The sequence below is a fragment of the Hypanus sabinus genome, chromosome 24, assembly GCF_030144855.1.
Source record: "Hypanus sabinus isolate sHypSab1 chromosome 24, sHypSab1.hap1, whole genome shotgun sequence".
NCBI classification, from domain to species: domain Eukaryota; kingdom Metazoa; phylum Chordata; class Chondrichthyes; order Myliobatiformes; family Dasyatidae; genus Hypanus; species Hypanus sabinus.
Window position 1 is genome coordinate 7,206,272 of NC_082729.1, and position 122,905 is coordinate 7,329,176.

Sequence of the window (122,905 nt, forward strand, 5' to 3'; positions counted from 1 at the left end):
TCCTATATAGCTGCAACATTACCTCTCAGCTCCTAAGTTCAATTCCACGATTGATGAAGGCCAATATACCATACGCCTTCTTAACCGCAGAGTCAACCTGCGCAGCAGCTTTGAGTGACCTATGGGCTCAGACCCCAAGATCCCTCCTATCCTCCACACTGCCAAGAGTCTTACCATCAATGCTACATTCTGTCAAAATATTTGACCTATCAAAATGAACCACTTCACATTTTACTGTATCTGGGTTATATTTGCATTTGCACAATTTCTCGTCCTCTGCACTCTGGCTGATATTTCATTGATCCTGTTACAGTTACTATTCTATAGATTTGCTGAGAACACCCACAGGGAAATGAACCTGAGGGCTGCATATGATGTAATACTGTAATAATAAAATTTACTCTGAACTTTACTTACTTATGGCCCATTTCGCCATTGGGATTTAGGACAGTAATGAAGGTCCTCCATCTCTGGCGGTGTTCAGGGATTCCTTCATCTTGTCAGTAGTTTCCTCTCGGTTTTCACTGTCAGTCATGCAAATCCTGGGTAGAGATTCAGAAATATCGTCACACTCAGATGTTGAAGGATTCCTCATTGCTTCTGCTGTAACAGTTTTGTTTGACCCATCGGGGTCATTAGCCCTGAGCTGAAACCCCAAACCTGGAGGACTGGTGGACCACTCTTAATCTGCCCTCTACCCTTTGACCTGTTTGGCATGGGTGACCCTACCAAGAGCCAAAGCATAAAGCCCTGACTCCAGCCAGCATAGCTCTCCAGGTCACTGAGGTACTCACGCCTCCAAACCCCAACAACAAGGTTGTGGTCCTCTTGGAGGACTTTGAACTTTTAAAAAACAAAAATTTCTGGTCTTGTCAGTGATAATAAGTCTGACTCTCATTTGGATTCATTTTTGACATGTAATTACCAGAAATATCCGCAGAATATTTGGAATACAGAAGTATTTATCATGATTCAATTAGACTCTCTTATCAGTGAGAAGCACGGTTGAGGGACTGAGGAAAGGGGTTACTTTCAAACATAGAACAGTACAGTACAGACCCTTCAGCCCACAAAGTTGTGCCAACCTTTTAAGCTACTATAAGATCAATTTTACTTTCATTCAAAAGTGAAGACAGCACACTGTTAAGATCAAGAACAAGCAGAGGGATTTCAGAGTTCAAGTTCATTGTTCAAAGGAGTGACTGCATAGTTTCAAAGTACAAAGTTCAAAGTAAATTTTACTATCAACTACATTATATGTCACCCTGAGATTCAATTCCCTGTGGGTATAATCAGCCAATCTATAGAACAATACATTTAGGAGGACCAATGAAAGATAAACCAGAGTGCAGAAGACAACAAACTGTGCAAGTGCAAATATAAACCAAAAGCATTAAATAATGAGAACATTAGATAATGAGATAAAGAGTCCTTAAGGTGAGATCATTGGTTGTGGGAGCATCTCAATGGATGGGCAAGTGAGTGTCGTTGTCCCCTTTTGTTCAAGAGCCTGATGGCTGTGGGGTGGTAACTGTAGCTTGATGGGTTGTTTGGAAAGGAGTTCGGCATGCTAGCCTTCATTAGTCGAGGCATTGCACTTAAAAATCAGGAGGTTATGTTACAACTTCATAAAACTCTGGTCGAGCCGCACCTGGAGTGTTGTGCACAGTTCTGGCCGCCGCACGGCAGGAAGGATGTCGAGGCTGAGGAGAGGGTGCAGAAGGGGTTTACCAGGGTGCTGCCTGGTCTAGAGGGCACGCGCTATCACGGAGGCTGGACAAACTTGGGTTGTTTTCTCAGGAGTGGCGGAGGCCGAGGGGAGACCTGATGGAGATTTAGGCATAGATAGAGCGAACAGGGAGTATCTGTTTTCCCAGGGGTGAAATGTCTAATAGCAGAGGGCATGCACTGAAGGCGAGATGGAGGGAGATTTTTTATACGGGGGGGGGGTGCCTGAAATGTGCTGTCTGGGGTGGTGGCGGAGGAAAAAAAGTTAGGGACTTTTAAGAGATTCTTAGATAGGTCTGTGAATGTGAGGGAAGTGGAGGAATATAGACATTGCATCGGCAGAGGGAATAGGCTTAGTTTGCCATGTAATTACTAAGTTATTTGGTTCAGCATGGTACTGTTCTGTGTTGCAACCCTTCCTTCCCACATACCTCTCCGTTTCTCTTTCATCTGTTTGACTATCTAAGAGTCAGTGAAATGCCCATGATGCATCTGCCCCTACCACACCACCCCCGCCAGGATACTCCATGCACCCAGCAATCTGTGTCGAAGAGCTACCCCTAACATCTCCCACCAAAACTTTCCTCCGAACAGCTCCCCTCCCCCCATTAGCCCCTTCCACCCTGGGGAATCCGCCTCTGGCCGTACGCTCGATCTCTGCCTCCTATCTTGTACACTCCTAACGAGTCGCCTCTCTTTATTGTAACTCACATTTTCAGAACTGAAACTACCTCCTCCTAGAGACTGAATTACAGTGAGTCAAAGAGAGATTGTCTTTTGAGGAAGGGGAGAATTTTGACTTAGGTGGCTTTTAGTAGCAATGTCTTTCCAAGGCAGAAGGGTTATCATTGGGAAATTCCACTCGTCTACTGATTGCAAGAATGTCTATATGACTGATATCTTCAAATTTGTGAATCCACGAGTCCATGAGAAGCTGGCCCAGTGGCGGTCTGTTCTGTGGCGGGAGCGCACGCGTTTGTTTGTGTGTGCGTGTGTGTGTGAGAGACAGAGAGAGACACACACACACATACACATGCCATGGTGATGTCAGAAAGTGTGGTGATATTTGCGAGCTGCCCACCTCCCCAGCACATCCTTAGGCTGTGTCGATTGTTAACGCCAACAACACACTTCACTGAATGTTTGGATGTACGTATGATAAATAAGTAAAAACCTCTGAGATCGAATTAGAGGACAGAACTTGGGTGTAATTATTCTCTATTCAATGTTTTATTCATTTATTTTATGTTTTTAAATATACAGAGAGAGCTACAGCGCGGAACAGGCCCAATGAGCTGCACCACTCAGCAATCCCCTGATTTAACCCTTGCCTAATCATCGGACAATTAACCTACCAAACAGTACATCCCCGGACCATGAGAGGAAACCAGAGAGAAAGCCCACGCGGTCACGGGGAGAGCATACAAACTCCTTACAGTCGGCAGCCAGAGCTGAACTCCGAACTCTGGTGCCCCAAGCTGTAATAGCTTTGTGCCAACTACTACACAACTGCACCTACTGCCCGCTACGCCGCTGGCATCTCAGGCAGCAGCGAAGGTCCTCCATCTCTGGTGGGGTTCAGGGCTTCCTTCATCACGTCAGTAGCTTCCTCTCGGTTTCCAATACTGTCAGCCATGCAAGTCCCTGGTGGAGACTCAGGAATACCGTCACACTCAGATGTAGAAGGATTCGTCATTGCCATTTCTGTAACCACTCTGCTTGACTAATCAGGGTTGTTAGCCCTGAGCTGAATCCCCCAACTCCTGGACCAATGGACCACTCTTAATCTGACCTCTACCCTTTGACCCCACCAACAGCTAAAGCACAGGCCCCTGACTCCAGCCTACACCATTCTCTGGATCATTGAAATAAGCTAACCTCCAAACCCTACGACGAGTTTGTGGTCCACTTGGGTTTCTCTTGCCGTCATGATAGTCACGTGATAAATATTATTGAGAATGTTGCTGTGGTTTCTTTCAATGAAGTGTGTTCCTTGCCCTCTTTAAACAGACGTTGTTAACTGTACAAACAACCTTTTTATTTCAGACGTATTACTTTATTTGTAAAATTTGCAAATGTCACCATTCCCACTACGTTATATCATTCCATTTGCATTACATCACCATGTCAGCAGTTTCCCTTTGCGTACTTGCCTTGAAAAATAGTTTAAGAAAACATAGATTCCGATCCTGCAGTGTGCGCCCGTGCCAGGGTTTTGAAATCTTTGCGCCGGTTGCCGCAAGATTCAGAGCACCCATCGGTGTGTTGACCCAGACCTTCGAATGTAGAAGATATTGATTAAGTTTATTTGTCAAGTGGATTTCAGAGGTTTGAAACGTACACTGAAATGCATCACTCAAGTCAGGGACCAACGCGGTTCTGCAAGTGTCAACATCCTTCTGATGCCAATGTAGCCTGCCCAGAACTTGTCAGCCCTAAAGCCTGATTTATACTTCTGCGCCGCATCTACGCTGGAGGTACCGCGTATGACATGCACCTCCCCAAAAAAGTGACTCGCTGGTCGCGGCGACGCAGACCGCAGCAACTGCGATCGGTCCGCTTGGTAGCATCGCGTTTCCTCCTACACATTGCTGGTTGCTTCTGTCTGTACACCGACGTGAAACAGATGAACCGAATTGTCAAATCTGCCTGCCGACATGCGGAAGTGTTTGAAATGCATTTCCTCGTCTGTGTCTCTCACGAAGAGACTCAGCACAGTGGCACAGGAACCCCACCGCCAACTAGCGTTTTGGCGCACACCGACGCATGCTCGCTGCGGCGTAGAGCCTACGCAGAAGTGAAAGTCAGACCTTCAGCGTAGCCCATACGCACAAGTATAGGTCAGCCTGAACCCGTACATCCTTGGAATGCGGGAGGAAACCCGCGCACACCGAGGGAATCTACGCTGTCACAGGGCGAGTGTTCAAAGCTCACCGCAGACAGCGATGGAACTGATCCTAGGTCGCTGACAATGTAAAGGCATTACAATAACCGCCATGGTATCGTACTTACTGCCTGTTACGCCACTGGTGGTTAGGGCAGCAATGAAGGTCCTCCATCTCCGTCTGTATAGAAGGATTCATCATTGCTGTTTCCATAGCAATTGCTTTTTGACCAATCAGGGTTGCTAATCCTGAGCTGAACCCCAAAACCTGGAGGACCAGTGGCACACTCTTTGTACGGTCTCTGCCCTTTGACCTGTTTGACATGGGTGACCCTACCATGAGCCAAAGCATATAAGACCCTAACTCCAGCCTACTCATTGAGGTACGCAAGTCTCCATACCCTGCGGCAAGTTTGTGGTCCTCTTGGAGGTCCATGGTCTCACGGTGCCTACCTGTGTTTAGACCCGGAGCAAGGCCAGTTCCACGTACTTTGAAATCCCTCAGTTTGGAGGATCTGTCCTGGGCCATTATGAAGAGAGCATACTTCATTGGAAGTTTGTGAAGAAGATTTGGCACGTCATCTAAAACTTTGAGAAACCTCTCTGGATGAGTGGTGGAGAGTATATTGACCGGCTGTGTCACAACCTGGTGTGGAAACGCCTATGGCCATGAACGGAAAACCCCCCAAAAAGGGTGGATATGGCCCAGTACATCGCGGGTAAAGCCCTCACTGCCACTGAGTATATGTCAGCATTCGTTTTAAGAGGACTGGAATGTGACAGCAAGGAGGTAATGCTGAGGCTTTGGAAAGCACTGGAGTACATTCGGTAGAGCGAACTTTGTTGTTTTTTGTGTATAAATCTGTAGCACCGTTGCCGCTAGCCAGCCAGCGGGGCCGCGGCTTCGGCGCTGGACTTCGAGTCGTGTGGCCCCAGGTTCGAATCCGGCCGGCTCCTCGCCCGCTTCCCATCCGCGCGGGGTTGAGTGTCATGCTAGCAACCCGGCTTCGTTAAAAAAAAACAAAAGTGCTAAGGAAATGGCAAAAAAAAAAATGCCCAAGGAAGAACGAGAGTTGCACTCTCGTGTGTCCTACTGGGGTTATGCACCAATAGCGGCCTCTCCCCATCCGGTAACAGAAGAACACTGTGCTGTGGTCCTTTGTGACCAAGGTTCTTGATGATATGACGATAGGTGGCGGGGAAAGAGGTGCTGAGGAAGCAGGGATCCGGCAGAAGGACCCGGGCAGATTGGGAGAATGGGCAAAGAAGCGGCAGACTGAACACGGTGTCGGGAAGCGCATGGCTGTGCACTTCGGCAGAAGGAATAAAGGGACAGATGATCTTCTAAATGGGGAGTGAGCTGAGAAATGGAAGGTGTAACAGGGTTTGGGAGTCTTAGTGCAAGATTCCCTAACAGTTAACTTGCTGGGTGAGTCTCACTGTGAAATGGGGACACCTCTTTTTCCCGTATTAGGGAGAGAGAGAGAGAGCCTGTGGTGTGTTGAATACTGGGTGAACGAGTAGCCTTTGACCTACTGCAAGTCCGTGTCTTTATTGATGCTTTGCTGCATGCTCGAGTGCTCGGTGGGGGAGCAGGGGGTTGTCGCTTTGCTGTTGCTTGTGCGTGGGAGGGGGAGCTGGGGTGGGGTGCTTTGGGGTTCTAACATTTAACTATCATTCATTCTTCGGGGCACTCCTCTGTTTTCGCGGGTGTTTGCGAAGAATTTCAGAATGTACATTGTATACGTTTCTCAGGCATTAAATGTACCTGTTGAAACCTGCTGAGTCGGTGGTAAGGAAGGCAATGTTAGCATTCATTTCGAGGGGTTTGGGATGCGACGTCCAGACTTTCAAAGGCACGGATCAAACCTTAATCGGATTATTGCGAGTAATTTTGGGCCCCGAATCTAAGAAAGGATGTGCTAGCATTGGGGTCCAGAGGAGGTTTACAAGAATGAGCCCAGGAATGAAAGGATTAATGTTTGATGGTAACAACAACACACACAAAATGCTGGTGGAACACAGCAGGCCAGGCAGCATCTATAGGGAGAAGCGAAGTAGACGTTTCGGGGCGAGACCCTTCGTCAGGACTAACTGAAAGGAAAGATAGTAAGAGATTTGAAAGTCGTGTTCTTGCAGGAGATTAGAAGAATGAAGGGGTTGGTGGGGGGTGGGGTTGGTGGGGGGTGGGGGTGGGGGAAGTGGATCTCCTCAAAGGCCTAGTTAGTTGGAGAGGCAAGGACCAGAGGGCACAGCCTCAGAACAGAAGAATGTCCCTTGATAACAGAGTGAACAGTGAATTTCTTTACCCAGAGGGTGGTGAATCTATGGAATTGGTTGCCTGTCAGCTTTGGGAAGCAAGTCACTGGGTATTTTTAAAGCAGAGGTTGATAGATTCTTGATTAGTTAGGGCATCATGGGGTTCGAGGAGAATGCGGTTCAGAAGGAAATTAAATGATAGAACGGCGTAGGAGACTCGATGGGCCAAATGGCCTGATTCTGCTCCCGTGTCTGTCGTCGGTGTTCAGGTGGTTTTAATTTCCTTTGTGTTTGCATTAGTAATGAGATGCACAAGGAAAATACAGACAGCCTCAACCCTGCCTGCCCTCCGGGTGTGCGGGTGCGATCTGGGAGCGCGCACACAAAGATCGGCGCAGAATTCAAAGGAGCAACTTCCCGCAGGATCCGCCCTCCCCACCCAACTCACTGTCGGAGGTGTGATCATCCAAATTTGCACCCAGAACAGACTCTCTCACCAACAAGATTCATCACTAGCAACTATGATCACACAGTAAGTGGCAGACGGGACAGCTCCGAGAAGCTTTTGGACGTGTTCCCCGGGAGAAGCATCATCGCACATTCTAGAATTTCCATTACTGTCTCCGGCCAAGAACCGGACCATGTGCTGGCCTGCTATTCCCTCACCTTGACCTTAAAAGATGTTTCTTAAAAACAAAAACAACAGCTTTGCAACCTTGCGCCTAATGAACGCCCATTGAACGATACGCACTCACAATGCCACATCCCCTTTGTAACAGTTACGACACCTCTCCGCTTTTTTTAAAAAACTTGCAATGCCAACAAGCGAACAAAAATAAACCATTGGCTTAATCCATTGATGGAACGAATTTTTTTTTTAAAACTGCGCTTATAACTAACTCCTTCATATTTGGAGATTGGTCTGTGATTGGACAACAGAGTCCAGCCAAATAAGGGACAATAGTAGTTGTCAAATTAAGTGCCGAGTGGGTTAAAGTTGCGCGGGGACCTTAAAAAGTTACTATTTATCTCCCCCCCAAAAACATTGCAGTGCACATTGCTTTAAAAAGCGAAAGCGCAATTTTCAAACGGGTTGCCATAGTTTGCAAGTCTTTTTTAAAACCACAACACAGCGCCTTGATTCCTCGTTCCCGGTCGCACCAGTAATCTGCCTGGGGGAGGGCGTGTTATCACCATCCTTGCATCCGCCACATTGGTGGTGGGGGGAATTGGGAGCGAAAATAGGGCTAGAACCTCGGCGTTTCCTGCGCAGAAACTACTCTCGCCCCTTCTGCAATTCAGGCATTGGAAGAATGCTCGAGCAATACGGTCGGGGAAACTCGGGAGGGAACTGATTGGCCCGTGAAAAGGTAAACAGGAGGCATCGATACCCGGAGCAGCCAATCGCGGGCCTGCACAGGACGTTCGGCGTTGAGGTAACCCCGCCCCCCGTCCTCTATATAATCTGCCGTTGACCCATTAACAGGAGGCGCGTTACAGCTGAAGGATATCGCAGTGTGTCAACAATTACTGTAATGTGCGAGCACAGAGGCTGAATTTTCGCAGGAGATCGTAGTTTGCAGGACACGGTTTCTGTGTGCAGTCTTTTTTCTTTAACCGAGCTAAGGTAGATTTTTTTTTAAAAAAAAGAATTTTCCTTGTACTTTTGGACCATTCTGAGTCCTTTAATGTAAATGTTTAACTGCGTTCAAACCGGACTTGATCGTTAGGGAAACTCTTATTATTTTTTTTAAAATCTTTATACCGATTGATTTAAAATTAAGGAGGGGATGGCCGGCTGAAACAAAAAAAGTTGGGTGTTGCTTTCTTGGAGTGTTGCAGCAATATGTGGTTTGATGCGGGGTGACAGTGTTGTTTTTTTTTAATCGCAGCTGCGAGAAATGGCAGATCATATAATGATGTCGGTGAATCCCGGGCGATTTCCCGACGGCACGAACGGACTTCAGAACTATCGCATGGGCATCAACGGACTGCAGAGCTCTCAGCATGCGCAGCCCGGCTTGAGGCGAGATCACCCGGGCGCCCAGCTCCTGCACTACGGCGGGGCCAACGTGGATACAAGCGGAGGCATGAGGTCCCGTCCCGGCCTGGGGAATATGACCGCGCAAATGAACCATCACCCCATGTCCAACGTGATGTACAACGGCCAGCAGCAGCAGCAACAGCAGTTCCTGGAAAATCTGAGTCCACAGCAGTTAATGGCCACGGTACATCTGCAGAAACTGAACAACCAGTACCACGGCCATCCGCTGATTGGCGTGAATAATGGGATGGTTCAGAGTAGCCAACAGTTTCGGGGTGCCCTGAACCAGGGTCAGCTGCCCGGCATCCAACACGCAGCGGCCCCTTCCCTCTCTTTGAACGTTATGGACACCGATCTGATCGACGAGGAGGTGTTGACGTCGCTTGTACTCGAGCTGGGCTTGGATCGGATTCAAGAACTGCCCGAGCTCTGGCTGGGACAGAACGAGTTCGATTTCATATCAGATTTTGTCCATAAACAGCAGCCGAGTACAGTGAGCTGTTGAGAGAGAGAGAGAGAGAGAGAGAGAGAGAGGAGAGAGGGGGAGGAAGAGCCTGTCACGCTCGGACGGCAACGATCGTTTTGGATCGCCGGTTACAAGCATAGGAAGTAATTGCACTGTAAAGGGTCGACGACTCCTTTTTATTTGGAGAGTGTTGGGACTTTGGCTCCAAATGCCCAGCAGCGTTGCTGTTTTAAAGAGACATCTGCCCCCTTTTTGTGTGTGTGTGCGTGTGTGTGTGTGTGTTCATTCAAAATCCGCACGTTTCACGAAGGAAAAAAATCTGCATAAAAAAAATTCCCACGATTGTTTAAAGCGATTTTAAGCTGATTCGTTAAACAAAAAAAAAGGTTATAATCACGTCGACTCAATTCAACCCACCTTCAATTTATTTTTTTAATGCTCTGGTTTAGTGGCGCATGAGTTTCGTACCTTTTCCCGGATAAGACTATGAGGGGCCTTGTTTCTTTCAGAGTAACAGCCATCCAGCTCGCAAAGATATTGGAGACACCAGTCATAACTTTCCTCATTGTTTCGACGTAAATTGGAAACTCTGACTGCAGCAACAGGGGTATTCAGTGTATTGTGTTTTTTTTCAAAAAAAAACAAACTTTAAACCAAGTAGATGCAGATTGGCACCTCCGGAGCTGTTAATGACTGATGCAGTCGTGTATAATTTTAACTATTATGAACAAGACCAATATAAAATAGAATTGTACGTTATGTTTGCTGGATTTTTTTGCTTTGGGAGTGCTTACATTGTCTATTGCCGGTTGCTACCGCCACCTGCTGTTATGGATAGCAAATTGCAGCTCATTGTTGATCGATGAAGCGAGACTTTTAAAGCAGAACGAAAAAAAATAAAGACGTTTCATTTAAAGTTACTCGAACTTTTTTTCTCTCTCTCTCCTGAATATTTGTCATACCGCTTTGGGTCATGACCGACCAGTTAATGTAGTATTTTGCATTAAATAAGAATCAGGTTTAATATCACCTGCATATGTTGTGAAATTGAGAAATGTGTACTGGCCGAACTTCTAAGATATTTTTGGGAAGTGATTTTAAAATGTTACTCTGTGGGAGTCTACTTAATTCTGGATTTTTTTAAAACAAATTGGAGCAAGTTTTCTATTAGTAATAAGTGACAATTTGGAGATTACTTTGATTTGTAACTGGACTGCCTTTGCCCAGAACCCTCAATCCAGCTATATCAGGAGAACAATAATATTTCAGAAGGCTTCCTGCAAAATGGTTTCACCCCAGCCTCTTTATAGTGACCATATGTCCCTTCTTTTCCAGTCCCGATGAAGCGTCGACTATCCATTTCCTTCCACAGATGCTGCCTGCCCCACTGAGTTCTTCCACTTCTGGTGCTCCGCTAGATTACTAAACTGTATGCTGCTAGCCACAGGTGTAAAGTTAGTGTATAACTGATTTGATTGCAGGTGATAGTGGCAGTACGCTAACAACCGTTTTGGTACTGTTCTATATTATCTGTTGTGTGTAAAATTCCCCCCCCCCCAAAAAAAAATCACTTTTATTAAATGTGATTTGCATATTGATTGAATGTGAAAATATGCAAAAAGTACTCCTTGGCGCCACAAGTAGCGAGGCGCTATTGCAGCTCAGGATGTCGGAATTCAATTCCGGCACCTTCTGTACGTCCTCCCTGTGAACGCGTGGGTTTCCTCTGGGAGCTGGAGTTTCCACCCACAGTCCCAAGGTCTACCGGTCAGTTGGTCACTGTAAATTGTCTTGTGATTAGGTGAAGGTTAAATTGGTGGGTTGTTGGGCCGGTGTCTCTAATTGAGGAGTGTGGTGGTGGTGGGGGGTGGGGAGCAACTGCCGAAATTTTGGGAATGAAAACCAGATACCAGAATACTCTGCTTGTCATGCAGCGTCTGCAAGAAAAATAGTTAATATTTCAGGTCAATGCTACATTGTCAGATCAAGTTTTTTTAAATTATGAAGGTGAATCAGAAGGATATTGCGGGGAGGCAACCAGCAGAGAATGTATGCCACTGTTGATGCTGCCTGAGGGGGTAAAGGTTGGTTAGTTGTAGTTGATGTGAAGACTTTTGGAGGGGGGGAATGAAGCAGGACACCAAACGCTCTACAGTTGCTGCTTGGGGGAAAAACAATTGGATCACTTGCTGTCCATGAAGAGAAGAAAAGCTAAGATAATAATTACTGGTAGATGGTCTTTCACAGTGACTAGTCAGGTTACGGGGGAGAAAGCAGGCGGATGAGGTTGACAGGTAATAATTCAGCCATGGTGGGATAGCAGAGCAGTCTTGATGGGCTGAATGGCCGTGTTCTGCGTCTTGTGCTGTAAGCTCTTCCTTGAGTCTTGTCTGAACCTTTGAGCACCTGTATCATTGTTGTACGGCACAGAAGAGGCCTTCTGACCCCTCGAATTGTGCCACCCAGCAGTCCCCTGATTTAACTTTGCATAATCACAGGACAATTAGCAATGATCAATTAACTTTCCCACTGGCATGTCTTTACCATGCCACCCCAAGGCTTAGAAGGTACAATACTATGCAAAACCCAATGGCACCTTTATGTAGCTAGAGTGTCTAAGACTTTTGCATAGTACAGAGATGAGGGGTGTAGATAATGGACTGTCTGAAACTTCTCTTCCCTCCTCCCCCCAAAGTCAGAAACAGTTAATAATTTTAAGGTGATTGGAGGAAAGTATAGGGGGAGGAATGTCAGAGGATGGTTTTTTAACCCAAAGTAGGTAGGAGTGTGGTGTGATGGTGGGGGCAGATATATTAATATTTAAGAGATTCTTGCATATGGATATTAGAAAAATGGAGAGCCTTCAGGGAGGATAAGGTTAGAATGATCTTGGAATTGGTTAAAAGGTCAGCACAACATTGTGGGCTGAAGGGCCTGTACTGTCCTATGTTCTAAACTGGAAGGGTTGGTTGTCTGAAACTGAATTTGGAGAGCCCTGAGATTTGTACTAACAGTAACAGGACGCTGCCTGGTTTAGAGGGCACGCGCTATCACGAGAGGCTGGGTAAACTTGGGTTGTTTTCTCTGGAGCGCCGGAGCCCGAGGGGAGATCTGACCTATGTTTGCAACATCATGTGAGGCAGAGAGTGGACAGAGAGTATCTGTTTCCCAGGGTTGAAATGTCTAATACTAGAGGAGATGCTTTGAAGGTGAGAGGGGGATGTCAGGGGTACGTTTTTCCTCAAGAGTGGTGGATGCCTGGGAGGGTGGTAGAGGCAAATACATGAGAGGCTTTTAACAGGTGTTTGGAAAAGCACATGGATGTGAGAGGTGGAGGGTTGTGGACATGGTGTAAGCAGGAGGAACTAGTTTTTGATTCGTTTTTTTAGCTGGTTCAGCACAGCATTGTGGGCCGAAGGGCCTGTTCCTGTTCTGCTCTGTGTGCTAGTGGCAGGACGTGAGCTGTTGTTCCCCTGACTTCGTACGGAGCCAGGAAGGAAAGCCAGAAGTTCAAGGTCGACCTTTGCCATCCGAGCAGAAGCACTCAGCAGGGACAGAAGCAATCTACAGCATAGCCCAGCTTCTGCTGTTCCTTCTTCCTGAACTTCATTGGGTTTCTCCGACACAGGTTAACGCTGACTGTATAGCACCTAAATGGAAATATTTGGATGGTGGTATGGACAGCTCCCTTTCAAATGCAGAGGATAGTGTCATAGCTGTGGCTCCCATTTGGTTGTATTCTTTTAGATTTACCCACTGACTGGGCATTAAGCTGCTGGCGTTTAGGGCAGCAATGGCACCTCCAATCTCTGGCGGTGTTGAGGACTTTTCATCGTGCCAGTAGCTTCCTCTTGGTTTTCACCACCGTCAGCCATGCAAATCCTGAGTGGAAACTCAGGAATACCGTCACACTCAGTTGTAGAAGGATTCTTCTTTGCTGTCTCCATAATAACTTTCTTTTAGCAGTCAGGGTTGTTAGCCCTGAGATGACCTTGCCTAAACCTGGAGGACCGGTGGACCACTCCTAGTCTGAACTCTACCCTTTGCCCTGTTTGGCCTGGGTGACCCCTACCAAGAGCCAAAGCATAAAGCCCTGACTCCAGCCAACGTAGCTCTCCGGGTCACCGAGGCACGCAAACCTCCAAACCCAATGAGGTTGCGGTCCTCCTCGGAGTTGTTCAAGGTTTGTGGGGATAGTTTTGGGGACAGTGCAGGGACTTGGGGGGGCCGGTTTGAGTTTAGAGACAGGGTTGGTGGGGGGGTGGGGCTCATTCAGTTGTGGAAGGGTCTGGGTCGGAGTGCTCCGCAGTGGAAGGTCAGTGATCCTGGGGTTCGGTGCAGCAGTCGCTGAGGAGACCAGAGATCTCCAGCCCTGTCCTGGTTGTTGCTTCTGTTGTTCTGCTACATTGGCACCGGAGTATCTGGCGATACTTACGAGCTGTCCCCAGCACAGCAGTTACCGTGCTGGCTGTTAACACAAATGACACATCTCACTGTATGTTGTGTACACGTGACAAATAAATCTCAATCTGCTTGACAAACAAGATGAGTCACGAATAATAACAAGGACTTTGTCAGACTCCGAATCAGCTTTAATATCACCGGCAGCTGTTGTGAAATTTGTTGTTATGTGGCAAGAGTACATTGCAATAAATAACAAAAACTGAATTATGGTAAGAGTGTGCGTGTGTGTTTGTATATGTGCTTATATTAAATAGCTTGGGTCTGGTAATAAGAAGGGAAAAATGTGAGCTAGTGTTCATGGGTTCAATGTCCATTCAGATGGCAGAGGGGAAGAAGCTGTTCTGGAATCATTGAGTGTGTGCCTTCAGGCTTCTGTACCTCTGATGGTAACAGTGAGAAGAGGGCATGTCCTGGTGAATGGGGGTCCTTACTGATGGGCGCTACCTTTTTGAGTCATTGCTTCTTGAAGATGTCCATGACACTATGAGTCTGGTACCCATGTGATGGAGGTGACTAAGTTTACAACTCTCTGCTGCTTATTTTGATCCTGTGCAGGAGCACAACCCCCCCCCCCACCCCCCCAATCCCAGATGGTAATGCAGCCAGTTAGGATGCTCTCCACAGTATATCTGTAGAAATCTGTGAGTGTTTTTGGTGACACACCAAATCTCCTCAAACTCCTAATGAAATATACCCACTGTGGTGCCTGTACAGTGTTGTGGTGTTCTAACGTTCTATGTTTGACCAGGCGAGTAGGGATTCTAGTTATACATAGAATATGTGAGACAATGTCCGTTCATCACATAACTTCCGATTCTAATTTGTAATACTGTAATTAATAAAAATAGCAGCACAGAAAGAAACAATAAGCGGATCAAGTGCACTTAAAGCCTTTCAGCATGTATTAAAAACATTTTCCGAGCTAGCAGGAAAAGGGTGCATTTCCTAACCTTGAATTTAACCTTGCATTCCAGGGAGTTCACAGACCATTTTACTTTTGTATCGCAGTGCCCCTCCTTCTAACAGCAATTGAGAATGTTAATCCGAATGTGGAATGTTTTGGCTCTGAATGGTCTTTAAAAAAAACTATTTCTTTATTTCTTACCATTTTGGGTGTCGGTCTCCTTTTGACCTTGTGGGCCTCGATTCACAATGGTATCACCGGTATGGGAATGCTAACGCCCGGGAAAGGAAAAGCCCACAAAGAAATCTGTCCATCGCAGGTAAAAACCCTCCCCGCCACTGGGTGGCGCTACAAGGAGTTCTGCCACAAGAAAGCAGCGCCCCTCAGCAAGGACCTCCGCCATCCAGGCCATGCTCCCTTCATCGGGAAGGAGGTACAGGAGCCTTGGGCCCACGCTGCCAAGTTCAGGGACAATCGTTACCCTTCAAGCATTGGGCTCCCGAGCTAGCGTGGATAGCTTCTCTCACCCCAACTCCGCACTGATTCCACCACCAATGGACTCACTTTCAAGGACTCAAGTCCTCAGTTTTATTCATTGACTTATTATTCGCACGGTGTTGTCTTTTGCACTCTCGGCCATCTTCGCCTCTGTGTAGTGTTTTTTTTTCACCGATTCTGCTGCGTCTCTTTGTCCTACTGTGAATGACTGCAAGAAGACGAATCTCGGGGTCGTAAACGGTGTCGTGTACTTTGGTGTTAAATTTCCTTTGAGTTTGGTTTCAAAAATGGAAGAGGCTCTCTTTGTTTCTGGTGCCCTCTGGCTTCTCTGTTGGAGAGAGCTCGTTTCATCAAAGCAGCGATTTACACTGTTGTCAGGATCACCTGGGTACCTCACCTAAAGCGAAGTACTGAAGTATAAGATTGCTGGAAGCAGTCAAACACCTAATGGCAGCTACCCGTTCCTATGTGCATTTAAAAACCTGGAAAATACTTTGTGGCGGGTGCACTCAATATTTGAAAGGTTCAAAGTACGTCTGTATTTCCAAATACTACTCTGAGATCCGTGTTTTTTTTTTGCAGGCCTTACAGGAAAATAAAGAACTAGACAATAGGTGCAGGAGTTGGCCATTCAGCCCTTTGAGCCAGCACCGCCATCATGGCTGATCATCCACAATCAGTACCCCGTTCCTGCCTTCTCCCCATAATCCCTTGACTCTGCTATCTATAAGAGCCCGATCTAACTCTTTCTTGAAAGCATTCAGAGAATCGGCCTCCACTGCCTTCTGTGGCCGAGCATTCCATAGATCCACAACTCTCTGGGGGAGAAAGTTTTTCCTGAACTCCGTTCCAAACGGCCTACCCCTTATTCTTAAACTGTGGCCTCTGGTTCTGGACTCCCCCAACATCGGGAACATGTTTCCTGCCTCTAGTGTGTCCAAACCGTTAATAATCTTGTATGTTTCAATCAGATCCCCTCTCATCCTTCTAAGTTCCAGTGTATACAAGCCCAGTCGCTCCAATCTTTGAACATATGACAGTCATGCCGTTCTGGGAATCAACCTCGTGAACCTACGCTGCACTCCCTCAATAGCAAGAACGTCCTTCCTCAAATACAATAGAATTAATGAAAAAATATACATAAACAAAGACTGACAAGCAACCAGTGTGCAAAAGAAGACAATCTGTGCAAATTAAAAGGAATACTGAGAATGCGAGTGGTGACAAGAGTCCTTGAAAGTGAGTCTGCAGGTTGTAGAATCAGTTCAGGGTTGTGGTGAGTGAAGTTACCCACACTGGTTCGGGAGCCTAATGCTTGTAGGGTGATAACTGCTCCTGAACCTGATGGTGTGGGACCTAAGATTTCTGTACCTCCTTCCCGATGGTGGTAGTGAGAAGAGAGCATAGCTTGGTAGACGGGGGTCCTTAATGATGGACGCGGCTTTCCTGTGGTAATTCTCCTTGTAAGTAAACCGTAAGATATAGGAGCAGCATTAGGCCATTTGACTTGTCCAGTCTGCTCCGCAAACGTGCTCAATGGTAGGAAATGTTTTGCCTGTGATGAACTGGGCTGTATCCAACCTATGGCATCGATTTCTCAAACTTCCGGTAATTGCCCCCCCCACCCCACCCGCCACCATGCTTCACCATTCCCCAGTTGTTTCCCTCTCTCACCTTATCCCATTACCTGCCCATCAGGTGCTTCTCCCCCTTCCTTTTTTCCATGGTCTTCTACCCTCTCCTCTCAGATTCCCCCTTCTCCAGCCCTTTACCTCTTTCACCACTCAACTTCCCAGCTCTTAGCTTCACCCCTCCCCCTTCTCCTGGAATCACCTATCACCTGCCACCTTGTATTTCTTCCTCCCCTCCAAACCACCTTCCTGCTGAATTCTGTTTATTATAAATTGCACATTGTCCAATTGTACATTTAGATGAAGATATTTACTCCTCGTGTACATGAAGGATGTGAGTGATAATGTCAACATAATTCAATCTCAGTCCTGACAAAGGGTCTTGGCCCAAAACATCGACTGTTTACTCTTCTACATAGATGCTGCGTTCCTCCAGCATTCTGTGTGTGTTACTTGGATTTCCAGCATCTGCAGATTTTCTCTCGTTTGCACCACTCTCTGGAACCGATACCTTCCCTGGACGTTGGCGTTTCCGTACCAGACCGTGACGCCAACAGTTCGGATACCCTGCACTGTGCACCTACACAGGTTTGTCGAAGTTTTAGACGACATGTTGAACCTGCGCAAGCTTCTAAGAATGTAGAGATGCAGTCTTGCTTTCTTTGCAACGACGCAATCGCAAATCAGTCTACTTCCTCAACAGAGAACAGTTTTTGGTGATGTGGCAAACTTACTGAAACTTCTCCAAGTGGAGGGGGTGTCGTGCTCTCGTAGGGAAGGCACCAGCATGCTGGATCCTCTGCAATCAAGGTTCAAATTTCAAAGGAAGTGTTTATTCAAGGTATGCATATGTCACCATAGGCAACAGTGAAATCCATTTTCTCGCAGGTAGTTCAAATTGAACAAAGAAATACAATAGAATCATTGAAAAGCTGCACATAAACAAAGACCAAAATGCAACCAATGTGCAAAAGAAGACAAAATGTGCAAATTTTTTAAAAGACGCGAATACACCCCTTCCAGGATGTCGCAAGCACCTCGTATCTAATGAGGTGCTTTGAAGAGTGTAGCCACTATTGAACCTACAGTCTGACTTACAGAAGCTGAATGTGGCAGCGTGCCACATGGCCACTGATTCATCGCAATCTTTTAATAGCAGCACGGTAGCTTAGCGATTGTTGCAACGCTTTACAGCACCAGCATTCGGAAGGTTGGGCGTTCAGTTCCTGCCTGTAAGGAGTCTGTTACCCGTCTGCTCCCACATTCCAAAGACGTGTGGGTTGGAGTTAGAAGGCCCCTGGCCTGCTACGTTAGTGCTGGCCCTTGAACAAAACAGGATAACCGCACTCATCTATTGAGATGTTCCCACAAGCACTTTAAGCACTCTTTATCTCGTCATCTCACGCTCTCGTTATTTATTGCTATTTATTTATCTTTGCATTTGCACAGTCTTCTGCACTCTGGTTGATCTTTCACGGATCCTGTTATAGTTAATATTCTGTAGTACTCTGCAGGAGAATTAATCTCAGGGTTGATGTGGTGACGTAGAAGTACTCAGGTAATAAACTTGACCTTGAGCTTTGAATTTGGAAGAATGGTGACACTCATGGGCTCCCTGGACATCATTGGACTGTGTTAGCCATTGGCGCTGACGTTTCGATATTTCAGTGCAAGTGACAAATAAGACTAATCTTTAATAGTCTGACTTTTTGCTCGTTGCATATTGTGTGCTCCTCAATTTCAAGGCAATTTCATTATATGTGAAGCAACACACACACACACAAAATGCTGGGGGAGCTCAGCTGGGTGGGGTGGGGTGGGGGGGGGGTTCAGGCTGCATCTATGGAGAGGAATAAACAGTTGATCTTTTTGGGCCAAGACCCTCGCTTAGGTCTGGAGGGGAACGGGGAAGAGGCCAGAATGAAAAGGATGGGGGGGCGGTGGGGGAAGAGAGGTCAGCTGGAGGGTGAGAGGTGAAGCCAGGTGGGAGGGAAAGGTAAAGGGCTGGAGAGGAAGGAATCTGATAGGAGAGAAGTGGGGACCATAGGGGCAAGGGAAGGGGTAAGGCCCCGAGGAGGGGTTGAGAAGAGGTAAGAGGCCAGAGTGAGGAATTGAAGAGGGGTGGGAGGAATTTTTGGACCATTATGTAATCTTAATGTTGCTTATGTCAATTCCATAATGTTGCCTTATGAAAATTAAGGGAGGATGATGTTCATAATTAATGTATTTTCATGAAGCCTCGCTGATGACTAGCATTACTTGGGTGCAACAGAATGAAATGGATGAGGGAATTAGTGCAGGTGGTGTTTCCCTCAACAATTTGACTCTGACTTGTTTTCTATGCAAATGTGCTAGTAGTGAAAAATAACTCTGTACGTTAACCCTTTTAAGTCCTTGTGGGAAACATTTTATTTCATATTTCTCCCGCATCTCACAAACAGCTACACGAAACCACCGCCTTCCTGTTTTGACCTGCACCAACAGGAAATATGAGCAACCTTAACATGGGGCCAAGATAAACTATTTCTTCAAATCTTGAAATGGAGATCTGTGTTTGAAAAGAAAAACCTACAGAATATTGGCAGATATATTGTTTTTCTTTCATAAGACTGCTGAAAAGTTTCATTAAACTTCGAGGAAGGAGGACACAATGATATACATTAACAGGACAAAATCGTCTGAGAGAAATTCCCTGAAATTGCTTAAGTGCTGTGTTCTTTATTTCTCATCATCATTATAAGCCATGCTGTGTGACATCATCATTATGAGGCATTATGTTGTATGATGTGGGTGATCATGGTCCATTGACCATGATTGTTCTTGACAAATTATTCTACAGAAGTGGTTTGCCATTACCTTCTTCTGGGCAGTGTCTTTACAAGACGGGTGACCCCAGCCGTTATCAATACTCCTCAGAGATTGTCTGCCTGGTGTCAGTGGTTGTTTAACCAGGTCTTGTGATTTGCACAGCTGCTCCCATGGTTTCACGTGACCCTGATGGGGGGGTTAGGAGGGAGGTTCACCTATGTGTTAGCAGAGGGAAGCAGCTTTGCTTTCCACTGGGTCCCCTCTCCTTTGCCATAGGAGCTGTGAGGTGTTCCTTCCCTCCAACACAAACGCACACACAGAATGCGGGAGGAACTCAGCAGGCCAGACAGCATCTACGGAGATGAATAAACAGTTAACATTACGAGCCGAGACCCTTCATCAGGACCAGGAATGAAGGGGGAAGACACCAGATTGAAAGTGGGGGGGAGGGGAAGGAGGACAAGCTGGAAGGTGATAGGTGAAGCCAGGTGGGTGGGAAAGGTCAAGGGCTGGAGAGGAAGGAATCTGATTGGAGAGGAGAGTGGGCTATAGGAGAAAGGGAAGAAGGAGAGGACCCAGGGGGAGGTGATAAATGGTAAAAAATCAGAGTGGGGAATAGAGGAGGTGGAGAAAGGAAATATTTTTACTGGAACGAGATATCGATGTTCATGCCATCAGGTTGGAGTCTACCCAGATGGAATATAAGGTGTTGCTCCTCCGTCCTGAAGGTGCCTCATCTTGGAATGAGAGGAGTCCGTGGTACGACATGCCGGAACAGGAATGGGAATGGGAATTAAAACGTTTGGCCACCAGGATGTCCCACTGCGGTGGAGGGCGAAGCAGTCCCCCAATTTACCTCGGGTCTCATCGACATAGAGGAGGCCGCGTCGGGAGCACCCACACGCAATAGACGACCCCAGCGGTAAGGATTTCGTAGGTTCTCCCTGTGACCACATCGGCTCCTCCTGGTGCCCTGGTTCCCTCCTAACTTCCGGAGGCGTGCAGCTTAGAGTCAGTGAGTCGTGGGCGTGCCACGTTGGCACGGGGAGCGTGGAGACACTTGCGGGCTGCCCCCAGCACACCCTCAGACTGAGTCGGTTGTTGACGCAAACAACGCGATTCACTGTATGCTTTGATGTTTTGATGTACGTGACAAATAAAACCAACCGATGTAGATAATGGATTTGTTTACATGATATTCTTATTGCTGCTGGAGGAAGATTATACTGCTTTACAGCCCTTCTCCGTACTAACCAAAGCAATGCAACACAAAATGCTAGAGGAACTCAGCAGGTCAGGCAGCATCTATGGGGAAGAATAAGCAGTCAGCATTTCGGGCCGAGACCCTTCATCAGGACTGGAAAGGAAGGGGGAAGGGAGACGAGTGTGTTGTCCTGGTTTTCCAGCATCTGCACAATCGCTTGTGCTTATTGGTAATAAACATTTGTGAACGCTCCTGAATGGTGAAAATCTCCGTGCAGTCATAGAGTAATAAATAAAAACATAACAGGGCAATATGTTTGCAATAAAAAACAATTGATGTGAAGTTTTAAGTCACAAGCTCTGAGCAGAAGTAGGGCAACAGCGCCTCTCCTGGGCAGAGAGTGTATCGCACCAAGGTAGAGCTGCAAACGAGAGAGAATCTGCAGATGCTGGAAATCCGAGCAACACACACAAAATGCTGGAAGAACTCAGCAGGCCAGGCAGCATCTGTGGAAAAGAGTGCAGTCAACGTTTCCTTCAGCAGGACTGGAAAGGCAGAATTAAAAAGTGGGGTGGAGTGCAAGGAGGACAAGCTGGAAGGTGATGGGTGAAGCCGGGTGGGTGGGAGAGGGCAAGGGTGGAGAGGAAGGAATCTGATAGGAGAGGAGAGCGGGCCACAGGAGAAAAGGAAGAAGGAGGGACCCTAGGGCAAGATGAGAGGCCGGTGAAGAGAAGAGCTGAGAGGCCAGAGTGGGGAATAGAAGAAGAGAGGAGGAGGAGGGTGAAAGGTTACCAGAAGGAGAAATCAACGTGCATGCCACGAGGTTGGAGGCCAGGTTGAAGGCTGTCTAGATGGAAAATGAGGTGTTGCTCTTCCTCACCGAGAGTGGCATCATCATAGCAGAGGAGGCCACGGACTGAAATGTCAAAATAGGAATGGAGTGAGGAATTAAAATGATTGGCCACAATTTTGAAGAGCACTCTGATTGGAGTGGCTTTTTGATTCCTCTCCTGAAATCTCCAGCTGTGACCTTTTTCTCTCATCTTTCTCGAGCATTTGCAATATTTTCCTTTAAAAATTGCTGAGTTGTACAGATGACAAGAGAAGCATTCAATAATGACTCTGCGCCTGTCCCTACAGATGCTGCCCGATCTGCTGAGAATTGCCTTCAGTTTTACTAATAAGTGAGACTCTTTATTATTGTTATAAAATAAGGTAGGTGGCCATAGGCAACTGTTAACATTAATTGATGTTGTCTAAAATTAATCTTAATAGTTACCATATAAAATAAGAGCAGATGGGAAAAGAGGAATATGACATAACAAGCAGGTCCATCAACCTCACCAGGCTGATGCACACATCTATACTAATGATATTTACTCTTCTATTCTTTGATGATCAAAATACCTTTCTAGATGCCTCTTAAAAGTTGTGAGAGTATCAGGCAGATTCCAATTGATCACTCAGTAACTTTTGAAACCTTTTTAGACATGTGTGTCATAACTAAAAGAGGGAGAGAAAAAGGAGACAAGCAATCTAGCTCTTCTGGCCAGTAGCTACCGGCAAGCACTAACAAGGGAAAATCTGCAGTTGCTGGAAATCTGAGCAACTCTCACAAAGTTCTGGAGGAACTCAGCAGGCCAGGCAGCATCTATGGAAAAGAGTGCAGTCTTTCCAGCAAGCATTAACAGTCAGTATTGTTGGGCTACTCTTTCAGATAGAGAAGGAGAGTGTGAGAAAGATTTGGAATGATGGAACAGCAGTGTGAAGAGATTTATTACGCTGACAGTTCATTATTGCAGACACTGTTTAATTGCTCGCTGTCACAGGTAAAACATATTTTACACTTCATATTAGTGTCAGAGACAACTTTGTTAAACATCAAAGGTTGAACAGTTTATTTTGGCCATTCATTCATTTCTAATTTTTCTGTTAAATACACAATTTATGAATTGCATATTGTGAAAATTGTAAAAATGTGCAAATATTGGAAGTTTAAAACAAAAACAAAAATTGCTGGAAACGCTCAGCATTTGTAGAAAGAGAAACAGAGCTGATGAATCGGATTGAAGACTTTTTGCCAGAATATGTACATATACTCTGACAAAAGTCTTCAACCTGGAAGTTTAATTTTATTTCTTTTCCAGTGATGCTGTCTGACCTGATGTGTGCCCTCAACATTTCTGACTTGCTTCTTGTTTCAGACTTCCAGCATCAGAAGTGGAGCGGCAGCGCCTCTCCTGGTCAGCGAGTGTATCACGTCAAGAGGGTGTATCACATCAGAAGTGGAGCGGCAGCGCCTCTCCTGGTCAGCGAGTGTATCACATCAAGAGGGTGTATCACATCAGAAGTGGAGCGGCAGCGCCTCTCCTGGTCAGCGAGTGTATCACATCAAGAGGGTGTATCACATCAGAAGTGGAGCAGCAGCGCCTCTCCTGGGCAGAGAATATATCACACCTTACAGTGGATTTAAAATGGAAATTGTATGGAAATGAAATGGTAAAACTGAAAGTTAATCATTGCCGCATTATAAGACTTACTGTTTGCTGAGCAATTTACCTCATTTACTATGAAAGTAATTAAATGAATTAACTCTGATAGAGAGAGCAGGTCAACATAAATCCCTCTGATTCTTTTAAAAGCTATGTCATCTTAAAGCAGTCACAAATGTTATTCTATGTGCACGGTTATGTAAACTGGATTAATACTGTCGCAAGTCATTCCTAAATCCGTTTCAGAGTACAGCCGATGCTCCTTGCTGTCTGAAGGCAGATCTTGGAGCTCCATGATGAAATGCTGGAGCAGACTCGATGGGCCAAATGGCCCAGTTCTGTTCCTTTATCTTTTGGTCTTAGCTCGTCACCTAATCAGCTTGAAGTAAATAAGTTAGAGGGTAAGTGCCCAATAGCACTTACATGCACAGTGATGAAATATTTCAGAATCAGAATCAGGTTTATTATCACCGGCATCTGACGTGAAATTTGTTAACTTAGCAGCAGCAGTTCAATGCAATACATAATCTAGCAGAGAGAGAAAATAATAATAAATAAAATAAAACATAATAATAAATACACGAGTAAATCAATTACATATATTGAATAGATTATTTTAAAATGTGCAAAAATAGAAATGCTGTATATTAAAAAAAGTGAGGTAGTGTCCAAAGCTTCAAAGTCCATTTAGGAATCGGATGGCAGAGGGGAAGAAGCTGTTCCTGAATCGCTGAGTGTGAGCCTTCAGGCTTCTGTATCTCCTACCTGATGGTAACAGTGAGAAAAGGGCATGCCTTGGGTGCTGGAGGTCCTTAATAATGGACGCTGCCTTTCTGAGACACCGCTCCCTAAAGATGTCCTGGGTATTTTGTGGGCAAGTACCCAAGATAGAGCTGACTAGATTTACAACCTTCTGCAGCTTCTTTCGGTCCTGTGCAGTAGCCCCTCCATACCAGATAGTGATGCAGCCTGCATCACTAACTTTTGAGAGGTTGGTGATGAAACGTATCAACTCCCGCCTGTGGAGTGACCTGGATCCACTCCACTTTGCCTGTCGGAGCAACAGGTCCACAGCAGACACCATCTCAACCCGGGAACACCTGGATAGCAAAAATCAGGATGCTCTTTATCGACTACAGCTCGGCAGTCAGTAACATCAACCCCTCAGAACAAATCAATAAGCTCCAAGACCTGGGCCTCAAAACCACCTTGTGCAATTGGACCCTGGATTTCCTCACTTGCAGACCCCGGTCAGTTCGGATTGGCAACAGCATCCCCTCAACAATCTCCCTCAGCACAGGAGCACCACACAGCTGTGTGCTTATCCCCCTGCTCTACTCGTTTCACACCTATGACTGCGTGGCTAAGCACAGCTCCAATGCCATATTCCAGTTTGCTGACAGCACCAGTGTCGTGGGCCAAAACAATGTGGTGAGAGGAATCAGTATGTAGGAGGGAGATTGAAAATCTGGTGGAGACGTGCCACAACGACAATGTCAACAGGACTAAGGAGCTGATTATTGACTTCAGGGGGAGCAAACCAGTGTCCTTGTCGGGGGAACAGAGGTGGAGGGGGCAGCAGACTTAAATTCCTTGGTACTATTATTTCAGAGGATCTGTTCCGGGCTCGGCATGTAAGTGCACTTATGAAGAAAGCATTAGAAGTTTATGAAGTTTCAGCATGACATTTAAAACTATGACAAACTTCTGTAGATGTGTGGTGGAGAGGGTATTGACTGGTTGCATCTCATCCTGGTATGGAAATATCGACATCCTTGAATGGAAATCCCAGCAAAAAGCATTATAGTCCATCATAGATTAAAAAAAAATCCTCACCATTATTGAGAAGGTCTACACAGAGTACTGTTAAAAAAAAGTATCTACCATCAAAGACATCCCACCACCCAGGGCATCCTCTCTTCTCACTGCTACCATCAGGAAGAAGGTACAGGAGCCTCAGGACTCACATCAGCAGTTTCAGGAACAGTTATCACCCCTCAACCGTCAGGTTCTTCACTCAACCCATCACTAAAGTGTTCCCACAACTCATGGGCTCACTTTCGAAGATCCTCCATCTCATATTCTTGATGTGTATTGCTTATTTATTTATCATTCATTCTCTTTTGTACTTGCTCAGTTTGTTGTCTTTTGCACGTTGATTGTTTGTCCATCCTGTTGGGTGCGGTCTTTCATTAATTCTATTGTATAACCATATAACCATATAACAATCACAGCACGGAAACAGGCCATCTTGGCCCTCCTAGTCCGTGCTGAACCCTTAATCTCACCTAGTCCCACCTACCCGCACTCAGCCCATAACCCTCCACTCCTTTCCTGTCCATATACCTATCCAATTTTACCTTAAATGACACAACTGAACTGGCCTCTACTACTTCTACAGGAAGCTCATTCCACACAGCTATCACTCTCTGAGTAAAGAAATACCCCCTCATCTTTCCCTTAAACTTCTGCCCCCTAACTCTCAAATCATGTCCTCTAGTTTGAATCTCCCCTACTCTCAATGGAAACAGCCTGTTCACGTCAACTCTATCTATCCCTCTCAAAATTTTAAATACCTCGATCAAATCCCCCCTCAACCTTCTACGCTCCAATGAATAGAGACCTAACTTGTTCAACCTTTCTCTGTAACTTAATTGCTGAAACCCAGGTAACATCCTAGTAAATCGTCTCTGCACTCTCTCTAATTTATTGATATCTTTCCTATAATTCGGTGACCAGAACTGCACACAATATTCCAAATTTGGCCTTACCAATGCCTTGTACAACTTTAGCATTACATCCCAACTTCTGTACTCAATGCTTTGATTTATAAAGGCCAGCGTTCCAAAAGCCCTCTTCACCACATTCTTGTATTTACTGTGCATGCCTGCATGAAAACAAATCTCAGAGTTTTATATGGTGGCATATACACCACTGTGCAAAAGTCTTAGGCACCCTAACATTTGCTCAATAGTTGCGCAGTACTGTAGTAATTTTATATATTGCACTGTACCGATGCTGCAAAGACACATTTCATGACCTCTGCGAGTGATGATAAACCTGATTCTGATACGGGTCTCTATTGTGGGCTGAGAGTGGGAACGAGGCAGGAAGATGGGAATTGTGGTTGGGAGAGGGGAGGGAGCAGGAAGCACCAGAGGGACACTCTGCGATAATCAATAAACCATTTGTTTGGGATCAAATGACCTTGCCCTGTAACTCAGGGCTGGGTGTGTCTGCACGCACACCATACCACGCCCCCCCCCCCCCAGCACTCCTTCTCTGCCACCTGTCCCACACCCATCCCACCCTCACCATTCCCAACATCCTTTGATCCCAGCACATTTACCAACTCATTCTCTGCTTCATGTTGACAATTACAGTACTGTGCAAAAGTCTTAGGCACTCCAGATTAAAAAATATATATATGTATGAGCCCAAGACTCTTACACAGTACTATATAGAGTTTGGTAATAAGTCTTGGTTGGACTTTGTAACAGTGCTTGTAAAGGAAGCCGTTACTCCTCACTGCTTTTGTTTTTTTAGATTTAGTCTGTTATAGTTTTAGCCACACACTACCATCATCTACTGTGTTTTTGAACCGGGTGTAAACTCCAAACAGGATACAGGTGGATATAAATTTTATAGATGCATCATTCTGAGAGTACAGAGTGTTGTCAATACAAAAGTCCTTCAAAGAACTATTGTGCTTAACAAAATAACACAAAGCACTTTCTCACTCTAGAATTTGCATGTGTGATTTTCCTGGTGTCTACTGGAATTTTACAAAGATCTTGTGACTGGTCTTGTGTTCCTACACAAAGTGGAAAGCATGGTTTGCAAGGGGAGGGAAATAACTGGTCACGAACTGCAGTTTTTCCGCTATGTTTCATAACCTAAATGCCCCTGAGACTCAGAATGTGAATCAAATCTGTTATCACTGATTCATTATTAATAGCAATTGTTAATTAAAATGAAAAATTCTAGCTGTGTAAAATCCTTCAAAAGGTAGTGGATTCAGCCCAGTACATCACAGGTAAAACCCTCCCAACTAACTGAGCAAATCAACATGTGACGTTGCCATAGGAAACCACATCCATCACCAGAGATCCCCACCACCCAGGCCATGCTCTTTGCTCGCTACTGCCATCAGGTAGAAGGTACAGAAGCCTCAGGACTCGCACCACCAGGTTCAAGAACAATTACTACCCCCTCAACCATCCAGCTCTTGAACGAGGCGGGATAACTACACTCATTTGAGGACTCCGTTATATTGTTATTCCGTGCTCGTTGTTTACTGCTGTCTCTGCATCTGCCTAGTTTATAGTTCCTGATGATCGCTGTTTACAGTTACGGCTCCATAACTTTGCTGAGTATGCCCACAGAAAAAGAATCTCAGTGTTGTACGTGGTGACGTGTATGCACCCTGGTAATGAATTTTATTTTGAACTTTGGGAATTCATAGTATTTGCTTTTATATTTTATTTTGGAGATGCAGCGCGGACTCTGGCACTTCTGAGACGCACTGCCCAACAATCACCTGCTTAACCCTAGACTAATCACTGAACAATTTACAATGACCGATTAACCTGCCAGCCAGTAAGTCTCTGGGCACCATCATGGGTACTAGCCTCTATAGCGTCCAGGGCATCTTCAAGGACCGATGCCTCAAAGAGGTTGCATCCATCACGAAGGAGCCCCATCATACAGGACGTGGCTTGTTCTCATTGCCACCATCAGGGGGAAGGTTCAGTAACCTGAAGGCACAGAGTCATTGATTCAGAAACAGCTTCCTCCCCTCTTCCATCAGTTTCTGAGCCCTTGAACACTACCTCACGACTTTTTTTGCACTACTTATTTAATTTAACTTTTTCATATGCATTATATGTACTTCTTACAGTAAATTACAGTTTTTAATATTTCTATTACAATGTACTACTGCATAACATAACCACAAATTTCACGACGTGTGCCGGTGATATTAGATCTGATTCTGATTCTGAAACCGGATCACCAGGAGGTGTTACGAACCCCTTAACTGGGTTTCTTACCAGCAAAAATAGGAGTAGTCGTTGAAGTCTATTTTTAACAGTATTTATTAGTAAAAATACACAAAAATAATATCAATGCAAATATACAGATAATATTCGTCATCAATACTAAGCCTAAAAGTGCGGGTTTAATAATCATCAATAAGAAATAAGCTCTATCATTGTCTAGGAGATAATGAATTGTCCGATGGGAATATACAGTTCAGTTCATACAGGCTGCAGCCGTTGTTGATCGCTGTGTTGCAATTGTTGAAGAGAGAGAGAGAAAGAGAAAAACTTGCCGACTTTCCTTGTTCCGATCTTGATCCGTATCCGTCCTTTAGCTAGACCGTTCCGTGGAGGTCTGGCCACCCAGGCAAGGATGGACACACACACAAGCCCTCGTACATTTCTCCTGGTGTGTCTGAGGGGTGTTCCCCACACCCGACTTCTATCCTCACTCACGGGGTTTCAGATATCAATCAGGTTGGGATGATGCAATCCCTCAACCAGACCACTCTGGTTGCTCCCTGAGGGGTTTCAATGAATAGTACAGTACTCAGTACACAATTCCTTCTCCAAGAGACAATAGCAGTAATCAGTGCTTCCATTCCGCTTTTGTTAGGAGACATTCCACCTTGTTGCGTATTCTGCGTTGTCTATAACAACTGCCTTTGCTATGATCCTGCATCTCTCTCTCTCTCTCATTACTGACATGATGTGTATCTCTCTCATTTCCTGGGTCTCAGACCCGAAATAATAGCGATTTTGCGATTCTCAAAAAGGAGGGGGGCGACTTTGCACCCTTCGGCCCATCAGAGTTGCTCCACATTTGTAACAGAGGAAACACACGCGTTAACAGGGAGGGCGTGCAAACTCCCTACGGAGGCCGCGGGAATTGAACCCCAAACTCTGACGGTACAAGCTAAAACAGCATTGCTACCGCAGCACTCTGTTATTACTTGTTATCAGAACTCACTCCAGAATGCGGCAGGAAACCAAGGCGGACGAGGGAAGGACGGACAAACTCCTTACGGAGTACGTCAGAACTGAACTCCGAGCTCCACTCTCCCAAGCTGTGGAAGTGTCGCGTTAACTACTGCGCGATCATGGAGTTTACTCATTCTGCGGAAGCAAAGGCTTAACTATGAATTATAAAAAATAATTAACGGTGCAAAGGAAAGGAATCGTGTAGTAGAGTTCATGGATTGGGGTACATTCAGAAATTTGATGGTGGAGGGGGAGAAGTTGCGTCTGAGTTAATTAGTGTTGATTTGTGACTATCAACCTCTGCTTTAAATGTACCCGATGACTTAGCCTCCACAACTGTCTGTAGGAATGAATTGTGCAGGTACACCACCTCTGACTATAGGAATTCCTCCTCACCTCTGCTTTAAAGAGACGACCTTCTATTCTGAGGCAGTGCCCTCTGGTCCGAGACAGTCCCACTGTTGGAAACACCTTTTCCGCATCCACTCTACCTAGGGCTAGAGAGAGACTGTTGAACGGTTGGATGGACAATAGTTTTTGAGGGACTCTAGATCATGGTATCTTGGGGGGGGGGGGCTTTGCTGTTGCTTGCATGGTGGGTGGGTGGGGTTGATGTTTTGGCTGAGGCAGGTGGAGGAAGGGGAGGGGGGCTTTGGGGTTTTAATGCTTTCCTGTCATTCATTCCGTTTCGTGGATGTCGGCAGAGGATAAGAATATCAGGTTGTATATTGTATATATTCTCTGATATTAAATAGAACGATTGAATCATTGAAATCCTGGTGAAGGGTCTCCCTCTAAAATGTTGAGTATTTCTCTTTCTCCATAGATGCTGCCTGACCTGCTGTGCTCCTCCAGCACCCAGAGGAAACGCACGTACACATGGGAAGAACGTGCAAACTTGCTTACTTAGGACACTGGAATTGAACTCCGATACTCTGAGCAGTATTGGCATCGTGCTAACCACTCCACTACCATGGCTGCAGATTTCCAGCATCTGCGGAATCACTTGTTTTAAAAGGCGAGAAGATGACTTTGTGCTACCATATGTACATAAAGCGATGTGGTTTGCATGAACTTCTTGTCTCGGGAAAACCGTTGAATAAAGGAGTGAACCTGACGATTGTTGGCAGAAATTTAGATGGTGACAAGAGGGCGTACAGGAGCGTGACATATCAGCTAGTTGAGTGGTGTCACAGCAACAACCTTGTGTTCAACGTCAGTAAGACCAAAGAACTGATCGTGGACTTCAGGAAGGGTAAGATGAGGGACCACATACCAGTCCTCATTGAGGGATCAGAAGTGGAAAGAGTGAGCAATTTCAAGTTCTTGGATGTCAAAATCTCTGAGGATCTAACCTGGACCCAATATGTTGATGCAGCAACAAAGAAGGCATGACAGGAGCTATATTTCATTAGGAGTTTGAGAAGATTAGTTATTGCACAAAAGACACTCGTAAATTTCCACAGGTGTACCGTGGAGAGCATTCTAACTGACTGCATCACAGTCTGGAAAAGAGGAGGGGTGTTATTGCACAGGATTGAAATCAACTGGGGAGAGTGGTAAAATTAGTCAGCTATATCATGGCCACTGGCCTTCATAGTGTCCACATCATCTTCAAGGAGCAATGCCTCAAAAAGGTGGCATCCATCATTAAGGACCCCCCACCACCCGGGTCAAGCCATCTTCTCATTGCTACCTTCAGGGAGGAGGTACAGGAGCCTGAAGACCCCTCTTCTCATTACTACCATCAGGGAGGAGGTACAGGAGCCTGAAGACCCTTCTTCTCATTACTACCATCAGGGAGGAGGTACAGGAGCCTGAAGACCCCTCTTCTCATTACTACCATCAGGGAGGAGGTACAGGAGCCTGAAGCCCCCTCTTCTCATTACTACCATCAGGGAGGAGGTACAGGAGCCTGAAGACTCCTCTTCTCATTACTACCGTCAGGGAGGAGGTACAGGAGCCTGAAGATCCCTCTTCTCATTACTACTGTCAGGGAGGAGGTACAGGAGCCTGAAGATCCCTCTTCTCATTACTACCGTCAGGGAGGAGGTACAGGAGCCTGAAGACCCCTCTTCTCATTACTACCATCAGGGAGGAGGGACAGGAGCCTGAAGACCCCTCTTCTCATTACTACCGTCAGGGAGGAGGTACAGGAGCCTGAAGACCCCTCTTCTCATTACTACCATCAGGGAGGAGGGACAGGAGCCTGAAGATCCCTCTTCTCATTGCTACCATCAGGGAGGAGGTACAGGAGCCTGAAGACCCCTCTTCTCATTGCTACCATCGGGGAGGAGGGACAGGAGCCTGAAGACCCCTCTTCTCATTACTACCATCAGGGAGGGGGTACAGGAGCCTGAAGGCACACACTCAGCAATTCAGGAACAGCTTCTTCCCCTCTGCCATCTGATTTCTGAATGAACTTTGAACCAATTAACACTACTTTGCTACTTTTTATTTATTTCTATTTTTGCACTACTTATTTAACATGTATATTTAATGTAATTCACAGTGTTTTCCTCTATTATCATGTATCATTTACATAACATTTACATTGTATTAGGTATTATAAGTAATCTAGAGATGACTTAAAGTATACAGGAGGCTGTGCGCAGGTTATATGCAAATACTATGCCATTTTATATAAGGGATTTGAGCATCCACATTTTTTGGTATCTGCAGGAGGCCCCGGAACCAATCCCTCGCAGATAAGGAGGGCTGACTGTATTGCATTGAACTGCTGCCGCAAAGACAACAAATTTCATGACATATTCTGGTGATACTAAACCTGATTCTGATTTGAACGTCAACTTTCAGCAAACACGGGTGCCCTCTATTGACTATTCAGGGTAAACGTCCTCAGACAAAATGAACTTTCCCTTCAGATTCCTGGAACAGACTGACACGTGCCGGGTCAAATATTTAATTCTCCGGTTTAGTCATCAACAGTGAGTTCCACTGCAGAGCCATTATCAGATTCAGGTTTAATATCAATGGCATATATTGTCAAGTTTGTTGTTATGCAGCAGCAGTACAATGCAATACATAATAATAACAGTAAATTACAGTAAATACACACAATACCTATAAAAATTATTCACCGGCTTGGAAGTGTTCATGTTTTATTGTTTTACACCAATGAATCACAGTGACTTTGACACTAATCAACAGAAAAAGACTCTTTCGTGTCAAAGTAAAAACAGCTCTCTACAAAGTCCTGACGAAGGGTCTCGGCCTGAAACGTCGACAATGCTTCTCCCTATAGATGCTGCCTGGCCTGCTGTGTTCCACCAGCATTTTGTGCGTGTTGTTGTTTGAATTTCCAGCATCTGCAGATTTCCTCGTGTTTGCTCTCTACAAAGTGATCTAAATTAATTACAAATATAAAACACAAAAATAATTTATTGCATAAGCATTCACCCTCTTCAAATCAGTATTTAGCAGATGCACCTTTGGCAGCAATTACAGCCTCGAGTCTGTGTGGATAGGTTTCTATCAGCTTTGCACATCTGGACACTGGAATGTTTTCCTATTCCCCTTAACAAAACTGCTCAAGCTCTGTCAGATTGCATGGGAATCATGAGTGAACAGCCCTTCTCAAATCCAGCCACAAATTCTCAATTGGATTGAGGTCTGGACTCTGACTACCCACTCCAGGGCATTAAATTTGTTGTTTATAAGCCATTCCTGTGTAGCTTTGGCTTTATGCTTGTGGTCATTGTCGTGCTGGAAAGCAAATCTTCTCCCAAGTTGCAGTTCTCCTGCAAACTGCATCAGATTTTCCTCCAGGATTTCCCTGTATTTTGCTGCATTCATTTTACCCTCTACCTTCACAAGCCTTCCAGGGCCTGCTGCAGTGAAGCATCCCCACAGCATGATGCAGCCACCACCGTGCTTCACGGTAGGGGTGGTGTGTTTTTGATAATGTGCGGTGTTTGGCTTACACCAAACATAGCATTCAGTCTGATGGCCAAAAAGCTCAATTTTAGTTTCATCAGACTATAGAACATTCTTCCAGCTGACTTCAAAGTCTCCCACATGCCTTCTGGTAAACTCGAGCCAAGCTTACATGTGAGTTCTTTCAGCAGTGGCTTTCTCTTTGCCCCTCTACCATCTCAGCCACTGAAGCTTGTAACTCCTCCAGAGCTGTCATAGGTCTCTTGGAGGCCTCCGTTCTTCCACAGTCACGCTGTTTTTGAGGACACCCTGCTCTAAGCAGATTTACAACTGTGCCATATTCTTTCCATTTCTTGATGATTGACTCAACTGTATTCAGTGACTTAGAAATTTCTTTTTCCTGTGTCCATCTCCTGACTTGTGCTTCTCAACAGCCTTTTTGTGGAGTTGGTTGGAGAGTTCTTTTGTCTTCATGGTGTAGTTTTGGCTGGGATACTGACTCACCAGCAGTTGGACCTTCCAGATCCAGGTGTATTTTTACTACAATCATTTGAAACACCTCGATAGCACACAGATCTCCATTTAACTAATTATGTGACTTCTAAAACCAGTGATGATTTAGTGTGTCATATTAAAGGAGATGAACACATTTTATAGGCACTGTGTGTGTGTATATATACATACAAACACTGTACATATATACAGTGCCTATAAAAAGTATTCACCCCTTTTAATATATGTATGTCTGTCTAGGTACCATATTCAATGCAGATGTTGGTGACCATGGTTTTCCATACAGATCTATCCCTCGTTCTTTGGATGACTTCCATGTCCTCGATGTGTAGCCGCTTAGCTAGGCTTTATGTACATAAGCCAAGGTCTTCCTCGAGGTTTGCTCCCCTCGATCTTTCCAGAGAGTGTGAGTTTTTCTCGTTCATCTTTCCACATGATGTGTCCTAGGAATCTGAGTTGTCTTTCTCTTATTGTTGGTCTGAGTGATCCAACTGCTTGGGCTCTTCTGAGAACTTCTTCATCTGATGTGTGTGTGGTCCATGGTATTTTTAACATTCTCCTGTAGAACCATAATTCAGCTGCTTCTAGTCTCTTTTCCATTGCTGGGGAAATGGTCCAGCATTCACTTCCATAAGTCAGGATAGAGTAAATGAGGCACCACAGTATTCTGCTTTTAGTGCATATGCTCATCTTTCTGCCTGTTAATATGGTCTTCATTTTCTGGAAAGCTTCTTTCGCCATTGCTATTCTGTATTTGATATCTGTGTCGCACCTGCCATCACTTGTTATTTTGGCTGCCAAGATATCTTTTTTTATATATAAATTATTTATTTATTAAATTTTAGAAAATTACAAGAATAAATGTGATGATAAAGTAGTAAGAAAAATAATATTAACCCTCCCCCCCCTTAACCCTTATCTAAAGAGAAAAAAAAGAAAGAAAGAAAGAAGAGAAAGATTGCCTGGATATCGGAGGATCCCCACATGCTCCATGGAGTTCAAAATAATTTTAATATTTATTTTTACTTTCCCCAATTACTTTATTATCTTCAAAGGACCTATGTACTTAATCCTATCTTTTGTAGGTATGGGAGCCAAATTTTCAAAAATATATCATATTCATTTCTTAGATTGTGTGTAATTTTTTCAAGTGGAATACAACTATGTATTTTATTATTCCAATGACCCATAGTTCAATATAAATCAGATTTCCAAGTAACTGCGATAACTTTTTTGGCTACTGCCAATGCAATTTTTATAATTTTTTTCTGATACTTATTCAATTTAAGTTTCGGTATTGTCCCTTCACTGTCTCTTAATAAAAATAATACTGATCTATGTGGGAGTTGTACTCCAATAATTTGTTTCAATAAAAGTCTTAGATTTATCCAAAATGGCTGAATCTTAAAACAAGACCAAGTAGAGTGTAAAAAAGTACCAATTTCTCGATTACATCGAAAACATTGGTCAGACATATTTAAATTTAATCTATTTATTTTCTGTGGTGTTATATATAATTGATGTAAAAATTATATTGTATTAATCTAAGTCGAACATTTGCTGTATTTCTCATACTATCAGAACATAATTTTGACCAATTTTTTCCATCAATTTTAACATTCAAATCAGATTCCCATTTTTGTCTTGATTTATGAATTCCTAATTTAATTGTTTTTGAATCAAATTGTTTTTTAATCAAATTATACATACAAGATATAATTTTTTTAATTTTTCCTTTCTGAATTAATATTTCTATTTCACTAGGTTTTGGCATCAACATTGTTTGACCCAGCTTTTCTTGTAAATAAACTTTTAATTGAAAATAACAAAAGAGTATTATTTGATATTTTATATTTATTTTTTAATTGATCAAACGACATCAATATATCTCCTTCAAAACAATCACCTATATATTTAATCCCCTTTTGGAACCAGTTATGTAAAAGTTTATTATCCATTGTAAAAGGAATAAGCCTATTTTGAATTAAAGTTCTTTTTGCTAGTAAAGATTTCTTTATCTCATCGTCCATATTTACCTTATTCCATAAATCAATCAAGTGTCTTAATATAGGAGATTCTTTTTTTTCCCGTATCCATTTGGATTTCCATTTATATATAAAATCTTCTGGTATGTTTTCTCCTATCTTATCTAATTCTACTCTAATCCATGCCGGTTTTTCTTAATCAAAAAAAGACGCAATAAATCTAAGTTGATTTGCTTTATAATAATTCTTAAAATTTGGAAGTTGTAACCCTCCTAAATCAAATTTACATGTCAATTTTTCCAATGGTATTCTTGACGTCTTTCCTTTCCAAAGAAATTTCCTTACATATTTATTCAGTTCCTGAAAAAACTTCTGAGGTAATTGTATTGGTAAAGTTTGAAATAAATATTGCAATCTAGGAAATATATTCATTTTACAGCATTAACCCTACCTATTAATGTTATTGGTAACATCATCCATTTATCAAGATCCTCTTTTATTTTTTTATTATCAACTCTAATACCTAATTATTTTATCCCATTTATTGACCATCGAAATTGAGTTACTAATCGACATTGATTATAATGCTGCCAAGATATCTGAATTTGTTGACTTGTTTGATGTATTTCCAAACTTGATCACACATTGTGGGATGTTTATCTTTCTGGAAGTGACCATGCTTTCTGTCTTGGCGTTGATTGAGAGGTCTCTGCAATTACTTTCTGCTGCCACTGTAGCGAGTAGTTGTTGAAGTTTTGTTTCTGAGTCAGCTAGTAGTACAATGTCATCAGCATATCTGATGTTATTTATATTATTGCCTCCAATTGTGAGTCCTTTGACATCTTTGATACTTCTCAAGATATTTTCACTATACAGGTTGAATAAGTCGGGTGAAAAGACACAACCCTGCCTGACTCCTCTCAGGATATTCACATACTCACTCAATAGACAATAGGTGCAGAAGTAGTCCATTCGGCCCTTCGAGCCTGCACCACCATTCTGAGATCATGGCTGATCATCTACTATCAATACCACTCATTCTCCTTCTATTCTGATGGACGCTCTCTGGTCCCAGTATAAGTTTCTTGAGAAACGTGTATCTTTCCCATCTATGTCAAGATCTTGAAGCATTTCCAAGAGATCTTGGTCAAAAGCTTTTGTATAGTCGATGAAACCTAGGTAGATGTCTTTTTGTACCTGGATGGCTCATTCACAGATCCGTAGCAAGAAAATTGCATTTCTGGTCTCAGTGTTTTCCACAAAGCCGCATTGTTTTTTACTGATTTCTGGTTTTATACAGCCTCTTGCTCTCATCATGATTACTCTGAGAAGAATTTTTGCCATGTGGATTCAAGAGCATCAGGACTCGCACCACCAGGTTTAGGAACAATTACAACTCTGCTCCTGGGTATGAGGATAAATTACATCCGGCTGTGGAGCATTCGCTTTGGGTAATGAGGTGACCATTAGGCAAGGTGTGGCACCTGCTAGCCTCCCTACTTGGGTTACAGTGAAGCCACGGAATGCAGGTGGTGGATGAAGCAGAACGCAAGTTGTGGGTAACGCAGTCGATGGTTCCTGCTTCTCAGATGCTGAGCAGAAGATCCTTTTAATAGGACAATAGACAGGGTCACCCATCTTGTAAAGACACTGCATCGGAAGCAAGCAAGGGGAAGCTATTTCTTGTACTTCATCCCTAGTACAACCATGGTTAATACACGCACAAATGTAAAAGACAACAACGTAAATGGGGGCCCACTACCAAATGTCGAAGAGCCATATTGTTTTTTCTTACTTTACTATGCAAAACTTTGACAAACCTATAGACGTGTGGTAGCCTGGTATGGAAACACCAATGCTTTTGAATGGAAAATGCAACAAATGGTAGTGGTTTCAGCTCAGTACAGCCCTCCCAACCATTGAGCACATCTAAATGAAACACTGTCATAGGAAAGCAGCATCCATCATCAGAGATTACCACTACCCAGGCCTCTTCTCACTGCTGCCGTCAGTTAGAGAATTCAAGTGCATCAGGACTCACACCACCAGGTTTAAGAACAATTACAACTCAGCCCATCAGTGGATGACAGGGGATAACTATACCCACTTGCCCATCCATTGAGAGGTTCCCACAGCCACTGATCTCAATCAGGGGCTCTTTATCCCATTATCTTATGTTCTTATTATTTATTGCTATTTATTTATACTTGCATTTGCACAGTTCATTGTCTCCCGCACACTGGTTGATCTTATAGTTACTATTCTATAGATCTGCTGAATATGCCAGCAGGAAAATGAATTTCAGGATTGTATGTACCTTGATAAGATTTACTTTGATCAGCTCATAAATGTTACAATACCGTACAATAATTCTATTGTCCAGACAGCTGTGAACAAAGAGCAACACAAAGTGCTGGAGGAACTCAATGTCTTTGGCAGCATCTCTGGATGGAGACGGACACAGCTGTGAAAAAAGTCCATACACCTTCAGAATGGTTTATTGCTCCTGCAGACGTTCTGTACTTCAGAAAGATGAAAAGTAAGATCTCACTGTTGCTCTATAGGTTTTTAAAAACATTTTCCATTCAGCCCAACACAGTAGTGTAATGGTACACAATGGTTTGCTGTACCAATGACCGGGGTTCAATTCCCATCACTGCCTGTAAGGAGTTTGTACGTCTCCCCGTGACTGCGTGGGTTTCCTCCCATGTTCTAAAGATCTACCAGTTAGTAGGTTAATAGGTCATTATAAATTGAACTATTGTAAACTAGGCTAGGGTTAATCTGGGCAGCATGACTCAAGAGCCATAAGGGCATATTCCACGCGGTATCTCTAAATAGATACGATAATGTGGTTTTATTTACTTGCATTGTCTTCACTATTAATATTAAATACTCCCTACACAATAGGTAATTCCTGCAAATTGGTTATTCTCCCACGTGCATTTGGGGTGGTGGGGTGGAGGTGTAAGCAACTCATTCCCTCCACTAGCCTGCAAATGAGACCCTTCGTTGGGACATGTTTACTCTTTTCCATAGATGCTGTCTGGCCTGCTGAGTTCCTCCAGCATTTTGCATGCGCTGCAGAAGATATTGAAAGCAAGTACCACTAGGCTCAAGGATGAATTCTACCCCGCTGATATAATGCAAAAGGACAAAAGGTCAAGCAGTATCTGTGGGGGTAAAGGAATGGTTAGTCTTAAAGCAGGATCACAACCCTGCCTTGGCCTCCACAGGTGTTTCACCAGCAGCTTAAAATTTGATTTTTAAGAGCAGCCTTCAAAACGTTGAACAGCTCAAAAGCATATTTTATTATCAAAGTGCATATACAACCCTGAGATTCATTTTCCTGTGGAAAATATATCGAATAGCAACTGTAACAGCATCAATGAAAGATCAACCGAAGTACAGAAAACAAACTGCAAATACAAATAAACAGCAATAAATAAGAACTTGAGATGAGATCATTGGTTGTGGGAACCTCTCAATGGGTGGACAACTAAATAGTTATCCAGCTTTGTCCTGATGGCTGCTGGATTCTGTTCTTGAACCTGGTGGTGCAAGTCCTGAGGCTCTTGTGACTTCTCCCTGATGGCAGCAACAAGGAAGGTCTGGGTGATGGATGGTGCTTTCCTACATGCTTCATGTAGATGTGCTGGGAGGCCTTTACCGGTGATGTACCAGGCTGAATCCACTACCTTTTGTAGGTTTCTCCAGTCAAGGGAATTGGTTACTAAAGCAGGTCATGAAGCAGCCTGGTACAGCTATATAAGTTTTGTCATGCCGAAACCTTGAAACTTCGCAAAGTGGTGCTGTCGTGCTTCCCTCTCAGAGGCTTGCAATTTCCGCTCAAGAACACAAGACAGGCCATCACGCCTAACCCAGTGTTAAATATAAACATGGCTGACCTCAATTTCTTCCCTGTCCCATTTCTTCAAATGGCAAAGTAACATATTTCACTCACTTCTAGTAATTCAGCTTCCATCATTTCCAGGACAAAGAATTCCAGACTTGGTAAAAACCCTGGGAGTGTCCCCTTTGGCCCTATTAGGCTAGTTTGATAGTGCAAAAGGAAAACACTATTGGTGTAGAAGCAAGTGCATTCAATGACAAAAATACCCCAGAAGTACCAGCAACAGCGTATCTGCCCTGTGGTTGTCAAACAATTTTTATTAATAGAAAGCCGCAGGCTTCAGGTCTGTAGATTAACCTTTGTTCTGAATTATGTTGCTTGCTTTTATTGCTCCCAAACTCTACACATTGGGTGTTGCATCTTTTTCAAATGAACAGTTCTTTTCTGGGTGCCTACAAGCACACAGACCTTAAGGTTGTACAATTTAGATACATTAATGTACTGTGAACTGCTCAACCTGTGACTGCAAGAAACTTATATTCTCCCATCCCTGGACTGTTTCTATACTAGTGTAGTCAGAGGCTTTTTCCCAGGGCTCAAATGGCTAGAACAGGAGGGCACAGGTTTAGGATGCTTGGAAGTGGGTACAGAGATGTTGGGCAAGTTTTTTTTTTAAAAGTAAGGCAGAGTGGTGAGTGCATGGAATGGGCTGCCAGCAACAGTGGTTGAAGCAGATATAATAGGGTCTTTTAAGAGAATGCACTCCTGGACAGGTATATAGAGCTTAGAAAAATAGAGGGCTATGGGTAACCCTAGGTAATTTCACAGTTAAGTACAGTTCAGCACAGCTTTGTGATCCAAAGGGCCTGTATTGTGCTGTAGATCGTTTGTCTCTGCCTGAGTAATCAAAGACTGCCAATCCCAATACCTCTTCTGCTCCCCAAAGATACAAATACTTTGTCACCAATTGATACTCCAGCGTACAATCACATATTTGTTTCTGTGCTTCACACTCCCTGAAGTACAAATCGAAATAAAAAATTTGAATTACAAATCATAATTAGAAACTGTTCCCAAATCTGGCTGTACATATCTTCATGCTCCTGAACCTTCTCCGGGAGGGAAGTGGGACAAAAAGCGTGTTGGCTGGGTGGGGCAGAAGATACAAAGGCCTGAAAGCATACAGTGGGCGGAGACCCTTTTGCTTTAATTGGGTGGCCTCATCTTCAGAGATGTATTTTGCATTGTTAGCTTCCTTTGCACAGCAGGTTGGAGATGAAGATGAGTGGCATCCATCCCTCCACTTGCCAGCAGGTCACTCTTGGGCAAGATGTTTAATACACTCATCCCCCCTCAGATCACAACTGCTTTATTTGACCACTGCAATCTCTGAGGAGTATTGATAAAGGCCAAGGTTACCCATCTTGTAGACACTGCCTAGAAGAAATATTTGCCAAGAATGATTGTGATATGGAAAGACTATGACCACCTGCATGTAACAATGAGCTACCTTAATACACTTATAATGAAAATTCTGTATTGACTGCACGCAGAACTCACTGTAACACACAAAATGCTGGCAGAACTCAGGTAAGGCAGCTCCTGGTATCTTCCACTTCCCATGGACGCTGCCTGACTTGCTGAGTTCCTCCAGCATTGTGCGTGGCTTTGGATTTCCAGCACCTGCAGAATCTCATGCCTGTCAACTTTCTCACTGTACCTCAATGCATGTAACTGTAACCAATATACCAACTTGATCAAAATTCTTACATATTTCTGTAACAACCAGTTTAAAAAAAACACTCACTGGTAGAAGTATTAAGTTCTTATTCAAAGTTTCAAAAAACAACAATTTCTATTGCCATGGTCTCAGCCTTTCAATGAGCTTGCTATACTGCTCTGGAAGGCAAGAGAATTAATGCAAGATTGTTATACAGTTCTAGAAGAACAGATTCTGAATTCCAAACAATTTCAGTTTGCAATATTTATTAGCACATCACTCTTCAACAGATGTATCAATTGCAAAGCAAAAATTCAGGAAATTCAGCCACCATCCAGTCAGTGCTGCAGGTCAAAAGCAAGTTTCAAGTGTGAACACACTCCATCCTGGGAATTGCTGCATACCTATAGAACCAAGAAAAACATGAACTGTGAATGTAAGGCCACCATTCAGATGCCGTTTGCCTTTCTCTCAGATTCAATTTGACTTTATAAAATTCCTTCTGCAGAGGGCAAGAACGCTTAATACAGAAGAACTGGCAACTGGGGATGACAGAACACAGGCACTGTCACTAACCACAGTTATAGGGTAAAAATGGGCAGGTGAGGACTTTTATCCTGTCCTTGGGGGCATAAGAGACTAAGGAGTGACTTTAGAGGTTTATAAAGTCAGAATGCATTTATTGCCCTAACCACCCCAAGGAAAAGGGAACCAAAGACTAAAGGTGAGGGGAAGGATTTAACAGAGGGACAAAGAGGCAGTATGACTGTTAGTGTTAGCAACACATGCTCAATCATACCACAATAAGGGGTGCTGGGGTCACCTATTGTCCCGTGCTCTCTACATTGGAGAGCCTTCAGGCCAGACTTCGAGCACCTCTGCTCCATCCCATCAAGAGCAGAAATGACCAAATATTTTGATTCTGATTCCCATATGTTGGCCCATGGCTCTCTTGTATGCCACTACGAGGCCATCCTCAGCGTACAGGAGCAACACCTTGTATTCCATTTGGGTAGCCCTAAACCTGATGACATTAACATCGATTTTTCCGCATTAAAATGTTTTCTCTCCCCCCCCACTCCTGACTTTTGCCTTGCTTCTCACCTCTCGAGTTCCCTCCTCCTTCCCTTTCACCGATGGTCCACTCTCTTCTCCAGCCTTTTACCTTTCCCACACACCCAGCTTCAGCCATCATCATCTAGCTATCCTTCTGGGGTCCAGACTCCTCCTTTAATAGTACTGGTCCATGGTTGTTTAAAAAAAGCTTGGGAACCTCTGCTCAAACCCTTCCCATTCCCATACCTACTGACTTGAACGACTTCATCCGGCAGGTTAGAGGAATGCAGACCAAATGGGACTAGTTTAGTTGGACAACAAATTGGGTGAAAGGGCCTGTGCCTACCCTGTAACCGCTATGAGCGGATCACGCTGCATCTCTGCTGATCTCAGTCCCATATCCGCAACTCTCATCCAGCAGTCCAGAATACATGGATTTTCATCAGTGATCAGCCACCCTCTTTTCTACAATATGGAACAAACTACTACAGACATTGAGTTATATCACTGAAACTCTGAAATGTCCTCACCATTGAAGACTTGCACCCAACTTCTGGTCATCTCTTCCTTAGATTCAAAAACCTATTAAAAAAAGGTAGTTAGTTGTAAACACAGCCAGTTCCGTCATTTGTACTAGCCTCCCCAGCACTGAAGACACCTTGAAAAGACCAAGTCTCAAAAAGGCAGCCTCTCAGGGTTGATAATAAATGTAAACTTTGAATCACGTCAATCCCCTATCACCCTCTTTTCATTATTACCATCAGTGGTGGTATAGGAGCCTTAAACAGCACACTTAATAGTTCAGGCAATGTTCCAGCATCTGCCGATTTTCTCGTTTCTCAATGTTTCAGGGATAGTTTCTTCCCCTCCTCCACCAGATTTTCAGAATGGATGATTAACCCAGGCACAGTACCTATCTTTTGCATTGGATATTTAATATTTCTTACAGTAATTTATAGTTTTATGATGTATGCTGCCACAGAACAAATTTCATGACATGATATTAAACCTGATTCACTGTTGATCAGTCACGGACAAGAAATACCAACTAGCAGCTATGCCCAATGGACAAGGAATTTTCTAAACATGCAGGTTTCGGGGTTGAGGTATGTCTACACCACACCATGTGCAGGGTGCTCCTTACCTTTGCTAGCCTGCAGGTCACCCTTGGGCAAGGTGTAGCACCTGCTTAGCACCCCCCCCCCCCACAAGATCATGGTCACGTGAAGCCATGGGAGCAACTGATGGTCATATGAGCAACTGGTGCATATCACAAGTCCTGGTTATGCGACCACTGACGCCAGGCAGACAATCTCTGAAGAGTATTGATAACGGCTGCAGTCACCCATCTTGTAAAGACACTGCCCAGAAGAAGGCAATGGCAAACCACTTCTGTAGAAAAACTTGCCAAGAACAAAGACCACAATCGCCCATATGATACATGATGTCTGTTGTAATGAAAATTCTGCATGCAAAACACTCACTAAACTTCAATACTCGTAACAATAACCAATATACCAACTTGATCAGTCATGCAAGTAAATACCAATGAGCAGCTATGCCCAGTGGACAAAGATTTCTAAATATGCATTTTAGAAGCAAAAGGTACAAAACCTATGAATCCAAGAACTGGCTTAATCTACAGAAATCTTAAGGAAACTGAAAAAAAAAATGTAAACGGGGAATTATAGCAGGTAAATGCAAGCTGTGAGATTACCCCACTCATTTAATTGGTCACATGGGTGTTATTCAGCAGCATGGGATTAGTGGGTCATCTTGCTGAATAAAATGAAAAAAATGAACACTTCATGGGAAGGACAGTGAAAAATAATAAGCTGGCAGAGGAAGCAGTTCAGATAGTTGGGTAAATATGGGGATAGGACAGGTTAGAGGCAGGGGTCCACAGGCATTGGTCCATGGCATAATGAGGCTGGGAATCCCCGTGTTGGAGGAATGTAGACCAAATGAAACTGCTCAGCAGGGACAAGTCGGGTGAAAGGAACCTGACCCTACCCTGTAATCTCTATGAGTAGATCACGCTGCATCTCTGCTGATCTCAGTCCCATATCCGCAACTCTCATCCAGCAGTCCACAATACATGGGTTTTCATCAGTGATCAGCCATCCTCTTCTACAATATGGAACAGACCACTAGACATTGTGAGTTATATCACTGAAACTCTGAAATGCCCTCACCATTGAAGTCTTGCACCAGCATTCAGTCACCTCTTCCTCAGCTTCAAATCCCCTACAAAACAGAAGGCAGAGTTAGGGGCGGATGTGGTTACGTTGGCCTCACATATGGCACCCCATACAGAAGGGCCACTGTACAGAATTGCAAAAGCCTGCAGAAAGTTGTAAACTCAGCCAGCAGCCTCCCCAGCATCTCCTTCAAAAGGCTGTGCCTCAAAAAGGCAGCAACTCAGGGTTGTATACTGAACGAAGAATTTGATAAAAGCACTTTGTATCTTGAATCATTAAGAACCCCCATCAGCCAGAACAAAGCCCTCCTTAATGAACCTTTAAGACACAATGCTTCAGTAACAGCTGCTACCCCTCTTTCAGATTTCTGACTGGACAACGAACCCATGCACACTACCTATTTTTTGCTCTTCTTGCACTACTTAACGTGACACAGCACTTATCAAACGAAATGTAGAAGCAAAAGGCTGAAAACCAATGGATTCAAGACCCAGCTTAGCTTACAGACAGAAATCTTAAAGGAACTGAAAAGCTGTGAGAGTAGAGAAATTGTACCCAGGTAAATGGCAGGCTACACGATTAACCCCGTCAAACAAGATGGATTCCAACACAGACCACCACTCCAAAGAATGTAGGAGAGTTGAGTGGCAACAGAGGATAAACAAGATCCAAAGTTGTCAAAGCCTCTCCAACTCTATAGCATGTAGTTGGAGAGTCCACAACTACCAACTGTGAAGATGTGGCCCTTGGTAGACATGCACAAGGTGATGCCCAACACCCACAAGGTTATGCATTGCTATAAAATGCACTACGTGCACATGGCTGGGTTTCCAGATGAACTCACCAGTAAGGATCTTTGGTTTTGAGTCTTAAAACATTCGCCCATCGAGGACCTACTGTAAAAAGGAGATGCAAAGTCAAAGCCCGGTTTACTGTCAGATGCACAAAAGCAGTCATAGAAAAGTATAGATTCAGGCTCTTCAGCCCATCTCGTTTGTGCTGCGCCATTTAAACTGCCTACTCCCTTTGACCTGCACCCAGACTGTTGACCTCCATACGGCTACCACCTATCCAAACTCACTGTCAAAAGTTGAAATTGAGCTTGTATGCACCACACATACTGGCAGCTCGTTTCCAAACCCATGACCCTCTGAATGAAGACATTTCCCCTCATATTCCCCTTGGACTTTTCACCCTTAACCTCTAGTTGTAGTCCCACCCAACCTCAGTGGGGAAAAGCCCGTTTGCATTATTCTAGCTATAACCTTCAACTTTGTATACCTCTATCAAATCTCCCTCCAATTTTCTACATTCTCAAGAAGTCTTAAACTGTTCAATCTTCCCTTACAACTCAGGTCCCTCAATCCCAGCCACATCCTTGTAAATTTTCTCTGCAATCACTCAACCTTATTTACATCTTTCCTGTAGCTAGGTGACCAAAATGACACGCCTCACCAATGTCTTATGGAACTTATGGGCTCTATATTGGGACCACAGCTCTTTACGATTTATGTCAACGATTTAGATGAGGGCATTGAAAACTATATCAGCAAGTTTGCTGACGATACTAAACTGGGTGGCAGTGTGACATGTGAAGAGGACGTTAGGAGAATACAGGGAGATTTGGATAGGCTGGGTGAGTGGGCAGATACTTGGCAGATGTCATTCAATGTGAATAAGTCTGAAGTTATCCACTTTGGAAGCAGGAACAAGAGGGCAGAGTATTGTCTGAAAGGTGTAGAGTTAGGTAAGGGAGAAATGCAAAGAGACCTAGGAGTCCTAGTTCATCAGTCAATGAAGGTGAATGAGCAAGTGCAACAGGCAGTGAAGAGGGCAAATGGAATGTTGGCCTTTATTACAAGGGGAATTGAGTACAAGAGCAAGGATGTCCTTTTGCATTTGTACAGGGCCCTGGTGAGACCACACCTGGAATATTGTGTACAGTTTTGGTCTCCAGGTTTAAGGAAGGACATTCTGGCAATTGAGGAAGTGCAGCGTAGATTCACTAGGTTGATTCCTGGGATGGCAGGGCTGTCTTACGCAGAGAGATTGGAGGGATTGGGTTTGTACACACTGGAATTGAGGAGATTGAGAGGGGATCTGATTGAAACGTTTAAGATAATTAAAAGATTTAATAGGATTGAGGCAGGAAATATGTTCCAGATGTTGGGAGAGTCCAGTACCAGAGGGCATGGATTGAGAATAAGAGGTCAGTTATTTAAAACAGAGTTGAGGAAGAGCTTCTTCTCCCAGAGTTGTGGAATGCACTGCCTCCGAAGACGGTGGAGGCCAATTCTCTGGATGCTTTCAAGAAGGAGCTAGATAGATATCTGATGGATAGGGGAATCAAGGGATACGGGGACAAGGCAGGGACTGGGTATTGTTGGTGAATGATCAGCCATGATCTCAGAATGGCGGTGCAGACTCGAGGGGCCGAATGGTCTACTTCTGCACCTATTGTCTATAACATTCCACCTCCTGTACTTGGATTTATGAAGGCCAACGTGCCAAAAGCTTTAACAAGCCCATCTACCCCAGACCCACGCACGTATTGAAAACACACAACCTCACAACCAAATAACATCAGATAAGCAGCATTCATAATAAAATCAAACAATTTGTCATAAACAGTGTTGAACAATAAAGGCTACTTTAGTGAAAAGCAATTGAAGTGGCTAAATTGTAAGACCACAAGACGCAGGAAAACTATTTTAAGCTATTCAGTCTGCATCACCATTCAACCATAACCATTTTCCCTCTCAAGCCCATTCTCCTGCCTTTCATCTTAACCAAGTGACTTAATGTTTTATTAGCTAGCCTAAGAAAAACATTTTGCTTCGCTCTACTAACTCAAGGTGCTGCAGCATCCATCAGAGATCCCCACCACCCAGACCACACTCTTCTCACTGCTGCCATCAGATAGAAGGTACAAGATCCTCAGGACTCACACCAACAAGTTCAGCAACCGTTACTAGTTACTCAGGCTAAACTCTACTCACTTGCTCATCCATTGAGATGTTTCCACACCCAATGATCTCACTTTAAGGACTCCTCTCTCGTTATTTATTACTATTTATATTTGGATTTGCAGTTTGTCGTCTTCTGCACTGTTTGACCTATTGATCCTGTCATAATTGCTACTGTGAAGATTTACTAAGTATGTCCACAAGGAAATTAATCTCAAGGTCATACATGACAACATACACATACTTAAAAGTTTACTGTGAACTGTGCTAACCTTGACAAAAGTGGATTTACGAGCTTCCAAGATCGCAGCCGACATCTTAATTCTCTGCGGAAAGGAATCGATGTCTAACCAGCATCGAAGTCCTCTCGGAAATGGGATATGCCAAAACGATTCATCTGCAAACGGGTGGGAAGGAAAAAAAGTCTATTGAAAATTGCAGTTAGCAAGTTGTAATGGCTTGCTCAGGAGCATGTCAAATACATTGAGTAAAGCACTAATGCAATAAAAAGATCTTACATGCCCTGTTCCGAATACACTTTAGCAAAATGGTTTATAACATTGTCTTCCATATCAATGTTGCTAGTCAAGACACAATTGAAGACTGGCCAGCGACCGTCTATGGAAGGGAATTCACTCTGGGCACCTGTTTTGACCACATAAGCTACCTGTTTTAGCTGAACATGGCTTCGATCAGGGCCTCCTTGGGCAAATACGCTCCCATAAGACGTCTAGAGCAAGAAAGGAAGGTCCTATCACCCCAAGACAAAAATAAGGCAATAGTTAAGAAAATAACCTCGAAATACAAAAGGTAACTACCTTGGGAAGAGTATTGCGACAATGTTAAGAGGGTAAAGGCAGCACAAAGCAATGGATGGATTCGGATTGTTTCTCAACCATCAGCCCGACGGCAGCAGCGACGAGCGAGAGAGGACGGGAAAGAGGAGCGGGCATCTTTTATATAGGGACCAGTCTTCGCTCTGATTGGCTTATGTAAATCACGTGCCTAAAAACGCAACTGCGTCTGCTCACGTCGGTGGCGTAATGGAGTCCCCTAGTCCCCAAATACAAACTTTTTAAAGCATGCTCAGATGCGATGACATTTAACAGAATCAAAAAGTTATTATAGATGACAATTCCAACTCATTGACAGGCTATTTTAACTGTTCGGTAGATTGGACTACAGATCCCAGAATGCTATGCGGCTCCGGCGGGTGCCATCAGTAGTCACGTGAGTGGGCCTGCTCTCCGGGCCTCGGGAGCCGGTGACAATGTTACGGGAATTGGAAGATGGCGACTCTGCCTGGTGGCAAGAGGCCACGTTGCTGGTGCCGAAGGAGGAGCCGGACGAGTTGCCTCCCGGGCAAGGGGCGTCGACGGCACAGGAGCCTGGAACTGGGCCCGTCCTGGAGCGGGCCAGAGGCGTGGGCAGTGAGTGCACGATGGACGCCCGGAGGCAAACACACCCTGGCTCCGATATACCCTCTCCATTCACCGTCCTATTGCGTCACCCAGCTCCTCCTTCTTAGCTTTAACACCCCCTCCTCAATACGCCCAAATCCTGTTGCCCCTTTAACACCCCAGCTGACCGCTCCTTTGCCCATAGCACCTACCCTCCTCCTCCAAAGCCTAACCCAGCCCCTCCACCCTTAACATCCCTCCCTCCCCTCCGACACACCAAAACATCCCACCTTCTCTCCCTGCGCTTTTAAAACCCCAATTAGCCCCTCCTTTGCTCATAGCACCCCACCCTCCTCCAAATCCCTAACCCAGCCCCTCCATCCCTTAACATCCCACACTTCACCTCCAACAATCTTCCTTCAACACCTGAACCCAGTCCCGCCTTCGCCCCATTACACCCCCCACTTCCTCCCTCTTCTCTTCCCCCCACCCCCATGTCCCAACCTGGCTCTGCCTTTGCCCCTTTAACACTGCACCCTCCCTGTCTACCATGCCCCAACACAACCCCTCCCTGTCCCTCTCGCCCATCCTGCTTCCTACATCCTCACCCCAACCCACTTGGGCATCCAGAGGCCCCTCACCCCCAGGGAACACAGCTCTTGCTGAAGTGATGGAAGAAATGGGGGCAGGGAGGGTAAGGTGGTATAATTGGCACACATTAAGATCTCTTCTTCTTCTTCTTCTTCTTCTTCTTCTGTTGTTTTACGGTGGTTGGCAAACCAGCTTTAAGGTGCATTACCGCCACCTACTAGACTTGGAGTGTGGATCGTTTAATAAACAGGAGGAATGAAAAGAATTGCATTCCCTAAATTCTATATAATAAACCAGAGTCTTTCAAATACTTCATGATATAGGTCTGTATTTCTCTTGAACTCCCACCTAAAATGTCTTCTCTACCCACAGCAGTGTTTTTGTTTGTCTGAAGCGCTCCTATCATCTTCACTCTTTCTCTTTCATAGTTCTTACATTTTATCAATATACGTTCAACTGTTTCTGGTTGATTACAGTATTCACACAACCCAGTTGGATGTTTCCCTTTTTTTTCTCTATTTCCTTATTTTTTCCGTATTAAGATCTCATGGACGTACATAACCTGTGGGTGAAGTTGGACGCGGTCATAAACTTGCGGTGGTATGAGATGAGGCCATTCAGTCCTTGCAAAATCCCCGGCTCCTTGCTCAGAAATCCATTCTGACCTTTCCCTCCCATTAATCATTTCTCATCAAGTGACTGTCCACTTCTTGTTAGATGCTTCCATTTGGTATGGGATCTATCTTCAGCCCATTAAATCTATGGTGGCTCCATTTCCCAACTTAGTTCAAGAGTCAGAAACAGTCCTTTTGCCTCAACTGACCAGTGTATTTTTCTTAACTAGTCTAATTTGCCTGTATACTGCCCACATCCCACTGAGCCCTTCCTAGCTGTTGTAAGTGTACCTGCCTCTGGCAGTCTGGACAGGGTTTCTATCACCCTACACTTGGCGTGTCAGATTTACCTCTTTAATCCCCTTTAAATTTTCCCTAGCTTTAGTTGCTCCAGGAAGAATAGTCCTGTCCTGTGTAGTCTCTCCTTTGAACTCAAGTTCCGGGCAACATCCTTGTGAATCTTTTCTGCAGTCTCATAAATAAATTCTCGCTTACTAGAGTAACCAAGCTATATGCAGTTTTGTAGATGCAGTTTGTCATCATCATCATGTGCCGTGTCGTATGACGAGGGTGACCGTGGTGTTCCCATGACCATGATTGTTCTTGGCAAATTTTTCCACCTTTTGGGCAGTGTCTTTACAAGATGGGTGACCCCAGCTATTATCAACACTCTTCAGAGATTGTCTGCCTGGTGTCAGTGGTTGCATAACCAGGACTTGTGCACCAGCTGCTTACATGGCTTCATGCTGAAAGTGAGAGCAACAAGCACTACCTACTACACTACCACACTAGATGCATTTCAGCAGCCATTTTGACACCATATTTATCTCAAAATCAGGTTTAATATCACCAGTATTTGTTAAGTTTGCAGCAGCAGTACAATATATGATAAATATGGATAGAGAAAAACTGAATTACAGTAAGTATAGTTAAAATAAGTAGTCCCTCTGTACTATCATCCTATTCCTCTTCTGCCTCTTTCGTAACTCCCTTTACTCAGTGCACAGCACATCTTCACGTTTTTACCCCTGTCTTTGGTGTCAATGTGCACACTGACCTCTGGCTGCTCACTCTCCCTCTAAACGATCTACTGCAGCTGCTCTGTGACATCCTGGACCCCAACAACTGGGAGGCAACACACAATCTCGTGTCTCTTTTGCAGCAACGGAATCTCCTCTCCGTCCCCCTATGGCTCTCTCCTGACTTTACCCTGCTGAACCAGTGGTGGGAGAGTCAAAGGACACAGCCTGAGAATAGAGGAGCGACCTTTTAGAACAGAGATGAGGAAGAATTTCTTCAGCCAGAGGGTCATCAATCTATGGAATTTGTTGCCACAGGCGGCTGTGAAGGCCAAGTCATTGGGTATGTTTAAGGCAGAGGTTGACAGATTTGTGATTAGTCAGGGCATGAAGGGATACGGGGAGAAAACAGGAGATTGGAATTGAGAAGGAAAATGGATCAGCCATGATGAAATGGCGGATCAGAGTCGATGGGCCAAGTGGCCTGATTCTGCTTCAATATCTTGTGGTCTTACAGATGTTGACTGGAGGGTGTTGTGAGGAGAGACTGGACAACACTGGATTGTTTTCCCTGGAGTATCAGCACCAGGGGGTACGTAAAATTATGAGAGACCTAGATAGGGTGCACAGTCAGAATCTCTTCCACATGGTGGAAATATCACATACCAAAGGCAAAGGCTTAAGCTGAGCGGACAAGTTTGCAAAAGGTGCATGAGGTTAGTTTGACTTCACGCAGGAAGTGGTAGTGTCTGAAATGCACTGTTAGGGGAGGTGATAATAGCAGATCCCACAGCAGTGTTTAAAAAGCATTTAGACAGGCACATGAGCCAGCAGGGAATAGTTGGGATTTGTTAAACTGCATTGGAGTTGGCACAGATGTTGGTCCATAGGGCCTGTACCTGTGCTGTGATACTCTTTTTCAAAGTACACTCAGTGACCACTTTGTTAGGTACCTGTGGTCTTCAGCTGCTGTAGCCCATCCACTTTTTGAAGGTTTGACATGTAGTGTGTTCAGAGATGCTTTTCAAAACACTACTGTTATAACATGTGGTTTTACATGAGTCACTGTCACCTTCCTGTCAGCTTGAACCAGTCTGGCCATTCCCTGACCCCTCTGATTAACAAAGCGTTTTCACCCACAGAACTGTTGCTCGCTGGATGAGTTTTGTTTTTCACACCGTTCTCTGTGAACTCCAGAAAATGCCAGATCAGTGGTTTCTGAGAAGCTCAAACCACCCCGTTTGGCACCAACAGTCAAAGTCACTTCGATCTCATTTCTTCCCCATTCTGATGTTTGGTCTGAACCTGTTGACCATGTCTGCTTTTATGCATTGAGTTGCTGCCACGTGATTGGTTGATTTGGTATTTGCATTAATGAGCAGGTATACCTGATAAAGCGGCCACTGGGTGTACAATGCTCCCTAGTGACAGGTGTATAATGTTTGTATTATCTATGATTGCGGTCCTTGCTTTCCTTTGTATCTTAACCCATTTACTATTAATTTCATGTGGGGGAAAATGAAAACCGTGCACATAAACTTATCAGAGCAGGATCACATTTACCTGCTGCTGGTGCGGAAACTCACTGTAAGGAAGTGGGAAGTAAGAACCTGTGCAGAGTGGGAGGTAAGAATCACCTCCCAGCCTCTTACTTTATCCCCTACCCACCCGGTATTACCTATCACCATCTACGCCTTTCCCTTCTCCCCCAACCCTCACCTTATTCTGGCATCTTTGTCCTTGCAGTCCTGATGAAGAGTCTCGGCCCAATACATCGGTAGTTTTTTCATTTCCATAGATTCCAGCATCTGCAGATTTTCTCCTGTTTGAAGCTGTCTGACCTGCTGAGTTCCTCCAGCGTTTTGTGTGTGTTGCTCTGGATTTCCAGCATCTGCAGAATCTCTTGTATTTAAAAGAAATGTTGTAACTGTGGTTTAATAATAAAGAATATTTACAAGCACAAAATCTGCATGGACTTGATTGCTGTTTGTTGGACTAATAGTGTCCAACAACTTGACTTTTCTCCATTTGTCCCTCTTCACTAATCACCCTCCTAGCATTTATGAAAAGTATTCACCCTACCCCCCCCCCCCGGGAAGTTTTCAGATTTTATTGTTTTACAACATTGAATCACAGTGGATTTAATTCGGCTTTTTTGACACTGATCAACGGAAAAAGACTCTTCCTCCTGTCCCTCACCTTCTTAGTCTAAATTCTTCCCCCTTCCTTTCCAATCCTGAAGAAGTGTCTCGGATCGAAATGTCGATGGTTTACTCTTTTCCGTAGGTGCTGTCTAGCCTGCTGTGTTTCTCCAGTATTTTGTGTGTGTGGCTTTATATATAAGTTAACCGTCTGAAACTAAATACATTGAGAAAAACCAAGTACGGTTAATGTTTGTGTATTTTTAATTACAGGTTACCTGCGTAAAGTGGCTACGTCTGCTACAAAGAAAGTTTCCGACTCAATGCGAGAAACTGCCCAAACAATCAAGAAATCCGTTGAAGAGCATAAAATAGGCACTCTCCTTGATATGGTTTGAACAACTACAATATTGCCAGACAATATCTGTTAGAACAAGGTTATGAGCTTTAAGTTGGATTTTCCACTGAGAGATAAAGCCCGTTATGTTAGTTCCCAGTGTATTTTACCTGGTGAGAAGTGTTCACTTGGTAAAAATCATTTTTCAAAGTAGTGGTAATGTCATTATTAATACCGGGATTGAGTTACTTTGCAGACAGTAATCCACTTGTTTCAAGTCAGAATTGGATACCAAGTGTATTAAATAGTGAACATAAATGCACAGGAAAGATTATTGACTGATTTTCTTTTAATGACAGAAGTATAAAAAGAATCTAAAAGAGAGATGGATAGCAAGATTATTGATAGTTAAATGTTAATAGCGTTGAAATGAGTTGATCAGGGTTCTAATGTGTGCACTCACTTTACATGAGGGAGGTGTAGTTAAAACATAAAACAGTATAGCACCGGACAGACCCTTCAGCCCACTTTTAACCTATCCCGAGATAAATCTAACCTGTCCTCTCACAGTCTTCCACTTCTCTTTCATCCGTGTGCCTATCTAAGAGTCCCTAGCACACCTGTAGAACATTTGAACCTCACAGCACAGTACAGGCCTCTCAGCCCATGATGTTGTGCTGAACTTTAAGCACTGGCTGATCAATCTAACCCTTCCCTCCCGCACGGCCTTCCATTTTCCTTTCTGAGAGTCTCTTAAATGTCCTCAATATCTGCCTGTACAGCCACCCCAGCAGCACTTTCCACGCATCCACCCTCTGTACTTTCCACCTATCACCTTAAAATGATCAGAATCACATTTAATATCATCGGCATATATCATGAAATTTGTTGTCACTGCGGAAGCAGTACGATGCAGTACATAATAATAGAGAAACAAATTGTTAATTATAGTAAATATATCTATTAAATGAGTTAAATAAGTAGTTCACAAAATAGAAATAAAAAGTAGTGAGGCAGTGTTCATGGGTTCATTGTCTATTCAGAAATCAGATGGCATAGGGGAAGAAGCTGTTCCTGGATCATTGAGTGTGCCCCTTCAGGCTTCTGTACCTCCTTCATAGAATAACTGAACAGTACAGCACAGGAACAGGCCATTCGGCCCACAATGTTGTGCCGAACAGCAAATCAAAACCACCCAAATAATAATCCCTCCTAACTATGCAATGTCCATATCCCTCCATCTTCCTTACCTCCAGGTGCCTATCCAAATACCTCTTAAAAGCCTCTAATGTAATTGCTCCTACCACCATCCCAGGTAGCACTTTCCTAGCATCCATGACTGAATGAAAAACATCCCCCTCACATCCCCCTTGAACCTACTCCCTCTCACCTTCAATGCACGCAGTCTGGTGTTAGACTTTTCAACCCTGGGAAACAGATGCTCCCTGTTTACTCTACCTAAGCCTCTCATCATCTTGTAAACCTCTATCAGATCTCCCCTCAGCCTCCGGCACTCCAGAGAAAACAACCCAAATGTTCTTAGCCTCTCATGATAGCACGTGCCCTCTAAACGAGGCAGCATCCCGATGAACCTCTTCCGCACCCTCTCCATAGCCTCATCATCTTTCCCTATAGTGGGGCGACCAGGACTGTATGCAATTCTCCAAATGAGGCCTAGCCAGAGTTTTATAAAGATGCATCATAACCTCCTGACCTTTGAACTCAATGCCTTGACCAGTGTTCTTAACCATCTTATTGACCTGTGTAGCCAATTTGAAGGAGTTATGATCTTGGATTTCTAATGGCAGCAGTGAGAACAAGGTATGACTTGGGTGATGGCAGTCCTTGATGATGGACACTGCAATTTTGAGGCAATTTTAAACTCCTTTTATTATGCCCCTTTTATGGTGTGTTAATTCTGCTGAATTGACACAAGCCACAGATCTGTTATAGGGTTTCTTGCACCTAATTACCACCATCCAGGCTACTGCCATCAGGCAGGATGTTCAGGAGCCTTGGTTCCAAACCACCGGGTTCAGGAACAGTTATCCTTCAGCCATCAGGGTCCTGAACCGGCAAGGATTACTTCACTCACTGAACTGATTTCACAAACTTTCAAGGCCTATTTAAAACTTACATTCTCAGTATTATTTTCTTTATTTGTGCAATTTGTCTTCTTTGCTCATTGTTTATCAGCCTTTATGTATATAGACTTCCATAAATTCTATTGTATATCTTTACTTACTTGGACCTTTAGCACAGGCCATTGATGACCTCCTGTCTCCATTGTCCTTTGAGGTCGGTGGTACGGTTGGAGTTCATCAATGCTTCTGCAATCCATTGAGTCCACTGTACAGGGGATTGGCCTATGCAGCTTCAGTAGAGCCCTGTTAGCGGGCCTTACCCATTTCCTCCTCTCACGACAGGAATGTAGGGTTGGACGTTGAGACTTTATTTTTCCAAAAATGCCCACAAGAAAATGAATCTCAACGTACTATATAGGAACATATGCATAATTTGATAAATTTATTTTGAACTTTGACTTCAAACAGCTGCAACACTTGATGCATTTATGAATAGTCACTTCTTCTAATTAATGTGTTTTTATAGTAAAAAAAAATGCTCAGATCATTGGAAACCTAATTGGTTATTGACATTATTCATGTTGGATCGGGGTTTTCAATTGTTCCTGTCTGCGTATCATAGAAACTATTTTCCCAACATTCAGGTTCAAAACTGTTGTCATCTGTTTGTATATATACAAACAAATTAAACAATTCACCCCGGACCACGGGCCACGCACAATTCTCCTCGGAGCGATGGAGGGTGAGGGGTGACCTGCCAGAGGTGTATAAGGTGATGAGAGGCATTGATCGTGTGGATATTCAGAGGCTTTTTCCCCAGGGCTGAAATGGCTAACATGAAGGGCATAGTTTTGAGGTGCTTGGAAGTAGGCACAGGGGATGTCGGGGTAGGTTTTCCACACACAGAGTGGTGGGTGCGTGGAGTGCATTGCTGGCAATGGCGGTGGAGGCGGATACAGTAGGGTCCCTCACTCTTAGTTAGGTACATGGAGCTTAGGAAAATAGAGGGTTATGTGGTAGGGAAATTCTAGGCAGCTTCTAGAGTAGGTTACATGTTTGGTACAACATTCTGGGCCAAAGGGCCTGTAATGTACTGTAGATTTTTATGTTAGATGTAAGACATATATCACACACAGCATTTAAAACAAAGTATAACCACAAATAAGGTCTTTATTGAGATACGTGGGAATAGGTATTTCTGGCCCTTTAAGCCATACTGCCTAGCAATTCCCGATTTGACCCTAGCCTTATCACCGGGAAATTTACATTGGCATCCTATATTCCCTTAGATTGTGGGAGAGAAACCAGGGCACCCAGGTGAAACCCACACAGTCACGGGGAGAACATACAAGTTCTTTACAGTCAGTGATGGGAATAAAATATAGTTTAAAATGCATGTATAGTGCGCAACGTATGTAAACAGCCTGTTGTCCTAGTGACGAGACTTTGATGGCGGCAGGGCATTATCTATTTACTTATTGAGGTACAGCATGGAACCCTTTGAGCTGTGCCGTCCAGCAAACCCCAATTTAACCCTAGCCTAATCACAGGACAATTTACAATGGCCAACCGATATGTCTTTAGACTGTGGGAGGAAACCGGAGCACCACACATTCCAGGGAGAGGACTTCGGACATTGGAATTTACCTCCGAACCCCAATGCCCCGTGCCGTAATAGTGTTGTGCCACAAGGAACAATAACAGCAGCTGTGTATATAATGTGGTAATTCCCTGGTATTGGTATTTTGGATATGTAGTCATCAATGAATATGCTGGGCTGGATCACCATTAGGAGAGACACCCTTGCCAAGTCAGTTTTTTTCGGTTTGAAGTTCTTGTTTGTTTAAGAATGACAAATTAACTCAGTACAAATGAGTCACTAAACCTGCCTTAATGGCTCACTATTTCTTTTATCACTCAGTGCTTCACCCAACTGAGCTATTGGGTTGGTTTTCATAGGGCCTGTTGCAGGAAGATGGGTGTGTAAGTGGAGAGAAATCCTCTTCTCAAAGTTCAAAGTAAATTTTATTATTAAATTACATCTACGTCACTATATACAACCCGGAGATTCATTTTTTTCATGGGCATACTCAACAAATCTATAGAATAGTAACTACAGCAGAATCAATGAAAGACTGCCCAACTCGAGCTTTCAACCAGAGTGCAGAAGGCAACAAACTGCAAATGCAAAAAGAAGAAACAATAATATAAATACATAAGTAATAAATATCGTGAACATGAGATGAAGAGTGTTGGAAAGTGAGTCTAGAGGTTATTGGAACGTTTCAAAGATGTGGCAAGTGAAGTTGAACATTTGGTTCAAGACCCTGATGGTTGAGGGGTAGTAACTGTTCCTAGACCTTGTGGGGTGAGGACCTTCTTCCTAATGGTGGCATCTTCTGTTCACTCCATTACCTAAACTGGTTCAGCCATCCAAAGGCTGGCTTCTTTTGGACCTCCCAAAATCTGAACTTCAAATATCATTAGAAATGCTAATAAGTAGCTGCCTTCTAGATTGAAATATCCAACTGCAGGCCCCATGCATTGGGATCCTCAGTAAGTGTCAGACAAAGTGGTCTCCATTAGTGCCTTAATGTGAATGGAACGGTATGATGGACAGACATGACTCTCCACCTGTTGAGTAGCTTTAAAATTTGTCTGGACGGTAATAAATACCATAATATTACACTGGACAGCAAATTTTTTTTGTAAGTGTTGCTTCCTTAGAGTTTTTTTTTGTTTACTTGAAGCTGAACACAATTATAATTTCAGACTACTTTTATCATGTTGGAATTTGGAGAGGCAAGCAATTAACTTTTATTGAATAGAATGTGTTTGATTGCATAATGGTTCTGATGCTTTGCAGTAGTTCAACTCAGCTAAAAATGTTTTGTTCATGATTTTATACTCCATATCTGACGCTTCCCACTTAATTGTCCAACAATAATCAGCCAGCATTAATGGATTCCAATTCCCATGATACTTTTTCTCCATGTCTTGGTGAAACCTTTTGTCAATGACAGCACCAAGATTGGCAGGGAAGAAGTCTAAATGGGAATGCGGAAATGAATTTTTAGTGGCATGTTGCACTTCATGGTTTTGTGTGCTTGAAACATGTTGTCAACCAGATGGACCTAGTTTGGTGCTCTGTAGTTGCCAAGAAAATTTTCAACAACATCCTTGAATGCCTTCCATGTGATTTTCTCCGGTCCCACTAGAAGATCTGAAATTCTCTGATATTTGATTTGTGGACCAATACAAATGGCTTTCTTAATCTTGGCGAAAGTTATTCAGACTTGAAATATGAATTGAAATCACTTATATAGACGATTCCCAAAAAATGGTGCACAATAGGGAAATTTCATGGCGATTTTCATGGTCAGCCGCTCAAAATCAGTATGATGTACCAACAGTATCCAGTAAGCAAAATCTTTGCTGTCCAGTGTAAGTTGCCGCCTTCTAGTTTGAAATATCCCACTGCGGGCTCCATGCATTGGAAGCCTAGTAGACGTCTGGAGATGTGTGTACCTTTGTGTTTTAATTTGGATGAGGCAATATGATGGGCAGACATTACTCCCTACCAGATGAGTGGCTTTAAAATTTGTCAGTGGAACAATAAACACCATAATGTTATCAGTCAAATCCATTTATAATACAATTTTATGGATTTTAATTAAGATCATAATGCATTTGGTTCTTGAAGGTCGGGTTATTTTAATGAGTTTAATACTTCTCATTTCTTTGCTACTTGCAGACAATCATTGGAAACTTCAATAAGGAGCAAGAAAAATTTATGAAAGAGCAAAAATCAAAGAAATCAGGTACTTAATTTAACATAACATTCATGCATGCTTTTGAATATAATTCTAACCAATGGTTCAATTTAATATCAGAGAACGCATACAGTATACAACCTGAAATTCTTACCCTTTGCAGACATCCACAAAACAGTAAATAAAACCTAAAGAATGAATGACAGAAAACAATAGAACCCCAAAGACCCCTCCCAACTCACAAGCAGCAGCAAAATCATCAAACCACCCCTTCCCCCTCCCCCACTCAGGGAGACGAGGCTGAGTACAGGGCTACGGTGGGAAACTTTGTCACATGGTGCGAGCAGAATCATCTGCAGCTTAACGTGAAAAAGACTAAGGAGCTGGTGGTGGACCTGAGGAGGGCTAAGGCACCGGTGACCTCTGTTTCCATCCAAGGGGTCAGTGTGGACATAGTGGAGGATTACAAATACCTGGGGATACGAATGGATGATAAACAGGACTGGTCAATGAACACTGAGGCTGTCTACAATAAGGGTCAGAGCTGACTCTATTTCCTGAGGAGACTGAGGTCCTTTAACATCTGCCGGTCGATGCTGAGGATGTTCTATGAGGCTGTGGTGGCCAGTGCTGTCATGTTTGCTGTTGTGTGCTGGGGCAGCAGGCTGAGTGGTAGCAGAGACCAACAGAATCAGCAAACTCATTTGTAAGGCCAGTGATGTTGTGGGGGTGGAACTGGACTCTCTGACAGTGGTGCCTGAAAAGAGGATGCTGTCCAAGTTGCATGCCATCTTGGACAATGACTCCCATCCACTCCATAATGTACTGGTTAGGCACAGGAGTACATTCAGCCAGAGACTCATTCCACTGAGATGTAACACTGAGCATCATAGGAAGTCATTCCTGCCTGTGGCCATCAAACTTTACAACTCCTCCCTCAGTGTCGGACACCCTGAGCCAATAGGCTGGTCTTGGACTTATTTCCACTTGGCATGATTAACTTACTATTATTTAATTATTTGTGGTTTTATTTATTGCTATATTTCTTCCCTATCCTTGGTTGGTGCAACTGTAACAAAACCCAATTTCCCTCGGGATCAATAAAGTATGTCTGTCTGTCACTTGCTCCAGCAAATGCATCGACCCTCCCCATTACCCTCCATGCAAACAATAGAGACCGTGATCTAGAGCCCATCAAAAACGACTGTCCATCCCATCACTTTGACATCTTAGACAGGCTCTCGCTCTCACTAGCGAGGGAGAGACTTTCTAATAGCTGTATATACCATCTGCTGTCCTGATGTTTGTCTCCCATTTTGCTTCAGTCAGTGGCATCCCTTCTAATTTTAGCTTTGTTACAGTTTCAGAATCAGAAAAAGGCTAACATTCCATCTGTTTCTCAAATTTAAATTGAGAATATTATTTTGAGAGTGGTCTCATGTCCTTTGTTACATAAATTTCATAAACATTGTGCTGGAAATTTTGAGCAACATGCGCATAACTTGCTGGAGGAACTCGGAAGTCAGTTAACCTCTGTGGAGGCATTTTGAGCCAAGACCCTTCAGGACTGGAAAGGAAGGGGACAGAAGCCAGAGCAAGAAGGTGGGGGAAGGGGAGGAGTACAAGCTGGTAGATGATAGGTGAGACCAGATGAGGGAGAAGGCAGGTGGTTGGCTGGAGGAGTGGGATGATGAAGCTGGGAGGTGATAAGTGGAAGAGGTAAAGGGCTGAAGAAGAAGGAATCTGATTGGAAAGAACAGTGGACTGTGATATAAGTGAACAATGGACTATGGAGGAGGAAAATCAGGGAGGTGATGGGCAGCTGAAGAAAAAAGTGAGAAGGTATCCAAAATGGGGAATAGAAAAAGGGAGAAGAAGGGAGTTGGGAGAAATTACCGGAAATTGAAATAATCAATGTTCGTCGGGTTGTAGCTAGCTAGAAGGAATATGAGGTATTGCTCTTCAACCTGAGATTGTCCTCATAAGAGAATTTTTAAAATAAGGCTGGATACTAGACTTCATGTGGCTTTATTTTAGCATGATGTCATGGAGAGTCCACGTGTGGAACTCTGAATTACAAAGAAATCAGCTTGTGTTTACACCCAGTAGTGGACAAGTGAGAAAAACCAGCACCCTCCCCCTTAGATGTCAAAGGCTTGACGGCGCATAGAGTCTCCTCATGATTTGTGTCACCTTCAACTGCGCTTATCTTGTTTATGCAGCTATCTTATTGCTCCAAGTATTAGTGCCTAGCACCGTAATCTTAGTCATGTAGATTTGCAACTTAATTAAAAGAAGATACAGGATATCCACAAAGTCATTTTAGCAACGCACTGATCTTTTAGCCCTATATTCATCCACACCTCATCATGGCAGTGGAGGAGGCCATGGTCAGACAGTCATGTCAGAATGGGAATGGGAAGTTAAACTGAATCTTCATTTTCTTTTCAGAGTTCTTGTGTGTTTGGATACCAATTTCACATGAGGCATGGGTGCTCCTCAATATATGATATTGTAAGCTTAGAAACAAGAATTCTGCACTTTATTTTAGCAAGGCTCTGAAGAATTTGGAGGCGTGAGGAAATGTTGATTTATGGAGCTATTTTATGCTTCTGAAGAAATTAAAATGTCAGAAGTAGTTTGGCAGTGACGTTGCCAAACCAATTTGTGAATTGCATTTCTGTCAAAACTATTATACGAAAATTATTATTGTTTTAGTGATATCTGTTGAAGCGGAACTGTTTGCTGGATCACAGAGATAACACCTCTGCTTTCCTTTGACATATTTATTATAGATGGCCTTGGTTTAAAATAGGTTGGCATGGTAGCATAGTGGTTAGCACAACGTTTTACTGTACAGGCAAACCTTAGTTCAATCCCTGCTGCTGCCTGTAAGTTTTTATGTTCTCCCCATGACCATGTGAGTTTCTTTCAGGTGCTCCAGTTTACTCCCACAATCCAAAGGTGTACTGGTTGATAGGTTAATTGGTAATTTAAATCATCCCCTGGACAATGCATTAGGCTGTTGTGCTTATCCTACAACCATCTGTACCAATGTTTTAAACTTGTCATGTGTGTAAATATTTATTATTCACTATTGACTTGGGATGAACTCTGACAGCCATTTTGCATACAGTGAAGTCCCAGACTACACTGAGTCATATTAAGCAACAGATAAATATTAGCTAGTGTACTGCCCTCGCTGAAGTGTCGTAACATCAACTAAGCAATCAGTAGACTGACATGAGAGTCAGGGTGTAACCTCTGGGTTCCCTGTATTTATTACAGTCTCAGTGGTGAGACGTGGTGAGTGAAAAACAACAAAATACAGTGTAATTACTGCATTGTTCTATTCGTACAAGTAAATACGCACAGACAAGTAAGAATTTAGTTAACTTTTCTCCATGTAAATATTATAAGATTCTGGCAAGTAATTATAGGTAAATAATATGTATAAACCATTAGCATCTAGGTTAGTTCTAATAGACTCAAAAATAACATTCTATTTGAGCCTCACCAACTGTATTTATTTCATTATCACCAACCTAATTGACTCTGGGGATCTGCCATCCGCCGTCACCAACCTCATAGTTCCCGCGCCCTGCACCTCCCGCTTCTACCTCCTACCCAAGATCCACAAACCTGCTTGTGCAGGTAGACCCATTGTCAAGTCGCTTTTCATTGTCATTTCGACCATAACTACTGGTACAGTACACAGTAAAAATGAGACGTTTTTCAGGACCATGGTGATACACGATACAAAAACTACACTGAACTATGTAAAAACAACACAGAAGAAAACTACACTAGACTACAGACCTACCCAGGACTGCATAAAGTGCACAAAACAGTGCAGGCATTACAATAAATAATAAACAAGACAATAGACACAGTAGAGGGCAGTGAGTTGGTGTCAGTCCAGGCTCTGGGTATTGAGGAGTCTGATGGCTTGTTTCTGCCCCACTGAACTCTTCTGCATACCTCAACTCTGTTTCATCCCCCTCCTAGTTTAGTCCTTTCCTACCTACATCCATGATACTTCACACGCTCTGGATCTTTTCAACGGTTTCAAGTTCTCTGGCCCCCATCATCTTATTTTTGCTATTGATCTCCAGTCCCTATACATCTCCATCTCCACCAGGAAGGCCTCAAAGCTCTCTGGTTTCTTTCTTGACACCAGATCTCACCAGTACCCTTCCACCACCTCTCTTCTCCGCCTAGCAGAACTTGTCGTCATTCTAAAAAATTTCTCCTTTTGGTCCTCCCACTTCCTTCAGACAAAAGGTGTAGCCATGGGCACTCACATGGGTCCCAGCTATGCCCGCCTGTTTGTCGGCTACATGGAACAATCTATGTTCTCAGACTACACTGGTGACCATCCCACACTTTCCTACGCTACTTCCTGCACCCATGCTAAACTCATCAACTTGGTGCACTTTGCCTCCAACTTCCACCCTGCCCTCAAATTTACCTGCTCCATTTCGAACGCCACACTCCCCTTGCTCGATCTCACTGTCTGTGTCTCTGGAGACAGCTTATCCACGATTCCACTGATGTCTGTTATAAACTCACTGACTCTCACAGCTACCTGGGCTCTACAGCTTCCTGTTATTTGTAAAAACGCCATGCCCTTCTCTCAGTTCCTCCGTTTCCACTGCTTCTGCACTCAGGATGAGGCTTTTCATCCTAGCATGAAGAAGATGTCCTCCTTCAAAGACAGGGGCTTCCCTTCCTTCACCATCTACACTGCCCTCAGCTGCATCTCTTTCATTTCATGCACATCTGCTGATACCCCATCCTCCCACCACGCTACCAGGGATAGGGTTCCTCTTGTCCTCACTTACCATCCCACCAGCCTCCACGTCCAGCACATAATTCTGCAAAATGTCCACCATCTCCAACGGGATTCCACCACCAAGCACATCTTTCCCTCCCTCCCACTTCCTGCTTTCCATAGCGATTGCTCCCTACATGACTCTTTTGTCCATTTGTCCCTCCCCACTGATCTGGGACTTATCCTTATAAACAGAACAGGTGCTAACCTGCCCCTACACCTCCTCCCTCACTACCATTCAGGGCCCTAAACAGCCCTTCCAGGTGAGGCGACACTTCACCTGTGTGTCTCCTGGGGTCATATACTGTGTCCGGTGCTCCCAGTGTGGCTTCTTGTACATCAGTGAGACCTGACGTAGATTGGGAGACCACGTCACTGAGCACCTGCACTCTGTCCGCCAGAAAATGCGGGATTTCCCAGTAGCTATCCATTTTAATTTCACTTCCCATTCCCATTCCGATATGGCTACCCATGGCCTCCTCCACTGTCGTGATGGGGCCACACTTAGGTTGGAGGAACTTCCGTTTGGGTAACCTCCAACCCGATGACGTGAACATCGACTTCTCGAACTTCGGGTAATGTCCCCCCAACTCTCCTTCACCATTTCCCATCTCCTTTTCCCTCTCTCACCTTATCTCCTTGCCTGCTCATCACCTCCCTCTGGTGCTCCTCCCCTCTTTCTTCCATGGTCCTTCATGAATACCCAGATCTTTACGGCATCCCTCCCCCTTAAGGTTTCACCTATCACCTTGTGTTTCTCTCTCCCCTTCCCCCACCTTTTAAATGTACAATGTACTTGAACCTCAGCTTTTTTTCTCCAGTCCTGTAGAAGGGTTTTGGCCTGAAACATTGACTGTACTATTTTCTATAGATGCTGCCTGGCCTGCTGAGTTCCTCCAGCATTTTGTGTGTTGCTTCTATTTCAGCAAAATCTCATTGATACCTTTAGATTAATTTCTAAACAATATAACATCAACTTGCAAGCAATGTTCTGCTGATGAAACTAAAGGATGGCTTTAGATAGAAACTTCTTTTGCTCCTAACATAAACCTCTGGCCTTCTACCAGCAATATGCTCTCCTTTTTCCAATTTCTAATTTAATCTAATACAGATCTGAAACTGCTCATTTCAAAATAAAAGCTGAATATGCTGAATCACATAGGAAAAAAACGTTTGATATTGTCATTTAAAGTAAAATTGGATAGGAATATGGACAGGAAGGGAATGGAGGGTTATGGGCTGAGTGCAGGTGGGTGGGACTGGGTGAGAGTAATCGTTCGGCACGGACTGGAAGGGCAGAGATGGTCTGTTTCCTTGCTGTAATTGTTATATGGTTATTAATTAATTACCTGAAAGGCAGAACAGCTAGGATTGGGAAACAGTTCGATCAATTGGACATCCATGTATCATTTTGGCAAAATAACTTCTTCTTTTTAATGGGTTGCGTGATGAATGTTGTTGGGTTATTTTAATAGTAATACTAATAGGCCCAGGATTAATAGGATTTTGTGTGTGTTGCTCAGGTTTTCCAGCATCTACAGAATCTCGTGTCACTAAATGAACCAGTAAAAAAAAAATCAGCTGAAAAGGTATAAAGTTGTTTACTGATTACTAATGATTTTATTTCCAGGATCAGCCCTTCCACCATGGGCTGGATATACTGAGGAGGAAACTGTGAAGAAGCAAGTTCTCTCTCTGTCCTCAGTAAGTAGCAGGGTTATTCTCTGGGTATACATTGATAGATTTCTAGTTATTAAGAACATAAACACGAGGAAATCTGCAGATGCTGGAAATGGGTCCTGAAGAAGGGTCTTGACCCAAAACATTGACTATTCATTTCCATAGAAGCAGCCTGAAGACAATTGAATGATGTGGGATTAGCACAGGGAAGTAGCAATGGCACAGGCCACGGACTTCTTGAATAATGGAGCAGCTACAAGAAGCTAAATAACCTCTGCCTGCTTCTGTTCCTAATGACATGTACCATACTTTGCATAGTTGTTATCTTATTTCTTGCATGTTATGTCGCTGGCATTCAAAGGTTCATTTATACAACTCTGTAATTCTTCAATTCTCTTGGGTAGCCATGAAGCAAAGAAAAGAGAAGAAAGGCAGCACAGTCATCAACCCTGAAATGTCCCCTCCCCGCACAAAAAAATGAACAAAACAGATCAGGCATGTTGACCCCCAAATCCCTCTTCCCTGTTCAAACAGATGAACAAAACTGAACAGGCACACCAACACCCAGATTCATCCTCTCTCACAAAAAAGTGAACAAGAAGCAACAGGCACATCAGCCCCCAAATCCCCCCTCCTGCACAAAGAAATTAACAAAATGGGACAGGCACGTCGACGCACTGTTTCCCCTCCCCACGAAAGAATAAGAGAAAGATTGGGTGAAAAACACAGAATACAAAAAAACTTTAACACTGCTTAAGGTAGCAGTGAAGGTCCTCCATCTCTGGTGGTGTTCAGGGCTTCCTTCATTGTGTCAGTAGCTTCCTCTCGGTTTTCACTACTGTCAGTCATGCAAGTCCCGGGTGGAGATTCGGGAATACCGTCACACTCAGGTATAGAAAGATTCTTCATTGCTGTTTCCATAATAATTTAGTTTTGCCAGTCAGGGTTGTTAGCCCTGAGCTGAACCACCGAAACTGGAGGACCGGTGAAGCACTCTTAGTCTGGTCTCTACCCTTTGACCTGTTTGGCATGGGTGACCCGACCAACAGCCAAAGCAAGAGACCCTGACTCCAGCCCACATAGCTCTCCAGGTTATTGAGGCACGCAAGCCTCCAAACCCAACGACAAGCGTTTTAGTCCTCTTGGAGGAGTCATTATCTAGTTCTCTCAGATTTATAATAGGGTGGGTTGATCAGACGCTAAAGACCCAAACCAATTTATTTGTCTTGGAGATGTGGTAACAGCGTATAAGCACAGCAGAACCTAATTTGTTGTAAAACAGAAAGCACAAATAAACCACACTAAATACTACATCACAAACGAGGAAATTTGCAGATGCTGGAAATCCAAGCAACACACACAAAGTGCAGAGTTCCTTCGGCATTTTGTGTGTGTTGCCTAAACACTACATTCTAGAATCAGGATCAAGTTGAATATCACCAGCATAGGTTGAGAAATTTGCTGTCTGTGTGGCAACAGTACAATGTAATACATAGTAATAGAAAAAACTAAATTACAGTAAAAATATATAAATATAAAAATATATAAATTAGTTACATTAAGTAAGTATTGCAAAATAGGAACAGAGTAGGCAATTTAGCCCCTGGAACTTGCCCCACCATTTGAAAAGATCATGCTGATCTGACTGAAATCTCAGTTTCGACATCCTTGTCTACTCGGGTTAACGCTTCAACCTTGACTTATCCACCTCTGCCTCGAAAAGATTAAATAACTCTACTTCCACCATTCTTTGAAGAATTGATTCTCAACTCTTAGGGACTTTGAAAAAATTATATAGATGTTTAGTGGAGAGTGTATTGACTAGCTGCATCTCAGCCTGGTATAGAAAACTTGACGCCTTTGAACGAAAAATCTGACAAAAGACAGCGGATTCGACCCAGTGTATTAGCGGTAAAGCTTTCCCTACCATTGAGCACAACTACATGAGAAGCTGTTGTAAGAAAGCAGCATCCTTCTTCAGAGATCCCCACCAGTCAGGTCGTGATACTTTCTTTCTGCAAGAAGGTACAAGAGCTGAGTACTTGAAGAATTATTTGCTTCTAGTTCAGCTCTCCAGCATTTTCAGGTATTTTACTCTTTGATTTCACTAAACTAAGTTCACTGATGATGGCGGCATGGTAGTGTAGGGGTTAGCATAGTTGTCATCAGGTTTCAATTCCCGCCGCTATCTGTAAGGACTTTGTGCGTTCTGCCCGTAACCACATGGGTTTCCTCTGGGAATTCTGGTTTCCTCGCACCTGCCAAAGACGTACAAGTTAGCGTTAGAAAGTCATGAGAATTCCGTGTTGGCACTGAAAGCATGGCAACACTTGTTGGTTGCCCACACCACATTTCAGACCGTGTTGGTCTTCAATGCAAAACCACGTATATCACTATATGTTTTGATGTACATGTGACAAAAATAGCTAATCTAATCTGTTGGGTGGCGGGACGGAGATGCGTCTCTGCCAAAGGAGGTTAAAGGTGGTCCTTCCTTCCACTAGCCTGCAGGTCACCCTTGGGCAAGGTGTGGCACCTGCTTAGCTTACTCCCGCTCCCCCCACCGAATCAGGGTCATGTGAAGTCATGGGAGCAGGTGGTTGTATGAGCAGATGGAGCACATCACAAGTCCTGGTTATGCGACCACTGACCCTGGGCAGACAATCCCTGTGAAGTATTGATAATATCTGGGGTCACCCATCTTGTAAAGACACTGCCTAAAAGAAGGCAATGGCAAACAACTTCTGTAGAAAAATTTGCCAAGTACAATCATGATCATGAGACCAAGATCGGAGGTCTCAAGATGGCGCTTATGGAGTAAGACTTCTAGGCTTCGCTCCAATCCTTTTACCTTTTTCTACCTACAAACACCCCCTAATTGACCTGTTTATACCTATTCTAAAGGGGTTCATACTTATGAAATCTTTTTCAACTGTTTGAATCATTTTCAACTTAAAATGTCTAAACCACGAGAACCTAAGGAATCGAAACAGACGAAAGAACCATTAACTTTGGAAGCAATGGCGAAACTTATGGACGAGAGACTTGAAAAACTGGAGAGTAAATTAACCCCAAAGCTTTCTGCGCTCGATGAAATTTTAAAGACAGTCGATGCAAGACTTCAATCACTTACACTGGATTTACAACAAGAAGCAAGAATTTTAGTTCTTGAAGATGCTGCTCGCCAGAGAGATCACAAAATTGAAACTTTGCAACAACAGCAAGCTTAGACTTCTCAACTGCTGGATCGTTATAAATCTAAAATCACTGATCTTGAAAAGCACTCTTGAAGACAAAATCTCCGGATAATTGGGCTTCTGGAAAATTTTGAGAATGGTGATCTGACTGTATTTTTCTCTAAATTTTTAATGGACGTCTTTGACTCAGAAGTACTAGGTACCCCTCCAATAATTGACCGTGAACATCGCATTTCTCGTTTTCAACCAGCTCCAGGTACGAAACCACGACCAGTGATCCTCCGGATTCATTATCCTCATACCAAAGAACGTCTGATTCAGGCTGCCCGGAAAAAGGGTATGATCAGCTTTAAAAATTTCAAATTTCGTACTCTGGGAGACTATAGTCCCGAAGTTTTAAGGGCAAGAATGGCTTTTAAATCGGTTATGTCAGAAATTCATCAGAAAGGCTACACACAAGCGCTGTTATTTCCAGCACAATTGAGGGTTAATCTCCAAGATGGGACTTATCAGCTGTTCAGATCTCCAGCGGATGCTCAAAGATTCCTTGAAGAACAGTACTTTTTTTTCTACTACGAGTTGACTAATGTAATTTTACTATTTGTATTAAATTTTCTTTTCTTATGCTAATAATTAGCCTATAGATTTGGATCTTTTATAATTTGATGATTTTTGTGTGATAGCTAACAGTGTATTTCTTACACATGGTAAAGGTCCGTTTTTTTTTGTTTGTCCTGAGTTTTTGTGTTATTATTTTGTTAGTTTTGGAAGTAACTTATTAGGTTCTTCTTTTAAGTTCATAAACATTTTTTAATATTTTTAACGCTTAAATATTGTTATTTTTATAAATAACTTTTCTAAGATGTTGTTTCTTTTCCCCAAAAGACCTTAGTGCTTGGATACGTCACATCCGTTCGGATGAGTCTGAATAAGTTTAAGGACTTTTTTTTAAAATACCAATACAATATTATCCATTTATGGGTTTTAATGTTTTAGTTTTTTTTTCTTTTAATCCTTTTGTTTTATATATATATATAACACTAATTTTATAGTTTAATCTTTGTTATATTAACCCTTTCTTTAAATATGGGTGGTTTGTATCTGTTTTTTTTACTTTTTTGTTCGAGTTGCTGTTTTGAGACATGGGGGTAAAATTAGTTTTCGATTGCCTGCTTGCCTCTTTTTGGCTTTTTTCCTGGGGTTTTGAGGGTGGAGGGAGGGGGACTTTTCTCTTGCTTGCTTCACGCTTTGTTTTACTTCATGGGCTGACTTGAAACTACAAAAATGGTTGCAGTGTCATGACTTCCGGTTCCTCCTTGAACTTACTTCCCTCTCCCAGATTCATGAGGTTGTGGCGACCCACTTCCTAGCACACGCGAACCGGCTCATAATTACCCAGCATGCGGGCACAAAGGCCAGATCCGCAACAAAGGGTAAAAAGCCTGGGGGGGTTTGTGAGTACGTGTCTCTTGGAGCATCCTCGCCCAGGGAGGGCGGGATGAGGGAGGCTTTAAAAGCAAGGCTGTGAAGTTCGAATAAAATTACCTTTGATTGCAGTTTACCAACTTCGTGTCGTTATTTTAGCGCTGCGTGTAGCACACCGCTACAAGGTCATCTTTTGTTTAACCTTTTATGTTAATTGTAATAAATATTGGCAATATGGATAAGATTATTAATTTTGTTTCTTGGAATACTAATGGTTTAAATCATCTGATCAAACGGAAAAAAGTATTCAAAGTATTCCACAGAATGAATGCTAATATTATCTTTGTACAAGAGACTCATGTGAGGAAGGTGGATAGTCGACATTTTTTTAGGTTTTGGAAAGGTCAACAGTATCACTCAAATTCCCAAGCCAAAGTAAGAGGCATTTCCCTTTTTATAGATTATTCAACCTCTTTTATACACTGTGAAACAATTTCAGACCCACAAGGTAGATTTTTGCTTATTACTGGTTCACTTTTTAATCAAAAAGTTGTTTTAGTTAATGTTTATGCTCCGATTACTGATTGTCCTGAATTTTTTGTGTTTATTTACATCCTTTCCTAATTTGAATCAGTACATGCTGATAATGGGTGGGGATTTTAACTGTTGCTTAAACCCTTCGATGGATAAATCTAAGCTCACCCAAGCTCTTCCGAATAAATCGGCCTCTCTTATTAATTCCTTTATGGTTGATTCTGGAATCTCCACAATTTGGCGTTTTTTACATCCTAATGACAAAGAGTTTTCATACTTTTCCCATGTTTATTATTATTAATCAAGAATTGACTACTTCTTTATTGATCATCGTTTACTTACAGATGTTATTGATTGTAAATATGACTCTATTACCATTTCTGATCATGCACCTTTGAAGCTATCTATTAAGACAATGGATTCATCTTCTAATGCTAAATCTTGGAGGTTCAACTCTATTTTATTGCAGGACCCAGACTTTCTTAATTCTATTAAACAATGAATTGATTTGTTTTTCTCAACAAATTTTACAGAAGAGATCTCTAGTGGAACATTATGGGATACTTTTAAAGCATTTATTCGTGGACAGATTATTTCATACTCTGCTGGAGTTAGGAAACAAATTAATTTGGAAATATTAACATTGGTTGATAAAATTAAAGCAATTGATAAGATTTATTCAGAGACCCCTAGCAAAGAACCTTATAAAGAAAGAGTTGAACTTCAAATGGAGCATAGTCTGTTATTATCCTCTTCGATTGAAAATCAGTTAATTAAATCTAGAACCCAATTTTATGTACATGGAGATAAATCTGGCAAATTATTGGCTAATCAATTGAAAACTGCTTCGGTTAAATGACAAATTACTAAGATTCGTAAATGAGATGGCGCTTTGACGATTGATCATAAAGAGATAAAGCCTTTCAAGTTTTTTTATAATTCTTTATATCAATCAGAATTTGTTGAGGATTCTTCTATAATGGATGAATTTTTAAGAAAATTGAATATCCCAAAATTAACTACAGAAGATAGTGTACTTCTGAATGCACCTATTACGGAAACCGAAATAAAAGAGGCTATTTTTTTCAATAAGTTCAGGTAAAGCCCCTGGTCTGGATGGTTATACTGCAGAATTTTTTAAATCCTTTTCCTCTATACTCTCTCCTTGGCTTTATAAAATTTTTAAAGATGTATTAACCGTAGGTAAATTGCCACAATCTTTTTATGATGCCTCTATTTCTGTAATTCTTAAAAAAGATAAAAACCCCACTGAATGTGCATCCTATCGGCCTATATCCTTGCTGAATACGGACTTCAAGATTTTTACCAAAATTTTGGCCACTAGATTAGGAACTATATTACCTCGAATTATCTCTAAAGATCAGACTGGATTTATTAAAAATAGTTATTCATCTTTTAACATCAGAAAATTGATTAATATTATTTATACTCCTTCATCCAAAATTCCAGAATGTGTCATTTCTTTAGATGCTGAAAAAGCATTTGATAGAGTTGAATGGCCATATTTATTTAATACATTGCAGTATTTTAATTTTAGTTCAAAATTTATATCATGGATTAAGTTAATATATTACAAACCTTTGGCTTCAGTTTTCACCAATAATCAAAGATCTCCTTTTTCTCAGTTATTCTGAGGTACGAGGCAAGGCTGTCCTTTAAGTCCTTTACTATTTGACATTGTTTTGGAACCTTTAGCTATCGCCATTCATGAATCACCTAATATTTTGGGTATTACCCGTAGGGGATTTATAAGTTATCATTATATGCTGATGATTTGTTACTATACATATCTGACCCCGAGAGATGTATTCCTGGTATTTTATCCTTGCTTGCTCAGTTTAGTAGCTTTTCTGATTACAAACTGTATTTTAATAAGAGTGAATTATTTCCATTAAAAATGCAAGTTCCAATTTATAAACACTTACCATTTAAAGTTGTCACAGATCATTTACTTATTTGGGTATTAAAATTACCAAGAAACATAAGGATTTATTTAAAGTTAATTTTTTACCTTTAATTGACCAAATTAAGCAACTTGTTACCAGGTGGTTTCCATTATCTTTGTCATTAGTTGGTCGAATTAATGCTATTAAGATGATGGTGTTACCCAAAATTTTATATTTATTCCAAGCACTACCAATTTTTATTCCTAAATCTTTTTTTGATATTATTGACTCTAAAATATCTTCGTACCTGTGGCAGAATAAAAATCCTAGACTAAGCAAAAAATATTTACAGAAGCCTAAGAAGGAGGGTGGTTTGGCTTTGCCAAACTTGAGATTTTATTATTGGGCAGTCAATATTCGATGTTTAATATTTTGGACACAAGAATCGATTATAGCATCTTGCCCATGGTGGGTAAATTTGGAATGTAAATCTGTACAAGACTTTTCATTATTTTCAATTTTAGGATCTTCACTTCCTTTTTCTTTATCTAAATTGAATAAACAAATAACTAATCCTATAGTTAAACATACATTGCGAATATAGTTTCAATTTCGTAAATGTTTTGGCTTGAATAAGTTTATCTTATCAAGCCCTATTATATCTAACTTTTTCTTTCGACCCTCTTTTATGGATTACGCCTTTGTATTATGGAAAACAAAAGGTATAACATGTTTTCGTGATCTATTTTTAGATAAAAGTTTTATGTCCTTTGAACAGCTATCTAATAAATATAATTTACCTAAAACTCATTTTTTAGATATTTGCAAGTTAGAAATTTCTTGAATAATATGTTACAGTTGTTTCCGAAATTATGTCCAATGGACATTACGGAAATTTTTTTAGCTCTGAACCCTTGCCAGAAGGGTTCAGTAGCCATCATTTATAATATGATCATGAAAATACAGCCAAAACTATCAGGAAAAATTGAGAAGAAATGGGAAAAAGAACTTCATTGTCTTATACCCACTGAGCAGTGGGAGAAAATTTTACAATTAGTCAATTCCTCTTCTATTTGTGCTAAACATGCCCTAATACAATTTAAGGTTGTACATAGGGCTCACATGTCCAAGGATAAACTTGCTCGATTTTACTCTCATGTTAATCCAACCTGTGACAGATGTCATTTTGAAGTAGCTTCATTGACCCACATGTTTTGGTCTTGCCCTTGTTTGCAAAATTATTGGAAAGATATTTTTGGTATTATTTCAACAGTTCTGAATATCAAATTGCAACCGCATCCTATTACTGTAATTTTTGGTTTACTAATGGCGGATAATAGTCGTTTATCCCCCGCAGCTCGACAGATTATTGCATTTGTTACACTAATGGCTAGAAGATCTATCCTATTGAATTGGAAAGAAATCCTCCAACTATATTTCAGTAGTTTTCTCAAACTATCTCTTGTTTGAGTTTAGAAAAAATTAGAAGTGTTGTCTTTGATTCTTCAGTTAAATTTGAAGAAACTTGGAGACCATTTATCCAACATTTTCATATCAGTTAACCTGACTTTTCCTAAACCCTGCTTCTATTATCCTTAATTATTTGGATGGGTTCGGAGTTATTGATGCTACTGTGTATATTTGACATAATGCAATGGCCCACGTTGGTTAGGTTTTTTTTCTTTTTTTGGGGGAATTTTTTTTCTCTTCTTATTTACCTTTTTTCATAATTACTATGAGTTTGGGAGGTTATTATATATGGATTATCATCTATATAAATGTATACTTAACGTATTAATTATGTACTTTCAAACTCTCTGTATTCATGTTTCATTTATGTTTGTTTAAAAGTAATAAAAAGATTTAAAAAGAAAAGAGACCAAGATCACCCTCGTCATATGACACGGCACGTAATGAAGATGATGAATCTAATCTGATAACTGAAAGCCAATAGCTATTTAAACTCTTTCATTGACCTATAGATTATGTTGTGTGTGTGGTGTGTGTGTGTGTGTGTGTGTGTGTGTGTGTGTGTGTGTGTGTGTGCGCGCGATTGAGTAAGAAAAAGCAGCTAATTTTTGTAAATTTTTCCTTAATACTTAGTCCAAGCTCCCTGCGAGGTAAATTATCTACTTAATCAAGAAGCTTCTGGGCTAATAAGAAACTGAGTGCTTCCTTTGCTTTCCTAGGATCGCCGGAACTTTCTGCAGGACCCTCCTGTAGGTGTACGATTTAATTTTGATTTCAACACCGTGGCGCCTGTTGCCATGGTGATGCTCCGGGAGGACGAGCAGCTGAGCAAAATGCGTTTTGAGCTTGTCCCTAAACTGTAAGTGAACAGGAATGTTTACGCTTTCCGCATTATAGACCACAAGACATAGGAGCAGAATTAGACCGTTCAGTCTGCTGTTCCATCATGGCTGATTTATTATCCCTTTCAACCCCAATCTCCTTCCTTCTCTCCATAACCTTTGACGTCCTTACTAATCTGGAACCTACCAACCTCCGCTTTAGATATGCCCAATTACTTGGCCTCCACAGCAGTCTGTGGCAATGAATTCCACAGATTCACCACCCACTGGCTGAAGAAATTCCTCCTCATCTCTGTTCTAAAGGGACATTCTTCTATTCTGAGGTAGTTCCCCATGGTTCGAGATTCTCCCACATATGGAAACATCCTTTCTACATGCATGCTATTTAGGCCTTTTAATATTCTATAGGTTTCAGTAAGATCCCTCCCATCATTCTTCTAAACTCCAGTGAGTACAGGTCCAGAGCCATCAAATGCTGCTTGTACATTAACCCTTTTATTGCCAGGATCATTTTCATGAATTTCCTCTGGACCCTTTCACCAATGCCAGCATATCCTTTCGTAGTTAAGGTGCACCATTTTCCAAGTGCAATCTGACCTATACCCTGGGACTGCAGCTATTTACAATATACATTAATGATTTAGATGAAAGGATTAAAAGTAACATTAGCAAATTTGCAGATGACACAAAGCTGGGTGGCAGTGTGAAATATGAAGAGGCTGTTAGGAGAGTACAGGGTGACTTGGACAGGTTGGGTGAGGGGGCAGTTGCAGTTTAATGTGGATACATGTGAGGGTTATCCATTTTGGTGGCAAGAACAGGAAGGCAGATTACTATCTGAATGGTGTCAAGTTAGAAAAAGGGGAAGTACAACGAGATCTAGGTGTCCTTGTTCATCAGTCATTGAAAGTACGCATGCAAGTACAGTGAAGAAAGCTAATGGCATGTTGGCCTTCATAACAAGGGGAGTTGAGTATAGGAGCAAAGAAGTCCTTTTGCAGTTGTACAGGGCCCTGGTGAGACCACGCCTGGAGTATTGTGTTCAGTTTTGGTCTCCAAATTTGAAGAAGGATATTCTTGCTATTGAGGGAGTGCAGCGTAGGTTCACGAGGTTGATTCTCGGGATGGTGGGACTGTCATATGTTGAAAGATTGGAGTGACTGGGCTTGTATACACTGGAATTTAAAAGGATGAGAGGGGATCTGATTGAGACATATAAGATTATTAAGGGATTGGACACGCTAGGGGCAGGAAACATGTTCCCGATGTTGGGGGAGTCCAGAACCAGGGGCCACAGTTTAAGAGTAAGGGGTAGGCCATTTAGAATGGAGTTGAGGAAAAACTTTTTCACCCAGAGTTGTGGATCTATGAAATGCTCTGCCTCAGAAGGCAGTGGAGGCCAATTCTCTGGATGCTTTCAAGAAAGAGTTAGATAGAGCTCTTAAAGATGGCGGAGTCAAGGGATATGGGGAGAAGGCAGGAACAGGGTACTGATTGTGGATGATCAGCCATGATCACCACCATGATTGATGGTGCTGGCTCAAAGGGCCGAATGGCCTACTCCTGCATCTATTGTCTGTAAAGCCTCAGCATTACACGCTTGCTTTTATATTCTAGTCCATTTGAAATGAATGATAACATTGCATTTGTCTTTCTTACCACCAACTCAACTTGCAAGTTAACCTTCAGGGAATCCTGCACCAGGACTCCCAAGTCCCTTTGCATCTCTGATTTCTGACTTTGCACCCTGTTTAGAAAATAGCTACATCTTTAAGAAATTTGATTTGACAATTAGTTACATGGGTGTAATTGGACAGCATGGGCTTTTGGACCAGTAGGGTCTATTACGGTGCTGTATCTTTAAAATGAAAAAGATCGTGCATGACCTGCTGAGTTCCTCCAGTTTTTTATGTGTTGCAAATACTCGAACAATAGCCTCGTGATCTCAGTAACCTGGGTTCAATCCTGGCTCCAGTTCTATTGTCGTGTATCTTTTGCTTGGTCTTATTGCAAAGCACAAAAACAGAACAAGAGTGGATGGGTTCAAAGATATGTTTATTGCTGACAACGATAAGAGATGCCTCTGCTGCTCACGGATGGAGGCTGCTTCTGATTTACAGCTGACAAAGTTCATCTTTTTGTACAAGTTTTCAGGCTATGCTTTGGCTGTTATCTGTTTTGCGAGGTCAGCTCTGCCACTTCAGTACAGCCGCACTTCTCAAGGCCAGCAGTATCTCAAGCTCCCCTTAGTTACACAGTGAACAATGATTAAGGACAGTGCATGCCTCTGGACACGTACACACTTAGCTTATAGCAAAGCACTATGGGATTAGACAGGTTCCATTTTTGTCACATTACAAAATTGAATACATAAAAAATCTCAAAGTTTTGAATATATTTCACACCATCTTGAGTTAAGTTTGCATGCTCTCACTGTGACTGGATGGATTCCTTCCAGGTTCTCTGGTTCGTCCCACATCTCAGAAGTGTAAGGATGAGTACGTTAATGTTAATTGTAATCCTAGTGTGCAACCCTGAGATAGGGAGGGATGGGGAGACGTTGATGAGAACGTGGGGTGTATAAAATAGCCTAGGGTGGGTTCTAAACAGGAGATCCTGAAGATGCTGGAAATCCAGAGCACACATGCATAATGCTGGAGGAACTCAGCAGGTCAAGCAGCATCTATGGCCAAGAATAAACAGTCGGCGTTTTGGCCTGAAACCCTTCAGGACTAGGATAGGTTCACTGTTTGAAAAAAAACAGGAGGGGCTGAATTGTCTCCATCTTTTTATGGCATGGTTTGCACCCTGCCCGAGGCATTTCTTTTGTTATATCTATTTTGTTGAAGAAAATATGTGCTCCAATTAAGACTTTTCAAGGACCAGATTTGCAGCTCAGATCTGTTTGTCTTGGTTGTATAACTAAGGTTAGTTGTTCCTTTGTTTAGCATTGGCAAGAGTATTTTCGCATTGTCATTGGTAAATGCAGCAAACTTGCCAGGATAAATCCATATGTGCCAACAGTCTTTGGCCTAGATTCACAAGTTGTTCATTTCAGTGAGACAATTCAATCAGCCGGTCGGTGGTGTAGTAGCATTAGCACAGGACTTTGAGGCTAATGGTCCCAGGATCGAATCTGGCATGCTTTCCATCTCTGCTGGTTTGAGCATTGAGCCTCGTAAAAACCAGGAGATGACAAAAAAAAAGCTGCCTGATGCACCACAAAGCATGAAAAGGAATAACAAAACAACAAACAAACAGAGTCCTTACTCATTTATTTAGGCATAATTGTGTTTTGTAAGTTGTATAAGACATTGGTGAGTATTGTGTCCAGTTTTGGTCACCTGCCTATGGGAAAGAGTACGGAGGAAATTTACAAGGATGTTGCTGGGTCTAGAGGACCTGAGTTACATGCAAAGATTGAATAGCTTAGGACTTTAATCCTTGCAGCCTAGAAGACTGAGGGGAGATTTGATAGAGGTATACCAAGTTATGAGGGGTATTGATAGAGTATGTGCATGCAGGCTTTTTCCTCTGAGGTTGGGTGGGACTAAAACTAGAGGTCATGGTTTAAGGGTGAAAGGTGAGAAGTTTAAGGGGGACATGAGGGGAAACTTCTTCACTCAGAGCGTGGTGAAAGTGGAATGAGCTTTCTAGCGCAAGTGGTACATACAAGCTCGAGTTTTAACGATTAGGAGAAGTTTTTTATAGGTACATGGATGGAAGGGCATTGTTCCGGTGCAGGTTGATGGGAGTAGGCAGTTTAAATGCTTCAGCATGGACTAGATGGGCTGAAAGGCTGCTTCTGTGCTGTACTTTTGTTTGACTATGACACATCGATGGGAATATACATGCTGAAATACACAATTTTGTGTGGCAGAGAAGAAATATGTTCTCGGCTATTACTGGAAAGGGAAATAATATTTTTATTAAATAAAGAAGTTTAAAGTAAGTTTATTATCAAAATTCATATCGTATACCACTGTGAGATTTATTTTACAGAATCATAGGAAAGTACAGCACCAAAACTGACCCTCTGGATGATAAACCTGATTCTGATACAACTCTCTATTGTGGATTGAGAATGGGAAGGGGTCTGGGAGAGGGGAATTGTGATTGGGAAAAGGGGAAGAGAGCGTGGAGAGAAACATTCTGTAATAAACCAGTTGTTTGGAACCAAATGACCTTTCCTGGTGTCTCAGGGCTGGGTGTGTCTGTATTCGTGCCAGCCCCACCCTAGCATCCTTCTCTACCACCAGCACTCCACCCTCACCATTCCCAGCATCTTTTGCTCTCACCAGATTTACAAACTTACCTTCCGCTCCACATTAACAAATATAGTGCTGTGCAAAAGTCTTAGGCACCCTAACTATATATATACACACACATTTGTATATGTGTGTATCTATATACACACACACACACCCCTAAGACTTTTGCACAGTACTGTATGTTTGGGAAATTACAAAATTCTACAAACTGAATTTTTATTTCTATAACTAGAAGTATGTTTTGAACTAACTCCATTTCTTTCTTTGCAGTATAAAGGAAGAGCAGTTCTGGAGAAATTACTTTTACCGAATCTCTTTCATTAAACGATCAGCACAGCTCTTGTCTTTAGCTGCCGGGCAACCCGTAGGCTCCAGAGAGGAACCACATCATTTGGAAAGCAACTTTCCCACTACAGGTGCTCCATTCTTGAATCAGTATAACAAAATGGATAACTTTGCTCTGTATGTTTCAATATTGCGAGTGAGATTTCATGATCTCTCGCTGTACACGAACCAACTGCAGTCTGTCCTTGAATGAGAAATAAATTGATCAATTTGCACTTTTAAGATACTTCAAACTTCAGTCAATTTTGTATACTGTACATCTGCTTTCCTTCTCTTAGATTCAGAGCTTTCGAAGACATCCCTGGTGCCAAGGAGAAAATCCAAGGAATCTGTAGGGGTAAGTTTTATGAGATTGTCTACCCTTCTCATGCATCTTAGAATTTGCTTTAATCAATTTTCATGACAAAATCAAAGAGTATAATGAATTTATTTGGGGTGTAGTGATAAACACAATGCTTTACCATACCAGTTATCTCAGTTCAATTCCCGCTGCTGACTCAAGAGTTTGCATATTCCCCCCATGACGGTATGGGTTTCCTCACAGTCCTTCAGTTTCCACCCACGGTCCAAAGACACACCAGTCAGTAGGTTAATTGGTCATTGTAAATTGTCCCATGATCACTGCTTGGTATAGAAACGCCAAATGCCTTTGAATGGAAAATCCTACAAAAGTTCGTGGGTTCAACCCAGTCCTTCACGGGTAAAGCCCTCCCAGGCATTGAGCACATCGACATGGAACACTTTTGTAGGAAAGCAGCATCCATCATCAGAGGTCCCCACCACCCAGGACATGCTCTCTCCTCACTGCTGCCATCAGGTGGAGGGTACAAGAGCCTCAGGACCCTCACCACCAGGTTCGAGAACAGTTAGTACCCCTTATAGTGTTCCCGTGCAAGGTGTAGAAACTGTGAACCAAACACCAAGTTAAGCCAAAGTCAACGAGGACAGGATTGCAGTAAGATTAACCGTTTACTGTTCACTCTTCCACATTAACATACGGTGAAAACTGTTGATAAAACAATACAAAATGTATACAGTATTTGTTTCCTTCTTGGCATCACATTTACATCATAAGTACTTGTAAAAGGAAAACTACAACAAACTATATTACATTTAAGTTTCATTAAAGTACAACATACAGTCAGAATCTACCCACGCCATCAACAGCTTTAAATACACTTCAACACAAACTTTCTAGCAACGCTTTCAGTGGCACAAGAAAATAAACTTTATCTGAGGAAATCTGCAGATGCTGGACATTCAAACAACACACACAAAATGCTGGTGGAACGCAGCAGGCCAGGCAGCATCTGTAGGGAGAAGCACTGTTGACATTTCGGGCCGAGACCCTTCGTCAGGACTAACTGAAAGGAAAGATAGTAAGAGATTTGAAAGTAGTGGGGGGAGGGGGAATGAGAAATGATAGGAGAAGACCGGAGGGGGTGGGATGAAGCTAAGAGCTGGAAAGGTGATTGGCGAAAGTGATGCCGAGCTGGAGAAGGGAAAGGATCATGGGACAGCAGGCCTTGGGAGAAAGCTGGTGGGGGCAGGGGGGAGCACCAGAGGGAGATGGAGAACAGGCAAACTCAGGTTGGAGGAACAACAGCTTATATACCGGCTGGGTAGCCTCCAACCTGATGGCATGAACATTGACTTCTCTAACTTCCCTTCCTCTCCTTCTTACCCCATCCCTGACATACTTAGTTGTGTGCCTGTTCTCCATCTCCCTCTGGTGCTCCCCTCCCCTTTCCAGCTCTTAGCTTCATCCCACCCCCTCCAGTCTTCTCCTATAATTTCGCATTTCCCCTTCCCCCCACTACTTCCAAATCTCTTAACTATCTTTCCTTTCAGTTAGTCCTGACGAAGGGTCTCGGCCCGAAACGTCGACAGTGCTTCTCCTTATAGATGCTGCCTGGCCTGCTGTGTTCCACCAGCATTTTGTGTGTGTTGTTTATCAATCGTCATTACTTTTAACAGAATCAGCATTAACATTTTTACTTCAACATATCAACTGTCATATGAACTTACGGCGTTTCTTTCTGTGATGTTTCTTAGTGCATAGAAATGGAACTTTCCTCACGTTGATCCTACACACACAAGCCCCCGCCTTCCCGTTTCTCCAAACTGGTATTTACCCACAAGACGTGGCGAAACCAGGTGTGACGTCATCACATGCCACGATACACCACAGACAATGAATTTACCTTCAACCACTGCAATGTAGTTATCAATCTTAACTTTAACCAGAAAATAGTTACAAACGAGGTACGAAAGCAAAAATGTAATAAAGCAAAATAAATGCCTTAAGAGCAACACACCCCTCAACCATCAGGTTCTTGAGTAAAAGGGGATAACTACACTCACTTACCCCATCATTGTAATGTTCCCACAAACAATCTCACTTTAAGGGCTCTTTATCTCATTCTCTCATGTTCTCGTTATTTATTGCTATTTGTTTATATTTGCATTTGCACAGTTTGTTGTCTTTTGCACTCTGGTTGATCTTTCATTGATCCCGTTGTAGTTACTATTCTAAAGATTTGCTGAGTATGCCTGCAGGAAAATGAATCTTGAGGTTGTATATGCTGGCATATATGTACTTGGATAATAAAACTTACTTTGAACTCTGATTAGGCTAGGAGTAAATTGAGGGTTTGCTGGGTGGTGCAGCTGGAAGGGCCTATACCTCACTGTATCTCAATCAATCAACAGATAAATAAATAAATTCTGTTAGCCAAGCAAATGTGTCATTTGAACGATACTGCCTTGCAACTCTGGTTCCAAATTTGCCAGAGATGAATACATCTGATCCAGCTGTAGAGAAGATTGTGCACAAGAGTTCCCACATCATGTCAAGATTGAGCCCAGCTCCCATTACTAGTTTGTCCCATCTGGACAGCAAGGATAGGATTCAGCTATGCATACACACCCTGTCAAACGAAGGCACTTTCTGTGAAATATTTATAAATTCAGTTATAACTAGTTTTACTAGTGATCATCATAATTATGTGCCATGTGGTATGACGTGGGCAATCATGGTTTATTACCGTGATTGTTCGTGGCAAATTTACCTCTTCTGTGGTTCCTTAAGGTTGTTATAGTTGGGGGCGGTAATGGAGACAAGCTCTCACTACCTATTAAATGCTCCCAATGGCGTGCAACTCAAACAGCCTCTGACAACCAAGTCCAGCTCCTGGCCTTCACATGTGGCTTAGCTACTAAGGCTGGCAGATCTGTTTCTACCTACAGGAGAAGTGGCAAAGGCGGGTTACTGGCTCCTTAAAACCAGTTGTTTTGGCAGCTTGGGCCCATAGGCTGTGGTTGGCGGCTCATCTCGGAGAAGGAAAACTCTGATCTCAAACCCCCACTACCCGCTCATGGGGAAGGCTTCAGGAGTAAACCCTGAGGGAAAATTCTGGAGTTGGAATTCCTACGGCAGTCCTACATTGAGTTCAACACTGACTGGGAACTCGTGCGATGCAGCTGATGCCAAACTGCTTCTGTTCTTTTGGGTTTATCAGATGAGCGGAGTGGGGGAGCTTTCCAAATGGGCACGGCTTGCTCTCCATATTGTAATGCCTTGGCTTGCATGTCTAGACAGCTGGGACGCAACGTCCATGGTCAACCTTGACGGACGGAGATCTCGTCATTACGCTTCTGCCCATCTGCCTATCACCTCTCCCTGGTGCCTCTCTTCCTTTCCATTCTCCCATGGTCTACTCTACTCTCCAACCAAATTCCTTCTTCTCCTGCCTTTTTAATTTTTCATCTATCACCTCCCAGCTTGATTCATTGGAAGGGGTTCAGAGGAGATTTACCAAGATGCTGCCTGGTTTAGAGAGTATGCATTATGATCAGAGATTAAGGGAGCTAGGACTTTACTCTTTGGAGAGAAGGAGGATGAGAGGAGACATGATAGAGGTAAACAAGATACTAAGAGGAATAGATAGAGTGGACAGCCAGCACCTCTTCCCCAGGGCACCATTGCTCAGTACAAGAGGACATGACTTTGAGGTAAGGGGAGGACAGTTCAAGGGGGATATTAGAGAAAGGTTTTTCACTCAGAGAGTGGTTGGTGCGTGGAATGCATTGCCTGAGTCAGATACACTAGTGAAATTTAAGAGACTACTAGACAGGTATATGGAGGAATTTAAGATGGAGGGTTATATGGGAGGCAGGGCTTAACAGTTGGCACAACATTGTGGGCCGAATGGCCTGTACTGTACTGTATTGTTCTTTGTTCATCGCCCTCCTCCCTCCCACTTACTTATTCTGTTGTCTTCCGCCTTCCTTTCCAGTTCTGATGTAACGTCGACTGTTTATTCCCCTCTGCAGATGCTTCCTGACCTCCTGAGCTCCCCCAGCATTTTGTGTGCATGTTCCTCCAGATTTCCAGTATCTGTTGTGCATTAATTGGTCATTGTACGTTGTCCCGTGATTTGGCTAGGGTTAAATCGGGGGTTTCGAGCAGTGCAGCTTGAAGGGCCAGGAGGTCCTATTCTGCACTGTATTTCAATAAATAAATAAAATAAAGACTGACAAACCACCAATGTGCAAAAGACAAACTGTGTAACAAAAAAGACTGCGATCAAGAGTTGTAAACAATCCTTGGAAGTTACTCTTTAGGCCATAGTATCAGTTGAGAGTGGTGGTGATTGAGTTTTCCGTGCTAGGTGGTCGTAGGGTAATAATTGTTCCTGAACCTGACATGCGGGTCTTAAGGCTGCTGTAGAGGTGAGTAGAGGGCATGGGCTGGATGCTGGAGTTTGATAGTGGGTGCTGCTCTCTTGTGGATGTGCTAAATGGTGGGGAGGCATTTGTCTATGATGGACTGGGCTGTGTCCACCTCTTTCTGTAGCCTTTTCCGTTCCTGGGCATCCGTCATCCCATATCAAGCCTTGATGTAACCAGTTAGGATACTACTCTCCACTGTACATCTGCAATCCATGCCAACACCATCTTATACCTAATCTCATCTACCTGCACCTATACATAAGAAATAGGAGCAGGAGTCAGCCATCTTGCCCGTCGAGCCTGCTCCGCCATTCAATAAGATCATGGCTGACCTGGCCATGGACTCATCTCCACCTACCTGCCTTTTCCCCATAACCTTTAATTCTCCTACTACGCAAAAATCTATCCAACCTTGCCTTAAATTTATTTACTGAGGTAGCCTCCACTGCTTCATTGGGCAGAGAATTCCACAGATTCACCGCTCTCTGGGAAAAGTAGTTCCTTCACATCTCCGTCCTAAATCTACTCCCCTGAACCCTGAGGTTATGTCTCCTGGTTCTAGTCTCACCTACCAGTGGAAACAGCTTTCCTGCCTCTATCTTATCTATCCCTTCCATAGTTTTATATGTTTCTATAAGATCTCCTCTCTCCTGGACCCTATCTCTCCAGTCCATTCCCATCCATGTACCTTTCCAAACTTCCCATATACCTTTCTATATGTTCCATCTGCATGCTGCAAATAAACTTGTTTTCCTTTATAGGTTCACCCTTCAGAAGATTTTTCAATAAGCCCAACCGTTAATGAGTTTGTGAGTGACGGGTATGGCATGTCGTTGCTGAATCAAGAAGACGTCTCGAGGGAGATGGAACAACTGGGCATGAGTGCTGGTCAGCCAACGCCTGTTGACAATGGTACGTAGAGCACAAATACAAATCGCACCTGTTGTTTTAGCTGTATTTGCCACGCGAGTACCAAAACGTGAAGTGAAATACATCATTTGCATCGATGGCCTGCCCAGTCCAAGGCTGGGGGCAGCCCGCAAATGCCGTCGTGCTTCCGGCGCCAACTTGCTAACCCTAACCAGTATGGCTTTGGAATGTGGGGGGAAACCAGAGCACCTGGAGGAAACCCACGTGGTCGTGGAGTTACGCTAACCGCTACGGCACCCTGCGGCCCTACGAGAGGCACAGTAGGGTGGCTGGCAGTGGTACTGACTCACAGCTCCAGCCATCTCGTGTCATTCTTGACCTCAGATGCTGTCTATGTGGAGTTCACACGTTAAATTTTGATTTTATTGAGATACAGCGCAGAGTAGGTTGAGCCACACTGCCAGCAATCCCTGATTTAATCCTAGCCAAATTATGGGATAATTTATAATGACCAATTAACCTACCAATCAGTAAGTCTTTGGACTATGGGAGGAAAGCCATGGAGAACATACAAACTCCTTATAGGCAGTGGTGGGAATTGAACCAGGTCACTGGTAGTGTAAAGCGTTGTGCTAACCACTATGCCACCCTGTTCTCTCTATGGCCATGATGGTGCCCTCTGAGTGCCTCAGTTTCCTCCCATTATCAGGCACTGTAAGTTGCCCCTTGTTAATGTTCCTTCTGGTTATATTTCATTAAGAGTTTTGGAATGTCGCCTAAAGCACTCGAAAATTTGAGAACCATGGAGAGCGTTCTGACTGCTGCATCACTGTTTGGTTTGGGGTGGGGGGGTACTACGCAGGATCGAAATAAGCTGCAGAGAGTTGTAAAATTAGTCAACTCCATCATGGACACTAGCCTCCACAAAGAATCCAAGGAGTGATGCCTCAAAAAGGCGAAGCACATCAATAAGAACTCCCATCACCTAGGAGGTGCCCTCTTCTCACTGTTACCGTCAGGGAGGAGGAACAGAAGTCTGAAGGCACACACTCAGTGATTCAGGAACAGCTTCTTCCCCTCTGCCATCTGACATTGAACCCATGAACACTACCTCACTACTTTTTTATTTCTGTTTTCAAGGATCCATTGAGTGAAACAGGTGACAAAGATTTTAAAATGGGTATATTAACTATATATTTAAACATCAACAATGAAACACTAAACTGGGCTTCTAGCTAAGCAAATGTCCATCTAAACTACACAAAACCAGAATACTGGACGTTCAGTTACCCTTTACTCTAGGTTTGGGTCCTAGAGCAAGGAACGAACTGATGTTTGGATGATTTAAACACCAGGCCAGATAGATTGAAAAAAGCAGGGTGTTGGGGCCAGAGACGAGGGTCAAGCCATTTCTGCTCACTACTCTGCTGTATGCTAATCTGAAGTGGAGGCTGTGGCCTGCTTCTGAAGGCTCATTGTTCAAAATGCTATTTGCTTACTTTTATTGTTTTCATTGTTTTTCATTCTCTCTCTGCACATTGGGTATTTGTTTTTTTTAATTGTTCTTTTGTGTTCCTGTGGTTTGTGGCTGCAAAGAAGGAGACAAATCTCAAGGTTGTATAATGTGTACATACTTTGATAATCGGTGTTCTTTGAACTCTGAATGTGTCAGTGTCAATCTTATTGGAAGATAAAAGACTTTTCTCTTCCGGTGGCATAATATTTTGCATACAACTCCTTAAACAATTATTTTGTTTCATTAAAGCTGTGGGCATATCATTATTTCTCTGTCAGGATATGTGCTATTTATGTTTTCCAAGTGTATAATGTCATTCCTTAGTTTTTTTCATGGTTTAAAAACGCAAGTGCAAAATTTCTCGTTTTCTGTTTAAAACCATTGTTGCATTTTGTTTAGCAGGAGTCCTGTTCGGTTGCTTTCAGCATGGTTCTGGGGTTGAATTACATTTTAAAATAGACAATTTGAAAAAAAAACAGGTTTACAACAAGATAAGACCATAAGATATAGGAGCAGAATTAGGCCATTTGGGCCATCGAGTCTGCTCCGTCATTTCATCATGTCTGACCCATTTCCCTCTCAGCCCCAACCTCCTGCCTTCTCTCTGAATCCCTTTGTGCCCTAACTAATCAAGAATCTATCCACTTCTGCCTTAAATGTACATTAAAACTTGGCTGCCACAGGTGTCTATGGCATCGAATCCCACAGATTCACCACTCTCTGGCTAAAGAAATTTTTCCTCATCTCCATTCTATTCTGAGGCTTAGTTCTCTGGTCTTCGACTCCCCCACAGTAGGAAACATCCTCTCCACATCCACTCTATTGAGGCTTTTCAACATTTGATAGATTTCAATGATGTCACCCTTCATTCTTCTGAATTCCAGTGAGTAGAGGCCCAGAGCCTTTCAATCCCAGAATCATTTTCATAAACCTCCTTTGAACCCTCTCCAATGTGAGCACCTCCATTCTAAGGATGTGCTGTTTATAGTCTGAAATATCTTAATGGAAACTGTTCTCTTGTATAACTCAAATTACCAACAAAACAAGTTTGAGATATGTATACTATATACAACCCTGAGATTCATCTCCTTACAGGAACCCAATAGAACCCATTAACAAAAATAAGACAGTCAAACACCCTATGTGCAGGGAGAAAAAACATATTGTGCAAACAATAAAAGTAAGCAAATAGCATTCAGAACTGAAGTTCAGAATAGGAAGTCCACAGACCTGAAGCCAGCAGCCGATTCAGGAGCTCATTAGTTGCAGGCCACAGCCTCAGTTCAGCGTAGAGGCAAGTATACCTCACAATGGTAACCTGAATGAGCCAGTCCTTTGCCTCCGGCCTCAACACCCAACGGTTCGATCTGGCCTGCGCTGAAGTTGACCAAGCCTTGGATCAGTCATTCCTTACTCCCGGACCTGGGCCCTGCAGCTTCAATACTATCTGAGGCCCAGGCCTCGTCACTTCAATCTGGCTGACCTTTCCAGTTCGATCAGTGCTTAAATTGATCAGTGTTCCCTCGCTCTCTGGACCAGGCTCTGCCTCGACTCTGCTCACCTCACCTCGATTCTTCCACGTCAAATTGTCTCCGTGTCCGCCTGAGCAATGGCCAAACATTAGCTCATTCCCCGCTCATGTGCCCAGGCCAAGCCGCCTGGATTTGACCTGTACCTCCACACTACAGCCATTCTGCACCTTCGAGCTGCAGTTACCACCGCAATAATGCCAGGTCATACAGCGGTTCCAACGCTCAACTCTGAAAGGGAAGTTACGAGCTATTGATTACAGTGATGGTTTACCAGAAAAAGTGTGATTAGTAAGGTAGGTAGTAGTTAGTAACCTAAATATTAGTAGCAATTATTTACAAGCTAAATCTGCTTATAAATTGTATGGCATTTTCAATACCTTAGTAATCTTTTTGCAGTTCCACCCTTTTTACTCAAATGGGCTGTTTCTCTAAGCTAAGTACACAGTTTTCCATTTGAATCATTCAGTGACTTTTGTTCAGCCCGCCCTTGCCTGAAGACAGTTCAACAAACCGGAAGAACTTGGTAAGTCAAGGCAAATCCGTCAGAGTTTCGGGGCAAAACCCTGATTCAGAATTCAGTGTGGAGATGGAGGAGGAGGGGAGTGGAGAGGCATTTGGCTGAGCTGTCGGCCATCTTCCCTCTCTGGTTGACCTGCTGTGTCCCTCCAGGAGATTGATTGTTGCTCCAGATTTCAGCATCTGTAGTCTCTTGTGTCTCTGATAAAGAGTACTTCAATAAAACTGCACCTTCATGTAATGTCAAGGTGTTTTAACTTGATAAACTGTTTTTCCAAATGCTGGAGTTAAGTATTGATGAGTCTCTTTATCAATCAAAATCAAATTTGTATATGTATATTAAGTAAGTATATTAAGTAGTTAAGTAGTTAAGTAAATAGTGCAAAATTGAAATTAAAAAAGTGAGGTAGTGTTCATGGGTTCAATGTCCATTCAGAAAGGAAGCACCTGTTCCTGTACCTCCTTCCTGATGATAACAATGAGAACAAGGCATGACCTGGGTGATGGGGCACCATAGTGATGGACACCACCTTCCTGAGCGTTACTCCCTGAAGGTGTCCTGGATACTCTGGAGGCCAGTGCCCATGATGGAGCTGACTGAGTTTACAACAGTCTACAGCTTACTTTGAACCTGTGCAGTAGCCGCCTTCCCCCCTACCAGACGGTGACACAGACAGCTAGAATGCTCTCCACAGTACAACTGCAGACATTTACAGGTGTTTTAGACGGCAAACCAAATCTCCTCAAACTCCTAATTAAACATAGCCGCTGTTGTGCCTTCTTTTTAGCTGCAGCAATATGTTGGGCCCAGGATAGACCCTCAGAGATATTGACACCCAGGAACTTGAAATTGCTCACTCTCTCCACTTCTGAACAATGTGCAAGACAAGCTTTTCACTGTATGGGACTGACAATGATAAACCAGTTCCAATTCCAGTATGGGTCAGGATACTGTCTGGACTTTATTTATGAAGTAATAATGTGGGATATTTTATGTAGAGCGGACAGGGCCTTGCTTAATCAAAAGACCAAAGTTTATCAATCTACAAGAGATACGTGTATATTTTTATACTCATTTCCTGCTCTGTCAGATCTTAATGGAATGGTCTTCGGTAAATTTTCTAATGAGCTGTTGGTATCAGGTGGCAGGAAACATTCTTCATCCACAGAATAGATAGACTGAATTTACAGATTGAAGTCACAGCTGTTGTAAAATTAGTCCACTTTCAACAACAGTTTATCAATGCAGATCAAAAACTTTGACATAATTTAGACTCCAAATGAATATGTGCAGAAATTATCCGTGATCTATGGCCCCGTGGCTTGAACAAGTCAGACCAGTCTGGTCATCTTCTTTAGATTCCCTAGTTAGATAGTAGAGTACTAAAGCACAGAAGCAGGCCCTTCTGCCCATCTAGTCTATCCCAAACCTAACCCCATTGATCTGCACCTGGACCATAGCCCTCCATACCCCTCCCATCCATGTACTTATCCAAACTTAGACCGTAAGATATAGGAGCAGAATTAGGGCATTTGGCCCATCAAGGCCACTATGCCATTTCATCATGGCTGATCAGCCCCGGTGTCCTGCCTTCTCTCCATATCACCTATTGCCTTGATCCATAAAGAATCTGTCAATCTCTGCCTTAAATATACATAGACCTGGCCTCCACAGTTGCCTGTGGCAAAGAATTCCACAATTCATGACTCTGGCTAAGGAAATTTCTCCTCATCTCCATTCTAAAAGGATGCCCATCTATTCTGAGATTGTGTCCTCTGGTCTTAAGACTCTCCCACCATATAAAACATCCTCTGCACATCCACTCTGTCAAGGCCTCTTGAAGTTTGAGAGGTTTCATTCTTCGGAATTCCAGTGAGTAGAGGCCTAGAAACATCAAAGTCTCCGCATATGACAAGCCTTTCAATCCCAGAATCATTTTCATGAACCTCCTTTGAACCCTCTCCAGTTTCAGCACATTTCTTAAGCTTCTCGCAAATGTTTCAATCAAAACCGCCTCCACCACTTCTGCTGACAGCTCGTTCCACACTCTCTGCACCCTCTGTGTGAAGAGAGTTTTTTTCCAATTATTTAGGATTTTAAAATTCTCAAGTGCAGAGATGTTTCCATCATGACTCTTAGAACTGGGTAATGTCAACATAGGGATTGTTTAGACAGACTGAGGAATTCTAAGAAATCAAGGTGTAAGGAATGTTTCTTTGAAAATATTCAGTATCCACAGTCAGAACGATAAGCCGTGTGGACCTGTGCCCTACCCCATAACCTGACCTTGTCCTCAGCTGGAATGCACAAATGCATTATTTTTATGTGCAGTTACCAGATAATAATTGAAAATGGGAAATTAACTCTGTGGAGCCTGCTTATCGGCTTGCTGTGGCGCTCTTTGACTCTATGTTAGTTCATCCATTATGTGCTGTGTTGTATGACGTGGGTGATCGTGGTCTTTCCATGACCGTGATTGCTCTTGGCAAATTTTTCTACAGAAGTGATTTGCCGTTGTCTTCTTCTGGGCAGTGCCTTTACAAGACGGGTGACCCCAGCCGTTATCAATACTCTTCAGAGATTGTCTGCCTGGCGTCAGTGGTTGCATAACCAGGACTTGTGACGTGCACCGGCTGCTCATACAACCATCCATCACCTGCTCCCATGGCTTCACGTGACCCCGATTGGGGGCTCAGCAGGTGCTATACCTTGCCCAAGGGTGACCTGCAGGCTAGCGGAGGGAAGGAGCACCTTACACTTCTTTGGTAGAGACCAGCTTCCGCCTTCAACGTAGAAGATTGAGAGGAGATTTGATAGAGTTATACAAAATTATGAGGGGTATTTTTAGGGTAAATGCAAGCAGGCTTTTTCCACAGAAGTTGGGTGGGACGACAACCAGAGGTCATGGGTTAAGGGTGAAAGGTTAGAAGTTTAAGGGGAACATGAGGGGAAACTTCTTCACTCAGAGCAGTGTGTGTGTGTGTGTGTGTCAAGCTTGCAGCACAACTCACACAGACGAGCTCTATTGCCACGTTTAAGAGACGTTTGGACAGGTACATGGATAGTAGGAATATGGAGGGCTATAGTTCTGGTGCAGGCTACTGGAAGGAGGCAGTTCAAATGGTTTAGGCATGGACTAGATGGGCCAAAGGGCCTGTTTCTGTGCTGTTCCTCTCTATGACTCCACACTGACTCTCTGTTGGTGGTTATATTTAATGTTTACCTGTACATGTTCACAACTTATTCTTGTTGTCCTCTCCCAGCAGATGACATTCCCGAGTGGGAGAAAGAGCTGCAGAGAGAACTACAGGAATTTGAAATTATTCATGAAACAGTAAACGTTAGTGAAGCCTGGGAGAAAGAAATAGAGGCGTTGCTTCGAGAAGAGGACTAAAGGGCTTGCAGGAGGAACCTTGATCCATTCCGTTGACCCGAGGAAGCAGTATTTGATGAACTAATTTTCTCAAACTATTTCCAAAGAGATAAAGAATACTTATTTGGTTCATAGTAAGATTTAAGCTTTAAATATCTCAACACCACCAGCTTAATAATAATAATCTTATTTATCGAGCACTTTCCATACAGCTGATATAGTTCAAAGTGTTTTACAACAGGATAAAGTGTAAACATGAAAATAAAAGACAGAATAATTAAATAGGTGGCACTTAAAAGACCATAAGATATAGGAACAGAATTAGGCCATTTGGCCTGTCAAATCTTCTCTGCCATTTCATCATGGCTGATCCATTTTCTCTCTCAGCCACAATCTCTTGCCTTCTCTCCGTATCTCTTCATACCCTGACTAATCAAGAATTTACCAACCTCTGCCTTAAAAGTCACAATTAAGTCTGCATTCCTTATAGTCTCAGGTGTTGAATTCCACAATTTAGGAGCGTAGTTCAAAAAAGCTGACCTGCCAATTATCGTTTGAAGGAGGTTGTTTAAATTTAAGAGACCAGCGGTAGACAAAGCTCGAGCAGCATTATTTAAACGAAAGCAATTCTGTGATGTCCTTCACTCCCAGATCATAAAGAGCTTTCGAAACAAGTGAGAGAACCTTTTCAATTCTCAAAGGTACAGGAAGCCAATGTAGTGTTCTGATATGAACAGAGTCACCAGAGAGACACTGAATCTAGTGGATATAGAATTGTTTCATTCATCAAAAGTGAGCAATAGGCATCATATTGAGACACTCTTGGAAGAAGAGGCCTCCTCGCCCCAATATTACACAACATTTTAAAATGCTAAAGATCAAAGTTAACAGCATGGCAATTCTGTAGTTAGGTATCTATAATGCTTCCTTTGAATTACATGTAGTTTCCAAACACCACTTCCTTTGCACCCACACCCTAGACACCCAAAATGAATGTTAATCTCCACTGACTTCATGCATATGCAGGCTTCTGGGGTTAAATGGAAAGCCATTGCTCAGAGCTGCATTTCAATTCAATCTGCAGTCCTGTTAAAATTAATATTTGACATAGACCATAACTCTAGAATGTACCCTAACAGCAGAGAAGCTAGGACACCAGTGATATGTTCCCTCATCCTGGTTTTAGTTTCAAGCTTAATTAGCTCAATTTTAGCTGAATTACTAATGTTCTCAGCGCATTACCTGCTCTTTATGATTTTTTATTGTTAATATGATATTCTTTTTTTTTAAACTTTTTTTATTGCATTTTTAAATGGTTACAAAGTATGAAAAAACAATGTATATAACCCATACCCCCTCCCCTTAACCCCTCCCCCCTAACTGCCCTATAGAAAAAAAAGAAAGAAAGAATGCCTGGTTGTTGGAAGATCTCCACATGCTCCATGGAATTCGTAATAACTTTAATATGTATATTTATTTCTTTCCCCTAATAACCAATTGTTTCATCTTCAGAGCATCTATATATTTAATCCAAATTTATCGGATCAGTGTTTCCGATGTAACCAGGAAACTGGTACTTTTTTACATTCGACATGGTCTTGCTCTAAAATTCAACCTTTTTGGACAAATTTAAGACTTTTACTGGAACAAATTACAGGAACACAATTTCCTCATAATCCAATATTATTTTTACTAGGTGATATTGAAGGGATAAAACCGAAACTCAAACTAAATAAGTATCAGAAAGAATTTATAAAAATTGCACTGGCAGTAGCCAAAAAAGTTAATATGATATTCTGTATAATATGAGAAAGAGAAGGATCCATATGTGCTTTAGTTTATCTGTGGTTATCAACTGCAACCAAAAGGCAGATAATTTCTTTCGCTGCAGTATTTCACCTCCCTCTGCAGAAAAGGGTGTGAAACCTGCCTCTTTCCTCTTCACGGCCGACACTCAGGCTGGCCAAAAAGGGCCACGATAGGCTGCAGTATTTGTAGTGTTGTAGGTCACCAAAGTAAGGCATGGAGGAATCCCACAGTTCCTTGCAGGCCAAGCTGCAGACACCCAGAGAGCTGGTTAGTCAGAAGTGCCTTTCTGTGGATGTGTAAACCTTCAGGGGAAGATGCTAGTTGGTTCACTTCATCTCCTCGACAAATACAATGTGTCAGAAGGAGATCAAAGAAAAATTTGCCTAAAGGCAGAAAATTAGGTAAATAATTTTCAGATAGTCTAATTGTGAACCATTTAATTGAAAGCCATGGTAGAGTCTTCAGAGCTGGCCTTTTGTAAGAGTCTATTTCCCCCTCAGATGTTCAATCATTACTTCTACAAATAAGGATTGAAACATGCTCAGAAACAGTACTTCAAAGTTTTATCAAAGTACACATATGTCACCACGTACAACCCTGAGATTCATTTTCCTGTGGACATACTCAGCAAATCTATAGAACAGTGACTATAACAGGATCAATGAAAGATCAACCAGAGTGCAGAAGACAACAAACTGTGCAAATGAAAATATAAATAAAAAGCAATAAATAAAAAGAACATGAGATAAAGTGTCCTTGAAGTGAGATCATTGGTTGTGGGAACATCTCAATGGATGGGCAAGTGGGTGTAGCTATCGCCTTTTGTTCAAGAACCTGGTGGTTGAGGGGTAGTAACTGTTCTTGAACCTGGGGGTGTGAGTCCTGAGCCTCTTGTACCTTCTACTTAATGGCAGCAGCGAGAAGAGGTCCTGGGAGGTGGGGATCGCTGATGACGAATGTTGCTTTCCTACGAAAGCATTTCATGTGGTTGAGAGGGCTTTACCCGTGATGTGCTCGGCCAACTCCATAATCTTTTGTAGAACTTTCTGTTCAAAGGCATCTTACTCTCCCAGAGTATGGACAGGATTCTTCCAGATTTACCTGTACTCTGCCATTTTATTAAGAAAGGAATCCTAGAATGCTGAGAGATCAAGTTACTTAATAGTATTGTTATATTCTGTTTATTTGAGGGGGTTTATTCGGAAAGGTAATCGATAAGAGAAATTGCTAATTAATGAATGTATCTGTACTCACAAAGTTTTGATATCAGACTGACTGAGTGAGTGGGCTATATGATGTCAAGATGAATAAAGTATTTTTTTAGAGATGAAAAATCACATGACTGCCGCACTTTGAAACTTCTTTTAAATCACTTTTTTGTTTAACCTGGAGTATCTTTGAATTGTTACAGGACAGAGATGTTCAAAGTTCAAAGTATGTACAGAGTATACAGCCTTAAGATTTGTCCCCTTCCAGGCAGCCGCAAAACAAGAAACCGGAAAGAACTCATTGTGCAAATAATAAAAGCAAGCACCAGTGTTCAGGATGAAAGTGAGTCCACTGACCTGGAGCAGGCCCTCAGCATCAGTTCATCCCACAGTGGGACAAATGGTCACGAAGCTCTCCGACCCGAAGCCCAGATCAGACCACAGCCTCAGCCTATCCCACAATGGGACAAATGGTCACTAAGCTCTCCGACCCAAAGCCCGGGGCAGGCCACAGCCTCAGCCCCAGTGCCGCAGAGAGCAGAGTAAACATCGCAGAGCAGCGTGCTGGTGTACTAGTATAGTTATTCCAATTAATAAACATATGCTCTAAGGCTTGGTCATTGTAGAATGCAAGTAATGGACCGGGGAGAAGAGCCGTAATTAAAATCAAAGATGTTTTAAATTTGTTATCCTCCTAGAAGAGCACAACCTCATTGTAGTTTGGAGGCTTACATGCCTCAAAGACCCAGAGGGCTATGTTGGCTGGAGTCAGGGCTTTATGCTTTGGCTCTTGGTAGGGTCACCCATGCCAAACAAAGGGTAGAGGTCAGACTAAGAGTGATCCTCCAGGTTCAGGGGTTCAGCTCAGGACTAACAACCCTGACTGGTCAAACAAAACTGTTATGGAAACAGCAATGAAGAATCCTTCTACGTCTGAGTGCGATGGTTCCTGAGTCTCTAGCTGGGACTTGCATGACTGACAGTAGTGAAAACCGAGAGGAAGCTACTGACACGATGAAGGAAGCCCTGAACACCGCCGGAGATGGAGGACCTTCATTGCAACCCTAAATGCCAGCGGCGTAACGGCAGTAAATAGATTTATTATTAACATACCATTTGCTACCCTGAGATTTTCTTGCTGGCATTCACAGTAGAACAAAGAAATAAAACCATATCAATGAGAAACTACACACAAAGACTGATAAACACCAAAATACAAAAAAAACAGTAATAAATAAACAAATAAATACTGAGGACGTGAGTTATTGAGTCCTTGAAAGTGAGTCCAGAGGTAGTGGAATCAGTTAAATGTAAGTTGAGGTGAGTGAAGTTAACATGCTGGTTAAGGGGTAACTCAGTCATTATGTGCCATGTGTTCGACATGGGCCTTCATGGCTATGATTGCTCTTGGCAAATTTTTCTACCAAATTGGTTTGCCATTCTGCCTTATGGGCAGTGCCTCTATAAGACGGGTGACCCCAGTCATTATCAATACTCTTCAGAGATGCCTGTTACCGGAATCAACAAATTCATTCGTAAGGTCAGTGATGTTGTGCGGGTGGAACTGGACTCTCTGACGGTGGTGTCTGAAAAGAGGATGCTGTCCAAGTTGCATGCCATCTTGGACAATGACTCCCATCCACAACATAATGTACTGGTTAGGCACAGGAGTACATTCAGCTAGAGACTCATTCCACCAAGATGCAACACTGAGCGTCATAGGAAGTCATTCCTGCCTGTGGCCATCAAACTTTACAACTCCTCCCTCGGAGTGCCAGACACTCTGAGCCAACAGGCTGGTCCTGGGCTTATTTCCACTTGGCATAATTTACTTATTAATGGTTTACATTTCTATATTTCTTCACTATTCTTGGTTGGTGCGACGGTAACGAAACCCAATTTCCCTCGGGATCAATAAAGTCTTTCTGTCTGTCTGTTATCAGCGGTCACAGAACCAGGACTTGTGATAGCCGTGCATATCCTCTGCAAGCGGCCTTAGTGCTATACATGCCCATACAGCTTCTCCCTTATCTCCATTCAGGGCCACAAACAGCCCTTCCAGGTGAGACACCACTTCAGCTGCGAATCTGCTGAGGTCGTCCGGTGCAGCCTCCTCTACACTGGCAGTACAGCCGCAAAACAACAAAGTCCACGACAGACGCCAGCGAGATTCAACCCGACTCTGACTCTGAATCAAGGAAGGTGGGGGCAACTCCTTCAGAAATGATTCAGCTCGGTCACCGAAAACCGCAAGCTTTTAAATTACAAGCAGCTCCCTGGGTGCTGGCGCTTCCAGACCCGATACCGGCCTCGGGAATGTGCAGGGCTGCAGAAATCTTTTTTTTTAAAAGAGTGTCCCTGAGCGAGACTCGGGAAGACCATCGTGAACTTAGGTTACCAGCACCGGGGCTGAACCGGTCCGACACACGTGGTTCTGAGTCGCCGGCGGCCGTCACATGATCCCGAGAAAACTCTGAACCAATGCGAGGGCAAACTTGTGAAAACTCTTCACTTCCGTCAATGGGAGGAATTTTTTTCGGCAACTTTTGGAACGCAGACTTGTGTAGCTCGGAGTGTGTGGCCCTCCCTGTGGAGGGGGGTGCGCCATGGACGAGGTCTGGCAGTATCAGTTTCGCATTATCTTGCTGGGCGACTCCACGGTGGGGAAATCTTCGCTGCTGAAGCGCTTCACCGATGGGACTTTCAGCGAGGTGCAGGACCCCACGGTGGGAGTGGATTTCTACGCCCGTGTGCTGGAGGTGGAGCCGGGCTGCAGGATCAAGCTTCAGCTGTGGGACACCGCTGGCCAGGAACGGTTCAGGTCAGTGAAGCTGGTTTCAGACGCTCGCCCCTTCTCCTCGCGCGGCGCTGCCCTCCCAGACCTGCCCTGCTTTCGGGAATGACTTCCATGAAAGCTGTCCCGAGGGCTGGGTCACCCTCGGCTTCCCGCTCCCCGTCTCTCTGTAACGCCCGAGAGACTCGGCGGGTCCAGTGGAAAGGAATAAACAGCCGATGTCTCGGCCCGAGACCCTTCAGGGGGTGACATTTGCCCTGTGTTTATCCTGCCCGTCTCTCTCCCCGCCCTTCTGTCAAATACTTACGCCAAAAACCTCCTACATTAACACATAAAGGGCAAGTCTTTCTATGAGTCTCTCGAGTTCCTCGGGATCGCCCCGAAAAGCCTCCCACCGACACTAACACACGGCGGCTGCATCCCGAATCTGGGCGGAATACGCGCCCACGGATGTGATACAGGTGTCCCAATGAAGGATCTCGGCCCGACTGTTGAACCCCCTCTCCGTGGGTGCTGCCTGACCTGCTGAGTTCCTCCCGCATTTTTCCTGCCTTGCTAGCATCTGCGGGACATCTTGCGTTACAGATGCGTTCGCCCCTTTGAGAAGGGGATCGGGACAGTGGGGCGGGGGAGGGGGATCTCCGCTGTTTGGCGAACACTTATCCAGAGTTCAAGTTTAATTATCCTGAAAACCCATGAACGCAGCCAAATGAAACGCTTTCTCTGGGGCCGAGGGGCAACACACAGGACGATGCACGTTTAAGATAATCAGTAAAATACAGTCTCACAACAAAAGAAATTAGTCCAAGTCCCTCAGTCCATGAACATTGCAGCAGTCTGCAGTTGAAAACAATACAGCTTGTCTTCTGCTGAGTGAATAGTAGGGGGCAGCACTGACTGCGGTTTGCACCGCGTCCGGTGGCGCGTTCCGACTCCGACACCTCTCTCCTGGATGGCTGTAGACGGGCAACACAGCTGCCTGAGGCCTAGTCATCGCTACGACAGGGACCACGCAGCTCGCAGCAGTGGCATCTAAACAGTTACCTGTTCAAGCATAATCTGCTCCCATGGACAGCACTAGGTAATCTGATCTCACGGTATCAGAGATATTCCCTGAACTCTACTCCCTCTGAAACCGAACACTAACCAGCACTCCCTCTAATTTTTTTTTTGCAGCTATGCAGACCAACCTTTACTCTGAGCAGGAAATTGTTACGCAGCCTGAAATACATGCAGCTTTTTAAATGTTTTTAGTAATATGCATTCCTTGAATGTTTAGAATGAAAATCGAAAAATCACGTACTTTTGATTTATTAACCGAAGGGTATAGTGAAATACAGTGGACCAAAGGTAGTCCTTCACATTTTGTAAACTTTTTCTCTTCTGCCTTTATTAAAAATCCATTGTAGATAAACACTGTCCAGATTAATTTTGCATCCAGGTGAAAAGATGTGTCTTAAGATCACTCAGAGGCTCTAGTTTGTTTCTGAATTTACTTTTGATTGAATTCATAAGACTGAAACCACATTCACAGTCAGCACTAGAAGCTTGAAATGTTCCAACGATGTCAACTTATAGAACAATACAGCACAGTACAGGCCCTTCGGCCCACAATGTTGTAAACCTTGCCTCCCATATAACCCTCCACCTTAAATTCCTCCATATACTGGTCTAGTAGCCTCCTAGATTTCAACTTGTTGACAATTCAAGTTCTTCGTTTCTGAGCATGTAGCTCAACTTATCAGTTCAAGTCGTAATTGAACCAGTCTTCCTCAGAAATGGCAAATTTGAAATCACGCTATCGCTATGATATCTCCAAAGCAACACTTTTGTCGTAATTCGTAATAGTGGCTAAGTTCAGCTGGCCAGCGGTTTATTAACGGTGAGCTACCGACTTCCATTCTGTGTTTATTGTTGCAATTTGTGACACTTGTAACTGTTTGATTATGAAAATATGTTTGAGGCTCCAAGATGTTTCAAAGTAAAGGTATATTTGTTATGTAGAAAATGTATGGATTTTCTTTGTACTGTATTAATAAGTAAAATCAAAAGTATGTGATTTTTCAATTTTAATTCTAAATATTCATAATTAATTACAGGGTATTTCACAAATATTTTAACAGATTTCAAAATTATATTAACGATATATAAATGAAATGTGAAGAACCAGAGGCTATGTCTGCAGGAGCATTCCAGTTCCTGCAGGGCTTTACATCTGCTCAGCTTTGAGGGAACTGAGACAAATTCTCTTTCTAGGTTCCGGCAAAGGTTCTCATTGCAGAAACATTTGACTGTTTCACGTTCCATAGTTGCTTCCCGATCCCTAGAGTGTTTCTGACATTTCTTCGGGATTTCCAGTGTCTCTGCTTTTTGCTTTTTTTTTTGCCCCACTGGCATGTTCTAGAATTTGTGCTCAAGTTTCTAGAGTGGGTCTTGAACTGACGACTCCTGATTCAGCGGTAGCTGTGCTGCCCACAGAGCCACAACTTCCACCTTCGGATAAATGTAGCGGTGCTCCTGTGTTAGTTGTTTGGGATTGCAGAAAGATCTATCACCAAGAAACACACAGCACTGTTGTAAAGTGTGGTTGTTTGAGATGCTGTTGCCTTCCTGTCAACTTGACCAGTCCAGCCATTCTCCTCTCAACTTGCTCACCAACAAAGTGTTTTCACACCCAGAACTGTCGCTCACTGGATTTTTTTTTGTTTGTTTTTCACACCATTCTCTGTAAACTCTCAAGACTGGTGTACATGAAAATCCCAGGGAATCAGCAATTTCTGAGATACTCTTAACCACCCCATCTGGCACCAACAATCATTCCGCAGTCAAAGTCACTTAGATCACATTTCATCCCCATTCTGACATTTGGACTGAACAACATCTGAACCTCTTGACCATGTCTGCATGCTTTTATGCATTGAGATGCTGCCACATGATTGGCTGATTAGATATTCCAGGTCCAATCTAAGGTGTAATTTTCAGCCATACATACTTTTTATGATTACAAAACACAGCTGTTTACGAAGAACATCAAGTACTGCAGGACCATCCCATCAGCAAGTTAATGGTAGCGATGAAGATGGACTTGTGTACCGTTGTTGTGTTGTCGCTTGGACTTATCGTGTACTGTTGAGTGGTGTACAGTGCCAGCGATCGTATTGGATGTTCTTATTGTGATCGCCATACCCTGTTGGATATTGGTAATGTAGGATACTGCGAGTCCAGTCCAGAGCTGTGTTGCCTTGGCCGTGGCGATGAATAGAACCTCATGCCACAGGGTCACCTGTTGGAGCCACTCAGGAGAGAGGACGGCATGGGAGAGAGCGGGGGCCAGTGTGGATGCGCGGGAACCCATACTGGGGTGTGGGCTGGCCCTTTCTGTCAGTACTCCCCTCTGGTGTTTGCTCGATGCTGCCCTCCAGTGTTCACTCAGCAGAAGAACAAGCTGGGCCAAGACAACTTACCATCTACAGTCATGCCACTCGGGAAACTTGGGCTATATGATTGTTTTCTTTTTTTCACTGTATACTTCTCTGCTGACGTAAATATTATGTGCTATTTGTGCCATGGGTTGTGTGCTGGTAATGTGCGTTGCATCTTGGCCCTGGAGGAATGCCGTTTTTGTTTGATATATTCATGGCAGGGTGGAGACGCATCTTGACCAAAGAAGGCGTAAGGCCCTCCTTCCCTTCGCTAGCCCGCAGGTCCCCCTTGGGCAAGGTGTAGCACTTGCTTAGCCCCACCCCGGATCAGGGTAACATGAAGCATGGGATGGTGGTGGATGGTTGTATGAGCAGCTGGTGCACATCACAAGTCCTGGTTATGCGACCACTAGCACCAGGCAGACAATCTCTGAAGAGTATTGATAATATACTCTTATATATTATAAGACACTCTAAAGACACTGCCCAGAAGAAGGCAACTACTTATGTAGAAAAATTTGCATGGTCATACAACCCTGATTACTTCTGTTATATGACACGGCCCATAACAATATAATGATATTCATGTATGGTTGAGCGATAGTTAAATTTGAACTTAACACGCAGGTGTACCTAATAAAGTGGCCACTGAGTGCATGTTCTGTGAGAAACTGTTGTTTTACTAAAGCTGGCATAGGACCAGCAGGATGCTTAACACTAAGGTGATCTGAGTTGTATTTCAGGTGGAGGTTGGTAGGTTCTTGACTATTCAGGGCGAGAAGGCAGGAGAATGGGGTTGAGAGGGAGATTTGGCATGACATCGAAAACCTTGACAAACTTCTACAGGTGTGTGGTGCAGAGTATATTGACTGGCTGCATCATAGCCTGGTAAGGAAACATTAATGCCCTTGAACGGAAAATCGGACAAAATGTCGTGGATACGGACTGGTAAAGCCCTCCCAACCATCGAGCACATCTATGTGAAACGCTGTAGCAGGAAAGCAGCATCCATCATCAGGGGCCCCCACGACCTGGGACCTCACTGCGGCCCTCAAGAAAGAGAAACTTGCTCGACCAGGTTCAGGAACAGTTACCGCCCCTCAACCATCAGGCTCTTGAACCAGGATAACTTCACTCACCCCAGCATTGAAATGTTATCACAACCCATGGGCCCACATTCAAGGACTCTTTATCTCATGCTCTCGATATTGATTGCTTATTTATTTGTTTATTCATCCATCCATCTATCTATCTATCTGTTTGTTTGTTATTTATTATTTCTTTCTTTTTGTATTTTCATAGTTTGTTATCTCCTGCACTCATTGATTCTGTTATAATTATTATTCAATAGATTTATTGAGTATGCTCACTAGAAAATGTCTCAGGATTGAAAATGGTGAAATATATGTACTTTGATAATAAATTTTCTTTGAACTTTGAATTGGATCAGCCATGATGAAATGGTGTAACAGACGTGATTGTTCAAATGGCCCAAATCTGCTCCTACATCTTATGGGTTGCAAGAGAATATGGTATGAGTAGGATCGCTTTGTTGTATGGCCCCTTAAAGAAGCTTGTTTGTTTTGTGTATGCTCTTTCCTCATTCTGTCTGCATTAAGTCACTAGACCACAATTCATCTGTCAGCTGGTGACGTGCCTGGAGTACGCCTGCCCTGTGTGCGTTCACTCGACTGTAATCCCCACTGGAATAAAAGTGCCCTTTTTACTAACTTCCAAACTATATAATAAGTGACTTTATTTTGATTGTAGGCCGGGTGAAGCCATTTCTGTTCATAAATATGAACAAGAAAAGAGTGTCGCTCGGATTTCCTGTAGTTTCAGAGAAGAGCTGAGCCTGTTTTTTTTGGAGAGGAGAGAGGAAGATTAGGGGGGATAGTTGTGCTGCTTATTTCTTTTAGCACTGTACAGATAAAGGTGTTTTTGGAATAGAGGGTCCTACAGCAAAGATACAGGCCCTTCTGCCCATCTAATCCATGCTGACCATGGTGTCCATCCAGCCAATATTTCAGATTTCAGATGTTTGGTATATATCCTCTAAATCAGGGGTTCCTTATCTGGTGTCCACAGACCCCTTGGTTAATGCTGGGGGTCCATGGCACAAAAAGGTTGGGAACCCCTGGACTAAACCCTGCCCCTTCATGTAGTTCTTGAATTACTTCCTAAACTTCTGATAGGGCCTGCCTCTAACACTTCTTATGCCTGCTCATTCCACACCCTCTACGTGAACGAATTCAAAGATTCAAAGAACATTTATTATCAAAGTGTGTATGCAGAAAACAACCCTGAGATTTGTCTTAATCACAGACAGCCATGAAATGAAGAAAACCATGGAACCTGTTCAGAGAAAAAAAACACTCAAACCCTCCTCACCAAAGCAAATTGCGCAAGTGTTAATGGAAAAAAGACGCGGGATGTGAGCGCAAAATCCAAAGGCATATTTCAGTTCAGCTCGGTTGTTCCTCATCGGCAGTCTGCCTCGATTCAAGATCGCCGAAACGAGCAACAAAAAAAAAAGTGACCAGTAAAACTAGAAACTCATTCGTACATGAGTCAGAGAGCAAAATAGAGGAACCTCGTCGATTAAACGTTGCTCTGGCGCTATCCTCGGACAGCATCGGGGGTGGGGGGGGACACCGATCATTCGAATGCAAGGACCTTCCCTTGGGAGCAGAAAACAATAGGGAGGGGGAGACCATCACACGCAGACCCCTTCCTCCAGCAGCAGTAGCGAGCAAGCGTGAGGCTGGTAGACGGCACTGAACACTCACATGCCCTCTGCATCCACCTCGATGATTTTGATCTTCCTAGACGCCTTAATCAGCGAGATCGGTGAGATGAAGAGTTGGTCATGGGCCCGCAACCTGTCTCCTGGCTTGCTGGCCTCCATGCCACACGCAGTGGCCGCAGTCTCATTGAACCCTCTCGGAGACAGCGAAGTCCCGGATCCCTCAATCGGCCCAAAATCACACTGCCGGAAAGCAGATCACCGGCTCCCACGGCAGCAGGACCACTTTTGAGAGGAAAGGCTGATGCAGAAGAATTGAAAGGAGTAACTTCATAAACCATCTTGAGAAACCAGCGAGAAAGGAGCCTGGCCTGGGTGGTGAGGATCTCTGATGATAGATGCTGCTTTCCTACGACTGCATTTCATGTACATGTGCTCAACGGTTGGGAGGGTTTTACCCGTGATGGACTGGGCCGAATCCACTGCCTTTTCCAGGATATTTTGTTCAAAGGCATTGGCATTTCCATACCAGGCCATGATGCAGCCAGCCCATACACTCTCACTGCACATCTATAGAAGTTTGTCAAGGTTTTTGATGTTTTGCCAAATCTCTCAAACTCCTGAGGAAGTAGAGGCAAGGTTATGCTTTTTTCACAATTATATCTATATGATGGGCCCAGGACAGGTTCTCTGAGATGGTGACGCCCAGGAATTAAAAGTTACTGACCCTCTCCATCTCTGATCCTTTGATGAACACTAGCTTATGGACCATTAGTTTCCCTCTCCTAAAGTCTATAATCAGCTCCTTGGTCTTGCTGACATTGAGTGAGTGTTGTTGTTATGACACCGCTCAGCAAAATTTTTAATCTCCCTCCTGTATGATGACTCATTACCAACTTTGATGCGACCCACAACATTGGTGTCGTCAGCAAATTTGTGTGTGGTGTTGGAGCTGTACTTAACCACACAGTCATTGGTGTTAAGTGAGTAGAACAAGGGGCTAAGCACACATCGCTGTGGTGCTCCTGTGCTGATGGAGATCGTTGAGGAGATGACCTTACCAATCCGAACTGACTTGAGTCTGCAAGTGAGGAAACCTTTGCTGTTCACATGTTCCAATGTTGTGTGAAGAGCCCGTGAGATGGCGTCTGCTGTGAACCTGTTGCTTTGGTAGGCGAATTGGGAATGGATCCAAGTTGCTACACGACACCAGCCTCTCAAAACTCTCCACTACTGTGGATGGAAGTGCCACTCTTCAGTAGTCTTCAAGGCAGGTTACCACGCTCTTCTTGGACACCGGTGCGATTGAAGCCCGCTTGAAGTAGCTGGGCTCCACACGCCGCAGGAGCGAGAGGTTTGAAGAGATCCGTGAAGACACCAGCCAGTTGGTCAGTACTTGGTCAGGTACCCGTCCGGTCCGGATGCTGTCCTTGGATTCACCCTCCTGACAGCAGCCCGCCTGTTCCTCCCTGTCCTGGTGGTCAAAGCGAGAAGAGAAGGCTTTGAGCTCGTCTGGCAGCGAGTCCCTGCTGCCCCCCCCCCCCCCCCCACCATGTCACTTGATTTAACTTTGTAGGAGGTTAGAGCATTCAAACCCTGCCACAGTTGTTGAGCATCCCTCGTTGATTCCAGCTTGGTCTGGAATCTCCACTTCGCCCGTGGGATGGCTTTCCGGAGTTCATACCTGCACCTCTTGTAGCGTTCTTCATCTTGTAGCAGGTTCCAGATTTCATTGTTCATCCAGGCCTTCTGACTAGGGAAGATCCCGAATGATTTTGTGGGGACACACTAATAACAGCTGTTTTAATAAAGTCTGTAATGACCCTGGTGTAGTCATTTATGTCCTCAGACGTGTTCTCGAACACAGCCCTGTCTCTTCTGATACAAAGAACCATTCCTCAGTCTCCTGTGACCAACTCTTGGTTGTCTTGATCTCTGGAGCCTTGATCTTCAGGCTCTGTCTGTATGTAGGTATCAGGAGTGCAGCCAAATGATCCAACTTGTCAAAATGGGGTCTTGGGAAGGAAGGATAGATAGACATTCCTTATCGTAGTGTAGCAGTGGTCTAGTGTGTTGGGCCCTCTGGTGCAACAGGTTATGTTGGTGATAATTTGGCAGGATTCTCTTCAAACAGGCCAGGTTATCAGGCTAAAATTTCAAACGCGTCAGGATGGGCTGTTTCTTGTCTATAGATGACGCTGTGCAGTGTTGTGTTGTACTTTGATAATACATTTACTCTGAGCTTTGTTGTGGAGTGTTGAGCGCAAACGGACTTTGTCAACCGGTGTAAACCTCTTGCCGATGAGGACGCACTGCACAGCGCCAGACTTGCGTATCGCCTACCGTCTCTCGCTCCACCCGTTCCCCCCTCCTGCTGCCTTCCCTCAATCTCTCAGTGTTGCTACAATAAGTAACGGCGGAGGGTTGAGGACAGGCAGGACGTGCAAGTGAGCCAACGCACTATGAAGGCTGAGGGCCGAGGTTTTGGAAATGGAAGAGGCTACCCAAGTTCAAATCGAATTGCCATTCAACCATACACCTCAAGACAGCCAAATGAAACGGCATTCATCTGGGTCAAAACACTTCAGCAAGAGTCACTCACGGTACACAGCAGTAACATGGAAGCAGGTTTGGTGAGTGAGACAGGAAATGCTGACTATGAATAAGCATATTAATCACTTATTTACAAGGATTAAAAGATTCGATAAAACATCTCAGTTCCTGAGTTGCACAAGCTACAAAACTAAATATTCAACAATCACTTGGCTGCGAGTGTGAATCTGGAGCAAACTCTCCCGACGGTTCTTCAGCACTGCTCGTGACCTTGAGCCCCGGAGAGAGGCCGAGCCCCCTGCCCGTGCTATTCTTATACCTCTGAGGCGCCCAGAATGGGACACCGCTGCCGCGGCCCACCGGGCAACCAATGGGAAAGAGCTGCTGCATCCTCCACATGGGCCAGTCGATGCCTGGCATGTTGAAAGCGGCTTTCGACCAACAAGTGAACTAAACACGTGACTTGCTGATGGGGTAGGCTTGCAGTACTTCAAGTCCTTAATGTTTGGAAGGATCTTGTGATCAGAAAGAAATACATTTAAAAAGGATACCAACAACTTTTGTTGATCTCGTAGAAGCTTCTCTGATTGAAGGCACTGCCATCTTACCAGAGCTGGAAGGAACAGAGAGGAAATTTGTAATAAAAGAGAACGACTAGAAGCAGGGATTAATTCAGCATGATCTAACTCAATCTTGAAGATTTACCCTAGATCCAACTTATGTCATTACAGAGAGGGAAAACCAGCACGAGCAAATCTGCAGATGCTGGAAATTCAAACAACAACACACACAAAATGCTGGTGGAACACAGCAGGCCAGGCAGCATCTATAGGAAGAAGTACGGTTGACATTTCGGGCTGAGACCCTTTGTCAGGAGTAACTGAAAGAAAAGAATTTTTACTATCTTCAGTTACTGTCTTTTTTTTCAGTTAGTCCTGACGAAGGGTCTTGGCCCAAAATGTCCCAGTGCTTCTTCCTATAGATACTGCCTGGCCAAGGAAAACCAGCAGCTGTTATTTGTTTGGGAGTTTGGGGAAACTTAGAATGTCACCAAAGGTTCTAGCAAATTTCATGTTGCAACTCTACAAATCTCTGGTGAGACCGCACTTATAGAGTATTGTGTTCAATTCTGATCACCTCATTATAGGAAGGATGTGGAAGCTATGGAGAGGGTACAGAGGAGATTTACCAGGATGTTGCCTGGTTTGGAGAACAAGTCATATGAAGCAAGGTTAGCAGAGCTGGGACTTTTCTCTTTGGAGCGTAGAAGAATGAGAGGGGATTTGATAGAGGTCTACAAGATTATGAGAGGCATAGATAGGTTGGATAGTCAGTACCTGTTTCCCAGGGCAACAATAGCAAACACCAGAGGGCACAGGTACAAAATTAAGGGAGGGAAGTTTAGGGGAGACATCAGGGGTAAGTTTCTTACACAAAGGGTTCTGAGTGCTTGGAATGACTTGCCAGGGATGGTGGTGGAGGCTAAAGCATTAGGGGTATTTAAGAGCCTCTTGGACAGGCACATGGATGAAAGAAAAATGGAGGGTTATGGGGTAGTGTGAGTTTAGTACTTTTTTTAAGGATTATATGGTTTGGCACAACATGGAGGGCTGAAGGGCCTGTACTGTGTCGTAGTGTTCTACAGTTCTATGGTCCTATGGTTCTATTTCTGAACAGACAATGAACCCATGAACACTACCTCACTAATTTTCTCTTGCACTTCGTTATTTAACTTTTAAAATATATTTCTTATTGTAATTTAAAATTATATTTTTCTTTCTTTTTCAATCTTTTTATTGATATCGACATATTAAAAATAACAAACATTGATGCATAATTATTGGGATTACATTATTAAAAGTTAATATAGATGGATTAAAAACGATAAGTACAAATGAATTAGTCTCCCAAAATCATACATGGTACAAATATAATAAGAAAAAAAACAGAAAAAGAAAAAAAATTATATACCCCCAACAAAAAAAGAACTCAAAAAAACGAATCTATCCAGAGCTAACCACTAACTAAAAGTAAGAAAAAGAAACACGAGCTGTTTATAATATCTAAGAAAAGAAAAAGAATCTTGTGTCCTCAACTCCGATCCACTCTACATGTATGTAATCAGAAAAAACAGAAAGAAATAGGTTTGGGAAAAGGTCAAATTTATGTTTTTATGTATAGCGCTCTATTTTTTTATGTAAGGCTCTGCCCAGAAGAAGGCAATGGAAAACCACTTCTGTAGAAAAGTTTGCAAGAACTATCACGGTCGCGGAAAGGCCGTGATCGCCCACGTCATACGACATGATGAACGAACTCCACTGCTGCCACGAAGACAACAGACCTGACGACATATGTCAGTGATATTAAATCTGATTCTGAATAGCTTTGCTATACTAAGTAGTCACCCAGCCCCATCCACCTGCTTTACCAGCAGCTTGAGCACTAATGAACGTGCGATTTGGGGAGATCTTACAGTCAAGGCTCCCTGGAGAAATTGATTAAATTACCTGTGAGAACTTGAGGTCCATTACCAAGCGAGAGGCGCTCTCTTAGAGGGTCTGTACAGAGAAGATGGTGCATTGTCAGACAAGATAAACAATGTACAAAAACAGCGAGAGTACCTCATTAACACAAGAGATTCTGCAGATGCTGGAAATCCAGAGGAACTCGCACCAAATGCTGGAGGAACGCAGCAGGTCGGGCAGTATCTATGGAAATGAATCAACAGCCGATGTTTAAGGCCGAGACCCTTCTTCGGGACTGGAAAGGATGGGGGAAGACGTCAGAATAAGAAGGTGGGGGAGGGGGGGAGGACAAGCTGGAAGATACATTGGAGGATGTGAGGAGGAATGTTCTTTTAGACAAATTGTGACGATGAGCTGGAGCCCACAGGGCCTTCAAAAGGGAATTCTCACGAGAAAATGAGGACTTAGCAACACACACAAAATACATATAACTATATAACAATTACAGCACGGAAACAGGCCATTTCGGCCCTTCTAGTCCGTGCCGAACGCTTACTTTCACCTAGTCCAGGGGTCGGCAACCCGCGGCTCCGGAGCCGCTTGCAGCTCTTTGATCTCTGTGCTGCGGCTCCCCGTGGTTTGTTAGTTTTTGAAATGTAATTCGAAATTTGAAGATTATGGTGATCTTGTACAATCTAAATAAAACGTTGTGGAGACCCCATTTCCTGGCACATCCGAACCGGCTCACAATTAGCCACTGTTCCGGCTAAGGGAGATAGCCTACGGGGGTTTGTGAGTACGTGTCTTTTGGAGCATCCGCGCCCACGGGGACGGGTTGAGGGAGGCTTTAAAGCAAGGCTGTTTAGTTCGAATAAAGTTATCTTTGACTGCAGTGTCGTTATCTTAGCGCTGCGTGTAGCACACCGCTACAACGTGTTTTTTATCGCTATTAATATACATCACCACTGCCAATGCCTGACACCCGCCAGTGCGCGATTTCTTTTAATTTTTCGATCGAAGGTAGGCTAACTATGGAGTAACCTTCAACCCAACGTCTTTTTTTCGGAGTTCAAAATGTTTTTGTTGCATGCAGAAATGTAATTTCGCTTTCTCTGCAGGAGTTCATCAATTTCATAAATGTAACACATTATAGTTTGTTTATACATAGCATAAAGGCAAAAAAAACGTCGTATGCAGTGTTATTTCATTTTAAATGTCAAACGGGTTTTGTGGCTCCCAGTGTTTTCTTTTCTGTGGGAAATGGGTCCATATGGCTCTTTCAATGGTAATGGTTGCTGACCCCTGACCTAGTCCCACTGACCTGCACTCAGCCCATAACCCTCCATTCCATTCCTGTCCATATACCTATCGAATTTTACTTTAAATGACAATATCGAACCTGCCTCTACCACTTCTATTGGAAGCTCATTCCGCACAGCTACCACTCTCTGAGTAAAAATGTTCCCCCTCGTGTTACCCCTAAACTTTTGCCCCCTAACTCTCAACTCATGTCCTCTTGTTTGAATCTCCCCTACTCTCAATGGAAAAAGCCTATCCACGTCAACTCTATCGATCTCCCTCTTAATTTTAAATACCTCTATCAAGTCCCTCCTCAATCTTCTATGCTGCAAAGAATAAAGACCTAACTTGCTCAATCTTTCCCTGTAACTTAGGTGCTGAAACCCAGGTAACATTCTAGTAAATCTCCTCTGTACTCTCTCTACTTTGTTGACACCTTTCCTATAATTTGGTGACCAGAACTGTACACAATACTCCAAATTTGGCCTCACCAATGCCTTGTACAATTTTAACATTACATCCCAACTCCTATACTCAATGCTCTTATTTATAAAGGCCAGCATACCAAAAGCTTCAAGACGTACAAAAAAAGCTGGGATGAACTCAGCAGGTCGGGCAGCATCTGTTGAAAGAAGCAGTCAACGTTTCGGGTTGAGACCCTTCGTCAGGACTCTCCCGAAACGTTGACTGCTTCTTGCAACGGATGTTGCCCGGCCTGCTGAGTTCATCCAGCTTTTTTGTACCTCTTGATTTGACCACAGCATCTGCAGTGTACTTTGTGTTTACCATAAGCTTTCTTCACCACCCTATCCACATGAGATTCCACCTTCAGGGGAGTCTGGAGGAACTCAGCAGGTCAGGCAGCATCTATGGAAAAGAGTAAACAACTGACGTTTCTGGCTGAGACCTTTCTTCAGGACTGGAAAGGAAGGGGAGAAGTCAGAGACAGAAGGTGGGGGAAGGGAAGGTAGGTGATAGGTGAATCCAGGAGAGGGAGAAGGGTGAAGTTAAAGACCTGGGAAGTTGATGAAAGAGATACAGGGCTGGAGAAGGGGGAATCTGATAGGAGAGGATAGAAGACGATGGAAGAAAGGGAAGGGGGAGGGGCACCAGAGGGAGGTGATGGGCAGGCAGTGAGATCAGGCGAGAGAGGGAAGCTGGAATGGGGAACGATGAAGGAGAGAGGTGGGGGGAGGGATTGCTGCAAGTTTGAGAAAGGCTGTAGGGAAAGAGTGGGAGAAATGGGATTGTAAACACGAGATTCCGCAGCCGCTGGAAATTCAGAGCAACACTCAGAAAATGAGGGAGGAACTCAGCAGTCAGGCAGCAACCATGGAAACGTACAAGCCAACATCATTTTGGGCTTAGACCCTTCTTCAGTAGCTCTCTATTTTTGTTGGGCGCTGTGCGTGATGGGACGAAGGGCCTGTTTCTGGTCTGTAGTAGCAGTAGTGCGATCACTCGAGTCGAGGATGATGACCCCCCCCCCCCCCCCGAGGAGTTGTCTGTTGGTGAGTCTGCAGGAGGCTGTAGAGGTCGATCCAGGATCCACATATTCTGGTGCAGTGTGGACTTGGCTACGTGATTGGTGGTCGGGGTCTTTTGGTTGCTAAGTCTCTGCAGCACAGTGGAGATTGTTCTCATGTAGTACAGCTCCCTCTCAAATACATTTCCTGCAAGTGTATCTATTGAGTGCAATGCCTTCCCAGTTTTTAGATGTACAGTCTGCCCTCCTTATCCGTGGGGGATTGGTTCTGGGACACCCCCTCCCACCCCCGTGGATACCAAAAAACGCGAATGCTCAAGACGGTGGACTTTAGGACCCGGAGGAGCTCTGGACTTTATTTAACCTGTCTCAGTGTGGTGGACTTTAGGACCCGGTGGAGCTCAGGACCCGTTGCCCGCAGTGTTTCTGTTCTGGAAAACAATCACGATTGAAAATAAAGTGGAAATAATAAAGCAATCGTAAAGAGGTGAAACACCATCAGTCATTAGAAAAGAGGCTACAGTCAGTCAACGATCGGAACAATTTTAAAGGATAAAATTAGAATAATGGAGCATGTGAAGGCCCTGCCCCGATGAAAGCTTCAATTATTACTAAGCAACGCAGTGGTTTAATTATTGAAATACATACGTTTCTTAAGTGTTTTATACGCATAGAAAGGTAAAATATATACTATATACTAAGACAAATGTTTGACTAACTGATGCTAAGCAATACCGGATGTACCTGTTCCGACTTAGAGAACTTCCATTTCTTTTTCGATTCCTGATCCGCGGTAACTTATGCACATCCTCCCGTATACTTTGAATCATCTCTAGATTACTTATAATACCTAATACTATGTAAATGCTATGTAATTAGCTGTTATATTGTATTGTTTAGGGAATAATGACAAGAAAAAAAAGTCTGCACATGCTCAAAGAACAAGTGCTGGAGAGAGAGCTTCCGAGTCTTCCCGATCCGCGGTTGGTTGAATCCGCGCATGCGGAACCCACGGATAAGGAGGGCCAACTGTAATGTTGAATTTCTTCAGTGTGATTTTGATGTTTTCTTTGAAGTGCTTCTTTTGTCCACCAGGGGGCTCACTCACCTTTCTTCAACTGGGAGGAAAGGAAGGTCGGGAATGTGGTACCACTAGATGTTTGGCAAACATACTGCGGTTGAAGGAGTACCTCTTCAGATAGTAGAAGGAGGTGGTTGTCCAGGATACTGTAAAATATCGGAGCAGAATCGGGCCATTCGGCCCATCAATTCTGCTGTACCATTTCATCATGGCTGATCCTTTTTCCCTCTCAGCCACAGTCTCCAGCCTTCTCCCCATGTCCCTCATGCCCTGACTAATCAAGAACCTATCAGCCTCTGCCTTAAATACACCCACCGACCTGGCATCCACAGCCGCCTGTGGCAACGAATTCCACAGATTAACAACCCTATAGCTAAAGAAATTCCTCCTCATCTCCGTTCTAAAAGGACGCCCCTCTATTCTGAGGCTGTGTCCTCTGGTCTTAGACTCCCCCACATCCACTCTATTGAGGCCTTTCGACATTCGATAGGTTTCAATGACAAATCACCCACCCCCACCCCTTTTCTTCTAAGTTCCAGTGAGTTCAGGCCCAGAGCCATCCCAAGTACAAACAACACACACAAAATGCTGGTGCAACGCAGCAGGCCAGGCAGCATCTATAAGGAGAAGCACTGTCGACGTTTCGGGCCGAGACCCTTCGTCAGGACTAACTGAAGAGACAGATACTAAGAGATTTGAAAGTAGTGGGGGGAGGGGGAAATGTGAAATGATAGGAGAAGACCGGAGGGTGTGGGATGAAGCTAAGAGCTGGAAAGGTGATTGGCGAAGGTGATACAGAGCTGGAGAAGGGAAAGGATCATGGGACGGGAGGCCTAGGGAGAAAGAAAGGGGGAGGGGAGCACCAGAGGGAGATGGAGAGCAGACAGAGTGATGGGCAGAGAGAGAGAAAAAAACAAACAACTAAATATGTCAGGGATGGGGTAAGAAGGGGAGGAGGGGCATTAACGGAAGTTAGAGAAGTCAATGTTCATGCCATCAGGTTGGAGGCTACCCAGACGGTATATAAGGTATTGTTCCTCCAAACTGAGTGTGGTTTCATCTTGATAGTAGAGGAGGCATCTTCATCTTGATAGACATATCAGAATGGGAATGGGACGTGGAATTAAAATGTGTGGCCACTGGGAGATCCTGCTTTCTCTGGCGGACCGAGCGTAGGTGTTCAGCGAAATGGTCTCTCAGTCTGCATCGGGTCTCACCAATATATAAAAGACCACACCGGGAGCACTGGACGCAGTATACCACATCAGCCGTGTCGTTGAGAGGAGGGTGTTTATTGGTGACAGTGTGCTACATATCATTATGAAAGGTCTCAGCCTGTCACGTTCCCTCTATAGAACGACCATTCATCTCACTCTACCTGACCTGAGTGTCTCCGGCTTTTGTTGTGTGTTGTTGCGATGTGGCCAACATGTGCAGACAGAATCAGGTTTAATATCACTGGCGTACGTCCTGAAATTTGTTCTTATGCAGTAGCAGTGTGTGATAACAAAACTATAAATTGCTGTAAGTAGATATAAGTATAGTAAAAAGTTAAATAAGTAGTGCAAAATGAGAGGAAAGAAATCAGAAATCGGATGGCAGAGGGGAAGAAGCTGTTCCTGATTCATTAGTGTCGTACCTCCTCCCCGATGGTAGCAACGAGAAGAGGGCATGACCTGGGTGCTGGGGGTCCTTAATTACGGGAGACCGCCTTTCTGAGGCATCGCTCCTACAAGATGTTCTGGATTCTGGGGAGGCTAGTCCCCCGATTTAGCTGACTGAATTCACAACTTTCTGCAGCTTATTTCAGTCCCCCCCTCCATACAAGACGGAGTTGCAGCCAGTTGGAATGCTCCCCAGAGTACATCTACAGAAATCTGTGAGCATTTTCACTGTAGTACCAAATCTCCTCAAACTTCTTGTAAATCATAGCCGCTGTCGTGCCTTCTTTGTAGTCGCATCGATATAACCATGGAACATATAACATATAACCATATAACAATCACAGCACGGAAACAGGCCATCTCGGCCCTCCTAGTCCGTGCCGAACTCTTAATGTCACCTAGTCCCACCAACCCGCACTCAGCCCATAACTCTCCACTCCTTTCCTGTCCATATACCTATCCAATTTTACCTTAAATGACGCAACTGAACTGGCCTCTACTACTTCTACAGGAAGCTCATTCCACACAGCTATCACTCTCTGAGTAAAGAAATACCCCCTCGTGTTTCCCTTAAACTTCTGCCCCCTAACTCTCAAATCATGTTGGGCCCAGGATAGATCCTCAGAGGTATTGACACCCAGGAACTTGAAATTGCTCACTCTCTCCACTTCTGATCCCTCTGTGAGGACTGGTGTGTGTCCCCTCACCTTCCCCTTCTGAAGTCCACAATCAGCCCTCTGGTCTTACTGGCGTTGAGTGTGAGGTTGTTGCTGGGGGCACGGGAGGCAGTGTGCTCCTGCTGACTCTCAGTACCTTTCCGTTTTGGTGACAAGGAGTGACTACGTTCCTCTGTGTACATGTTGGTTCTTGTCCCTGGTTCAGACTCGGGCCTCATCGAGGCTGCAAAGTGGAATGAAGACAGGCTGACGCCGTATTTCAAGCACGAACGAACTTGGAGAGCTTCCAGACGTTCTGTGTCCAACTCCGCACCATCCTTGATAACATATGTGAAAGGACAATTTCTACAGTCCAGAGCCCGATTTATTACCACCGACAGATGTTGTGAAATTTTAAACGGAAGATTCTTCAGCTCAACGCGCACAAAATGCTGGAGGAGCTCAGCAGGTCAGGCAGCATCTCTGGAAAAAAAAAGTGCAGTTGACATTTCAGGCTGAGGCGTTTATCCCTTTTCCACAGGTGCTGCCTGGCCTGCTCAGTTCCTCCAGCATTTTGTGCGTGTGTTGCTCGGATTTCCAGCATCTGCAGACTTTTCTCTTTTTTGAGCGGCAACAGTACAATGCCAAACATAATAGTCATAGGCGCGCGCGCGCACACACACACACACACACACACACACACACACACACACTCACTCACTCACTCACTCACACACACACACACACACACACACACACACACACACACACACACACACACTCACTCACTCACTCACTCACTCACTCACTCACACACTCTCACACTCTCACACTCACTCACACACACTCACTCACTCACTCACACTCACTCACTCACACTCACTCACTCACTCTCACACTCACACTCACTCACACACACTCACTCACTCACTCACTCACACTCACTCACTCACTCACACTCACTCACTCACACTCACTCACTCACTCACTCTCACACACACATACACACACACACACACTCAATGCTGGAGGAACTCAGCAGGTCAGGCAGCATCTAAACCAGGGGATCCCAACCTTTTTTTCGGCTGTGGAGCCTTACCGATAACCGTGTGGATTTCAGAGTCAAGATATCAGGTCGAGACCGTTCAGTAAATGGTGAAAATACATCGTTTTGTGCCGGTACAGCAGTGCAGTGCAATACATTAAAAAAGTTAAAAGTTAACAATAAGAATTATTTAAAAAATGAACAAGTAGCACAAAACGAGAGCAAAATAGTGAGATGGTGGTCATGCACTTTGGTAGAAGAAATAAATGTGCAGACTGTTTTCTGAACAGGGAGAAGATCCAAAAACCTGAGATGCAGAAGGATTTGGGAGTCCTTGTGCAGAACACTCTAAAGGTTAACTTGCAAGATGAGTCAGTGGTGAGGAAGGCAAATGCATTGTCAGCATTCATTTCAAGAGGTCTAGAATACAAGAGCAAGGATGTGATGCTGAGGCTTTATAAGGCACAGGTGAGGCCTCACCTTGAGTTTTGTGAACAGTTTTGGGCTTCTCTGTGGCAAGGGTTCAGAGGCAGTTCACAAGGATGATTCCAGGAATGAAAGGGTTATCATACGAGGAACGTTTGCTGGTTCTGGGTCTGTACTCACTGGAATTCAGAAGGAATGGGGGCGGGGATCTTATTGAAATATTTCGAATGTTGAAAGGCCAAGACAGAGCAGATGTGGAAAGGATGTTTCTCATGGTGGGAGAGTCTAGGACAAGAGGGCACAGCCTCAGGATAGAGGGGCATCCATTTAAAACAGAGATTGGAGAAATTTCTTTAGCCAGAGTGAATTTGTGGAATTTGTTAGCACAGGCAGCTGTGGAGGCTAGGTCATTGGGTGTATTTAAGGCAGAGATTGATAGGTTCTTGATTAGTCATAACATCAAAGGTTACGGGGGAAGGCCAGGGAGTGGGCTGAGGTGGACAGAAAGGGATCAGCCATGATTGAATGGCAGAGCAGTGTCAATGGACCAAAAGATCTAATTCTGCTCCTGTGTCTTGTGGTCTTGCATCAACAGTCACAATATTCACAGGTAGATAGGGTTGTAAAAGTGGTTTTTGGCACACTGTCTTTCATAAATAAAAGTATTGAGTACGGGAGATGGGATGTTATATTGAATTTGTATAACATACTAGTGGGGCCTACTTTGGAGTATTGTGTGCAGTTTTGGTCACCTACCGACAGGAAAGATGTCAATAAGGTTGGAAGAGCGCAGAGAAAATTTACAAGGATGTTGCCAGGTCTGGAGGACCTGAGTTATAAGGAAAGTTAGGACTTTATTCCTTGGAATGTAGGAGATTGCGGGGAGATTCGATAGAGGTGTACAAAATTGAGGGGTATAAGTAGGGTAAATGCAAGCAGGCTTTTTCCGCTGAGGTTGGGTAGGCCTACAATCAGAGGTCATGGGTTAAGGGTGAAAGGTGAAAAGATTAAGGGAACTTGGGGGGGAAGCTTCTTCACTGAGAGGATAGTGTGAGTGTGGAACGAGCTGCTGGTGCAAGTGGTGGATACGAGCTCGATTTCAACACTTAAGAGAAGTTTGGATCAGTACATGGATGGTAGGGGTGTGGAGGGCTATGGTCCCGGTGCAGGATGGTGGGAGTAGGCCATTTAAATGGTGCAGCACAGACCAGATGGGCCGAAGGGCCTGTTTCTGAGCTGCACTTTTCTATGACTCCTTGAATTTTGTTTCCCTGAACACTGGATGATTTGTGTTTCAGATCAATTACCCGGTCCTACTATCGCAACTCTGTCGGGGGGCTTCTGATGTTCGACGTGACCAATCGGAGGTCGTACGAGAACATCAAGGAATGGCTGAAGGAAGTCAACAGCCACGTGTATCCCCAGAGGACCATCTTCGTCCTGCTAGGTCACAAGAGCGACCTGACTGACGAACGGGAAGTGTCCCACGAGGAGGCCAAGGAGCTGGCAGACTCACTGGGCCTGAACTACCTGGAGACTTCAGCCAAAAGTAACAGCAATGTGGAGGAGGCGTTTGTGCAGCTGACTGCATGCATTTACGAGTCGATGAAAGGGGGCGACATTGCACTGGAGGATGGCTGGGATGGAGTCAAGCGAGGATTTAATCCGAAGGCACTGGATCGAGGGAAGGAAGAAAAACAAAGCGATTGTAATTGCTAACTGGTTCAAGTTAATATCAGAGAATGTATACAGTATACAACCTGAAATTTTTACTCTTCACAGACATCCTCAAAACAAGAAATCCCTAAGAATGAATGATAGTAACACGGTTTCATGGATAAATAACTTATTGCAATGGAATTACTTGTTATAGACCTATAGTATCATATTCATCAGAGTTACTTCCCATAATAAGCTGTATTCCAGGCTTCAACTAAGGAGTTTCTGACCACTGAACTCACTGTCATTGGGTACTGAGCTTCAGTAATTTAGAGCATCAGACATAAGAGCAGAATTAGGCCATTCAGCCCATTAAGTCTGCTCCACCATTCTATAATGGCTGATTTTTCTATTATCCCTCCCAATTCCATTCTCCTGCCACCTTCCCGTAACCTTTCACGCTCTCAACGGCCCATCAACTCCAGCTTTAGACCAGACGACACAGCCACCAAACAGAGGGGCGTCCTTTAAGAACGGAGCTGAGGGGTGGGGGGCTTTCTTGTGCCAGAGTTTGGTGAATCCGTGGAATTTGTGGCCACAGCCGGGTGTGGAGGCCAAGTTATTGGGTATTCCCGCCGCTGCCTGGAAGGAGTTTGTACGTTCTCCCTGGGACCGCTTGGATTCCCTCCCACATCCCAAAGATGTACCGGTTGGTTAGTTGCTTAATTGGTCCTTGTAACTTTTCCCCTGACTAGGCTATGATTAAGTTGGGTGGTGTGGCTCGAGTGGCCAGAGAGGCCTATTCCATCCTGTATATCAATAAACAAATAGTTAAGGCAGAGGTCGAGAGATTCTTGATTGGTCAGGGCATGAAGGGATACGGGGAGAAAGCAGGAGTTTGAGGCTGAGAGGGAAAATGGATCGGCGTGATGAAATTGACTTGACGAGCCAAGTGGCCCAATTCTGCTCCTGTATCTCGTAATCCTAAAAATACCAAATGACTTGTCCTCCACAGGCACCATTACGATGAACTCTACAGATGCACCACCCTCTGCTTAGAGATTTGTTAGACGATCACTTCACACAACTTGCTGTGTTTGGTTAAGTTTTAGACATTGCAATACCTGATCGTGAGTTTAATGGCAGGAGACGGTTTCTTTTTTTTAAAAAAACTCAAGTTACAGAACCACTGAGGAAATCCACCAGAACTGGATTTTCAAATGCCTTGCTTCTCTAGATATTGCAGGCTAGTCATTCCTGCGTTAATATATGTTACAGTTTTTCGTAATCATGATTTATTCTCTGTGTTGTTTCTGCTGTTGTCCTTTGGATTCATGCCACAAGATGCTTTTTATAATTGCATCCAGCCAGCCCGGTAGTGTGGCGGCTAGCGCAGCATTTCACAGTACTGGTGACCTGGGTTCAATTCCCGCCGCTGCCTGTAAGGAGTTTGCACGTTCTCCCCGCGGCCGCGTGGGTTTCCTCTGGGTGCTCCGGTTTCATCAGACAGTCCAAAGACGTACTGGTCAGTAGGTTAATTGGTCATTGTAAATTGTCCCGTGATTAGAGTAGGATTAAATCGGGGGACTGCTGGGCGGTGTGGCTGAAGGCTTCCACGCCGTATCTCAATAAAAAAGAATTTAAATTCCTCTTTGTTAAAGGCACAACACTTAGCACTTGGTAATAGCTGGCCAAGTCTCCGTACGAACACTATTTAAAAACGCCATCGGTAACAAAGCAAGACAGGCATCTCCTCTGAACCCAGGGCACTACAATAAAAGCAGGGATGTGTCTCTGAGGCCTTGCGCCAGGGCGGAGGGCAAGGAAGGGCTGAGGTACCAAGGAGCCACACTCGAACCGAGAGGAGAGCACGGATGACTCCATGTTAAATAGAGTACGTTCACCATGTTAACTGCATAATGAACCAAATGTATCCACAACTGAAAATGTCTCTCTTCTGCTTTGTATTAACTGGATGAATTAAAACAATGTCGTGTTTCAGATCAAGTCAAATCAAATCACTTTTATTGTCATTTCGACCAGAACAGTACATAGTAAAAATGAGACAATGTTTTTCAGGACCATGGTGTTACATGATTATCCAGTCTTACTACTGCATGTAAAGCACAGGAAATGAAATCTGATATAGTATCAGATATGTTAATCCTGCTAGCATTAAATCATAACGATTAGTTTTTCCTGCTTTCTTTGTCTTGCATCCGCCATGGGTCAGTTTTATGTGGTCAAGAGGTCCAGTTGTTAATTAGACCAAACGGCTGAATGGGGAAGAAATGTGGTCATGCTTTTGCTGAGCCTTTCGGTTCTAGATGCGCCACTGTCCAATGATCTGACCTTCTCTCTCACAGTTTGCTTTTGTTTCCTTCTGCACCTTCTGGTACATTGGGCGGCAACCGTCCTGTTTCTGTAGCATTTTCCGAGGCCCAGTTGTTCGCTCAACGCTCAACCCAGCACGGGTGGAAAGCGCACAAGGAGCCAGCCGGATTCGAACCCGGGACCACTCGCCTCGAAGTCCGGTGCTGATGCCACTACACCACTAGCCGGTTTAGATAATATGATCAGACATTTAATAATGAGGAAGGAGTTCACTTGTCATTTACTTATAAATATGTTGGTTTATTTATTTATTGAGATACAACACACTTCGGCCCTTTACTTATAAATATGTTGGTTTATTTATTTATTGAGATACAACACACTTCGGTCCTTTTGGCCCTTCGAGCCACACTGCCCAGCAATCTCCCGAATCATGGGTCTTGAACAATCAAGACAATTTACAATGACCAATTAACGTACCTAACCAGTACGTAACCAGACCACATGGAGAACATACAAACTCTTTACAGGCAGTGGCAGGAATTGAACCTGGGTCTCCTGTACCGCAAAGCATTGTGCCAACCACTACACTACCGTGCCGCCCCGGTATATAGCTAAACGAAACTGTGTTCTTCCAGGGCCAAGGTGCAAAGTACAGTACATATAATACAAAATAATATTAGCACAAGTGATGGGATGGTTGGGAAGTGGTTCTGCTGGATTAGTGTCTTGGACACAACACCCTGTCTGCCAGTTGGAGCAGGTCTTCAGGTATGAAATGGACCGATGCTTCATCCCCACCCAGAAAGAGACCATTTGGCCCATCAAGTCCACACCAGCTCTCCAGTAGAACAATCCTTCCAGGCCCAATCCCCCTCTCATGTTCATGCACCATGTTCTGCCATTTCACTCCATTTCCCATAGTTGTTCTGTCACAGTACAGTGGACGATGCCCCCTTCAAAGTTCAAAGTAAGTTTATTTTCAAAGTCCGTATGTATCACCATATACTACCCTGTGATTAATTTTCTTGCATTGGAACAAAGAAATAAAATGGAATCAATGGAAAACTACAAAGACTGGCAACCAATGTGCACAAGACAATCTGTGCTAAAATAAAACTAATAATAATAAACAGATAAATAAATAATACAGCAAATGTGTAGTAGAGTCCTTGAAAGTGAGTCCACAGGTTGTGGCAACACGCACAAAATGCTGGAGGAACTCCGCAGGCCAGGCAAAGAGCACAGTCTTAGTATCCCTCCTTTCAGTTAGTCCTGACGCAGGGTCTCGGCCCAAAACGTCGACAGTGCTTCTCCTTATAGATGCTGCCTGGCCTGCTGTGTTCCACCAGCATTTTGTGCGTGTTGAAAGAGTACAGTCGATGTTTCGGGCTGAGACCCTTCATCGGAACTGGAGAAACAAAGATGAGAAGTCAGAGTAAGGAGGTGTTGCTTGGATTTCATGCAGATTTTTTCTTGTTTTGCCATAGGTTGTGGAATCATTCGGTGTTGAGGTGAGTGAAGTTATCCACACTGGTTCAGCAATTCTAAATCCAAACTTGGCAGTGACCTGGAGGTCTCCTGGTTCCAGTATTTTACAGTTTTATTTCAGACTGCCAGCATTTGCAGTTAGATTGATTTTCATGTGCAGGGAGCCAA

At 43.6% G+C, this 122,905-nt stretch overlaps 3 protein-coding genes, 1 long non-coding RNA gene and 4 other non-coding genes across 9 annotated transcripts; 3 read left to right on the forward strand and 5 right to left on the reverse strand.

Annotated features, from left to right (window-relative positions):
* Positions 1-8,339: 8,339 nt before the first annotated feature.
* On the forward strand, positions 8,340-10,301 carry cited4b (Cbp/p300-interacting transactivator, with Glu/Asp-rich carboxy-terminal domain, 4b). The gene is made up of 2 exons (XM_059949225.1): positions 8,340-8,498; positions 8,764-10,301. The coding sequence occupies exon 2, from the start codon at positions 8,773-8,775 to the stop codon at positions 9,418-9,420; it is 648 nt and encodes a 215-aa protein (XP_059805208.1). The 5' UTR covers positions 8,340-8,498; positions 8,764-8,772; the 3' UTR covers positions 9,421-10,301.
* Positions 10,302-41,457: 31,156 nt separating this feature from the next.
* On the reverse strand, positions 41,458-48,546 carry LOC132380436 (uncharacterized). The gene is made up of 6 exons (XR_009507767.1): positions 48,412-48,546; positions 47,866-47,990; positions 45,472-45,523; positions 44,622-44,673; positions 42,957-43,008; positions 41,458-41,774 (listed from the first exon to the last, which is right to left on the reverse strand). It is a non-coding gene; the product is annotated as an uncharacterized LOC132380436 (long non-coding RNA).
* Positions 42,808-42,880, reverse strand: LOC132380797 (small nucleolar RNA SNORD99). Its single transcript, XR_009507869.1, has one exon. It is a non-coding gene; the product is annotated as a small nucleolar RNA SNORD99 (small nucleolar RNA).
* On the reverse strand, positions 44,475-44,547 carry LOC132380796 (small nucleolar RNA SNORD99). The gene has a single exon (XR_009507868.1). It is a non-coding gene; the product is annotated as a small nucleolar RNA SNORD99 (small nucleolar RNA).
* Positions 45,255-45,388, reverse strand: LOC132380793 (small nucleolar RNA SNORA44). Its single transcript, XR_009507865.1, has one exon. It is a non-coding gene; the product is annotated as a small nucleolar RNA SNORA44 (small nucleolar RNA).
* On the reverse strand, positions 48,152-48,296 carry LOC132380792 (small nucleolar RNA SNORA16B/SNORA16A family). Its single transcript, XR_009507864.1, has one exon. It is a non-coding gene; the product is annotated as a small nucleolar RNA SNORA16B/SNORA16A family (small nucleolar RNA).
* Positions 48,547-48,675: 129 nt separating the features above from the next.
* On the forward strand, positions 48,676-93,961 carry LOC132380434 (synapse-associated protein 1-like). 2 transcript variants are annotated; one of them, XM_059949226.1, is made up of 9 exons: positions 48,676-49,023; positions 53,632-53,750; positions 59,534-59,600; positions 66,017-66,090; positions 75,319-75,458; positions 79,983-80,128; positions 80,336-80,394; positions 85,553-85,703; positions 92,490-93,961. In XM_059949226.1, the coding sequence occupies exons 1-9, from the start codon at positions 48,864-48,866 to the stop codon at positions 92,618-92,620; spliced, it is 1,047 nt and encodes a 348-aa protein (XP_059805209.1). In that variant the 5' UTR covers positions 48,676-48,863; the 3' UTR covers positions 92,621-93,961. The 2 variants fall into 2 exon arrangements, with proteins under 2 accessions (XP_059805209.1, XP_059805210.1); XM_059949227.1 differs by having other exon boundaries at positions 92,493-93,961.
* A 4,127-nt stretch (positions 93,962-98,088) lies between these two features.
* Positions 98,089-120,915, forward strand: LOC132380435 (ras-related protein Rab-39B-like). Its single transcript, XM_059949228.1, has 2 exons — positions 98,089-98,437; positions 118,552-120,915. The coding sequence occupies exons 1-2, from the start codon at positions 98,223-98,225 to the stop codon at positions 118,970-118,972; spliced, it is 636 nt and encodes a 211-aa protein (XP_059805211.1). The 5' UTR covers positions 98,089-98,222; the 3' UTR covers positions 118,973-120,915.
* Positions 120,916-122,905: the final 1,990 nt, after the last annotated feature.

Excerpts from the sequence above, each read along its gene's own strand:
- cited4b (XM_059949225.1), top strand. The coding sequence starts at position 8,773 with ATGGCAGATCATATAATGATGTCGGTGAATCCCGGGCGATTTCCCGAC.
- LOC132380434 (XM_059949226.1), top strand. The coding sequence starts at position 48,864 with ATGTTACGGGAATTGGAAGATGGCGACTCTGCCTGGTGGCAAGAGGCC. Across the intron at positions 75,459-79,982 it reads TTTGAGCTTGTCCCTAAACT|TATAAAGGAAGAGCAGTTCT; the intron begins GTAAGTGAACAG and ends CTTTCTTTGCAG. Across the intron at positions 80,129-80,335 it reads AAGCAACTTTCCCACTACAG|ATTCAGAGCTTTCGAAGACA; the intron begins GTGCTCCATTCT and ends TCCTTCTCTTAG.
- LOC132380435 (XM_059949228.1), top strand. The coding sequence starts at position 98,223 with ATGGACGAGGTCTGGCAGTATCAGTTTCGCATTATCTTGCTGGGCGAC. Across the intron at positions 98,438-118,551 it reads GCTGGCCAGGAACGGTTCAG|ATCAATTACCCGGTCCTACT; the intron begins GTCAGTGAAGCT and ends TTTGTGTTTCAG.